Source organism: Lineus longissimus, chromosome 16 (genome assembly GCF_910592395.1).
Source record: "Lineus longissimus chromosome 16, tnLinLong1.2, whole genome shotgun sequence".
Classification (NCBI taxonomy): Eukaryota; Metazoa; Nemertea; class Pilidiophora; order Heteronemertea; family Lineidae; genus Lineus; species Lineus longissimus.
In genome coordinates, this window is record NC_088323.1 from 7,597,370 (window position 1) to 7,737,050 (window position 139,681).

Sequence of the window (139,681 nt, forward strand, 5' to 3'; positions counted from 1 at the left end):
AGGGATTCCGTAGTTAAATATGTGTGGCAGTTTAGGTGCGAAAACGTAGTAAATGTAAGTTAGAGTGCCGGTGTGCAAGGGATAGTAGTCCTAGGGCTGATAGTCCGTGTAACAATAGACCGCATTGCTAACTGTTTTGGTTAGGGTTAGCGGTACAATAGATCATGCTGCTTAATTGATCAAATACAATGCTACCGGACTATGATTCCAGGGGGACTATATCCGCTGTCACACCGGCCTTGAATACACAATATTATTTAGATACGCTTCTCGACAAGCTGGGGCTTTGATTCTCCCGGGTGTTTTTTCCACTGTGTTGTTCACTGGCATTGCGCTGAGTGGAGCAAACAGCAACAGCGAATCTTGACACTGTATCACCCTGCTTCATTCACTAAATGCTTGCTAATTCATCCTGTATCTGTACAGTACATAGTTACAAGTTACATTGCTGATTATGAAATTAACCTACCTCCCGATGGGACATACCGCTTCAACCGTCTGCTGTTATTTCTGTGCATGCATGCACTCAGAGAAATTAAAAACACATATATCACTGTCGGGCGTTTCATTTCGCCGCTTTTTAGCTGTGTGGCTGAGGTACGTCACGATCGAATGCACATTATAAACTGTTTATTGCCATTCCGATTTCTTGAGTCTTCGATTACTCCAAGAAAAAAATCGAATCAAGGAATAGGGAAGCCCAATAAAGCAGCGCGATTACGATCGAATCCGGCTGTAGCACATCGACCGACATACGATTTTGAGGACTGACTTGAAAAGCAATCAGAAAGTCAGTCCTGCATGACGACGAAACTATTCGTGAGCTGAATGAGTGCAGCTCACTTCTTTGTATTTGCTATGTCGCCAACATGTGTTACGCCGTGTCTCTACGTAAGGATGTCATCTCCGACAAATATCTTCAGTTACATCAGAGGCCTCTTACATTGTATCTGCACCATGAAGTATTTGTCACAAATACATGTAAAAGATAAATAGAGAGCATTCTTGTGAATGGGTCAATTTCGAATTGACGGTCGAATTGAGCGACTAAGTCCAATACGTGACTATCCATTCAACCAGTTCCAAGATTGTACGTCCGAATACTGAAGATGAGCTGTAAATTGAAATGGGCATTAAAAAACTCCGCATTTGAGGTGAAATCTTCGAGGTGACAGAATAGTCAAATGCTGATGCTTTTCCATGTTTTCTCCTTGCATTACCTTCATCTTGGCGGCGGATTCTTTACAGAAATAGAAAAGGCGAATTGGCACACCTCATTAGAATTATGTGGAAAATGGGTGTGAACAGCAGTTTGAATAGACTTAAGCATGTTTAGACCGAAAATCAGCTTTTTAAGGAAATTTTTGTTGCCTCGGTAATGCCATTTCAGTGATCAGGTGTGGGCTTGTGTTTTTTGCCTGAGATACATTATTTGTCACCTCTGATACAATATACAAAAAAAAATTTGAAAATTCGCATCCATTAAATTTCATTGAAATCCCGTTTTCCCAGATCTAGTAACTGATACGCTATGCCTTCGACATAAGAATCGTTGGATGAAACTCTAGGCAAAGTCAAGAGTACATATTGTTGTTTGTGTCACCTAACGCTTCGGCTGTAATCTCATTAGGTTTCTCCTGTGGGTGTCATTTAACATTAGCAGCCCCACGTACGCCGTTCTTCTCATCCGCGCTGGCCCTTTTCCTAGTTCAGCAGTTTATTTTGTGGTAATTATCTCCCCTCAGTATACCATTTTGCTCACTTGCTCATCGCTTTAAATGACAAAATTGGCCGACCTTATTAAAAATAACAAAGCGCATTGTCACAAGATGAACAGTAAAAAGAGATCCATCGAGTTCCAGTTCACTCTCTGATCAATATTCATTGATTGGAGAAATTAATAGGTCTCCTTTCAATTAATATCGCATAGTTCATTTACACTTTCTCTGTGTATATCATCGTTCACGGGACAAAATCGATTGTATAGTTTAGGAGCTAAATTCGGGAAAAAGAAGGGTTCGACTCATAATTGCAATACTGCAGCAGTATTGTAAATGTTCCGTATTGATTTTCAGTTTCATAATATCGATGATTTGGTCGAATGTTATATTACAAGTATTATGTTCACACGAGTCTATCATTGCTTATCTAGAAGAGAAATATGTCTTGTGTGCTCGTTGATATAAAACGTCTATGCAATATGTGAATTCAGTAGTAGTATATCTAGGCCTCTATCAGTGTTATTCTTGGGACCTCCTAGAACATTCTTTAAGACATCCTCGTCTCCGGCACTCTTGGAATTGGTCATTGAGTGCTTGCTGCTGCAGGAATCGCCAAAATGAGAAGACAAACAATTTGTCATCTCCAGATCAAAATCAGTTTTTTAACCGTTGTAGATATACCAAGACGAAAACACCTCCTTATCCTCATTCAATATCTTTGATCCCTCCTACCTTATTTTGGGAAGCCCTAGTATCTTTTACAGGTTTCCACAAATCCGACCTTATTTTAGTGAAAAGTCGGAAAATGTCGGACTTTTGTCGGATAAGTCAGGAAAAAGTTAGAGAACCTGTTAAGATGTCGGAAAAAACCTCCAACTGGTGTAAGCACATGCCGAAATTCAATACAAAGATTAGAGGACAATAATTCTAAATTCTAATTCTAGTGCACTGCCGTATACAATCTTGCCTTAAAGGGATAACTTGAGCGTGAGATTTACCTAGCCAGGAGGATAATGCCCCTGCTTGACACCATGTGCCGCCACTGGTAGCATCACTAATTCTGATGTTTGTTAATAATTCTCGCCAGTATTGCGCGGCAGTTTTGGAATTGGCTTGAAAATTTCAGGCAGGCCAAAGGCTACCTGGCGTTCTATTGCGTTGTTTATTGCAGTTCAATGATTTTTTTTCAGTGATCATATTTGGAGAAGTTGCGGGCCTGCTGGAAGCCAGTTTTGTACGGAAAACCAACAAGTCTTATGCCCAAGTTTGCCCTTTAAGACATTGCATACCAAAATACCGATCTAAGACCGCTGTATTAATTGCTGAGGAACTGAAACACAAAGGATAAGCCAAAACATGTCGTCATGACCATCGGATAGATCTATCCAATAAAACTTATAAAATGGCATCAAAAGACCTTGTGTACTAATTTTGAGACCCGACAAGAATATTCAGAAGCTGTCCTATATCGGTGAAATTAGAGCATAATACTTTGATAACTCGTGTATGCAATTCATTACCAATGGATCTGAGCTATATTAAGCTCCTTGACAACGTACATGTACAATGTAGTTGTCGTTTAAGAACACAACACGGCATGCCCCCTTGTCAATGCGGTTTCATTAAAAACGGATAAGAGTCATTTTTCTTTCAAGAGTACTTAATGATTTCTATTAGTTGCAAGGATTTGTTGCCGGATGCGATTTTAGGATTAATGGACATAACTGGGAGTGTAATTACGACAGTGGTGTGTAAGAAGGTGCGACAGGAATAGGTCATTGGGTTCGCTTAACCATCACTGGCGATATCTCACATAGCCGACTATGCAATAACAATAAGTCAAGAAATGATCCCCGCCCTGGGAGTTGACACTACTTCTGGCCATCGTCGCCACCTCCTGCTACATCACTCATGTCCAAATCATGTTCCGCGTACAAGTAGCTAGGTTAACGAGTTGTCCCTAGATTTACCTGCGTCTTTTCCAAAGTCAGGGTTGCGCAATTCTGCGCATGTCCTTGCGCAGGTGGTGGTCATGGTGGTGGGAGGGGGAAGGCGAAGCACTATAAAAACTAAGCTATGCTTTGTCCGACGAAAACCGGAATTTGGAACCTATGGTCAGACCAGGCGACCATTGTATTTTCTATTTAACAATTACCACAATGAAAACTTTTGTTCCCGGAGAGCCATTCTGCAGATCAAGATTTCTTGCACATTGTAACATGTCCAGTTGAACTGTACCTATGTATACAATGATAAATGGTTTAGCCTATGGAGCGTATATGTCAGTGTCCGTAGCAGGACTAGTGTGTTGGCTTGTAGTCTCCGTATCACCAACAATCATAGCGCACTTAAGATCATGTTTCCATTGGTACTCCACCGCGCTGCACTCACACTGGTAAAATACCAAACACAAGGAAACACACTCCAGAGGACTACGCGCCTTGTGTTGAACCCGCCTGCTCTTGTTGTTGATTATGAGTTTCATGTTGCGGTATCTTGTTTTGAAGAGGGTAGCCTCTATGACGCTATTTGTGATACATGGAACTGAAATAACAAAAAAACCCAGCAATTATGAGTGGTGTAATATTCTAAAATACCTGGATTTAGAACGAACCGAACTTTATAGTGTAAATGAACTATGCGCAAACAAAGCCTCGTTTTGAATTCAGCAGTTGTGGTAAGGCAACCATAACCGCTTGGGTTGGTGCAAAATGTGAAAGCTGTCAAAATGAATTGTTTTTAAACCACATTGTCAAGTGGCTGTTCGAAGTTATACGCCGACGTCAGTCCGACATCATTCGACACGCGAATGTCAGGTTGATTATGAAGAATGATGTCGGGCTAGCATTAGTCTTGCAAGATGTCAGCCCTAAAAATACACATATTTTGTCTCTATGTACCGTGTTCACACAAAACCGCATCCTCTCCATGGTCGCACTTCTCTGTCTTCCATTCAAAATTCTTGCTAACTTCTACTTTCACTGCACAATTCTTGTTCCAATCAGATGCAGGCTCCCCCGATTTCCAGCGAGCTGTGTCGTTCAGTACCACCGCCCCCGTGTTGAACCAGAACCAGGTATAGACTCGGTCGAGGCCAAACCAGAAGCTGTCAGCTGTTGAACTGAAAAAAGACACTTCCACACTAAAAGGGTGAGAATTTAACGGGCGTATTATTTTGCGTGTATCGTGAATCACCACGATACGCGAAAATAAAAATAGCCAAAATATATTTTATAAAAAAAATGAAATAAGAGTTTTCGTATATCATTTTTGAAAAATTTCCGGACTTTTTTGCGAATCGCGAAGATATGGGAAGAATAGTGGCGTAATGATTAGAGCACTGGACTCATAATCAGGTGGTCGTGGGTTCGATTCTCGGTAGGTTCACCGCTGTTTCGTCTTTGTGTCCTTGAGAGCAAGGCACTTTACCCTACTTGCTTCTCTCCACCAAGGAGTAAATGGATACCTAGCGGGCAGAGTTGGCACACTAGGAATGTTAGTCCTGAGCGCCGTATAGCTGTAGCACGGATCTGTAATACTCCCAGAGAGAAGAGCTTGAACCACGAATGTACAATAGCTAGGGATAATAATGTGAAGTGCTTTGAGCGACTGAAACCAGTTGGATTTAGCGCTATATATTTAAGACTCATAGTTATTTTAATAATATCAAAATATAATTGTTATCATATAGCAATAAAGTTGCTATTCTTACGTGATATCTTCTTGCTATGCAAGTCATTGTTAGTTATCCTGATAAGATAAAGTGGTTATGCCCAGAATTACGGGTTAGTGTTAGGTTCAGGGTCACTGTGTGTTTGTTGGTTTTAGTACGTATGCACGATTTTCTAATAATTTGCAAATCGAGTAAGTCCCTTAATATTTCAAATGGACAGAGAGAGCAGATGAAGATTGATATTTTAGATTTAACAAACCTTCAAAGTGATAACAAGACGTGCTACGAGACAAGAGAGGTGTACCGTTACTGTCGACAATTCCAAAAACCATGATGTTACCTTGAACTATCAAAGCTTGATACTCCATTGAAACATTTTCAAATTAGACATCAGACAGTTACACGTCTGTTAAAACAGAATAGCTGTATTCAAAGCAAAGTGCTGGAAACTTACCTAAACTATGACTGTGTCATATTTTGGAGACCATATTATCATGAGCATCGAAGTAATTATCCTCAAATGATAATTATAGCATTAAAAACGATAGAGAAACAGAATGGCTTGTCGCGAACCGATATTCGAGTTTATCGATACGCAAACATGTATTCAGTACATTTACGCAATTGGATATTTTCAAATACAATTGCAAATTGAAATCTTTAACGAACGATGTCGGGTGTTAACAAAACGATACCTACCCTATTCTCGTGATGATGTGTAGATTCTTGTCCTTGCTGTCTAACTTTGCCAGGTAACCACCATCATCTCCGCAGAATTTGGCTACTTTTTCATATTTCTCCTTTGAATTAGAAACTTTGAAACAACTTCCACTGTTGTTGGACGTATAGCCGCTTGGACATGCGCCTGCAAGATGGGATCGTAGTGATCGTGTACTGACTATATACTGGTCGTCCTCGTGAATACCGGTATCGGGTGCCATTTTGAAGAGGCCTCTTGGGGTGTCATATATTACATGTATTATAATTTGCTATTTATTCTCCATGAACAGTATCATTTAAATGTTATTGTATGCACAGGTCGTCACAGTCATTGGCTAAAGATCTGTAAGCCACACAAACGGTATTTCTAAAATTACCGCACATTTTTCCCAGTTACGCGAAATTCTGGGCAAAGCGACTCTCAAAGATGATATTTTTCCAGATTGCAATGCAGCCGCTCTTGACATTCATTAGAATGCGCGCAGAATGTACACAATGATAATGTATTATTCGTTAACTTACTTACAGTGAAAACTACTAACCTTGTGACGATTCCGCGATTTCGCATATATATCCATGTCTCTTATCACACTTGTCCGACTTCCACGCTGCATTGTGCAGATACGCACAGTACTCTTCATACTCCGTGGTTTCATTTTGAGAGAACCAATTGGTATATGTTGCCTCTGTGTTAGTCCCGAGCCAGGCCCATCTGGTCCGTGCTCCGATCCAAAACTTGTCGACTTTATCACTGAAGAAAAAACAGTACAGATTATGTTTTTCTTTGGAATAAAAGTTACCACACCCGTAAGAGAAATTGCACTTACATCATACGCAAGAGACTGACCAGTCGACTTCAGGTCAGGTTTACGAGTAAACGATATCCGTTTAAATTGTAGCGTAGACATCATCCCACTATAGAGCAAACAAAATTCACGTGAGTTAAGTTCGGAACTTTTGCGAATTGGTCACGCTCGCGAATACTATATCATGCTGCAAAAAATAATGATATTTTCCAAAGCAATCCATGACGTACCACGAGAATTTCATTGTTTGACGGGCTTGGATCGATCGTGGCTGTGAAAGCGTTCCTCGCTTATCAAGTCTTTGGAAAGTTCATGAGCGCGTTGGTCGTGCCAGTTTTACTAGAAAATGACTTCGATAAATGCATCAGCAGATTCGATGCTATCATGGCTCTTATCGGAGTGGGCTCGTTTCGCTAACGGTCAAACTTGGCCGTATGAGCTGATAAGGAGGTGGTTGGAAATAACTGGTCAACGAGAAAAACATTTGCACAAATCTATTATCTATGGAGCCCTTATAAGGACAGGTTTACGTTTTTAAAGCACATTCGACTCCTGATCATAAATTGATCATGAATGTGTCCATCCTCCGGCAATTAGGAAAGTTTTCTGCCCGAAATTTGTCCTGTTCAACAGAACCCTAATTCTATAAGCATTCATCAATGAATTATTTCTTCGCACATTCTTAGCATGTTGACTTAATCAGGTACAAAGAAGAGGAACACCATTGTTCTGTCGTCTCAAATTAAAGTTGCAATGGGATATTTTTCAGCATCTTATTTTTGACAAATCGCTTTACTTCCTGAACTAATTAATTTTCTTACCATTTTTATTTTGGCAGACTACGAAACCTCACCTAATTTTGGTTTGACAATCATCGCGAATCAATGTTTTTCGTGGAACCGCACAAATAAAACAATCACATAACAAGAGTTCGGCGGTTTGGAGAACCACAAATCACGCCCAGCTTGTTTTGATCTTTCGTGGTCCAATGCAAATAGAGAGTTTTCGCAAATCCAAAAGACGCCAAGATGAACGCCTATCTCATTGATCGCACTAATGATAACGATGTCAAACAATGGGATGGACGTCCACGTTGACGTTTTGGGGGCTTTGCAAAAACACCCTACACATAACAGCAATCTATACTTCATAATAGGTATGGTAAAATTCGCTTACCTAAACCAATTACTCGGGCGGCTCGTTATAAAATCTATCTTTTCCCTCGTGTCAAGAGCGGCTGGTTTTCCACCGAGGGACAAGCATGTACTCTCAACCTCCTGACCTTTGATTTTTGAGGAGGGCTTGTGTATGACGTAGCAGAGCTTCACTCCCGCACTATCTGTGAAGATTTGGTTGTCGTCGCATGTGCGTTTGCCTGAAGAAAATGCAATTTCCCTCGTTCACACTTATTTAATTCGCTTTCATATCGAGAACAACGTCCTTTTGGGCCACTGTATACCTGCTGGATTTCTTCAAAGTTAGATTTTTCTTTTTCTTCCTTTTCTAAGATTGTTTTCGTCATTTCAATATAAACCATGCTTATGGGAAACTATGGTTACCAATTGACACTATTCTTGTTCGACAAGCAATCGCACATCGACGATACGTGGTGTAATAGTTACAGTGTTGCACATATAAATATCTTGAATTGATCTTAACCAAGCTCATTCATATCATTGATCAAATCAGTCATTATATGATACATTCACCTAGAAAGATTGATCATTGGCTTAAAGATTTCCATTGGCAATTTGTTGGGAACTTCCCAATTCCCAGCAGGCGAGGCTGGTCGACGGTCCTAATTAGAGATCAATAAAACAACGTAAAAAAAACTCTTAGCACAAATGCACATTCGCATCAAATTATATAACTGACTTTTCGTGGAAGGAATTTAATAGAAATGCCGTTTCTGGTAGTCAGGAATGAAAACAAAAGTTTGAAATTAGCAAGCAGCTTAGAAAAGTTTGTTCGCTTAGAAAAATTTTTAGAGATAGGTTGAATATGAATTTGTGAAATTAATCAAAAAGCAACATTTAACACTTGATTTCACAACACCTAATGCAGTGGTCGTGTTTTGGGCTGGTTTTCATTTTTCTTCATCTTACATGTAGGTGTCTTTTCTGTTCAAACCACTTTACTGTTCGTACGTGACATCAAATATACTCTTTTTATAAAAACCGGGACCTGATTGGAAGGTCAGAAAAGACCCAGGCCTGCGATTAGTGTATATAGGTGGATTTTTCCGCAACTAGTATAATATTAGCCACGGTCAAGAGATCAGGTGACCATCTGATGAAGCCAGCGTTTACCCTATACAATGTAGTGAGCTTGGAAGTGGTAGATATTCAGGTTTGACGGGTTTAAAAAAGTACTCACCACTGAGTACGTCCGTTATCCTAATCGCTAGAACAATCAGCAAGCGGCAAACAAGACGATCCATATTCAGCCGTCAATGTCGAAAATATCACAATAACTGAGTTCCTTTTCAAAATGATAAATGAAACAGCAGAGACTAATTCTAGCAACGCGCAGAATTCGCATTAACATTTATTTCGAGGTACGGGGAACTAACAATCACAAACAAGTAGCCCCGGAACTATTTGAAATACTGCGGCCTACCTAGCCAAGATTGACAACCTGTACCAGTATCAATTAGTTCCATAATCCGATTAATATGACAACTAGCAGCTTGTTGTAATTAATTAGAGCACTCGGGCGAAGTTTCCCGCGTCAGGAATTGTGCGTGCTAGATATAATGAATAATGTCCCCCCCCCCCCCACCGCTCCCCACAATCTAAGAGATGTATCAAAATTGGAAAACGTCATAAGCACTTTCAGAAAATAGTCTAGACATAAAACAGATAGGTGTTCTCTAATTTTCAGGCTTACCCCTTTGAATCCCATATTCACGGATTAAGCGACCACTAACCATACAGGAACCTTTCGAGGACTGGTCTATTGTAGGGGAAACAATGGTACACAGAAACACTCACAGATATACACTGGTATTGGTGTAATAATCTGCCTACTTCTTTGACACTTTAAAGTGTTATGATAATATTTTAATTTTTTTCAGGTACGATCATCACTGTAGGCCATCCTGAGGCAATATCGGCCGATTCAAGTAGGGGCGGATGAACCACGTCATCAAATATCCTCATTTGCGCAGGACTTCAAGACCTGCACAAACAGCAGCCTAACCCACTGCAACTCTTGCCTCAATGCATCTCCCATAGCGCTGAAGGTGCTATCAACTCGAGGGATGTCCATTTTGAGTAACACACTTTGAGCAATCACTGCTTGTGTTTTTTGGACATCAACCCCTTTAGATAAATGAAGGCGCGCCAAATCACCTTGAAGTGTAGTAATTTCTATGACAAAAGTTCCACGCGAAGGGGATAAGCTTTAGTCATGTTAAGTGTAGACACACCAACACGGTTAATTTTGTAAAACTATAAATTATATCATTTATAACTGGCCTATTTTATTTGTCGCACGCCATACGGCCAGGTTGTAAGCTACATTCGGTTGTACTGGTTCCACTAAGAGCACACAACTACAAGAAAAAATATGTTAGTAACTACTTGTTTCAAAACTCGTATTGCGCATTTCCCTAACGGTTACCCTAGTATAGGCACACGATCCCTCACCATGACAATCTCATGCGTTCCAAAACAGGCCCTTACTATCGGAATATACTCGCTGGCAATGCATTATTGAGTCTGTCATTTTCTATATCCAAAAATATTCGATGCCTTTTCCTGATAATTATCACTTCCGGGATCACTGCCAACACCAAATAGTCACTGACAGTTATTTTAGGAGAAGCAAATCCATGCCTGCTTGGGACTGCATCGCCGAATCGGTCACAGCTTTAACCATTGCGCATGCTTTGTTGCTGAAATTGTACTCTACAGCCGAGCAATCACATTGATGCAGGTTCAAACACGTGGTGACACAGTGTAGTACACTCCGGGAGGTATGGTAAATCCTTGTAACACTGGTACTCGCAAGCATTTTGTCCTTAAATCTTTCGTATTTGCGGCCGTAAACATCAATTGGACATTTGACTGAAATTATGAATAAATATCACACGTTCATAACGGTGTCGAGGCCTTTGAACGACGAAGTATGGTTAACTGAGATATTGCCAACACCGACATCCGAAGAAAAAAACTATGGAAGTGTGTTGTAACTACGAATCGGAATTTGGCCTTTTTTGCGGAAGGAACCAACCTGCGGCACAGTCAGTAGACTGGCCTTAGTCGCCACTGCTGCATACAGAAGACATTAAAAGCATTGGAAACAGCATTTACCGCTCAATTCAGAGGGGAGTAACCCACTGATACGACTGTCGCCGTGCATACAACTTGCTTTGTTCCAGATATACATTGTAATCAGAATGCATTCTCCACTCGTCGAAAGAAAAAAGGTATGTCATATATCATTTTGTAATAGGCACAGGTGCACTTACCATTTATGTTCAGAACACCGGACAGGACAGATGTATTACTTGCATGACTCCGTCGCCATGCATTGCACCGGTACGACCCAGTATCACTTGTTGCGGCAGCCTTGGTGAACAAAGCACCTGATACACCTTCAGTGATCATCTTGTTATCTTTATACCAATCCCAGTCGTTAGGGGTCGCTCCATGTGGTGAACTTTGGCACGATAACATAAGTGTCTTTCCATGGCTGAGTGTTGCAGTTCCACTAGAATCAACTACTGCACCATCGATACTGATCGATGGTGTACCCGGTACAACTGAAAGAAAATATTATTTCAAAACAGGGAAAAGACAAGTATATGATGAAAACTCTGCTCCAAGTTTGAGAAGTTGGATCCTGATATCAGGTGATGAAAATATATTCCTCAGGACCCTTTGAGTCCCAAATGAATTCTGCAAAGGTACCCAAAAGCAAAACATTATTAGAAATACTTCTAGCACCGCTTTCAGTAGGCGCATGGTTAATTATTCTCATGCACACACCATTCAGCGTAAACGTCATTCACCCATTACCATTATCGACCCCAAAATACCCCTAACTTCCCAACGACACCCTATGACCCCTAGCTAGGACATGACCCCCTGAGGCGACACCACTCTTGGATCATTCAGAAAACATCTAAAAAACAAACCGGTCGAAATCGAATAAATCAAGCGAACTCGAAGCCCGCAAAGCCACTTCCACGATAAGACCAGTGTCGCTGCGTTGTGATCAATGTGATCAAGGTGTGATCACGCCGGTAAATCCAGAATGAAGATGAGGTACATGTGTCATTTTCTTTGTATCGCTGTCTTGTCTGAATTAGCAACTCTAGCAACTTTTGCAACTGACCACCATGATTTTTAAAACAACAACATATCTATGGGGTTAGTTTGAATTGTTCAAACTTCGACAAGATCAATTAAAAATTCTTAAGATTTTAATCGGTTTCAAACACATGCGAATAACTAGAATGTACATACATGTCGACATGGATATATGAGAATCTTAGTGGGGCTTTTAACCAAGAAAGGCTTTTTTTTTAAATCCTCAAAAACATTAACTCACCGGTGACAGTTAATTTTAAAGCGTCTGATAAGACACTGGCGAATTGACCTTGAAAAGCTTGGCACTGATATGAAGAACCAGTATCACCATCCTCTACAGTCTTTCTATAAACAGCACTGGGGGCGTGCACTGTAATTGCTCTGTGATTCCTATACCATTTCCACGAGACTGGAATTGGTCCGTTTGACCTCTTGTTGCAAGTCAATTTCAACACAGCTCCAATGTTGAGAGTGACTGCGGTTGTAGGCACCCCGCGTTCTGTTATATATGGCTTGTCTGGATCAACTGAAATGAAGTAAATGTTTAGTCGGCATGACCTTTCCTCTTTCTCCTCTTCTTCTTTTACCACAAGTAATTACGAACGGCGTACCCCTTTAATCAACCACGAGCACAAGATGGCATGTCAACCTCACTCGGGCGCGATTTGTATCGCTCTATGCACAGTTGGCGTTGAAATGTGCGCTTGCACCTTATGTATCAAACATGTCAAAGAATGATAATATTGAGTTCTTATATTATAGCGCTTTTCTGTTTTTTTCCCGTTTCCCTGTTCAAAGCTCTTGTCGGATATCTTATTATTACCCCGGTCTCCACAGAAATCAACTAGGGGTTTCAAGGGACAAACAAAAGGCGCTCACGTGAACTCGACCAGTATGGGAACCACGCAGTAACTCGGCCGGGAGTCAAACCCACGACCTTGATCATGAGACCGACCCTCTTCCTCTGCGCTAATATACATTGGACTGTTCGTCCTTTTCTATACATATGTGACTGCATGTGACTGGCTTCACTATATCAGTGGATGTATAGCTGATAAAAAAACGCCGCCCGACGACGACGATGGATTTACGATCCATACCAAAGTAAGTATGCGTAGTTTTGGTCGAGTAATATCTCGAGACACTTTTAAAATCGATTACAAGCTAAAAAAACCTACCGTTTACGACTAATGTTAAGTTTTCTGAAGGACTGCTCCACTTAACTTCGCCAGCCAAGCACCAATACCTTCCAGCATCCCCGGACACCGCCGTCTTCGTGAATATGGCGCTGGAATTACTGCCGCTAAGTTGGACACCATCTTTTACCCACATCCATTTTGTCGTGGTTACTCTTTTACCGCTACTCCCCTGACTGCACGTCAAAGTGAAATTCATTCCTTCATTTATGGTCATGTTACTTCCTTCAACGATAAATGGCTTTGTGGTAGGATCTAAAAGAGTAAGATGAGCAGGGAAATCAGCAGGAAGCTATATAATGAAATACCAACGGCACTATAATTTACAAGACTTAAAAGTACGACAAAATATGAATACAGAGTCAGAGTGGATGGCCTCATTGTTTTAAGTATTTTAAAGGGGTCTATTGGCAGGATCAAAATAGTTAGGTAATATTAAGTTATATGAAGTCACCGATAGAGACATTTCTTATGTTACACTACGTCACAATAGGCCATTGTGGGGAATATAACTATCACTGCGTCAAACACAATCCAAGTCGGTAACTCGCTGTTCACACAAGTCACCTAAAGAACAGGCCTACGATTTTTAACCATTGCGTCTATAGTCCCTCTTCTAACATGAGAGTATGAACTACACTGACCCCTGGATAAAAAACATTAATAAACACGCTGGTCCTTACTTAAGTTTACAGTTTACCTTAGGACTCAATACGGCCTTCACCATAGAAAACGCGCCAACACTGATCATGATACTGCTAATAACTGCTATAAGGTGACTGTCTATATGAGGATGTAAAACATAATTATTAGCTAACTGTTGCTGATAAATTCTCATTGTTGAAATCATGAGCCTACGTGTTAATGGAAACCCACATGAGTGTTTTAGATGATCTTTCGAACAAAAAAGGCGAGTGAATCTTTTAGAGCGATTGAGTTGTAATAAAGGCACCAAGTCGTCTCTCTCACAAAAGCTGCTCACCGCTGATTACCAGAACTAAAGCATCGGAAAGGGGACTGGCCAAACCATATCGGAAAGCTCGGCATTGGACCATTTCACTTCCACTGCTGTTTCCGATTGCGATCCTTTTCTCAGGAGTTCTATATGAAGGGGAAACACCTCTATCATTCCGAGTGCCGTTCTCATACCACCACCACTTGTCTGGAATGGACCCGCCCGATCCTTTGACGCATGACACACTTATTTGTTCATGAATGTTGACTACCATTCTTGATGTTTTCAAACCGGTGGTATCGTCTACGACGAATGGCTTCTCTGGAGGCACTGAAATTTAAAAGAAACAACCAACTGAATCAACAGCGAACTTCAACATTGAATCATTTAACTACTTTTATTCAACTGACCGTGTGAACAGCCAGTTTACTTTTAAAGAGTTTGGGCAGGCAGCTGAAATAATACAGGGTAGAGACAAGGCACGTGCGATCCACTTCAGGGTACATGTTAAGGTCGAAAATCCCCATGATAATCTTATAAGTTTCTAAGATGTTATTTCAGTTTAATATTTAATTGCCTAAATGTACATTAAGTTAATTAAGAGCACAACTAAAGAATCATTCACATGAGTCTTTCAAAGGTTGTACGTCAATGTACATGTAAATACCCTAACTTAGAATATTATCAGGATATTTGACCTGGGCAGTCACTATGTTTCTTGATATGTATGTCGTCCTTGAGAAAACCAATAATACTGTCTCGTTGATAGTTAAAGCAATGCATTTACCCCAGAGAATCAAAATCCTGACCTCAAGCATTGTTATAACACGCGGTTCCGACTGAGTTCAATAATACTGTCTCGTTGATAGTTTAAGCAATGCATTTACCCCAGAGAATCAAAATCCTGACCTCAAGCATCTATACTATAATGCGCGTTGTGGCCGCTAAATAGGAGGCGATTTTTGTTTCAAAATTGGGCCTCGAAAATGCGTCGAATTCTTGCAACTTTTGGTTTCGTAGGTGTGGATCATAAGTAAGAGTGTCACTGAGGGTGTCATACGTCGAATATCTTGGTGGTTTTAGAATAAATAACAACTTTTCAGAGAGCACGTCGACTGGAGAGCTCCGCTCATTCTCAAAAGCATACACAAACTTCACGCATATTCTCCCTGCCACATCAGTATTAGCTTCCAGCACGTATGTAGTGCTACACAACCTGGTCCATGGTGCAGGGTATTAGCAGGGAGATTAATGATTAGCCTATTCTATTTTAGTTCTATTCGAGAAACAGTTATGCCAGGATGGACAAAATATGTACAGTGGCCAGCGCTTGCTCTTTGATTTATTCTTTACTGACTGATGTTGTCAGTTTGAATTGTGTTCTGCATCTCTCCATGCACCTGGCTTTGATCCGACAGTGGCATTGGGTACGGGAGTGGGTAGGTGATATGCCTAATATGTGAGGGCCTTATGTGGAACAGGACCTGCTGTCACTGGTCTCAATGCATTGTGTAAAATAGCGTACTCCAATCAATCTTTTGGGGGTTGCATGTAGATAGCAGCAATAAGTCCCTAAATGCAGTTCATTGCGTGTTTAACCTTTAATTAAACTTCAGTAACGTTAGAAATTTAATGTAGTTCAATCATCGTGCCCATTTAACTAATGTATATTACATTTCAACTTTGCCCGCTCCATGGGTATATGCTAGTTGTTATAACACGCGGTTCCGAGCACTGACCTAGTTTTCCTGTCCTGTCCATGTCCAAGCTTGGTTTCGTGCAACACGTATATAAGCTTAATTTGTCACCGGCACACACATGCACCAAGGGGTTGGCACTCAAACTCACCCACAACTGTTATATCTAAAGCCTCAGACAAAGCACTCGCCATCTCATCTTCGATGACCTGGCACTGGTACGATCCGGCATCGCTGGCCACAGCTGACTTTGTAAACCACGTATCACCCGATGGGACGTCTGTTGCAACAGGTTTACCGTCCTTATAAAATTTCCATGATAGACCTCTTGGTGACCGTCCACCCTCTCCCTTGTCACATGTCAACATAATGCACATCCCTTGGCTTATCATTTCTGACGTCTTTATCTTGTCACTGATCATGATTCGTGGTTTATGAGGGACGACTGAAATGATATCAAGAACATTTAGAAACTAACATCTGGCCCTTTATTAAAGGACGCTGCGGATTATCCTTTCAGTGTGTTTGTTTTTCTCCTGCTTCCTCATTAATAATTGTTTTCTAAAAGTGTTTATTGCGTTATTTTGCCGCTTACCTCGCAGGTTTACACAAGTTTATTTCAACTCGTCTTTTACACTGACACGCAATGTTAGATATTTTTAGTGAGCAACATTTTGAGCTCAAGTTGCGGGAAACCTTTCGCGCCTCCCGAGTGCATGCGAGGGCGGACTTCGATGGAACACCGCCAACATGCTGTATCGGAGTAGCTGAGAACAGCTCGATGCCGTCATGGTGCCGTTCCTCTCAGCGCAGCGTTTTACCAATGCATCGGTCCGCACAAATATAATGATCGCTCACTCGGTTCCAGTAAGGATTAAAATCGAAGTAGCTTAGTGATTTATTCAGATTTTGAATATTTCGTTCTGTGTACAACTAAATTATGAAAAGTACTACATGTAGAGTGGAAATCAAGATGTGCTTTTCAAGCTAAGCACATTGTCTCTGGACCATTTCATTGTAGATGGCAACCAAAATAAATAAGGCTTACGACGTGTATCTAGCATTAAAAAGGCCCCTCCTTCGGATGAGTACGAAAGTAAACCAGCTAGAACTCACCAGCAATGCGTAGTGACAAATTGTCGGAAGAACTGGCCAATCGACCTCTGACGGCTTTGCATTGGTACGATCCAACATCACCAACTACGGCAGTCTTTGTAAACGTAGCACCTGAGACGCCGATTGTAAGGGTGTTTCCATTCTTGTGCCACTCCCATGAATCCGGGGTTACTCCCCCAGACCCCTTGGTGCAGGTAAGGGTGAAGTTTGCCCCATTACAGACGGTAATATATGGTGTCTTTACCATTACATTCTCGGTGATGATCAAGGGCTTATCAGGAGGAGCTGAAGTCATAAAAATATAACTTGTCGTATTAAAGTGGTTGGCTTGAAGTGAACACCATAATAGGCCGTGGACCAAATTAAAAAATATTTCTTTTGTGACAACGTTATGTGGGCAAAGTAAAAATAATGCTATTATCATGATGAATTAGGTAATTTCCGATTTTGTCCTCGGCCCGTATAATCAATCAATCAGTTGGAATAGCAATGTTCTCGACGGTAGTGTATTTTCTAAGCTAAACATGCAAGACTTTCACTAACTGAGCACGGTTGTCAGAAAAACTCTCTTTAAATAATAAGCTAAGTGATACATGTTTTTTTAGATTTTATCAGCTGAGCAAGCTTGTATACCAGTTGAGGTGTTAAAAAAACAATCAAGGTATTTTGGCCAAGGCATGACCCTAGATCACAAAAACGACTACTCTACTACATGTTGCACTACTATTAAAATGATATTGTGTAAAAAGTTATCAGGAGAACTGCGATTTAGAAAAACTAATGATAACGCCACTGAAAGTAAAATTGTAGGAAGTGAATATTTGGCAAGCCCGGCTCACCAAACAGCGCCTTTTTTCTGCCCTAGATGAAGAGCCGAACTCATGCATATTCAACCATCCAGGAGCTCATTATCATTCGTGGCAACACGGTCAGCAGCACTGGAGTTACAGTGAAACGCCTATAGAAATGCACACTAATGCATTTAACATGCTTATCAGTTAAATCACGTTTATATAACTTTTTTTGTAAATCCATACAGTCATGTACATGTACATGCTTCTTCATGGATTATTGACCAAAACCCGAGTTTAGTAACAGAAATTGAATCGAGAGCGGGAAGTCGGCCATTGTTAAATATGTGCATATAAATTCGAATATGACGTCACTGCTCTCTGATTGGCCAACATGTTGTAACCTCTCCATCTCGCCAAAGAGGGTAGTATTGTTGCCCTGTTTGGCAAGCCCGGCTTGCCGAACAGAGTGGCTTTTTAGTGCTGTTTGGCAAGCGGCTCTCCAAACAGGACAAAAAAAGATGCCTGTTCGGCGAGCGGCTTGCCAAATAGACCCGGCCAAAATTGTATAACAAGTGAAGGGCCGCATAATAGCAACAGCTATATATTCCAACTTGAGGTAGATCCAGGTATATATGTATAACATGCTAGCGATATCTAGATTACAGTATAAAGTTATCTTCGTAAAGCCGCTGTACCACATGCTAATCAAATACCACGAAAAAAAAGAGCAGGGATTTCGAAGCACACTTACAATTCACAGTTAGAATAAACGCATCAGACTTTGGACCCGCGGTTCCATCAATGCCTGCCAAACACTGATAAGATCCCGCATCCCTCGCCACTGCAGGTTTGCTAAGCGTAGCACCTTTAACCGACGGTCTACCATCCTTGTACCACAACCAAGCGTCCGGTATTTCTCCAATAGTTTCCCCAGTGCATTTGAGGATGAAGGCTGACCCTTGGTCAACAGTGGCTGTTGAGTGGACCTTGCCCCCCTCCTCAATCACGGGTTTTCCAGGACGCACTGCTAAAATGATAAAACATACAAATAGTCATCATTTAAGTTTGAAAAGTCGAAGGATTGAATGCCCGGAAGAACAATATGCTTATGCCATCAATCTCTATAAAACCATAAACCATAATTCGTCAGAACACAACAGAACGGGACACTTTTTACAAGGAGATATTTCCTACTTCTACACCGGTTGACATCTGATTTATTTGTCACCAGTTACCCGTTACTGTTCACGGGTCACGTGCATCGTTAACTGACGAAAGCTTAAAAGCAATGTCATGGCATGACAAGAGGGTTAACATTGATATAGATAGTAATGTAATATGTAGCCCGCTCCTTTGACAGGACCTTTTCGGTTTTCATGTCAGGATAAAAAAATATTAAAAAGACACGTCACAACCGGATTAACAAACATGTTTTAACACCAACTCATATGTGGACATTGCGGATAAAACGGAATATTCTAATATCAATATTAGTTTTACAAAATATTAAAGTTTTACTTACAGCTTATGAAATCAAATTATCATTTGAATCATAAAGTAACATTGTAATAGAATACACTTACTTATTAACGATAGTATAGGTTAGCTTAATACATACTTGCTATCAATGACAAACTTACCATTAAATGATAGCGTCAGAAGATTGGAAAACGCACCAGGCTGACCAGCTTTGAGAGCCTCGCATTTGTAGGTCCCGGCGTCACTGGTCACTGTAGTCTTTGTTAATGTAGCTCCTGTGACAGCGGCCGTTATTTTCGTATTATCCTTGTACCATTTAAACATGTCTGGTATCGCTCCACCAAACCCTTTGGCGCACGTCAATGTGAGGATGTCTCCAGGGTTTAGAGTTGTCCTTTGTCTAATTTCTCCTCCGACGGAGTCCTTAAATGGCGACAGCACTACATCCCCACCTGTCTTGATGACGGGCTTTTTCGGAGCAGCTGAAACTAAGATAAATGCGTGCATTCATAGAAAGCTACGAACGGCTAGGGGAACTTGAACTATAGAAGTGATGAAGGTTGATCTAATGCTATGTATACAAGGCCGGATCAAAAATCAGAATACGAGATTCTTTGAAGTGCACAACTGTACAAGCTTAAAATATTACAGGGCATTACATGTACCTTTACAGCCCCTTGTATTGAAGATGAAACCATTCGTACAGATCTTAAACGCCTTTTGGAGCGGTACGAATTATTAAGATTCAATTTGTCTTGTAATCCTCAGATAAGCAAGTCAGTTGTCTGATCGTCCAGTCACGAAAGAAAAAAAAGGGTACCACATTTTGCTGCGATGCTTTTGGAAACTAGACAGTTAGGCTACAAATGTACTTTTCTAACAAATAGCCTAAAAACAACGAGTTTATAACTGTTTGGTTTGACCAGTGTTGGTCATATCGCGCTCTGTCCATTGTTCGATCTAACCTGCCCATTGTATGGCAAGCCGTTTGCTTCAAAAAGTCGAGATGATTTTTTTCAAGTCGAGATTTTTTTTTCAAGTCAAGAAAAAATATTTCAAGTCAAGAAATTTCTTCAAAAAGTTGAGATTAGTATTTTCAAGTTTACACATTTTTTTTCAATTCTACAAGTTTTTTTTTTTTTAAGTCGACTTTTTAAATATATATACATATTTTTTTTTTAAGTAAAAAAAAAAGTTTTTTTCATTAATTTTTTTATATACAACTTATCAGTTGATTATTTTTCTAATTCTTTTAAATTTTTTTTCAAGTCGATAAAAATTTATTGTAAATGACAAATTTCCTATTCAACAAAAAAAACACATTCGAGACAGAAAAAATAAGTCGAACATTATGACGTCATCACTTTTCGTGTACAGTATGTAGACTCGTCCCCAGCCGTTCTCTTGCTGACTTCGCATTCTAATGCCCACATATATACATAGCAGGGGACCAGTCTATACAGTATGCAAGATAGCGGGAGGCGATGTTGTTGACATTGCCGAGTGTCTGCGTCAGTGTCCCGCTATGGTCCGGCGATCTGAAAGGGCCAGACAATCATTAGATCAAAACAAACTAGAGAACTGTTCCAGGCTACTAGATGACATTCTAGGAATTCTGAGTGCGCTGTATATACGTGCATGCGATCACTTCGGTGCCGGTGTAACATCTGTGGTTGTTCCCCATGTGTCAGTGTTTCCAAACAATAGGCAGCTAGAGAGACCACGACTTTTCAATAGGGGGATACACAGAAAAACTTGTCAATCTATTTTTGAGCGTTCCCAAACAATGAGGGGAAACACTCAAAAACAGAAACACTCAAAAACATTACACCGGTTCCGTTTTGGCAGAAGATTTTGCGGGAACTTGGTGCCAATGCACAGCACTAACGATCAGGTATTGCACGCGATAGAGGGTTTGCAGAATAACACGACACACGGGCCTGATCGCGGCTGGCCAGGTGTTGAATTAGGCGGCGCGCGCAATGTACACAAAAACTGATGACGTCATAATGTTCGACTTTATTTTTGTAGCGCTCGACTGATTATTTTCTCGAGTATGAAATTTTTACTCGAGTATGAAATTTTTACTTTCGACACTATTTCGGTATTTATTATGTATCATTATTATATTTTACAAACACTATTTTAATTTTTATAATCATTTTTTTCTCGCAGTGAAATTTTTATTAATTGATTTAACTTCAATAAGTTAAATGAGAAGAAAAATAAATATCTCGACTTGAAAAAAAAATTTTATTTCAAATTTTTTTTCTTGACTTGAAAAAAATCATTTCGACTTTTTGAAGCAAACGGCTTGCCATACCATTGTCCGAGAGCTGGCTGATACTCCATTGTAATGCTCGGCTATCTATTCAGGGATTAGGCTCACGGAACAATAGGCCCAATCTTGGGAGGACCTGAGTTGTTCGAATTTGGTTCTGAGGGGGCTGTAAACGTAATGGGTATAAATTTTTTCACATCGTTTCATTAGCATTGTTTATTAATATTTTGATATCAAATTAAAAAATACTGATGTCAGTTCATCTTTAAACCATCCAGAGACCCACCTGGGATAATCTCGAGACAGCCTCTGAACATGAACTTACCAGTTACGATCAGCGTCAAATTGTCCGAAGGACTGCTCCACTGAACTGCGCCAGCCAGGCAGCAATACCTTCCAGCATCCAAGACCACTGCGGTCTTCCTAAATATGGCACCATAAACACCATGGTTAGTTTGGACGCCGTCTTTCTCCCATTTCCAACGGGTTGGGGTTGCTCCAATACCTATTTTGCCCTGCCTGCACGTCAGTTTAAATTCCATTCCCTCAAAAGCCACAACTCTACTGCCTTCAGCGATGACTGGCTTGATGGGCGCCTCTATAAGAGTAAAGTTAGCACACAAATCAGGTCACTCTAGCCTAATATGACCGTGGCAAAAACCAAACTTACATGGATGCAAACAACAATGATAATAAAAAAGCTAACCTGAGCGGGTTACACAGTTATCTGCCTCAATTAGCGTGAGCATAATCATCATACTAAAGACCTTGCCGTTTAGCGACCCTCCACCACCACCTCCGCCCCTACCCCACCCCCATCCCATCAAAACACACAAAAAACAATATGGGCCGAATTTACGAAGGGTGTTTAAGAGTTAGACGCGTGTAAATTCTACATAATCAGTTTCAGGGCCTAATGCGGTTTTCATGAAGAAACCCTGCAAGGCCCTGACTCTGTCTATTCAGACATTAAACGCTGTTTTAAGCTAAACACCCTTTGTAAATTCGGCCCTATGGTATTTCATGAGATCGTTTGTTATTTCGGAACCTAGACTGTCAGGTAATCACAAGCTGACGAACATTCGTTCCTATTTCAAACGAGCACAACGCTAATTGGGCGCACTGCTACTATGCACAGCGCCTTGAAATCATCTTTAGACTGTCCCAATAATTTTCATCAAATATTCACGTACAGAAAAATGGAAAAATTGGTAGAAAAAGTACTATAAACAATAACAGCTCACCGTTAATAACTAGAGTTACAGCATCAGAAGTGGGACTGGCCACTCCTAGTTGGAAAGCCCTGCACTGGACCTTTTCCGTCCCACTAGCCGCTGCAACTAAATGGGTTTTTTTCGCTCCTGTAACACGTCGATTATCACGAGTGCCATCAACATACCACCACCACGAGTCTGGGATTGGTCCGGCGGGTCCCTTGACGCACACCAACTTCAATTCTTCATTAGTGTTGACTGTCATTGTTCCTGGTTTAAGGCCGGTGTTTTCATCTTTGATAACAGGCTTTCTTGGAGCCACTGAAATGTTAGGAAGAATATTGATCGTGATGTCAGGACCAATCATAGTGGGGTGTGCTTGTGTTTTCTGTCAAAATCTGGTCGGAATTTCATCCGTCAAATGATGATTTTGCTTATTGTGTTCATCACCATTTCCCGTTATTGTCATAACTGTTAGAACCTGAAATTCAGCCCCGGGAATAACCAGACTTGACTGTAATAAGTCATAATATAAATAGCAATTGACCAACCGATGTCGTAGTGTGTATAGTGTATGGCAGGCGAAGTGTTGCTTTATTCGATCTTAAAATTTTTATGTTCAATAATTTGTTTTTATGTTCAATGATATTTTTTCTATTTGATAACACGTTTTCTATGCAATTGTTTACAAAAATTTTGTGCGATATTATTTTTTGTATGCGATAATGAAATTATGGTCATTTAAACATTCGCAATTTAATATGTGCGAACATATTTTATATGTTCGATAACTTGCAATCTGGGAAAGGATGTGACGTCATCACATAAGAGTAACAACGTTTCTCATTGGTTAGAACACATAAACAATACCGCCACGTGCTTGTAGGCGCGGAGCACGCTGTCACACAATCGACTGTCAGTGTCAGTCATGGCGACCTCCGCTAGTTTTCCGCAGTTTGTGCGAATAAGTGGTCTCAATAATGACTCAATGCGCTTTCCACTCGTCAGCAGTCATGCCAAGATGGTCCTCCCTATACCACTTATCAGTTTAAGGGAGCTACTGGCCCTTTAAAGACCAGGCGCCAATAGAAAACGCCGTTACAGTTTATACAGATGACGTCACTATTACCCAGAATGCAATTTTTGGCCTATAAAATAATTCTTCGCAAATAAAATTTTGTCACCCAAACTAAATGCATAAGAAATTATTATTGCATATGAATAAGAACATTGAACATACATAAAAATATTATTGCATCTATAAAAATAATATTGCATATATAAAAATATTATTGCACATATAAAAATATTATTGCATATATAAATTGATTTTGGAATAAAGCAACACTTCGCCTGCCATAGTAGTGTTTTAAATAAATCCTACGCCGTTGTCACGGTTTAAAAAATTAAGCTGATCTTTTAAAAATGCAAAGATCAATAATCCGTTATCTGGCTGTCAGTGTCAGTGTCAGATGTAAACTATTTTTAATTGACCACTCATGAAATTGTGGAACACACCTGTCCAGGAATTTTGATGAGAAATGCAGTACACGCTCCCTCTTCTTCCAGTTCCTAGATTCGCTGGCCCTCTTATACCATCATCTTATACCATTATGAATATTATCATGAAGAAAACCCCTTCACCCGAAATTTTCAAGCAGGAGGACACACTGATTCCAGGTGTTCGAGCACTCCAGAGAATGGTTTGACTAGTCGGCGGCTTGAATTCCCGAGGGTACATTGAGGCCAACAACTATTTCGGTTGACCTCGATTCCAAACCCATTTTCAAAATGGCCATTCAAACCATAAAATCAAGTAGGACCGTGACTTCTCAAGGAGCTGAGAGAATTATTGACATATCATCAGACTGCAAAAAAGATCTCACCAAAACGGAATGTAACTGTACGTTTGCCTAATTACAGGTGCGTGACCGGAGATGAGTTATTGCGCAAAACAAGGTACATGTACATGTATTTCAAAAAAATTATTCCCACTTAATGCACAATGTAGTAAGAAGGTTTCTGTAAATCAACAGATTATTCCCGTGTAAAGTGGACGATCATGGGCTGAATTTCGTCGAAATACATTGATGCATTTAGTAATTGGAAAAAACTGAACAAATGACCTAGTCAAATGGCGACAGGACCCCGTGGAATTTCTAAATGTGGAATCGGGTGATAGTTTACGCTTAGTTCGTCTAATAAATGTACTTTTGCAAAGACTAGTTCTGTTTCATATGATATATGTTGTTGCCAAAATTAGTATGTGTATTGCAGTGTAGAATCGTCAGATAACTAGGGCCTGGCATTCACATAGTTTTATTGTGTTCTAAGTCAAACAGTCGTGTAATGACTTGGTAGGCACCCCATCTAGAGGCTTTTATTTTGCTAAGTGTTCGCTTGGCCCATTTAAAAGCACTCAAACTCACCTGCAACTGTTAAATTTAAAGGATCAGACAAAGCACTGACCACTCCATCTTCGATGACCTGGCACTGGTAAGATCCGGCATCGCTGACCACAGCTGACGTGGTAAACCACGTATCACCTGATGGGACATCTGCTGCAATGGGTTTGCCGTCCTTAAAAAATCTCCATGTTAGACCGAGTGCACTTTCCTGCGACGTTGACGGCCGATTGTAACATGTCAAGATAATGGTCACCCCTTTTTCGACGAGTGTCGCATTGTTTGATTTGGCCTCACCAAGCCCGATCCGTGGTTTCTCTGTCGTTAATACTGAAATGATATAATAGAGGTTCAGGAAACAAGCAGGAAATCGAGCCCTTTATCAAACGAATGCTTCTGGAAAGAAGCACTAGATACCATGATTTAACAAATCATCCTTTTTGTCTTTCATAATAAGGGCCCAGGGTCCGGTTGTACAAAAGCACAAACGTCACGTTATCCCTAACGGTTACGTTGAGTATCCTTAAGGACGTTATCTCTTTCAGTTAAATTTTCTCCCTTCTCTGCGAAGGTTTATTCACCATATGACCAAAATGACTAAAATAAGTAATCATTCATAAACGCACCATCAGCTATTACCCTCAGTGGTACCGACTTGAAACTTGGCAATCCACCTTTATAAGCCTGACATATGTATTTTCCAGTATCATGGGCAAGAAACGTTTGGGCCAAGTTACCATCCAAAACGAGATATCCGTCCTTAAACCATTTCCACGAGTCCGGATTTGGTCCACCTTGTTGCCCCTTGCTACACCTCAATGCAAGTTTCTTCCCATGGTGAAGAACGGCGGTTCTCATAGGACTGCCATCCACCGTAATGACAGGTTTATCAGGAGGCACTGAAACGATTTTTTGATTATGATAATGCAACCATGGAATTGTTTCTGGATTTTTTTCTTGGGGGCACAGAAAAGAGGTCACATCTAGCCATTCGGTTATTGATGGGGATCGCATTGTCCATTAATAGGGAAACAATAGGCGGAAAACTGACAGACGTTACACAGGCACGAATGTTCATTTGCTTTTGGAAAAAAAGATTGGCGGGAATTTGAGAACATCCGTTATTTCTAGTTAGTAAGTAATGAAAACTGAATTCTAACGATAGCAAAAAGTTAAGAAAATAGTATACGCCACCCCAAAAAACAATGGATAGTATTTTATCCTCCTTTAAAATTTATCTAACTGGCTACATAAGATCTAGGCCTATATGAAAAATCTGTTGTAAATTTTTAAACAAATATAAATAGAGATTTTACCTAAAATTCATAAAACAAAAATTTTATATAACAACTTCTATTAGATCATAAGATCAGTGATTTTATACAAAATGTCCATGTCAATTTTATATAAAATCTATGTCGAAATTTTATCGATTGCATATAGACTCTAGACGTATATCAAATTTATATAAATCTTTTTTGCACATTAATTTATACTCGCAAAATTTTCCCTCTATCTCTGACGAAATCTGGAGTGTATGGATAATATATCTACTGCTTTTGATAAAATAATCTCAATGTCAATAGCCGACACGTCAGGAAATACTATTCATCACCATGTGCGCCGATCGAGAATATGATGGCTGTAATATTGCTAATCATTCTTCTCTGGGATATTTCGGCCAAGTGTTCCTCGTCCCGTTTAGCACCGGTTATCAGCTTTCGTCCCCCGATTTCAAATCACAGCGACTCCAGCGAGTACTCCAACAGACCAACAAACGAACACACTCAAAACAGACAACTTACTGTTAACTGTTAGCGCTAAAGCAACAGACATCCTACTGTCCATGCCTTTGGAGATAGCCTTACATGTGTACGATCCACCATCTTCAGCTACGGCAGGCTTTGTGAATATTATGACCCCTACCATATTTTTCAATTCTTTACCGTCCCTGTACCACCTCCACGAGTCTGGATTTGACCCGCCTGACCCCCTTCCGCACGTCAGTTTAATAGTCGCCCCTCGGTTGCACCAGACAGCTGTTTTAAAGACACCATTCTCCGTGATCGTGGGCTGGCTAGGACGCTCTGAAGAGAAGGACAGAAAAACCGATCACATTCGTAAAACTGAACGTCATTATAGTCCTTTCAAGACATTTTGTACTTCCAGTAGCGCATTTTGGTGCACTCGAAACGCACGCAACTGGATTGTGCACTCGACATGCAACTGGATCTACTTGGGGATGAGCTTCGAATGTCAATCGTCATCGCCATTTCTTAAAAATCATTTCGCGACGGCACCATATGACGACTGTGACGAGGTCGCACATGTAGCGAAGTGGATTAGCTGCGGCTTTCAGCACTTACTCGAATTCAGCGACTTTCACCTATGTTGTCTTGAATGTGGTCGTACATTCGGGCGTTTTTCAAATGTGGGCATCATCAAATCACAACAAGCTTAATGCAAATTTGGAAGAAATGTTCCATTCGACCGAAAGTATCGAATATAGAAGCTTAAAGTATAGTACACTCTTTACCTGAAATGTATTTATCTGGGGACGATTTTCTCGAGCATGACTTCCTCGCGAAATTCACGAGAATGTCCTAAACGCGTTTAGGTTATGCAGTACACAGACAGGATGACAACCACTGAAACTTACCGTTGACATCTATAGTTAACGCATCCGACAAAACACTAGCCTGAGTAACTTTGAAAGCCTGGCACTTATATACACCAGCATCATTGGGTCCTGCAGTCTTTGTAAAGGTAGCACCAGAGACGCTCGTTGTGAAAGATTTTCCGCTCTTATACCATTTCCACGTGTCCGGGATTGGTCCTCCATGCCCCTTGGTACAAGTTAACCTGAAGTCTGTACCCTCATTCAACACAGCTTTTGTGACAACTTTACCAACCACGTCCAGGTGAATTGCTGGCTTGTTTGGCGTTTGCGATGCTGTCAAATGGTTATTAAGATGTACTGTCAACACAATGCCATTATTTGAAACAACACGAGAAGAGGGAACTTTATGTCATGGTAAGAGACTGCATTACACGTAGTACATCGACTCGACTGAGTTATCGGTCAGATCTCGATCATTGGCTTTCTCAAACATGCCAGATTACGCCTTCCGAATATGGCTGGCGCGAGTGGACAAAATTCAGAATTATGCCACGGCATAAATAGAAATGGTGGTGCACCATAAATCAACCAATCAAAACATCGGATCTCATGAATTATCGATGAGTGTGTTTCCGCCGATTTCAACACCTTCATGTATGGTATCCACGCTATCCACGTTCAGACTGGATCAAAGGACATTTCGTCCGACAACAATTATTTTCCCCGTGGCGAGAAATTTAAAAAAAATTATTTAATGATTTTCCTATGGTCTCATAAAGTATGAAAAACAACCCCTGCAAATTGGATGGAGAAATTCATTGTTTCTCTAAAAAAGGAAAATTCCCAATGTACAATGTTGGTCCAGATCAACGTGATAAAATGAATGGACTCCAAAAATCCACTCACTTGAAACTTATCCACATCATTCAATCTTAGGGCTGGTGCGAGACATGGGAGAAGTGATGAGTATTGCTCCAAGATTATGGTGTCGGAGAGCATATCAGCAAAAATGCGTTTACTATATGATTTTTGAACAGTTTTGGGTCGAAAAAACGCCAGTTAGTGTTTTTGTGAGCCGTGAAGGCTATTTCGAGCACCCAGCAATAAAAGACTCGGGGGCCTTACCGTTCACTTCACACACCCAAGAATACTTCGACGAACATGAATCGGCAAACCATCCATCGCCATCCCCCCGTTTAGCGAATGCACATTTCTTGTCCTCATCACTGGGATTGTCTTTCCAGTTTGTGTATGTCAGTCTCTTCCCTGTCGAAGTCCAGTGCCAGTCTGAAAAGCTGTTTGCGTTCGCTAGCTTCATCCCGATCCGATACTTTTCGTTGGTACTGCAATAGATAGTAGAGAGTAAAAAGGTTTGATATCTGTAAATCATGGGCATTGATGGTTTACCCTCAAAGGCCCTACACTTAACGTGGACTTAACCAGGAACTGTGGAAGAGATCGATTACATTAAGCTTCAATCGAGGTGTATCGGCCACACTCTGAGAAACCACATCTTAAGCATTGTTTCCTAAAATCAGCAATCGTCCCGCGATTAGTTCTCGCAGGCATTGAAACAACATCAGTGGCAAGGCCATATTATGTTTTTCCTCCACAGGAAACCTATGCTTCGTACTAGCCGGTATTTGTTGATCAAAATATCCGTCAGCGCAGTTGCGTGGAAGTGGAAGAAGAACCAAATGACGTATTAACTGCACATTAATTTTTTTCCAAAAAATAAACCACTTGGCCGAGAGTGATTTTACCTCGCGATCATAACATTTCCATTGCAGCTAGAAAACGTCCAACTGGAATCTGGTTTCAAGTTACTTACCATTTCAATTATAAATGACTAATATACCTGGTTTAGGGCTAAATCTCAAAGGGCAACTGTTGTTTATTCCCCTTTAGGTGTATCACGTACCTAAAGATGTCCATGGATGCCGTTTGATGTGTGTCTATCCTAGCCAGGCGGCCGCCTTTCTTCTGACATTTTGTCTCTGCCTCTTCCTGCGCGATGTTTCTTTCGTAGAACACTTCGTAGCATATTTTCTTGGCAAATTCCCTAGACCTGGTTTTCAGGCAGTCTGAGAGAAGAATTGAAGAGCCTTCAGAGGTGGGATGATCGGATTTCAGACGATTGTTAACGTATTTTTCCTACTGCAAGGGCTCGTTGTGCCACGCCAGTTGTTTGGGCGTGAAATGGACTCATAGTTAGGCCACAGGCTTTTACTCCACATAATGGTTAATGGTTGTAACCTTTTTATAACTTTATATGATGTAATGCTTTTAATCTGTCCATGTGTAAATGTCAATGCTTTTAGTCTAAGATGTACAGTCCGCTAGGAAAGAAGTGTCTTCAAGTGTTTTTTCCGTGATGAGAAGAAGCGAACGATAACACACCAGTAAACGCCATAATATGATATCCCAAAAGCGCGTTGATCAGGCAAACATGGAAAAGCTAAGCGCTATATAAGAACGCAACATTATTAATCCAAACACTCAGACAGATTGCGAAACTCGGAAAATGAAAATGAAACGAATCATGCGTTCTTACAAGCGTATCCCCAGCGCTTTATACTGTACAACTGTACTTTCTTAAAGCGCTGAACATTCTTTCCCTAGCCTTATCTAAAAACTCTTCTGTGAGCTGTAGAATCCAAGGTGCACACCTACAGTGCAACACTTAGCCATTTTGAAAGCCATGGGTGCCACTGACCAAATTTCGAATCCACGACCTTCCCGAACACAAATCGGACATTTTATGATATGATTCTACGCTTCAAAAGGAAGAACAAAGTTACTTCGGTCAGAGTCTTTCAAATAGATTATTTGAAAGACTCTGCTTCGGTGTACAATATCATCAGTTTATGCTAGCCATTTGCAGGAGCAATTGTGCAGCCGAAACAAAAGTCACCTGATTGGATGACCGAGTACAGATAAAGAATCAACCTACCAGCTACAGTTGTCTCTTTCTCGCATACGTAGTTGTTAACGCCCTTTTTGTCGCAATCCACCAGTTCCCACATGCAATCCTTAAGAGCTACGCAGTCTTTTGCCTCCTTTTCGGCCGACTCAGCATTTTTCCACAAGTTTTCTGTGACTTTTCCGCCGGTGTGTGTCCAAATGTAGCCTTCGCTCATCACCGCTCCAATCCAGAAATCAGTAAGCATCCATGGACTCGCACTAACACAAGGAAAATGAGAGGACAACAATGGTATAAGACAATATAGCGTAAATATTGAGGTTAGGATAAAAGTAGCGTTCACTCATCGACACCCTATTTTTCCACACTTGTTTTCTTGTACCTTGGCCGGTATAACACCAGCGGTAGCTTTCCCGTATCTCCGCTCTGATTCAGAAAGCTTTTGTTTAGACAAAGGGGTAATGGGGAAAATCATGACCAAGGACGATTGCAGGCATGCTATCTTGAGCAGACAGCAGACAGGCTGTGTCGGCACAGATACCGACCTGATTTGCGCCGGTGGGAAAATCAACAAGGCAGGAACGGTGGGGAGAGGGACCTTTAGAACTGAGTCACGTGAAATTATATTAGGTGCATCTGCTAGCTAGTTCTAGTCTTCAGACTTGAGTTTAAAAAGGATTCGGATAGAATAATTTTAGATTCCCTGTGGAGCGCCTACTGTAGTGAAGTTATCATTGTTTGCATACGAAATTTGTCAAAATACCGTGTTTTAAATGAAAGCATAACCGATACAGTGCGAGGGTTTGTGTAAGAATAGAGTTCAGACTTCTCGTCCGAATACTTTATATGCCGATCTCTGGACGCTTTTCCCCGTGGGCACCCTAAGGTGTCTGCAGAAAATGCCTCGCTTTCAAATTGCGCCCTGGGGGTACTGGTATATCCTGTAAAAGATCCAAGTGCACGTTACGAACATTCGCGAGTGCTCGACTTCGACCTTACTCGGGAATGTATACTTGACCATCAGCTTTAAAACATTGTTGTATGACAGTATGTTCTGTAGAAGGCTAGTGTTTTTCAGATGACCAAAGGTACTTGCATTCTTGTCACCAGCCTGTAACAGTGTTATCACAAATAGTAATGTTACACAGCCCAAGGCAGCCAGTATCACAGTTCGCCGGCTTTATTTTACGACGTAAAAGAGCACTTGGTTTATAGGTCTTCCCTAAGTTGCCAGAATGCTACACGCGGCAAGAGACGGAGCTACCAGTACCGTACCTCACAGAACGCATGATCAAAGCTTCAAATCTCCGTTGTATGAAGAAAACCTTATTTGCATTAATCTATCCAACGCCAAGACAAAATTAAATGGTCAACATTTCTGCATGTGCGAGCATCAGAACTAGTTCAACCTGTGGAGGTGATATTGTGCCGATATTTCACGGATTAAATCAACAACTCACGGGCGTTTTGTAAGGAATCATAATACACATTGTGTCAACATTTTGGATACTTTATATTGTGTTTATATCGAGTATTACATAAAGCAGAAAACGAACCGCGGGAAACCACTGTACATCAGGTGGTGCGTTTCTGCCAATCAATTTCTTTGGCAAATACCAATCCGCCAGCAACATGTCGGCAATTTTCATACAGCCAAGATGGCGTCCCAATCATTTCAGAGCATTAAATAAATTAGGACACGCGAAAGTTGCCGAATATACTTTACTCACCTCTGTTGGGATTGGGGAATGTTTTTGAAGAAATCAACCATATCCCGTGAGTCAACAGTCAGCATTGTGCCATCGAGGTCTTTGCATTTTGTCTTGTAACTGGCAAAGGTAATCTTGTCGCTATCAGGTCCGATTTGGAAACACCGCTGGGTACTGCCCGTGTTGAAGGTCCTTGTATTTGTTGGGCAGCTACCCCCTTCTGCGACTTAAGAGAACGATATCAACATGCATAAAAGGCAGAAAGAACTGTGGTGACAGCGAAGATAGAGATAATAGTGCGATTCATAAGATTATTACAACAGTAATTAAAGAGAGAGAGACGTACGAATAAGGAACGCCCTCGCTTGAATCCCCTACTAGAACAATCACTGACCCACGAAATCCTTTTTTTTAAACTCGCAGGGATTCATGAGAACTAAATACATGTAGATGAATTACCTACGAGAACGCCCGCAAAGGATTCCGCCACTGTGTGGGCACGGAATGAGGAATATAATGAGTGATAATCTGACAGTTTACAAGGAATTAAGTTGTGTTGAGACACTGTTTATTTTTCTGTGTGGATCAGTGAAGTGCAATATATTTGTGTGATGCGTTGTGCATCAAATTCAGGAAGGGCTACCACACAAATCTGATCAGAGTTGGACATGTAAAGGAGATATTGCCATTTTGTGTTTTCATAAAACGCCATCTACCATGTTTTTAGGCTATACTGTTAGTCAAAGCGTGCCCAAAAACATTCCAATCACAGGCGTTGTTTCATAATTCAGTGTACGGGTTAAGCTGAACCTATACGCCGACCCATAACTGTCGCGTGCGACGCGCGATCAAACATTTGACGCCGATCTAAAGAACTAAGCTTCCGTTGGCGTCTGACACGCAATCATAAGCATTGGATGCCGAAATCCATTCAATAATAATAGCACGAAAACTGGCACAATCAATCAGAAAGCGCGAATTTTGGTATAGGCCTATTGTGGCGCGTTATGGCGCGTTCCCAAATGCGTCAGATATATTCTATCTGATTTTTTGGCTCAGCAATTTGGCACACACCCAAGTGCACACACCCAAGTGCGCACACACTCGAAACGTGCTCCAAAATCTTCAAGGGCTCCCCTGTCAAAACAAAGCAAGGGATAAACAACCTCAGTTACAATGGCCTCCCATAACATCAAGGACAAAAGGGTCACTTACCTAACAATGGGCAGACACTCCACGAAAACAGCAGCGCAGAAAGGATAAAGTCGGCTGCCATTTTCATTCCGGCGAATTTGAAAACAAGGGGAAAAGTTCTCAAAGATATCCTTGTGACACAACTCGTTTGGTAGAAAACATAAACTCGCATAAAATATGCTAATTTTCCTAATTAAATCCTCCTTGTATATCTAGAATCGATTTTGTCTCTGCTTGTTATCCGATCGCCGTTCTACGCCCTATTTTCCACAGTGATTATATCCCTCCAATACTGGAATGATTAAGACGTTCTCGTCTCTATTGTTTTGTAAAGGTAAACAAATACTAACATCACGAGTATGTTCAATAAGAAAGCCGTCTGTGAATGGTTTGTTTGTCAGGTGACATCCAAATCTTCACAGCAGCAAAAAATAAATAGCAAAAGTCCACGTAACAGCCTTTAGTAACGATACAGAAAGAGACAATGGACCAAGTTCACCAACCGGCTGGTATTGTCTCAATGAAAATCAAAAACACTTGAGGTAACCTTTTTGGAACACGAACGTGTTGAAAGTCAATTTAGCCTTTTATTAGCGAGTTTTCGTCCACCATATGACAATAATATGCATTAGTTTTGTCAATCACAGCCAAGAGTTGTATCATCGATTCGACTGAAAGGTTCCGAAATGTTCCCGTTTTCTGTTGACTGGTAAATTGGGACCGGGAAAAATGGCACGGAATTGAATTATCTACATTTTTTATGCAACAGTTTTCAAACCAGTAATTCTGGTAATAGCGAGAACATGGTTCCCCAACACTAAAGCACACAAAAGAAATCACGTTTTCTTCCCGCTTTTTCTCGCGTTTATGACTCAACCTTCTCAACTTTCACTTTCACTTACTAGTATAAGACATATTTGCGAGTCATCTAACTGTGATTTGATGCAAATTTTTAACTGCACCATGACGAAAATCCAGCGAAGGCAGTGGTAAGATTCTGGGTTAAGATCTTACTTTTTTTATTCACTTCCTTTAATATTCCTGTAACTTTCGTCTTAGAAAGATATCACAAGTTTCTCACAAAACTAGTAAATAGTTTATTAAACAGAATTGTTGGGAAGTCCTCCGAAAGGGAATTTGGGTGATATATATTGTCATAAAAACCTTGATTTTCTTCAAGCAGTGTTGACTAAAGCGTGTTGTTTGACTCAGAAGACATGAATATCCCAGGCACCGCGAAGGTTTAGACTGACAGGGAGGTATCAAATGTAGCTTTTAACTCAATGAACGCGTTGCTCCATGTGCCCCAAATGCTGCCTACAATCCATTTTGGTGTACGTTACGTATACTCATATATACATTTTATATGCATTTGACTTTGTACAAACTTCGTATTTCTGAATCGAACCAACAGGATGAACGTATTGACTTTTGGAACCGGCGCAGTATTATTGACTTCAATATTGCTACGTGTCTTTTTGGGGCGTCCTCCGGAGAAAAAGAGAGGGTGGCATAATGGACTTCGCCATCGACCGTGACTAATGGAAAAATAAGGAAGAGCCGTTTGTTGTGATGTTGACAGTCACTCACAAAATTGTATTTGATTTCGCCTTAAAGGAACAACTTGTTGGGCGTTTGATTTTGGACGCCAGGAGTAAAATACCCCTGATTGCCCCCCCCTCCCATGCATCGCCGTGTGTCGTACCACACTATACAATACGTAAAACCATAGAAATAATATGGATGACATACAACATTCATCAAAGGAACAAGGTTTAGTAAGAATTGTAAGTTTTATCAAAAGTTTTCAAGTGCATGTACCATCGGGCACGACGGAAGTAGATGCATGTGTGGTCATTCGTTATACCATTGGATTGGGATTTTAATTACTTCTCTGCGCCGGGGTCTTAATGTGTGCTCTCAGCTGCATGATTTTGCCAACCAGGACTCCGATATGATCGCTCTAGCCGTCAGTATTTGCTATGTCTATTTGCATGCTCCTTACGATTTCCACACGTTGAATGCATATTCCATTACTGGGGTTGCTGATGTGTCGAGTAGTCACTACACCTGATTCAAATTGGGCTTGGATGACATATTTCATGCGGCCTGATAACAAGTTTTGAGGTGTGTACACTGGGGTGTGAGCCAATTCACTGAGCCCTGAAATAAGATGGAACATTTCTGACGCGCTTGGGAACTATTAGCAGCTAATTATCACAACTGCCTAAATTCTTAGACCGTTTTCATCAATATAATTTATATTGTATGTATTTGTAACCCGATAAATCAATGTGTACCTCATGTGCAGAGTAAATATTTTTCATTGAATTTCGGTCGTTCCATCATTGTTTTGCACCTCAGCTCACTTTGTGGCTGAATTAAAAAGGGCTTCATCATGGCTTCCACTTAATTGCCCGGGAGAGCCGTGGGATCAAAGGAAACTTGCCGTGACCTGACTCTTTATTTCAAAGACTCTGGTTCGACCAAGGAAGTTTTATGGAATTTCCTTGGTTTGACCTCGGCACACTTTCGTTACCCAATCGTAGATGACTTCGTTACTGGCGAAGTACTCTGTATTGTCGACGAATTACTTAGCTAGCTTAATGTAGCGTTCATAAAAATGTTTAATGAATATATGTATCATTGTAATTTAACAGTATGTTTATACATGTATATGGAAGTATTAGTATTTTGAAATCGCTGCGCACTACCAAGTCGCTCGCCATACAAAAAGCCCATGACACGAGACAGATTATAAAACATAACGCAATTTCATACCTCAAGTGAGATTCAGTGAATATGATTGACTGATACACGTCACGTGACCGTGTGGTATTCGCAATGTTGCCCACTCCAGCCGGTCGACATTTTGCCATGTCTCCCGGCGTGACGACATTCGGCATATTACACTCCGTGGCGGGAAATATTTATATAATATGCCAAGAGTGTGTCGTTTCTCGTGGCAAAATTGACAATCATACGATACTGCCAAATACACACTATATTTATATATTGTTGATGGGGATCTCCTATTTGAAGCGTATCATGGTCAATAGACGACATATCAATAAAACTACGCCCGACTTGGTGGTCTGATATTTATCTCTGGCGTACAGTTTAGTTTTAGGTGATTATATAAAAGGCATTAGTGTTTGCCTGGTATTATTAACTTAGGTTCATCCTTTAATTTGCTAATGGACACTCAGGCACAACGCTGTTTGTGGCAGATGATTTGACCGAATATCGCGCCAAACGAGGTAAGGATCACGTAAATTATTGCATTTGATCGACTGTTTATCTGTTTTTATGGTGATATAATAGAACAACACGATCATATGCAACATGTCACATTGAGTGTAAATCAACACACTTGGTCGTTTGCATTTAACTTGAAAACTGGAAATAATTCCGCGAGGGTGAATCAGTTGTCATAGACAAGCCATCGGTATTACACATGCAATTCGCCACGTTCAAAACCTATAAACTTTGACTAGCCGCTTTGGAAATCCGTATTTTACGAAGGATTACTATAAACTGAGTGAGGCAACCATCACACTTTAACATTGTGATTTACGAGAATACAAGCAAGAGAATGATCGAAACCAAAATGGAAATCCAACGTTCATTTAATACCATTGCCACTGCATGGTCGGCACAGGATGAGAAAGTAGCCGAATGGCGCAAACGGCTTATGAGTGCGATCAAAGCTAGACATACCGAAGATGTAACACTCCTTATAGACTACCCACCGGGCGAGCTGTGTGTTCTACTAAACCAGCCGCTTGCTAGGAAACAGACAGTACCAGTGACACGTTATAGTGGAAATGATCGAAGTTTTGGATCGCAATGTTACAGATTCTCCTTGCCGTTTATTTTAGCCGCACTCCAAGGTGATGAAAAGCTGATTCACCTTCTTCATGACAGAGGAGCCAATGAGATAGCTACCGACGTTGAAGGAGATAACGTGGTCCATGCTTTAATTTGGTTAGCAGCGGTGAATCCCAAAAAGGAGGAAAATCTCTGTAAAATGTATGATGTCATTCTGGCCATGACGCCTATTGATAAGAGAAAGACGCTTCTGTCGTTTGAAGATATCGACGGACTTCGACCACTGGAGTTGGCTGCAAGACTGGGAACGTTCAGCCTGTTCGGGAAAATCATTGAGACAGAAGGTGCCTATAAATTCATCATCGAAGAGTCTCCAATCGCAAGGCGTGTGTATTATGACCTGACGGAATATGAATGTTCAGGTTCAAATAATCGACGCAAGGTGACACCACTAATGTATCTTAGCAGCATACTCTTCAGTGACCTTGAGAAGAAGGAGCTAAAAGATCTTGTGCAGACGCCTGTGATGCAAAAATGGGTGGCATATAAGATGAAGGGAGTCCACAGGCATTTGATAGTGCCATTCGTGAACACCGTTCTCCTGATCATTGGTTTCACGGTGGCAAGTGACAAAGGCATCGGCGAGATGTGCAACTCCAATCCGAATGTTACATTTGTCGACGATTATAACCGAAGACCTGCCAATGCAAGATGGTTATATTTCTACTCAGCCACGGGAGTCGATCTCCTTTACACAATCGGCATGGCTATCGCCTCGGCCAAGAATCATTGGGAAGCCCATCGGTCACATGGTGCAGGCGTCAACCGGCGAAAGCGACCAGTGTTGTTGAACCATAGCAAACAAGTTATTAACAACGGGATCTGCTACGCGTTCCAAGCATTTAGGAACATATCCCTCTACGTTTATGTAATCGTTCCTCTTCTGGTTCCAACATGGAATCGGGGGTTACTTGGGGAAGCCCTACTCTGGATGCGAATCACCTCCCACATATTCTATTGGTGGGATCTGCTATTACATGTCCAGGTTTTCCCAGGCATGACAGACGTCGGGCACATCGTTGCAGGAGTATTCCGCTGTATTGGCATCTTCAGCGCATTTCTCTCCATCTTCTCACTGTTCTTCATATCGCTCTCGGAGGGACTCCGCTCCGTTGCAAATTATTACTGCCTTTCACAACTTGGCTACTCTACAGACAGCCTCTATTCCACATTCTTGATTATGCTAAACATGCTAAACCCGAAGGACGTGGTGCAAAGTTGTTCAACTGTCCCAAGAATGCTGATATTTATGCATTTGTTTGTCGTGTCCTTTCTTGTGATTTTGCTGTTAAATTACCTCATCGCCCTGCTATCGGACACAGTCGGGAAAATAGAGAATCAAAAGGAGATCTTATCGGCAATTACCAAGATCCACGTTAGCATTGATTTCGTTGAGACACAAGCAACACTTTTGGGCTTTTTGCCGAATTTCAGGAAAAACAAAATGGAAGGCAGTTTCACTATTGAATGTGAAGAGTATACTATAATATAAGTTTTTGAGACTTGGGGAATAAAAATCTCCATTGGTAATCGAATTGCGTGGGGAAAACATTTGCGTTGAGGGATGAGTTCAATACATTATTAGGCCTTTTTCGGAGATGATATTAAGACAATTTATACTCAGGAGGAAACTGGTGACTCAAGATGAAACATGCCGTCACAAACGTTTGTTTGAAAATGACAAGGATACTAATTCAGGATACTTCAAGGATACTTTCAGTCACGCAATAAACCCAGCAGACATAGTTCAATCAACGCCATTTTATGCTGTTTTTCCATCTATTGTTTATGCCTTGTGTTCCTACGAGGGAGGATCAATACGCCTTGTCACGTTTTGCTGCTGAGGCAAAGCCGGAAGTTGCATTATGCTGAACGTTTAGCAAATTGTTGATAAAACTCTTTTGCAGCTTTCAAAAGAATGTCGGGGTTTTGTCATTATTCGTTGACCCTTTGGGTGGCAATTAAACTATGACCAACAACATGTTGCGAATTTCTGTCAGCATTTGTTATATTCGACAATATACTCGTTATACAAATTTCCATAATTCTGTGTTAATTGATATACCGGAGCACACTTCTTCTGAATATTATAGACATATGGTAATATTCTAAAGTGGTTTGATTATCGTTTAAACAAGGTTAAGCTGGTTTGGACAAGCCTCCCGTTTGTGGCCAAATACTTTTTAGCAGAAGTTCATCAAATATACCACTAGAATGAAAGAGAAGGGTTTCAATAGCCATTTTGTAAAACAACATTTAAGTTACAGGCGCATATCCGGGTACGTGGGGGAGGGGGGGGGCTCGGTGCAAATAATGTATCGATAAGGCAATTTTTTAAAAATCCTCAATTAAAATGGTTGATAATTTACTAGAGAATAACCAGCAGTTGTTAAAGAACAATTGATGACAACACAGTAGAAGATAAGTACATGTTTGTCATCCGAATACAGTGTCATGTACGGCAGTATTGCAAAGATGTTGGCATCTACAATGTTGTCTGGCACGATCGATGCCATCTCTAAGTAGGATATTCTGTACCTTTCCGGCCATTTCAGTCCGAAACAAAAAGCATGGACCATTCCCTTTGCCCCATTGTTGCATGAAGCGGTTGTAGTTGCGAAAAGTGGCTGACTCAGAAATGTGACGTCATTTGCCGCCCTATAGGGAAATGATTGGGCGGCAAAATCGCCCCATCTACAGTCTATGGTATTTTACCATCACCAGATTCAAAGAAAATTACATTGGGAAAGAGAAAACGGCGGAATGATCAGGTTTTTCAATTGTTCATTCCGAGTGAGGCCTTCGGATGTGACAACAATACGCAAACTGCATTGAAAACTATTAATAAGTAAACAATGGGATAACATCATAGGTTGCAGGACTGGCATTTATCAATACATGTTCATGCATGTGAAATGATGATGATGTTGCAAATTATTTGAACGTTTCAAGTCTCTTTCTGAATTACTTTACAATCGAAAAGATTGTAGTTTTGGCGGGCAATCATCACTTCATACATCAAACATCGGTTTTGCACAAATATTCCGATCAGTTCCTGTAGTTCTCCACTCACCAAAGCTACAGCATCTAGTGAGAGACAAGCGAGAGGGGGTTTACTGAAGGTGGCGTCTTGGTCTAAGACGGGATGTATTCAAGTTGTCATTGGTTCAATATGCGTGGGCAATTCATATTAGTTACCTTTCACCCACTAAGGCACGAATGTAGGTAAAAAAGGTACGGTAAAAAAGGTACCAGTAAAAAAGATATCGGTAAAAAAGGTATCGGTAATAAGGTATCGGCAAAAAAGGTACAGGTAAAAAGGTACTAGGTAAAAAAGGTATAGGTATAGTGTCATTATTGTCAATGCTCTAAATTAGCGACGGATTAGCAGTTTTGTCGGGGGTTACTTTCGTCGAGGCAGCAAATCGCGCCAAAATTGGTTTGGTACACAGGCAAAAGTTTCGTCCAGGATAGCTTCGCGGGGATTAATCATGAACTTTCCATCCATGGGCCATCCATGGATAGTTGATGGAGAGTCTCCATCAGTTATTCATGGATGGACCTCCGTGGATGGAACGTCCATGGGCCATCAGTGGATAGTTGGTGGAATCCGTTATAGAATCTATGATGGGCCATCATAGATTCTATGATGTAATATACTGGTAAACTTTGCCAATTTATTTTTATTTTCCATAAGTTTGAATAATGCCACTCTAACGTGTTTATGCTTCTGATACATCGTTTCTTGCCTATTTTGAGGGTCTCACTTTCAGTTAGCAAAATCGAGTGGGTATTATAGCAAAACCTTATAAACTATCAGTAAGCAACCATTTTTCTGCAATTTATTATGAGAGATGAGTGTTAAGCCACCGAAATTCTACTAGAAATGGAAGATTTTCCTCGAAACAAAGCCAGTACATTGTATTCAACTCTTGTGTAGCAAGAAATGGGGATTCCCAAAACATCAGTGTGTCACTGGTAGTGATGAAGCACCCTTCCATGGGCCAATGGTCACGATCGTTTTCTTTTTTCACTGGTAGTGGAAACAACCTCCCGTGGATGCTAGCCTCAATTGCCTTTCCCCCTGGTATGAGAGTGGAAACAACCTCCCGTGGCCCTGGCGTCTTTTCTCTACCAGTATTATAAGTGAAGAAATGGGGATTCCCAAAACATCAGTGTGTCACTGGTAGTGATGAAGCACCCTTCCATGGGCCAATGGTCACGATCGTTTTCTTTTTTCACTGGTAGTGGAAACAACCTCCCGTGGATGCTAGCCTCAATTGCCTTTCTCACTGGTATGAGAGTGGAAACAACCTCCCGTGGCCCTGGCGTCTTTTCTCTACCAGTATTATAAGTGGTGGAACATTCGAAGTACAACGCGTAATATTCACAACACTTTGTCAAAATATGAAAAATAGTATTTTTGAACCTAACTTACCACTCTGGAACGAATTCCGCGAGTTTTCCATGGCTTATTCACCTTTTATTAAACTCTTTTGCTATAGATCTTCGCGACTAAAGGTATACGCTGGCCCCTTTTCCCTTTTGGCCAGCTAACGAATTCACCAGCTTTGTTTGGAAGGATAGCATATGACGTGTCATGTTTGGCGGTGAAGGACATCAGCAACCTCATTTGGCCACTCCCGCTACTAATTGATTTGTTCTTAGTTTTAACAAGATCATTGTCTACGTGAACGATTTCGTAAACACTCAGAAACTTTCCATGCAAATCCTGTCAAATATTATTATCAAATATTTCCATGCTTTTGTCAGCTTTAACTATAAGGTATTTGTTTCCAAATAGATAGGCTTCGTTATCCTTATACATGAACCATAAGTCATTGAAGACCTCCATCTTTGTTTTGTCATCAATGAGAGTTTTGCATCGGATTGTAAAAGGTCTGAAGGTAAACGAATAAATACATTCTCTATCACACTGGATATTTTTGAGTTGAACACTCCTTTCGTGCAACTCTGCCTTTTGACGCTGTCCTGCTGAACCCAAGTTCTTTACATGTTTAAGCTTGAAGAAAAGTCCACAGTCTTGTATCTTGAACCAGTGTAGAAATGACAGTGAGACAGCGATGGGTCCGTTCGTCTTGCTGTTGCCATATCTTCGTTTCGTAACATAAGTTAGCTCTAAGAAAACATTTTCTCCGCATGTCGCCACTCTAAACCACCGAAAACGTTTACGCCCACTCACAAAACGCGTCTTAAATTCATTATAAGGGATTTTTAGTTTCCGTATGTTACCTCCAAGTTCAAATATGGTGATTTTGACAGTCGACCGTCCCGACACAAACCAGTTAGCTCTTGTATTACTTATTCCTACAAAACTATTCCCATACTCACCAGATATGAGGACTAGCTCTTTTACAGTGAAATGCCTAGTCAGTATATAAGAAGACATTGCCTTGTTCAGGCGATAGACATACACATTTCGAGGCGTTGAGAAGATTCTATCGACAGGAGTGGCCATCGCGACTACCTGGAGTCCCTGGTGGTAATAAACTCTAGCACTATGCGCTGGAAACTCTCCTTTAATTGTGATATCTTGCTTCAAGTGATATAGATGCTGAATCACAGAGAACAACATCTTTAGTGAGAGCTGCAACCGATATGTTTAGCCGAGTCGTTCGTTTGCTGCCCAAACATTATTTGCCTGCCGGTGCCACTCGGATATTGACGCAAACCTCAATTTATCTTGGTATTGCCTCAACCATCAAAGACAGAGAAAAATCAGTAACTCATTGTTCGGAACAAACCCAACTCCCGAGCCATTGCTCGTTAAGATTCGGAAAATCAGTCATTGATTCTCCGGGTGAGTCAGCTGAACATCACTAATTCGGAAAGAGCATCCTAGGTAACCTATGTTTAAATGGTATTCTGTACGGTCTTCCGAAAGGTACTATTCCACTCCAGCGCATTCGAAATTGGGCTGCCAGGATAGTTTGCCGCCGGCGGAAATTTGAGCACATAAAACCTGTGCTCAAAGAGTTACACCTGCTTCCGGTAAAATGCAGGATCTCACACAAGGCGGTTTCCTTGGCATACAAGGTTTTAAACGGACCTCCACCAAAGTATTTCGTTGGGATACTACGACCAGAGAACAATCCACAGCACACACGAACTTCAAACATTGTCCAACTTTCTGCTGCGGTGCAACGGTGAAACCTTAGACAGAAGCTCAGTACGGGTATTTGCTATGGAAAGGTGCTAACTCTATGTGTTAGTGTTAACGGCAATGTCATGCGAGTTAATTCGGAGTGAACACTAGAATACAAAAACTGTTAATTTCGAATTAACCTTTGGTTGTCCTAGAACTTTGCAAAGAGATCTAATCTCATGGTTAACAGCGGGCTTATTCTTCTTAATAGTGTTAACCCAGAGTTTACCGAAGGATTTGACGAGGTCATTGAAATCCAGGACACAAACTAACAGTTAACCTTTAACCTTTTTGGCAGGGGAAAGCGTTTGAATGTTGTCACGATTCGATGTTGCGCCCAGATTGACGCTGCGAGCACTGATGACACAACCGACGGGTTTCTGCACTTCACGTTTAATATAGGAATTAAAATAGAATAAACAGGAAACATACTAAGTAACTGGTAACTATGAACAAGTAAACACACCCAGCGGCAAGCATGCAATTAGCTTAACTAAATTACTAATTAATTAATTACTCGGCTGGAGCTCCATACACCACACAGTACTTTGACCCGCCCATACACATACAATACCAGACGGTCATACCGGACAACACCCTGTCCTCCCACATGTACATTATCACTGTACACTTCTACAGGCCTATACACAAAGACCTATACAAAGCTGGCTATCTACAACCAAACTAATACAAACTGGTATATCACACCAAACTAATACAAACTGGCTTATCACACCAAACTAACTAAACAACCCAACTGAATACGTGTAACTACTTTGAAACTGGTTTCACTGAACCTAGCGATATCTACCAAGTGTACATTGTATATTAAAAAAGGTTTGGCACACTTACCCTAAGCAAATTCACACCTCATTCCTTCTCCTCATTCACACCAGACAGGAAGTGCTCAGAAACCCACTGGGCAACTTCCTACAATACACCCATTCAAACCAAACATTAACCCCTTCACACCAACACTCATACTGACACACTGACAACCATAGTTAGAAATGACGCGTTTTGGGACAAATGTTTAGAAGTAGAAAGTGCCCTCCTTGAAAAGGTTTCCCGCCCTGTTGTATCCTGACGAATTGTGTAATATGTTATGGTGGCCTCAACCGTCAACAGCTGAGAGAATAAAGCGTATAATCAAATCATTATTCCCCGAACATTCTATCCAAGGACATTTCAACTTTCTACACCCTATTCAAACAAACATATCCCACACAGCAACAAAATTATATGCACGGGTGAAGCCTATTTCCGTTAGAAGCTATACAGAGCAATGTTTTGACGTCTCCTCCAGCGAACTATGTTGTGAGTCAAAGCGCAGTACTAATGTAATTCCGAAAGTGGTGATTCTCTTGACCTGGGAAATATCTTTTTTCGAAGTACAAAACCATTTCGTTCGATTTCTGCAGGTGTGGTACACCACAAGCTCATTCTCCGCAGCTGTTTTGTGGAATGGGCTCCCTTTTGAGGTCCGGCAGGCAAAGAACCTTGCATCATTTCAAACGATGCTCAAGACCCATCTTTTTTCGCTTGTAATTTTGTTATGAATATTGTAAAAGCGCCTTTGAACGAATTTAATCTGAAAAGGGCGCTTAAATTTAAATATGGTATATACATACATACATACATACAAGCAAACCGCTCGACCCGCAGCCTAAAGGTTTTCCAAGCCAATGACCACTACTCGGGTGTGGTCTGATATATATCTCTTGAAATTGATCCCGTGCGGTTTTGTGTATGAAACCTCCGAAAATCAGAAATCAAACCATGTAAACCATGGTAACCGAATGAGCCCATAAAAAATCATACAGATTCCAGACAAAATTTCCCGCTATTTTTAAAAAAGGACCGACTGAATCTGGATAGTGAGTTCTTGCCTGATACCGTAATAAGATCCAGCCCCACCAATCATCAGTCTGTAAAGTGCAGATATATCTCCAGGCTACTACTCGGGAATCTCCTTTGACATGGAGGACCAGAAAAACAGAATACCTCTCGATCAATTATCTATCACGTATACCATTGGGAGAAACCAATAGTGTTTTACACTGTCACTTGGTTGCTCAAAAAGCTACACGTACCTTCTTCTGGTATACCCGTGAACCCATTTGACGACACGCCACCACCCTCTCCATACGCGTGGCCTTCTTTTCACTCAGATGACAGAGAAACCGTGCATCAACGTGTAGCACGGCTACTGTTAAGCAGTCCGGATTGATACACAATAGAGCACACGCTAAAAGAGAACTAGCATCGTGTGTGCCTCCATCTGGTTGACCGATGCCGATGTTAAAGACAACTATAGTGAACTCTGCACTGTGTGCAAGCGCCGCCATGTCCACCAAAGCCACCGAACATAAAAAAACTCATAAATCCAACGATCACCTAGCACTGTAAGGTAACGCTGTTAAACGTCATAATTGATCTGTTTGTCTGCAGCAAGATGTCTTAACATGCCGTATTCAATATTTTGCGACCACTACGCTGATGATTCAGGGTTATCTAAGGCACATCGGATCGGATCTTCGCAGTCCAGGCTATTGTTCATATTATCAATATTGATTAATCCATACTGGATATTATATGTATGCACCGCAATCATGGAGAGTCTGGCTGAAATAAAAAAAGCGAATCTCAATCTCAAGTCATTTATCATCCTCACACATCAAACGAGTTCAGAGATTTTGATATGGTTCGTTTGACATCAGGACAGTTGTGTCTTACATTTCAAATGACAACTTCATAAAACTGCATCGAATATAGACATCAAGACCCCTACCTGGCTGACGGTGGTTGCAAAGCAGAAACAGTGTGAGGTTAGTCACAAGAGATACTAAAAGACTGGACAACATCATCCTGCAGGACCGTGCTGAAAGCAACCGACAAAGAAGCTCTCTTCGGAGAATTTGCTGGAATGATCAAGTTCCAAATGACAGAGCACACAGGACCTATCGCCAATACTTCACCGTCATCGCTCGCTCATGGGGTAGAATGATAATGATGGGGGACCGACGATGATATTTACTTTATTAGCTCTCACTCTCATGAAATACAGAATTGGTTTCGAACTGAAACAGTAGCACAATACAATCTAAGGAACAATAACAGTTGTCAAACGGCGTGATCCTAACCGTAATGGATAGAATGGGTAGGATCGATTCTGATGACTAAGCGTTTTGAATAGCATGGGTAAGATCGATTCTTATGACTGATGATAGCTGCTGGCTTCTTGATTTTATTTATTGTTCTCCGTTACAAAACCAAACGTTAAAGGAACTATAGGCAGTAGCTAGGTCGGCAAGATAAAATCACAAGAAGTCGCCAATAGGAGTCTCTCACATCTCACAGTACGTCAAATCTATTCGCGCTTGTAGGAGGCATATATTTAGTGCTGAATCTACACAAACACATTAGATGAATAGTTTATCGTATGGTTGGTTTGAGACGAAAAAACATGATATGTAATATAAAGTAAGTGTGCTGAGGGGGGCAAATTTGTTAGTTATCAACTAGTAGTATCAATTAGTAGTATCAGTTTCAAATATTGTTGATCAGGGAACAATATCCCAGTAAACTCGGCAAATTAGTTATGCCGAGAACGACAGAGGGTCCCAAAAATATGTAAGGTGTCCAAAATATGTAATATGTCATTGGTGGTGTTGGTGGAACCACTCTCCCTCGAGCCATTAACCTCTTTTCAACTACCAGTGTTAATGGTGCTGGAAAACCTGAATTACTACCCGGATTAATTTTAGTGTAAAAGAATCGCACTCTTGGACGTAACCGGTCGCCTTGGATCGAATTCTGTTCATTTTAGTTACTCATATTCATTAAGACGAATGACTACAGATCTTTGCAGTTAGGGGTTTACTCCGGCCACTCACTATATTCCTCCTAGGCCAGCCAACGAATTCACCATCCTTGTTTGGATAGAGAACAACATGACAAAGCTAGCTGGAAAGGATACCAGTAACCTCATTTAGCTCTCGTTAGGGAGTTTTTTTTTGAATATCCTGTAAACGGGCCTGGTCAATTTCTGACACCGGACCATCTTTATAAAGTGTGATTTCAGGGACATCAGATACATTATATTCATAGAACTGCATATCGTTGGAAAGATAAATGTCTTAACTATGTCACTGATGCACTTTTGATACGTGGACATTCATGTATAAACAGAAAACGTGACAACTTTATCAGCTTCAGAACTGCACTCACCATTTTCACTTTGAAATCATCGAAGGTCAAGGTCGGAGGTTAAAGGTCACAAAAAATCCATTGGGGAATAATATCAGATGACACTGTTTTTTTAGCAAAGATTAACTATTGGCCAGTAAAATTAAGTAAAAAAAACAGGGGGTCAACCATCTAGTTTTTCTAATATTGAGGAAAATTTGCAGAAAACCTAAAAATGGCAACTCCGAACTCGACTCCATTTCTGGGATCTGGCACCAGCACACCATGACTTCGATGTGTCACAACGCCATTTTTTCCAGGAAATTATTCAAATATCTTGATATCCGCCAAATTGCAAAAGCTTCCCATTTACAAAAATAGGCTGGATGACCCCTTTCCTGTAACAGATGGTCCTGCACGACCAATTAACCCGAAAACTGACAAATTCAAAGTTTATTAGGAACTACGGCTAGGGTTGGCCGCGCATGAATACAAAAAAACCTCCCTAATGAGACCTTAGCCACTCCCACTAGTAATAAATTTGTTTTTGATTTTAACCACATTTTTTCCTCGTTACCATGGTTACCGATTTCGTACATATTTAGAAACGTCCCATTCACCTCGTGTGTTTTACGAAATTGATCGTGTATTTTGTCAGCTTCAACTATTAGGTAATTTTTCCCAAGGCAATAGGCTTTCGTTAGATTGATTCCTGAACCATACGTCATTGAAGACCTCCATCTTTGTTTTGACACCGATGAGAGTTGAAAATGGGTTGATCCTATTAGTAGTAAGAGCATAAAGATTGTGTTTACTCGAAAAGTCCTGACAGTAGATTCGGTGGTTTTGAATTTGAATTGGTACAGTAGTTTTTCTGTGATTTTATATGTGACAGTCAACATTCAACCGGAGTGTACTTCAGGAAATTACAGTTCCGATGTTCTTCATGAATGCTTTGCATCATCTAATACGAAAAATAGCGCCTTCGGTTTGTTCTGCGGTTAGCTAGAAAAAAAGGAAAATGTGCTACCCAACAACGTCTTCTTCTCGAGCGTCTTCACATTGGATGTTTCATAGTGTGCCAGTTGTACAGGCCATGTTATATTGCTGACTGAGTCATGTTTTGACGCAGAGTGTAGGCCAGCTACCGTGTATTCGTGTACTCGCTGCATCAGGAAACTGCTGCAATCTTACACAAATGTCAATCTACACTTCTCACACTTGACACAAGAATATTTTGATAGCATGGCAAACACCAACAAGATACCTTCTCTAAGTGCATGGCCAATCCTCGCTGTAACCATGATGATTTAAATGAAGTTGTCAATTGAAATTCAATCAGGAGAAAACATTTTATTGATTCCGTGTCAAAACGTTCTAAATTTGGTGACCAACAACATGTTGCGAACTTCTGTCAGCATTTGTTACATTCTACAATATACTCGATCGTTATACAAATTTCCATAATTCTGTGTTAATTGATATCCCGGAGCACACTTCTTCTGAAAATTATAGACATATTGTAATATTCTAAAGTGGTCTGATTATCGTTTAAATAAGGTTAAGCTGGTTTGGACAAGCCTCCCGTTTGTGGCCAAATACTTTTTAGCAGAAGTTCATCAAATATACCACTAGAATGAAAGAGAAGGGTTTAAATAGCCATTTTGTAAAACAACATTTAAGTTACAGGCGCATATCCGGGGACGTGGGGGGGGGGGGGCTCGGTGGAGATAATGTATCGATAGGCAATTTAAAAAAATCCTCAATTAAAATGGTTGATAATTTACTAGAGAATAACCAGCAATTGTTAAAGAACAGTTGATGACAACACAGTAGAAGATAAGTATGTCATTCGAATACAGTGTCATGTACGGCATCATTGCCAAGATGTTGGCATCTACAATCATGTCTGGCACGATCGATGCCATCAATTAGTTGGATATTATGAACCTTTCCGGCCATTTCAGTTCGAAACAAAAAACATGGACCAATCCCTTTGATCATTAATGCATGAACCGGTTGTTGTTGCGAAAAGTGGCTGACTCAGAAATGTGTCGTCATTTGCCGCCCTATAGGGAAATGATTGGGAGGCCAGATCACCCCATCTACAGTCTATGGTATTTTACCATCACCAGATTCAAAGAAAATTACATTGGGAAAGTGAAAACGGCGGAATGATCAGGTTTTTTAATTGTTCATTCCGAGTGAGGCCTTCGGATGTGACAACAATACGCAAACTGCATTGAAATCGATTAATTACTAAACAATGGGATAACATCATAGGTTTCAGGACTGGCATTTATCAATACATGTTCATGCATGTGAAATGATGATGATGTTGCAAATTATTTGAACGTTTCAAGTCTCTTTCTGAATTACTTTACAACCGAAAAGATTGTAGTTTTGGCGGGCAATCATCACTTCACACATCAAACATCGGTTTTGCACAAATATTCCGATGAGTTCTTGTAGTTCTCCACTCACCAAAGCTACATCATCTAGTGAGAGACAAGCGGGAGGGGGTTTACTGAAGGTGGCTTCTTGGTCCAACACGGGATGTTTTCAAGTTGTCATTGGTTCAATATAAAGGTAAAAAGGTATTAGGTAAAAAAGGTATAAGCACAGTGTCTTTATTGTCAATGCTATAAATTAGCGACGGGTTAGCAGTTTTGTCGGGGGTTACTTTCGTCGAGGCACCGGCACATACGCCAGGCTGTTCCAACTTACCACCGCCACAGCAAATCGCGCCAAAATTGGCTTGGTATACAGGCAAAAGTTTCCGTCCAGGATAGTTAATAATAAAATAATAATAATAATAATAAAATACCAGATATTATAGTGCTTCGATCATGCATTGCATGCTCCGAAGCACTTTACATAAAAGTTAAAGGATTATGTATATATTATTTAAAAGAAAAAAAGAAACATTGATGATAAAAGATTATACAAAACAGTAGGTCTAGATGAGGAGATAAAAAAAAATACAAACACAAGTAAGAGCGAATGTCCAATAAAATATGTCTAAAGAATTGACTAGATACCATAGGTGTTCTTAAAAAGAAAAGTTTTCAAAGCATGTTTAAAAGGTCCTATGTCGTGAATATCTTTTCAGTAAGATGGAAGGGAGTTCCACAGTTTTGGGCCAGCCACCCGGAAAGACCTGTCGCCATACAGCTTTGTTTTGGACCGTGGAACAGATAAAACAACGGAGTTGGACGATCGTAATGATCTGGTTGGTTTTAAAATGTCGATCATGTCGATAATGTAACCAGGTGCCTGATGATGTATGGCACGGAAAGTGTGTAAAATCAGTTTAAAATCAATGCGTGCTTTAACCGGGAGCCAGTGTAAATTAACCAAAGCAGGTGTAATATGGTCTCGACGCTTAGTCCTAGTAATGATCCGAGCGGCAGTATTCTGAACACGACGGAGACGATTGATTGTAGTATCAGGGACACCATAGAGTAGAGCATTACAATAGTCCATTCGCAATGTGACTAGAGAGTGTACCAGTGTCTTTACAGCATCATCAGGTAGGAATCTCCGAATACGTCCAATGTTTCTTAGATGCATGTAACATGACCGTGTAGTGAAGCTTATGTGTTTGTCCATAGTCAATGACTGGTCAAGGACCACACCCAAGTTCCTCACAGATGATGCAAATGCAATATTTGTTCCCCCAACGGTAACGCTGCAATCAGATGCGTCCTTATAACGAAGTGTTGAGAATAAGATGGTTTCCGTTTTGTCACCATTTAACTTGAGCATGTTCGTATCCATCCACGACTGAATATCAACCAGACATGATTCGAGACGCTGGATAGCAGATATCTGACAGTTCACATTGCTTTTCTTAAAAAAGATGTACAGTTGTGTGTCGTCAGCATACATGTGATATTCTAGACCATGACTGCGTATTAAGTCACCTAATGGCTTAGTGTACATGGTATACAATTTGGGACCAAGTACTGAACCTTGCGGAACTCCGAACTGAAGTGGAGTCTTACTGGAGACTTTGCCGTTGATCGATACGGATTGATAACGTCCGTTTAAATAGGAAGAAAACCAATTCAGAGCCGGTCCTGTAATACCGTATGTTGTATTGAGACGTTCCAAGAGAATCGAATGGTCGATAGTATCGAATGCAGCTGAGAGATCCAACATGACAAGGATTCCCACATTACCAGAGTCCAGTGCACTTAGGATGTCAGACTGAACACGCATCAGAGCGGTTTCAGTCGAATGGTGAGCAGTATAGGCACTTTGAAAAGGTTCTAGGAGGGAATTAGCAGCGAGGTACCGATCAAGTCTCAAGCCAACCACTTTTTCCAAGATCTTTGAAATAAAACTAAGATTTGAAACTGGCCGATAGTTTTTGAGCGTTTCCTGATCGAGTCCTGGTTTCTTAAGGAGGTACCACGCCGTCCTTTAGTGACTGGTTCACAATCCTCGTTATCAGTGGGAGAACCTCCTCAAGGCAGTCCTTCATGAGCCACGTCGGCCACGGGTCTAAAACGCTTGATTTACTCGCACTTGTTTTGATGACCTTTCGAATTTCCTCGTCAGTTGTGGGCTCGAAAACTGATAATCCACGTGAGCTAGTTCCTCGTGCTAGTTCAGATAGGTTGGAAAACTTGGGGCCACCGCTACTCGCCCCTGACATACCATCACGAATCATAACGATTTTGTCCGTAAAAAAAGTATTGAACCGGTTTGCGAGTTCACCTTCCGATTGATGCTCTGGAAGCAGTGGGGATGCGTTGGCTCCGAGAAGATGCTTCACTATCCTATTGATATTTTTCTGATCCTTACCACAGTCCGAAATTTTATTCTGAAAGTAGGAGCGCCTTGTATCAACAAGCATGTTATTGACCAATCGACACTGCGCCTGATACATTTGACGGTGAACTTCAAGCTTGCTATTACGCCACTGGCGTTCAAGACGGCGGCGGACCCGTTTAGCTTCGTGTAGTTCTTCGGTGTACCAAGGGGCATTTTGTCGAAGTGTTATAGTTGACGGGGATTAATCATGAACTTTCCATCCATGGGACATCCATGGATAGTTGATGGTGAGTCTCCATCAGCTATCCATGGCTGGACCTCGTGGATGGAACGTCCATCGGCCATCAGTGGATAGTTGGTGGAATCCGTTATAGAATCTATGATGGACCATCGGAATATACGGGTAAACTTGGCCAATTTATTTTTATTTTCCATAAGTTTGAATAATGCCACTCTAACGTGTTTATGCTTTTGATACATCATCGTTTCTTGCCTATTTTGAGGGTCTCACTTTCAGTTAGCAAAATCGAGTGGGTATTATAGCAAAACCTTATTGATATCAATAAGCAACCATTTTTCTACAATTTATTATGAGAGATGAGAGTTAAGCCACCTAAATTCTACTAGAAATGGAAGATTTTCCTCGAAACAAAGCCAGTCCATTGTATTCAACTGTTGTGTAGCAAGAAATGGGGATTCCCAAAACATCAGTGTGTCACTGGTAGGGATGAAACACCCTTCCCTGGGCCAATGGTCACGATCGTTTTCTTTTTTCACTGGTAGTGGAAACAACCTTCCGTGGGATCCTAGCCTCAATTGCCTTTCTCCCTGGTATGAGAGTGGAAACAACCTCCCGTGGCCATGGTGTCTTTTCTCTACCAGTATTATAAGTGGTGGAACACTCGAAGTACAACGCGTAATATTCACAACATTTTGTCAAAATATGAAAAAATATGGTATTTTTGAACCTAACTTACCACTCTGGAACGAATTCCGCGAGTTTTCCATGGCTTATTCACCTTTTATTAAACTCTTTTGCTATAGATCTTCGCGACTAAAGGTATATGCTGGCCCCTATTCCCCTTTGGCCAGCTAACGAATTCACCAGCCTTGGTTGGAAGGATAGCATATGACGTGTCATGTTTGGCGGTGAAGGACATCAGCAACCTCACTTGGCCACTCCCGCTACTAATTAATTTGTTCTTAGTTTTAACGAGATCATTGTCTACGTGAACGATTTCGTACACACTTAGAAACTTTCCATTCAAATACTGTCTTTTATGAAATATTTCGATGCTATTGTCAGCTTTAACTATAAGGTATTTGTTTCGAAATAGATAGGCTTCGTTATATTTATACATGAACCATAAGTCATTGAAGACCTCCATCCTTGTTTTGTCATCAATGAGAGTTTTGCATCGGATTGTAAAAGGTCTGAAGGTAAACGAATAAATGCATTCTCTATCACACTGGATATTTTTGAGTTGAACACTCCTTTCGTTCAACTCTGCCTTTCGACGCTGTCCTTCTGAACCCAAGTTCTTTACATGTTTAAGCTTGAAGAAAAGTCCACAGTCTTGTATCTTGAACCAGTGTAGAAATGACAGTGAGACAGCGATGAGTCCGTTCGTCTTACTGTTGCCATATCTTCGTTTCGTCGCATAAGTTAGCTTTAAGAAAACATTTTCTCCGCATGTCGCCACTCTAAACCACCGAAAACGTTTACGCCCACTCACAAGACGCGTCTTAAATTCATTATAAGGGATTTTTAGTTTCCGTATGTTACCTTTAAGGTCAAATATGGTGATTTTGACAGTCGTATGATCCAACACAAACCAGTTAGCTCCTGTATTACTTATTCCTACAAAACTATTCCCATACTCACCAGATATGAAGATTAGCTCTTTTACAGTGAAATGCCTAGTCAGTATATACGAAGACATTGCCTTGTTCAGGCGATAGACATACACATTTCGAGGCGTTGAGAAGATCTTATCGACAGGAGCGGCCATCGCGACTACCTGGAGTCCCTGGTGGTAATAAACTATAGCACCCTGCGTTGGAAACTCTCCTTTAATTGTGATATCTTGCGTCAAGTGATATAGATGCTGAATCACAGAGAACAACATCTTTAGTGAGAGCTGCAACCAATATGTTTAGCCGAGTCGTTCGTTTGCTGCCCAAACATTATTTGCCTGCCGGTGCCACTCGGATATTGACGCTAACCTCAATTTATCTTGGTATTTTCCCAACCATCAAAGACAGAGAAAAATCAGTGACCCTTTGTTCGGAACAAACCCAACTCCCGAGCCATTGCATCGATCTCACACAAAGCGTTTCCTTTGGCATACAAGGTTTTAAACGGACCTCCACCAAAGTATTTCGATGGGATACTACGACCAGAGAACAATCCACAACACACACGATCTTCAAACATTGTTAAATTTTCTGCTGCCGTGCAACGGTCTCCCCAACATGTGAAACTCTCTCCAAACAATGACACTTTCAAAAGTCGGCTTAAGACCAAATTGTTTCAGGACGACTTTGGTAGGGTAGCGGCTTTATCAGGTTTTGGAAAGGCGAAATTTTTTTTTTTACTTTATTATTACTATCATCGAAAAAGGCACAAAAAGGGAAAAGGGGAGGAAAACTGATTTCATGTCTTTCCTGAGTCATTTCAACTATGTCTAGATGTGTTTCGAGGCCACTAAAGCCAAGTTGCTCTTTCAAATGCTTATCCATAAATAACCTATTTTAGGACAAGGTTGTCTCATCTTTTTATTTAAGAGGCTGATATATTCTGATGTTCGTATCTCAGCCCAGCATCAAGAGATCCTCATGTATCAGACATCATTTTACAGAATAAGCCAGTACCAATAGGTCAATTTCAGGAATTTCTCCCTACAGCCTCAATTTGGGAGAGTGGGTTACATATCTCAATATCATAGTGACACAGAGACAAAATGAGGCCCTTCGATCCGTTAATTTAACCATCACCCGCGTATGAGGCATACATTTAGGCGGTAAGAACTGGTCTACTAAATGACTTTCAATTTAAAAAAAGGGATCGTTCTGGGTTATGGGCGGTTATTACCGCAAATAAAGACAAACCAAAGCAAAGACACTTGTGTAGCATATCAAGGACACGTAGATTGATACTCCTATGTGTGCCACATCAAAGACATCTAACGATGCGAAGTCAACAGACGGCGCCACCGTCTTGGGAAAAGTAAAAACGACATCGACAACTTCAGGTTTTTGTTGATATAAGCGACTAGCGGGAAAATGCACATGTGTTGTTATGTCTCTATTGCATCTATTCGTAGTAGACTGTCGTATTTTGAGATCCCCTTTCTTTTCAACATCATCAATCATACTAGTATACCATAACCATGGATAGAGATAAGTTAGAAAACTGTGTCAACCTCCTTCAACTTTTTACTTTTCCCAAGACGGTGGCGCCGTCTGTTGACTTCGCATCGTTATCTTTGACGTGGTGTATAGTCCAGAGAGGTATTGCCTTCATGTCTTATCTGTGCTGTGTATGGCTCATGAAAACAACTGTCCATCCCAGAGAGGTTGTGGTCTAGTTTTATCTATGCTGTATCAAACAAAAACAAAACATGCATTCCAGATGTCTTTGATGTGGCACACATAGGAGTATCAATCTACGTGTCCTTGATATGCTACACAAGTGTCTTTGCTTTGGTTTGTCTTTATTTGCGGTAACAACCGCCCATACTGGGTCCTCATATTTTTAATGGGAAAAAATTCGAGTGGTTCCATCTCAACTACTTCAATGTGTCAAAAATAGAATTCAGCGTAAGAGGTTGCTACATGCACTTAACTCATTTTTGACCAAATTTTCGCTTCGGCGACTCATGGTTCTCACCGCCTCAATTGCTGATGCTTTTGTGTTGCTCCTTAAGTAAAGTTCAATCGGGGTTGATCGACTTCCCAGGATTGTAGCTGACACGAGGTCGAGTTACAGTTTGTAACCGCCGCCGTATACGTATAGACGCACACAGCCACGACGAGTAACAGCACAATATGGCTTCAGATCTAGTAGACTGCAAGCCATACATGCCATAATCACATTGAAACCTTAGACAGAAGCTCAGTACGAGTATTTGCTTTGGAAAGGTGCTAACTCTATGTGTTAGTGTTAACGCAATGTCATGCGAGCTAATTCGGAGTGAACACTAGAATAAAAAAACTGTTTATTTTGAATTAACCTTTGGTTGTCTTAGAACTTTGCAAAGAGATCTAATCTCATGGTTAACAGCGGGCTTATTCTTGTTAATAGTGTTAAACCAGGGTTTACCGAAGGATATGACCTCACCAAGTGCTTCTTAACCTTTTTGCCAGGAGTAAGCGTTTGAATGTTGCCACGATTCGATGATGCGCCCAGATTGACGCTGCGACCAGTGATGACACAAACGACGGGTTTCTGCACTTCACGATTCGATGTTGCGCCCAGATTGACGCTGCGACCAGTGATGACACAACCGACGGGTTTCTGCACTTCACGATTCGATGTTGCGCCCAGATTGACGCTGCGACCAGTGATGACACAACCGGCGGGTTTCTACACTTCACGTTTAATATAGGAACTTAAATAGAATAAACAGGAAACATACTAAGTAACTGGTAGAAATTTAACTATGAACAAGTAAACACAACCAGTGGCAAGCATGCTACTAGCTTAACTCAATTACTAATTAATTGATTACTCGGATGGAGCTCTATACACCACACAGTACTTTGACCCGCCCATACATATACAATACCAGACGGTCATACCGGACAACACCCTGTCCTCCCACATGTACATTACCACTGTACACTTCCACAGGCCTATACAAAAAGACCTATACAAAGCTGGCTCTCTACAACCAAACTAATACAAAACTGGCTTATCACACCAAACTAATACAAACTGGCTTATCACAACAAACTAACTAAACAACCCAACTGAATACGTGTAACTACTTTGAAACTAGTTTCACTGAACCTAGCGATACGTGTACATTGTATATTAAGAAAGGTTTGGCACACTTACCCTGAGCAAATTTACACCTCACTCCTTCTCCTCATTCACACCAGACAGGAAGTGCTTAGAAACCCACTGGGCAACTCCCTACAACACAACCATGTAAAGGTAATTCCGCACTAATGTAATTCCGAAAGTGGTGATTCTCTTGACCTGGGAAATATCTTTTTTTGAAGTACAAAACCATTTCGTTTGATTTCTGCCGAAGTGGTACACCACAAGCAAACCGCTCAACTCGCAGCCTAAAGGTTTTCCAAGCCAATGACCACCACTCGGGTGCGGTCTGACATCTATCTCTTGAAATCGATCCCGTGCGGTTTTGTGTATGAAACCTCCGAAAATCAGAAATCAAACCATGTAAACCATGGTAACCGAGTGAGCCCATAAAATTTCATGCAGATTCCAGACAAAATTTCCCGCTATTTTAAAAAAAGGACCGACTGAATGTGGATAGTGAGTTCTTGCCTGATACCGTAATAAGATCCAGCCCCACCAATCACCAGTCTGTAAAGTTTAGATATATCTCCGGGCTACTACTCGAGAACCTTCTTGGACATGGAGGACCAGAAAAACAGAATACCTCTCGATCAATTATCTATCACGTATACCATTGGGAGAAACCAATAGTGTTTTACACTGTCACTTGGTTGCTCAAAAAGCTACACGTACCTTCTTCTGGTATACCCGTGAACCCATTTGACGACACGCCACCACCCTCTCCATACACGTGGCCTTCTTTTCACTCAGATGACAGAGAAACCGTGCATCAACGTGTAGCACAGCTACTGTTAAGCAGTCCGGATTGATACACAATAGAGCACACGCTAAAAGAGAACTAGCATCGTGTGTGCCTGCATCTGGTTGACCGATGCCGATGTTAAAGACAACTATAGTGAACTCTGCACTGTGTGTAAGCGCCGCCATGTCCACCAAAGCCACCGAACATAAAAAAACTCATAAATCCAACGATCACCTAGCACTGTAAGGTAACGCTGTTAAACGTCATAATTGATCTGTTTGTCTGCAGCAAAATGTCTTAACATGCCGTATTCAATATTTTGCGACCACTACGCTGATGATTCAGGGTTATCTAAGGCACATCGGATCGGATCTTCGCAGTCCAGGCTATTGTTCATATTATCAATATTGATTAATCCATACTGGATATTATATATATGCACCACAATCATGGAGAGTCTGGCTGAAATAAAAAAAACGACCATTCCGCCTGACAAAAATGTGTTAACTGTAACATAACGATATCTCAAGTCATTTATCATCCTCACACATCAAACGAGTTCAGAGATTTTGATATGGTTCTATTGACATCAGGACAGTTGTGTCTTACATTTCAAATGACAACTTCACAAAACTGCATCGAATATAGACATCAAGACCCCTACCTGGCTGACGGTGGTCGCAAAGCAGAAGCAGTGTAAGGTTAGTCACAAGAGGTACTAAAAGACTGGACAACATCATCCTGCAGGACCGTGCTGAAAGCAACCGACAAAGAAGCTCTCTTCGGAGAATTTGCTGGAATGATCAAGTTCCAAATGACAGAGCACACAGGACCTATCGCCAATACTTCACCGTCATCGCTCGATCATGGGGTAGAATGATAATGATGGGGGACCGACGATGATATTTACTTAATTAGCTCTCACTCCCATGAAATACAGAATTGATTTCGAACTGAAACAGTAGCACAATACAATCTAAGGAACAATAACAGTTGTCAAACGGCGTGATCCTAACCGTTATAGATAGAATGGGTAGGATCGATTCTGATGACTAAGCGTTATGAATAGCATGGGTAAGATCGATTCTTAAGACTGATGATAGCTGCTGGCTTATTGATTTTATTTATTGTTCTCCGTTACAAAACCAAACGTTAAAGGAACTCTATAGGCAGTAGCTAGGTCGGCAAGATAAAATAACAAGAAGTCGCCAATAGGAGTCTCTCACATCTCAAAGTACGTCAAAACTATTCGCGCTTGTAGGAGGCATATATTTAGTGCTGAATCTAACATGACCCAGAGCCCTTACCGTGTATATAGTCACCTGAAGATAGTCAGTTTGACCCGCCTACTCCTGCCTATAGTCCCCCTTTAAGCAAAACGTATATAAGTGACAACACAAATACATTAGATGAATAGTTCATCGTATGGTTGGTTTGAGTCCAAAAAACATGATATGTAATATAAAGTAAGTGTGCTGGCAAGGCGAATTTGTTAGTTATCAACTAGTAGTATCAATTAGTAGTGTCAGTTTCAAATATTGTTGATCAGAGAACAATATCCCAGTAAACTCGGCAAATTAGTTATGCCGAGAACGACAGAGGGTCCCAAAAATATGTAAGGTGTCCAAAATATGTAATATGTCTGTGGTGGTGTTGGTGGAACCACTCTCCCTCGAGCCATTAACCTCTTTTCAACTACCAGTGTTAATGGTGCTGGAAAAACCTGAATTACAACCTGGAAAAATTATAGTGTATCGCACTCTTGGACGTTACTGGATGCCTTGGATCGAATTCTGTTCATTTTAGTTACTCATATTCATTAAGACGTACGACTATAGATTTTTGCAGTTAGGGGTATACTCTGGCCACTAACTATATTCCTTCTAGGCCAGCCAACGAATTCACCATCCTTGTTTGGATAGAGAACAACATGACTAAGCTGGCTGGAAAGGATACCAGTAACCTCAATTAGCCACCCCCACTAGCAAGAAGAATTTTTTTTGATTTTAACTGCATTTGTTCCTCGTGACCATGGTTACCGATTTCGTACATATTTAGAAACGTCCCATTCACCTTGTGTGTTTTACGAAATTGATCGTGTTTTTGTCAGCTTCAACTATTAGGTAATTTTTCCCACGGGAATAGGCTTTCGTTAGATTGATACCTGAACCAGACGTCATTGAAGACCTCCATCTTTGTTTTGACACCGATGAGAGTTGTAAATGGGTTGATCCTATTAGTAGTAAGAGCATAAAGATTGTGTTTACTCGAAAAGTCCTCAGAGTAGATTCGGTGGTTTTGAATTTGAATTGGTACAGTAGTTTTTCTCTGTTTTTATATGTGACAGTCAACAGTCAACCGGAGTGTTCAGGAAATTACAGTACCGATGTTCTTCATGAATGCTTTGCATCATCTAATACGAAAAATAGCGCCTTCGGTTTGTTCTGCGGTTAGCTAGAAAAAAAAAGAAAATGTGCTACCCAACAACTTCTCCTTCTCTAGCGTCTTCACATTGCATGTTTCATAGTGTGCCAGTTGTACAGGCCATGTTATTTTGTCGACTGACTCATGTTTTGACGCGGAGTCTAGGCCAGCTACCGTGTACTCGTGTACTCGCTGCATCAGGAAACTGCTGCAATCTTACACAAATGTCAATCTACACTTCTCACACTTGACACAAGAATATTTTGATAGCATGGCAAACACCAACAAGATACCTTCTCTAAGTGCATGGCCAATCTTCGCTGTAAACATGATAATTTAAATGAAGTTGTCAATTGAAATTCAATCAGGAGAAAACATTTCATTGATTCCGTGTCAAAACGTTCTAAATTTGGTACCCATCAATTGGAAAGTGCTCAGCATTATTAAGCACATCTTTTGCCTTAAAAAGGCGTCGAGCTCTGTTTACAGTAATAGAGTCAACGTCTTTGAAACCTTTTTTTCTTCATTGAAAAAATAACATTTTAGTGTCTCTCACCAGCGCTTTAAAGGGTCAATATAAACAGCGGCTAGCCAGGCAGGATAAAGTTACACGAAGTCGCCAATAGGGGTCTCTCACATCTCACAGTACGTCGAAATGATTCATCCTTGTATGAGGAATGTATTTAGTGCTGAATCTGACATGACCCATGGCCCTTACAGTGTCACCTGAAGATGGCCCAAGTTGCCCCTCTGTTCCTGCCTATAATCCCCCTTTAAGAGAGTGGACTATCCCAAACTGAGAAGCATTTGGAATTCGAAGCACACTAATTATCGGAGTAGTTAGCCTCCAGGTATACTTAAATGTATTTATTTCTCATGAGCAAAATTTATTGGCTTACTGGAATTCGTATCGTCTGGTCGAGAGGACGTTTTGATAAGTCGGTATGGAGACCACAGTTTTTGCGTTGGTCTCCCTCCTGTTTGTAATAAGTTTTGGCCGAAGTGTGCCTGTTTCGGGTAAGTCGTAATTGTAACCAACTCTAGCAAAATTAGGCTTCTTGGTAAAATTCTTGAAAAATAGTTATTAGTACCGGTTTATTCTACACAAAGTCATCTTTAAAATGATGTCTGAATGAGGATCTCTTGAGGATGGGCTGAGATATCGACTTCAGAAAATATCAGTCTCTAAAGTAAAAAGTTGAGAAAACCTTGTCCGAAAATAGGTTATTTATGGATAAGCATTTAAAGGAGCAACTTATTTGCCGTACTTCATTGCTTTATCGACCTCGAAACACCTCTAGACATACTCGTAGTTTAAATGACTAATCAAGAAAGTCATAAAATCATTTTTCAACAAAAAATGTTTTTTTCCCTTTTTCCTATTTCTCCCTTTTGCTCCCTTTTCCCTATATGCGACTTCCGCTTCCTTTTGTCAGGGTGGGCCGGTCACAATTGTTTTCTTCCGCAGAAATTAGGGGAGGATCCCGGATGATGGAACACTATGGTTCATATTATTCAATCCCGGATCATATTATTCAATGCCGGATCCTGATTCAATCCCGGATGATGGAACACTATGATTCATATTATTCAATATCATGTTTTCGATTAACCATTTTGTAATTTGGCAGTTAAAAGAATTCAGGCAAAATAAACTGTCTATTGTCTTTTAACAATGCTAGCCACTAGCTGTTCTACTACCTGTGAAATGTTTATCAGGGAGTTTTCGCAGAGCTCTCGAAACGCCAACGCGTACGCCGATCCAATTGTTCAAGTTCCTGATCACGATGTCGAACAATGGGGACGGGCGCTCGAGTTGGCGTTTCGAAGGATTTGCGAAAACTCACTATTGTCGACCCCAACGAAACCGCCAAGACGGCAAAGGCAAATAACTGTAACGCCATATTTAATTGCTGTTTGCTGAGCGGTATAAACTCCTGTTATCTAATTTTAAAGTTCTTTATTATTCGCAAGATGTTGGAAAATGTTACTCAGAATATCGCCAAAAAAATCACAACATCCGAATAGACACGACGCGTGTATGCGCATATCCGTATGGGCGCGGTACAGACGACGACATGATAACTTAAGATGGCCTATTCGATTTCGAATTTTCTTATTCATGGTGATACATCGTACATGGTGCAGAGTATACATACGTATAACATTGGCTAATTTCCAGCTGTTCCACCTTGCAAGTTCGACAGCTTGGATGAGTTACCGAAATCCATATTGAACACCACCCTCCCACGAGGCATCTCACAAAATATTACGCTGCAAGCATGTGAAACCGGTTGCACATACGTCAGCAGGTACGTTTATAACCCGGTTGCACAAACGTCAGGAGGTACGTTTATAATCCGGTTGCACAAACGTCAGGAGGTACGTTTATAATCCGGTCTCACGTGCATCAGCACGTTTATAAACCGGTTATCCATTCGTCAACAGATACATTTGGATCAGTGAATATTCCTCCCCAGCGAAGTTTACTATGAATGAATAAATAACTAAATAAGTGACGTCCCTGCGTGTTCCAGTGGTGATCAGTGGTTTTCCCGTTCCAGCTGTATTGCCGTTGTGTTTATCCCGGACGAGGAGGATGCCAGCCAAGGGAAGTGTATTCACCACATCCGTGACTGGGCTAAGGCACTCTACAAGTCAGACATTGGCAAACTGGGTGAGGATGTTCTCATTGAGCGAAAGAAGTGCCAGAAGATACCAGTACCAGCCAAGGGTAAATTATAATTTTAAATGATTACTGATTATTACATAACACATATGTATCGGTATGTCATAAGAGAACGTTGGTTGTCAACACACTAGATTTAGATAGATATTTAATAGCATAATTTATACTAGTTCTTGGTCACTTTCCTTCACAAAGTGCCAAGGACGAAAATCCAGCTAAATTTTGTTCATGGTTTAAATTCTCTATCGTTTTCATACAAGTTTCAAGCAAGGTTAATTTAAGATCGTGAACCAGAATCGTACTAGAAACTTGTAAAGGCTGTCTACAGCGCTCAAGTCTCAGGCAGAAAACGATTTCAGTGTTGTACATGTACAGTGAAATGTTTTAGGTAGATTCAAGACGGACATTTAGATTAGCATGGTAATACTGTTTGTATGACACTATGCGAACCTGTAGGTTTTTCACGTAATCGACTATTCCACACTTCGGCACAATCGAAAATGCATGATTTTACGAATTGGTCAAATTGAGGAAACATCTACAGCATGTATTTTTGACGACGGAGGTAATTTTGCCAATGCGTTCCCATGCTGGGCTTACTGTATTTAGTGCAATTATTACGCTTAGCGCAATGAATGGGGGAAAACCCAAAATGTGGTACCTATTTCTCTGCCTATTGAGAAACACGATGAAATGCATGTAATTGGACATAGGGCACGAGATCAACTACTTCCGCTTAGGGAGTGTTCATTATTTGGTTTAATACATTTACCCACACATGATGATTTACCATGGATACACGTTCGAGGACGGACCTGTAGCTCCGATATTTTCGATGTATACTAACACCACTAATCCAATAAAAAAAAACTGAAGTACGGGTACTGTTAGGTCGACGACTTTCGCGAGTGTGAGTTTGTGTTTACCTTGGTTCCATACTCGTCGTAAGATGGCAGGGTGGTAGGTAGACTTAGTTCCCCGACCAGCCAACCGGCACCCGTCCCGAACTGTACAGTACACAGGGTGGTATATCGTACGTTAACGTAATAGTGTTGATTTTTGTCTGCATTCAGTGGTGTAAGTAGATTTTGACCTGATAAACCTGATATGTGCCATCCCCGGAATGATTGGATAGGTTTGATAGGCGATTTTCTTCCGTGAAAGACACACTTTCGTGCTCTGTTCAATCAATGTCAATGAGTTCAGTCACTCGCATGGCAGCATGTCATGCATGTCGGCGTGTGTTCCAGCCCGGCGGTACAGTGCCAGTGGGAAGACGCTATACATGATCATGATGATTTACAATGTAGGCCTAGTGTAATGTGTTGCATGGTTGCATGCAAACTGGTTAGTAGCCATTGCCACTGCAATGCCACAGGCCGACCTGGTGTAGAAGTAGAAAATGTCCCCTGAAAAAAAGTGTCCGGCCCTATGTATTCTGCTAGCCTAAAGGCCCTATGCCTGGTGCGGTTACTAGCCTTGTTCCATTGTATTTTTTAGTGTCAGAAAATAATGATTGCTCCCGAGGCGTAATATTGCGCTAAATAGGCGTAATATTGCGCTAAATAGGCGTAATATTGCGCTAAATACAGTAAGCCCCCATGCTGAAAGCCATCATGTCCTCAAACACGTGTATTGTATGGTTGTATTCTCACACTGTCCTGGCCTCCTCCTGCTTTCAGGCGTACCACATGGTTGCAAGAAGATAGAAACCATGAATCTGACGACGTGGCTAACAGGAAAACGCCACTTCAAAGCTGCAGGACCACCTAAAACTCAATCTAATATTGATGGATGCAAGGTCCAGTGTCAGTTGAATCAAAAGTGCGATCTGTTTGCAAGACTGAATTCAAGCAGGTTGTGTATCTTCCTGCATAAAACAACCGTGCAATTTTATCACAAATCGTGTAACCTACAAGGTGAGTCCCTTAATGATCGAGTAGTACAGAATACGGCATGGCGAAAAGGCGGATAATCCGCGTCCGCGCTATAATCCGCGCTATTCCATATAATGTATGTTATCATCATTATCATTGCAGATATATTTACATTTATAGGTTCTCATCATTTCCACACTATTTTTGAAAACATTCAGCTCTACCTTATTAATTAAAATGAACGAGTTCATTGGGGACTATTTCATCCGGCGAGCGAGCAAGTTCAACGTAACTGGCTGAGTGAGAAGGCTCCGATCGAAAACCCCGGTCGAAAGCTGAGCTATTCCGTTGTCACTACTGTACTGTCCTGCAGAAAGGGCCCCCCAATTTCTTTTCTATAGAGTCCTCCAGGAGACGTCCCCTCATTCCAGGTGGCAACGCTTGGTGAAGTCCGGTTGGAGCCGTTCCACTGTCCCTAGCATCCTTAAGAAATCAAGTAGCGACAATATCAAAGACATACTATGCACTATGACATATTGCAAATCTTTTTGGCAGCATTTGGGAAAGTGCTGTCATCGCCGGCTATCATGTGAGCCGTCGAAGTCCTAGCAAACCCTAGACGAGTATTCTACCTGCATGACCTGCGAGACCGCCCCTTCCTCAATCACCGGCGAACTACTTTAAAAGTTGTTATTTATCACGACTACACATTGGCAATTTCTGAAAATAGCGCGGATTATAGCGCGGACGCGGATTATCCGCCTTTTCGCCATGCCGTACAGAATACTACCAACCATTATGTTTTAGCTGTCGTATTCAATGCAGCCTATAGTGTGTGAGCGTGCATGCATTAGTCACGTGTACAAGTAGGCGTGCGTCATGCACTAGTCTAGTGTACACGTTGGCATGCGTCATGTACTTGTCTCGCAACTGGAAAAACTTAAGAATAGGGTTTCGATGGTCAAGTAGGCATACTCTATCCCTCAACACATTCAAATCATTTGTAGCGTGCCTGTTAAACAAAGTCTCTCAGCTCCCGGACTAAATGTGCTGTACCACATCGACTACACATCATGCGCAGAGATTAGCAAATTGACAAAATTTATAATCATGTCTAGATTATTGGAATAATGCTATTTATATGCTATACTCACTTCATCAGCTGATACGAAGACGTGCAAGATGACGCAAAAGAAAAATGGACTGCCCATTGCAATGTTATTAGCAAGGAAAAAAATAGGTGTGACAGTCGAACAGTGTAAAACCCAGTGCATGAAAGATACTAGGTGCGCTACAGCTGAATGTGACATCAAGAATGGGGCAAACACTTGTAAACTTAAGGCGTCCTTCGTTTTGTTCGGAAGAAAGTGCGACGGTTAGTAAAATTATAATCTTTCAAAGTGAAAACGTTGAACCTGGGAGTTATGCGAGCTAGTTCTTGACAAGGCACAGTCATTCCTCCACCGAAGCTTCCGTGTCGTATTTACATGAGCTATAATCTTAAAATTGAACTATCGATTATCCATTTTCCAAACAATAGAACGGCGTCAATTCTTTTGAATTAAATGTTACAATGAAATAAAGGTTTTAAACTTAAAATGACTATTATAATTTAGAATGGCAACGTGTAAACTCAAATATAGATCTAGAGGTTGTTGGAAGGGACGTACGCCCTCACATCCCATCCCCACTCAAGTTTTTGGGGGATCAACCATATTCAAAAGTCAAGACAAAAACCTATTTATTTCATCCAATAGATGGGTATCAGATGACGTCATGGCGAATTTGTAATAACCATGTACGCGCAATCTCGTATCTCTTCAACATGGTTTTCATTAAGAAAAGGTGCGACAAACCGTCCTCCAGTTGATATTTATCTCGATGATGCTTAACCGATGATGTTTGGCTGTATTTGTGACGAGGTATCTAAGCTATATTCTAAAATATCATGCAAATCACGAGATAGGCGAGAAGAAAATCCTCGTATCCAAATGAAACCACCATCCCTTATTGAGCGTTATATGCGCACGCGAACATACGGATAATCTTAAGTTTTCCGTAACGTCAGGATGACATCATTTTGTAAACAAAGATATCCATCGATAAAAAGCTCTGATCATCAATTATTTGACTGAAATACCAGGAAGATGCATAATTGTATGTTTGCGTGTGATGCCCATCTCCTTTACCTTTCAGTGATAAAGGGAGAAAGTTGTCAGCTGACGAAGATCGACAAACCCCTGACAAATGCTGTGACTTTTAGCAGCATTTCAATCCCAGGATTGGCGAATGTTAATGAGTTATACCAGTTCTGTAACCAACGTTGCACCAAATATTGCACCCAAGTTAAAATCATGTTGGTTGATAAAAGGGCAGTGTGCCAATTGTATACGCAACAGAAATCTCTGAAGAAGACGTGCATAGGTAAGAAATGGTAATAAACATGTCAGTGATTTCTTTGGGGGTGGGGGAGGGAGTTTCGTACGCATTGCCCCTTTTGAGCTTGAACAATTGCTTTTCGTAGTTGAGTTTTTGTTGTACAAGGTGTTAAAGAGACAACTTGTGCATGATATATGTTGGTTTTTCATACAAAAATGGCTTCCAGCAGGACCGTGCATTTTGCTGTCCATCAAATTATGCAAACTTATGTTGCCGTTGAAGGAGTTCAGACGGACTCTTTTTGAGGAGTCTAAATCCGGACTCAGATGGTCGGAAGTGAGTCTGAATAAAGACACGTCCAGAACTGATCTATCACAAATAGGCAGGGTTCCGGAAATTTCTTACAGCGTTTGCCTAGATTTGCACATCCGGAGATCGGGGACAACTTGGGCATGAGATGTGTTGGTTTTTCATACAAAAAATAGCTCCAAGCAGGACCGTGACTTCTCCAAATTGGATAAAGCAATATTAATGTTTTATCTTTGTAAAGCACCCTGATTAGGGCGCTATATAAATTTTGTAGAATGATAATAATAACAATAATAATAATACTGCAAGAAATAATGCACGACAATGGAGTGTAACCATAGGCCTAAATAAAATTCTCAAGCCATGTCCAAAACTGCCTAAAAACTGGTGAAAATCATTTTTTTGCGCCCAAGTTGTCCCTTAAACAATCTGCCAACTGGAATTACTGACTTAGTCATTATTTCATTGCGGTGAACCTCGTCAATTAGAGGTTTCGAAAGTTGCAGATAACGTTAACCTCTCTCCCGCACTGGTTTGACGAAACGCCTAATTTTCAAAAACGCGCTGTGCATGCTGTACACTACTTTCTTTTCATTCACCTGGAAAATTATTCATCTACAGTCACTGAGTTAAATTTTGTTCATCATCATCAGCAATAGTTGGTTTTCTCCATGCAGGCACAACATGCTCCATGGCTGAAGTGGAAACACTAAAAGCTCAAATACCGAAAGATTCCGTTTACCACCAAGTCAACACGCGGCCAGTGGAATTTCAAGGCGTGAATTGCAGCAGTCTGTGCCTGAACTCATATCAGTGTATTGGAGTTGTCATAAGACCAGGACCGGTTCCCACGAAGAGAAGAAATAAAGTTCAAAACGTGGTAATGCCGTTGTGTCAAATTCACTTCCGTATGGAGTTCAAGCTCAAGACCTGCTCAAATGGTGAGTGGTTCGACGCTGATTTCCTACTTAGAGTTTGTCCAATGGAGACAATGCACTACATCTATCCTCTGATTGTGCATATTACCACAGCTCATGGTACCCGTTGTACCGAGTGATAACAACAACATTGCCAGATTGAAAGGGTTTATGATATTTCGTGTTTAAAAGTACAGTGGTAATGAAAACTAGTATTCAACCATGACTGTGTGTGTAATGAGCACCGGAAAAATCTGGCTTGGTATATTAAAGTGGATCTTCCAGACAGTGTTTGAGTACAAACGCAAGCGAAATTGGATGCGTCCATGGCCCTGACTTATAATGCGTAACCAAAGATGGCCGCCTGATCGCAATATTGTATATCAGATTAGGCTCAAAGTCAATAAGGCGCCTCTCCGACCCCTGCCCATCCACCAGTTGACTCGTACTGCAATTACAGTCCCGATTGTTAACCATATTTGGTATATGACAGAGTCACAATCAACAGGCCCATACCAAAATACGTCACATCTTGCAATGGGCATATAAAAACGCCCTGGGTCGGTGTAAAGACGTTCATAAGTGAACTTTCCCAATTCTGATTTTTTTCCCTTTCAGGAAAGTGTGTTATGTTGCCACTTAAGAATGGAACGAAGATAACGAACGCATTTGAAAATGTTTGGAGGACCCCCACAAAATGTGCCGAGCTGTGTCTGACTTTGAAGTACTGCACTGCTATCGCCTTCACGAAGATCATCAGTCAGTGCAGCATCTTCGGGAAAAGTTCCCTAGAGTTTGACGATGCTTATCAAAAGAAGTGCTCGCATACAGGTAAAAACATGAATACATCATTTCCCTGCTCTCTCAAAAACTACACTGAGCATAATTATATCAGTTCGCGTTCGGCAATGAAGGATCTAAAACTACTTTTAAACAGACTGTTTTGACCTGACTCCATCCTTGAGAATCAACTAGCTACCAGATTCAACTTATCTGATTTAATGAGTAACAATTTTAAAGGTCATAGTCTGGTGTCTATTCCCGCGCAAACAATATCGTTATCTCCGCCTAAATATCACCCTTTTGAATCAGCTGCAACCTCTTCGTGCATTTCCCGCCTCTACCAAAAATGGCTAACCACCTCTCCGAGCAAATCCAGCCTCGGTCTGTCAACAAATTCCTCCAATGAACCGCTTATCCAGCTTCAAGCTTCATCACATCCTGACATAACCAGTGATTTTTAGTATAATCCGCCTCTCGATATTTCATATTCTGCATACGAGGTAGGAGTATCAAACACCTGATCTCAGGATGGCGTCATCACTGTGGCGAGGCCATGCCAGGACACCCACGGAGCCATGATCAGGCTTGTTGACCACTGGCTTTTGCGATTCAGCTGTTCAACAGTTGAAATGTATTCGTAGATTTCTCCCATACGCACAACTCAAACGCTGGAATCAAAAATGCAACATCGGTTTGAAAACCTAAACATAGCTCCTTGGCGGTCGTGTCATAGCCTCGTCACAATGACAAAGCTATCAGTTTGATGTACAGTCCATACGAGGCCCTTGTTTAGAGGTGGTATTCAGTTTATTGCCGGGTTTATTCGAAGTGGTGGTTGGCCATCACTGGGAGAGGTGAAGTTTCACTTGATTCCAAAGGGTGATTATGGGCCGTCCGCCGGCAGTTCAGAACTACCTGTAGCCATGGGTGTAAGGTTTGTGGCAGGTAATCGTGGTGGTCAAGTCCTTGTCATTTATGGATACAGTACCACGAACATCGATACGCCAATGAAACTATTCACTGGCGGTGCTGGAGAAAGGAATGCTACGCGCGTTCTCGAACGAACAGATTCAATGAAGACATGGAAGATGCAAACAGTCGGGTACTTTTCCATGAGGAACATGACCATGAGGCTGATGACAAAATGCTTGATCGAGCTGCATCGAGGGAAACCATATACTGAGCATAGTCTTATTCTTTCAGGACCCTGGCTTAAATTGGTCAATGAAAACTATACGATGTATACCCTCTCTTAAAATTATATTGGGAACATACCGGGGAATATAGGTACCGAGGAACATAGGGACCTATTGGGGGAATACAGGTACCGGGGAACATGTGGACGCTATACAACAACGGGTTTTAATACTCCAATGTTCCGTTGGTCCTCCTTTGAGTAGTTTTCCTTCACGGCGTTTCTGGCAGTCTACACTGTGCGTTGCTAAGTGTCTAATGCAAGTATCAATTCGTTTCTTGTACCCCCCCCCCCCTCCTCAAGGGTAGTTAAGCTATCACCACTAATCTTTGCCGATGCTTGAGTAGTATTTATTTTTCCTTTAGTGAAAATTTGGCGAAGCTGGAAAGAATAAGGATGCTAATGTGTCGATGTCTTGTCGAACATACAGCCTTACCCAGTAAAATTAGTTTGGTTACTTAATATGACGGTGATAACTGATATATTGTTGATGGAGATGTCTTGACGAAAGAAAAAGTAGCATTGGTGAAAAAAGGGTGATGCTTGAGCCTAAAGATGTCGTTATAGGGTGATAAGGTGTCGTACCCTTGAGGAGGGGGGGGGGGGGTACAAGACACGAATTGATACTTGCATAAATGATCCGTCGTCACAGGAAGGTACTCGATATAATGCGTCGACGCCGTCGACGCTATTAGCTAGTTTTTGGCGCGTCTACCGTTGCATATAAATGCACTGGTCGGCCTACATGTGGAATAGGCCTTAAGCGCCCCTCAACCGGTTGGACAGCTTGGACACAGTATGATTTGTATCGAGAATTCAGGGCAAGCGTTTGATTTACTAATTCCTTTTTTCAGGGACGTGCTCAATGGCGAAGGTGCCCCATTTGAGGCTGCTCTACGGGCTCGTGGCGCTGCTGAAGAATCCCCAGTTGGCCAAGCTCATTCTGGCACAGCCCGTGGTAATATGCGTCATTATATAATTTGTATATTGTTATAAAATAAAATAATAATATATGATATTTATAGACTTATAGGAACCATATTATCACCATTAGAATTATAGCCTTTTATTTCTTCTGGCGGAGGCTACCGAGGCAGTGCCGCTGGTAGACTAATACGAAGTGCGAGGTGCCTATTGCGAAAATGATTGGTTGACGAAACAATGGCCTGATTGGTTGGCTAGCTTTGTGACGTCAAACTATTTTTACACCGAGGGGTTTTCCTGTTTTTCATCATTGCGTTTGGGCTGGAATTCCTGGCTTTTTTCGAGGTAGCACATAGGCTCGATGTACAGCGCAGCGGATCGAGGCTATATAATCGGCTGTGCCGCTGGAAGTTCGGTATCTGTGAACGGCGCGTGGAATAATATTGTTACGAAAAAGCCTCAATACTATTCAGCCTTATTCTTCGATTATGAACTTTCCACAGCTGGTGAAGCCAAACGCGCTGTCAAAGTGTATTGTTGGATGTCGGAATAATCGCCAGTGCTCCATCCTCTTCCTCAAATTCTCACTTGAAAAGAACATGATTAGATGTGACTTCCTGATGAAGGCGCCCTATTTGTTTGGAGAGAAGAAATGCCGATCGACTCCATGGGCTGCAAAACGTAAGTAATGCAAAGGTTTGACAGGCCTAGCCCTCTGCTGTTTTGTGTAGCGGGAGCCACTATTAGCATATTGTTCGAGATGAGAGAAGGTGAATCAATCTCTCAGTAATGCCTCCTGTACACTGAAGCATTAGAGACACTAGAGTATAGTGTGTGGGTTTTTCCTTCTTCATTATTTAGGGTAAAACCACCGATTTGCAGTAAAGGTGCTTCGTGATAGTTTGCTAACATCCTAATTTATTCTAAGTGAATTTCTTTCTCTCAAATTTGTGTTGAGAAATACTTTGGAAGTCACCACTGTCCACTACTCTATTTAAATTTCTCTCTAATTAAGCTTAAATCTTGAGACTATAATGTCAAAGGGTACTTTATTTACCAGGTCCTGCTGAGGTCGATAATTCGTGTCAAACGTGCAGCTCTAGGGCTTGAAAAAAATTATGTACCATTCAAAGAATTCAATTGGAATCTTTAAGCAAGTTTAAATCAAATACCGGATGTTGTACATGCAGGGCCCAACGCGCCGCGTAGCGGCAAAAAAGCGAAGCTGGCGAAACATTTATAACGGGTCACCGTCACTTATTATTGGACTTATAGCCCATTTACGGGGTTACAACTATTTTGCTTTATAGTGTCACCAGGAAAGAAAAGCATGCGACCTAACGCCGATCTATTTGTATAAAGTGATAATTGGAAGGTATATAGTAGGAAATATCAATAAAATAATCATTCCATGTCGTCTTTTGAGGGCATTTTTGATTGTAAAAAATATATGTGTACGTCACCGGAGTCTCTGCAATGATAATTTAATCACAGCAGTCTCGCGCAAGTAGAAGTTCTTTACCTATTAGTTCTTCATTTATTAGTCTCAATGTCTGGCGCAAAGCCAGACGTTTTCCATTACGATTTCACTACGATGTTTGACAAGAAGGAGCAGTGCGCGACATATGCTAATGAGCAGACTTCCCTCGCTTGAGTTTCGGAAGAATGTTCCATATCGCGCTAAGCTGACCACTGCTGACCATGACAGGCGTGCATTGGACTGGTACAGGTTGGAACTGAACATTGAATATGCTGGTGGTGACGCTTTCTGATGAGAAGTTGGTCGTGACTGATGCAGTATCCTTGGACTTGTCCACAGCATCGTTCAATCATTGCTCTCTGAGCTGCCTTGATTCTGTACTTACCCAAATACTGAGACCAAATGCCTGTTGACTGTGCTTTAAGAGAGACTGGCGCCATGCCTAGTCTCTCTCAAAGCACAGTCAACAGATACCAACCCCCTCAGACTCAGAAACCACAAACGCCCAACCCTTCCTGCTACCTTTTAAGCTACCATTAACACCCAGAAGTATTAAAATACTTCTGGGTGTTAATGGTAGCGTCTTGCATGCGTCTTGGGAAGGGAATCACACAAAATATGGTGGTAGAAAACGTGTATATATTGGGTCTTTATCGAGTCTTCATCGTACAGAGTGACGAATGAACAAAAAGCTGATCTAAAAAGATAAAACAGAAAGATTGTCAAACTCAGATCACGTGAGCCACAAATCGACCGTCTTAATCAGAGAATAGTCGTTTATTTGCAAGACCTCGGCCAAAATAACCCACTTTCAAACAGTTTCATGCCTCAAATTCCGGTCTCCGACACAGAACGTCTCGAGTCTTCAAAAGTTCATCGGCAAAAGCGTAGCATTTCGCGCGTACATGTCGCATGTAGCATATCAAGGAAACACATGGGAAGGCTTCATCCAGACTCCACCTACACTAAGCCACGCTACCTTACGCGAAATTTGAAACTGACGTCCAGACTGATAGATGTGCGCAAAGCGAGAAGTGTTATGGCAAAAGTGTGACGAGGAATGCGTGTAGGGTTTTCAAAATTACTGTCCTCGTCTTTTCCTTGTGAAAATAAATATTCAGCCGATTTCTTTAAAGATAGTTTTTTTTTCAACTAATATCTTATTTCTGACCGAACACAATTTCCTGGTTAGAAGTTCGCCAATGTTGTAATACAAAATCCCCTTTCGAGTAGTTTGAGGATTTTAGGGCGTCAAAGCAGGGATGAGTTTTTCATACGGATGTTTTAACACGAAACGTCGTTGTACATTTGAAGATATACTTTCCTTGCTATTTTATCAAAAATTCGTCAAGAAATGACGAGTATTGAGCTAATAATGTCAAAATCAGTGCACAGCGTCAATGTTCACTCATACATAAAAAAGGGGTACTTTGTAACCATGGTTAGTAAAATTTATGAATATCGCACTCGGGTCCAAAAATCAGATTAGAGAAAAAATCTAACTTTGAAGAAATCACCGGTTCAGCAGTTTTCGTACAGAAGGTATAGAAGTACCACTGAATGCAAGAAAATAATGCCTTTTAAACAATTTTTGGGTGTAAAATCGTGTGGAATTCAATTTCTCCGTCTTGCAAAAATCAAATCACAAGCTCAACCAGAACAGGTGCGTACGTTCCAGGTCCTGCGATTTGTTCTTCATAAAAAATGCATTTAAATAAGATTTGTAATGATTAAATATGTTGCCTTTCGCTGGTTGATTCTCTAAATATGTTCATACTTCGCTTCCAGCAATATGCACCGTCAAGGGACCAACGAGAACTGTTCCATTTCCAATGGATTCCCCAAACCACAGCTTTAATTTTATGCGCACAGTGACACAAGAAAGTCATTGCCCTAAACTGTGCCAACAGTCAACGCAGTGCGCGGCATTCATGATCTGGCGTCTGATCATGACAAACCAACAATCAGCGACTGGCCAATCTGGTCAGCGATTTCCACAAGGTGGACACCGTGGTCAACGCAGTCCTCAAAATGGCTACGGTGGATATCGGGGACCTCAAGGTGGTTACGGAGGTCAGCCAAGTCCTTTAGGAGGTTATCCCAGGCATTACAATCCCCGAGCTGGATATGGCAGCCGAAATGACAGAGGTCAACGAAGACAACACGCACCTGGTCAGGACGGCTACGCAGGCCAGCCAAACCCCTACGGAGCCGCTCCCGGGAGAAGAAGGCTTTTGCATTATCATGGCGGGTATGTGTAAAATCACATTCGCGGTACATTTTTGGTTATTTGTAAAAACCTCAAAATGTTATCCACGCTCTAACTAAAAAAACAAACTTCCAAAAATTTAAGGTTTGCATTTATGTGCCCGAGAATAAACATTGTAGAGCGTATTTTATAGCAGTGTCTCCCGTATAATGGATGGGCCAAATACATTGTTCACGTATTGTATAGTGTACCAAATACTACGAAGAAAATGCCCATACAAGAAATTCACCCCGTCTTCAAACCATTCCTTTCTGAAGGACATGTTTTAGAAATTTTACTAGCGTTTCTAAAACCTGTATACTGCGTCGGGTTCTAAAAAGGGATTCAAGGAAATCAACCTTTATCAAAGTTGATCCTGACGTTTTTGCGCTGGAATGCAAAAGAGGTAGACATTTACTAAATACGATTATTGATTAAAATATTGATTTATCTCTTTTTTCCCAGAAGGTATGGTACTAAGCCCTTGCAAAATGGCTACAATGGATACGGGCATCAAATGACTGGCAACCGCCGTAGAAAACCAGCTGGTTATGGAGGCTACGGGCGGAGGAGAGAACAGTACGGGGGCAACGGCTACGGGGAACAGGGCGCTGGTTACAGGCGACCGCCACGAAGGCCAGCAGCGTACGGACGTGCTAATTCTTATCAACCACGGCGAAATGTATTTTTTCTCTGCGCCATGGTTTCTGCTCAGCCAATTAAACCCGTAAACAGAACCGGAGACCCAACGGAAACGATTTCAACGATCCTGACACCACATGTTAGCACCCGCATCCTTCAAAAGAACTGCACGGGTAAGAACATTAAGGGTTGACCATAGGCTCCGCCATTCTGGCTAGACCTCAAAATCCTTAAGCAATTAGAACTTCTTCAAAATGAAGTGAATGTCCACTTATAACCTGGGAGGCTGTTCTCTGGAAGAAAAACAAATCCAACCCTTGAAATTGGCATTCACTTCGTTCTGAAAGAGTTCTAATTGCTTTAGGATTTCACGTTCTACGGTCAACCATTAAGAGAATAGATATTTTAAACTCGAGTTAGTGTGATATTTCCGGATAGTGACTAGAATTATATCCACGGCTGATCAGCCATCAGAGAAGAGGGGGGGGGGGGGGCGCCAACTCAGGAAACCGCCATAATTAACGGTCTAATGACCGACCCCCCCCCCGCAGCTTCAGCCATGGAATCTTCCAAACTGATATTAAGTTACAGTTTTCTAATAGCCTTTTACGATATTGTATAAACCCGGTACTATAAAATAAGGATGTCACCTCCCCGGACAATGCATCATCGTATGATGACGGAATAAGCTATTGTTTGAACGAGACCAAAGACCACCAATAACTCATTAAAAGTACTTAAAATTTATTCCAACCGCATTCGACTGTGGTAGAAAAGTATTCGTTGGCTAGAGAAGATGGTACCGTTTGGTTTATCTTACAGGGGCAAAAACAACATTTTGGCTTTGAGCATCCGGATGAACGCATAATGATGCATGATTTTTTTTGTAGATCTGCCAAAGGTACTCCTGTCACTAAACTGTAACAGTGTGATCACGGAAATAGTAATTTTACACAGCCATTGGCAGCCGGTGTCATAGTCCGGCTTTAGTTGACACCGTGAAAGAGTATTACTCTTGATGAGCATTGGTTAGGCCATTTTGTAACTTAAGGATAATAAGGTGTTGTACATCACCATCTTTGAGAAAATGTGATATGGTCACATTCTGAGTTCAGCTATTGAAGTACCCTTTGGCCGCAGCGATATGAAAAACACTTTGTATATGTTATCGATTTCAAATCGAAATTAAATGCCTGCTTCTTACAGACGCAGCAAGGAAGAATTGTAGCTTCAAAATGACTCAGGAGTTCATAACCAAGGACATGTCGGACATGATTCCAAATTTCAAAAAATACACGTTGGGTTATTCATTAGCGAGGAAGACACCAACATCAGCAATGCTTGAGGACTGTCGAAAGGATCCGCAATGTGTCTCGGTGCTGTTGTTCAAAGCCAGGAGGAAAGTTGCTGCCAATTTCGTTTATGACCCCATCGTGTATCCTAAGAACTGCGCAGGATCCGCCTAGGAGAATGCATATAAGCTCGTAGGCCTTGAGATTGTCCACGGTAAAATGGTAACCTACTTCGTGTAAATTCCGTTTCGTACGAAGCCACTTAAAAGTGACCTGTAACGCTTTTATTAAAAATTTTACTTGGGGTACTAATAATAGGACATTACATAAGAAACACAAGTGTGAAAACCGCATAAAAATCAAACTACATTTTATGTATACTCATCTTAAAGTTATAGCAGTATGTAATTCAAACATTCCAGGTGGTGCAGGAAGATATATATAATAGAATTGTGATAGTTTTATGATTGTATTCTAATTACCTTGTCACAGATATGAGCTTTTAGTGAACATGTTAATGTACAATTTTAAAATATAAGCATGAAGCTATAAAACACTTTATTTCAGTACATCACAATGTACAGCATCAGTTTGTTCTTCCTACACCACCTAGAATGTTTGAATTTTATAGCTGCAATAACTTGAAGATGGCTAGTTCGATATTGATGCGGTTTTCATCACTGTGTTTGTTATCTTGTGCCCTTTTAGTTTTTTCCTAAGTTAAAAAGTGTTGCAGGTGACCTTTAACCTAAAGTATGTGCTGCTAGTATTCAAGTATTGAAATATTCATGTATTCAGAAATGATGTTGGAAATCAAAAATAATATATGGATACGTAATAATCCATGAAAAAATAACTACTGACCTTGAGTTGATATACAGGGTGGCCAAAAATTATCTTCCCTCGCACTATAGGATTCTATTGTGTATCCATCGTGTGAGGGAAGATAATTCTGGGCCACCCATGAATCATCACTGTTGCATTTAAATATGTTAATTTAAATACGTTATTTAAATATGTTAATTAGACCATCTAGTCTCCCGGGCTTCTCACTGTGATGCAAGCCTTTGCACATAGTAATGCATTGTACTGTACTATTGGCGATTCTGCGAAGACTTATGACTTAGGGTGAATAAAGCTTAAATGCCTTCAAAGTTTTGGGCGTGTTGTTCTTTGCTGATGATCCGTGCATGGCTGGCGCGAGTAGGTAATTTCATTGAATTGAAATGGTCAAGATAAATCAAAATTATTCATTGCGAAATCCGATTTATGGTGACTATTTAACAGCCAAGCAGAACCTCCACCGCTGGCAGCAAATCTGACGGATATTGCACTTTAGCCGTTTTTCACCAGTGTGGCAGAGCTGAGATATTACGTCTTGAACACACTATCTGCATGTAAAAGGCTACAAAAAAACACCCAAATCGAATTTTTAAAAATATATTGATACCGAAAGGCTTCTCAACCAAATACAAGCAACTGGGGTGAATTTCGATGAAAAATGTGGTATCCTATGCCAAAATATACCAAATGAAAAGTTTCCATGTTGTGAAACAGGGCATGGCCAGTTTATGAAATGCAGCGCAGCTTTGGGAAACCTGTTACCGAGTTAGCTAACACGTTGGAAGCGTTACCCTTTTAGGAAATTGTTCGGAAACCTGATCCCGCTCTCGAGAAGGCGGTTTGAGAGTAGCAGGCGGGTTTCCTCAGATGGCTTCAGGTCAGGGGATATTCTGATCTCATGTCCTGGTTGTTATAAAAAGTGGCATATGTGGTATCAGGAACAGAGAAGAAGGTGGAACGAAATAGGCACGGGAGAAAGGGAGGGAGGGCATCGGTGATGATGTCTTATTGCTGAAAGTATAATTCTCCTGCGGCATATCAATGGAATGACAATTGCCAAATGCCGGTATTGTGAACAGCAGCACTTCCCAGCCAATTGATTATCTTCAACAGGAATATGCAAGACGAAATCTGAAGGTAATAATCCTGTTAATCGAGTCTGTGAATCGTACGAGCGCAATATCTGAATCATGAATGTTCAGGCCAACAGCTAGAGGGAATAATGTGAAGCGCTTTGAACGACTAATACCAGTTGGATTTAGCGAAGTCTCATAGGCCTATATCATTTATGTTTGACACACTTCCAAGTGGTAGCTATGAGACCCACTCCTCGATGATGTAGTTCCCCAAGATATGGCGTCTGGATGGCTGTTGCACATTTTGGTTGTCTCCATCTTCTAGCAAAACGTTTACAGTAATAACTCCTTCAAAACATAAATAAAAGTTTCATTCAAAGGACCATTGTGATGTTTGTTCTTCTGTTGGTTCATCAGTAAACTATTTTTCTGAGTTCAGGTTTGATGCTTTCCCAATTTTGTTTCAGCTCTAAAGCCAGCAGCACACTAGCCGCCAACTTCGGCGTTCACAGGCGTTTTTTGCCGCAAGAGTCCTGGACGCCTGAAAAATCCCTAGTCTGCTACGAACGGCGTCGGCGAGCGTGTCGCCGCGTTTGAACGCAAGAAGAAGCCAGGTGTGCTACGGATGGCCACCTGAATTGGCGTCGGCGGCGAGGCTATGGCCAATCAGCTTGCGTCTTGATGTCACATGATTTCAAAATGGCAGCCTAAAGTGGCGGAAAAGACGCTACTGGACGCCGATTCTGGGCAGGTGTGCTCTGGCCGCCAACTTTGGCGTCGAGAGGCGTCAGCTGAACGCTTCTTGTCGCCAAAGTTGGCGGCTAGTGTGCTGCGGGCTTTAGATAGTAGAAGTCCCGGCACGAAAGACCTTTCCCGCCACGTGAGTGCACGTCGAGATCCGATTTCACGTTACCCCCCTCTTAGTCTTAAGACGCAACGTCATATCCATTTAGCGTGACGTCGGAAAAATCGATACCAGCACCATGACGTCAAGGGTATCCTAGCTCCAGGAAATCACTAGTAAAATATTGGTAGTATGTAAACACTGAAACGTTTCAAAAGAAACAGGTCAAACGAAACGAGTCAAAAATAAAAATATGGCATAAAAATTAATATTACTTAAAATTAATAATTATACTCATGATATGTTGTAATGATTACAATAATTCTGTTTGCGTAATTTGATAGTCTAGATCGATTTTTAGGCGATGAATTTGGTAAATTGTTTGCAACACGGCGACCCGCCTTGGTATTCCACATTTTCAGCGCAATAAGTAAATCGGCCTCGTCCCCGTGCCAATCTCCAAAAGCAGAGTTAATAATATTATCTCTGCCCGAATTGGCTTCCATGTTGGCGGAACACTGTACATTATGCATTGCGATCGCGCAGTGTAATTGAACTGAAAATGGCCGCGGCCACAGATTCGTACTCACTTTGGGGACGAAATAACAAAAGGTTATGGCGGTTAAAATTAAACAATTACAATTGAATTGAAATGTTTGAATGAACCACCCTTATCATGTCTTAAAGTTTAGCATCAATATATGCTTTGAACATCTTGTAATAATGAAAAAAGTGGATCTAGCACATTCGGCAATAATGGCGGCCAATTAGGGCAGGGAAATGCCAGATGAAATGCGGAATAACATGAATAATGCTATGACCTCTGATCTGCTGATGCTCCGTGTCTGAGTGCTACGTTCGAAAGAGTTCAAGGCAAAATTGGACATGTTCAATTCAACGTGTTCCAATAAATCGTCGTTATTGTCGTTAAAGTATACGATAGCGCTAAATATTGGGGCAGGGTACGAGGTTATGTGGGGAAATACCGGTTTATCTAAATTGTGAAAGAGCTGAACGGACTGTGGTAAATCTATTTATAATTAATCGCGTTCTGTTTGAATTTCTGCGGCTTTTATGCGGTAAAAATACAAAACAGAGCCTTGAAAAACGACACATCCACATAGTGCATTTTCAATTTCACGTTTTGACCATTTATTTGACTCGTTTCGTTTGACCAGTTTCTTTTGAAACGTTTCAGTGTTTACATACTACCGTAAAATATTAGCAACATTTTACAAACATTTTACAAACATTTTACCAACATTTTTACAACAATTTTGCAACAAGCCCTTCAAGGCCCTGTGTGCACTAGCAACAAAATTGCAACAAATTAGCAACATTTTTACAACATGTTGGTAAATTGTTGCAAACTTTTTAGTGGGAACAAAGGGAACTAGTATTGGGCAATTCGCCTAACAGCAAATTGCAGACCATATCCCTGGTGAAAGTATTTTGTCATGTTGAGAAATTAGGTTTGCACCAGGATATAACCAGATAAATCAGAGGCAAATAACCCTGAATAACCAGCTGAATTAGGTTGTGACAGTAGGTGCATCATAAATACTAGAAATAGCGATGGTTCTGGGACTGCAACAACTCAGCATATGGATGGTCAGAATCCAGCAGACAACAAGCAAATGTAATCTGAATCTCAACATCTTTCGTATCTTTTGACTAGTTTTCTGGTCGAGTGAGGGAAACCAGTTGGCCATCTGATATGGCTGGTGGGGATGAAAGCTCCCAATGTTGGGACGACCAATAAATGAGAGTTGAACATTGAATTCCTTTGAAGTGTAGGTTGTGACGAGTCAGGCCAGTTTGTGCATGATTACAACATAGGGGTAACTGGTTATTCCCTCACAATCTACACTAAAAAAGGATTGTTGCAGTCTTGATCTTTCAATTAATTCCTTTGGTATGGTGCAACAAACCAGTCCAGTAGATATATACATGGTCATAGCATACGGCATCGAGACAACCAGTATGCAAGGTCACGGCCAGGCCAAAGGGGTATGACCGATCAGCACTAAGAGTAAAAACGTAAAATGCAATAATATCTTTTTAAACTAACTGCCACAGTAGGTTTATTCATTCAGTCTTTTTGATGTAAAAGTATTACAGTGAAAAGAACGATATACGGCTGGAATATTATACTGGTTTGTCTTCGGACGGCAAATTCAGCACTGCACCGATGTCAAGGTTAAGACGGTTATACGACTTTGCCGCATCAGCTCCTCGTGGTCAAGGCTCCTATATCCGTGACTAATGCGGTCGCAGAACAGAACAGATGCTGATCATCCCCGTCAGGCTGTAAAACAGAGCGAGGAAATATTTTAACTTCACCAGAAGTTTTATCATTCATTATTCAGACCAACAGACACTGTTACCTGCTAATAGTCTATGAATTTCATTGTCATAATTCAGAACAAACACTTATCACCTTTGCTGACAATATTTTCAGAAGGTGTGTATACATTCGTGTGTCCATTTACACTGCACGTGTATACGTGCTTTACTGTACATTTCTACAGGAGTGAGCAGGATGTACAGAAAAACGATCTCCAAAACTGTTGCTTTCAGCACTCGCGACACGTTAAGCGAGGTTTCAGCAATTATTTTCAGTGAAGGTATATATCATGTGTAGAGTCTGGGTGATTTTGAGACATTCTTAGGTGTTTAAGGCGCACAGTTTGATGAAACTTGCCCGAATTCGTAACTTTTTTGATGAATGTATATCCGCCATTGCGGGGATCTGGAAACTTTTGGATGACAAGTTTGCCTCAAAAGATGGACGTGCTCCCTATAATCACCCAAACTAACAGCGAATATATATTCTTAAGATCCTTTTCTTGACCTCTGATGAGTTAATTTTGTCTGATGCAGTGTTTCAACACAAATTTGAGGGCGATTACAATCACGAAAAATTCACACTCACCCAGTCCAGAATGCGTAGACGAAATGTCTGTTGGCTCTTCCATGTAGCGGGTATCCTCCCACCTGTTCAGGTCGGGACAGATCAACGTTGAGCAACTTGCCTAATCGGTAAAAACGCGGGAGGCAGTGCTATTACCGGAACGGTTCAGAACCGGCGATTTTCATCAAAAATCACCCGAAAACTAAAAAAGTAAGCAACGGCTGCAAAAATAAAGTACACGTTGTTCGTTAGCAGGTTATGAAACGTAACCTAACCAAATTTCAGGTCGTTCCGTGCGGCAGTTTCGGAGATACGTGTCGAAAACTACATCCCTCGGGTCCTGGCGATCGGCTCAGTAAAAACAATAGACCATATCCACGGAGTTGTGGATATGGTCTAAATAGGTATTTTGGAGGGAAAATGGATGATTCCAAGGAGAGAAGATGTGTTTTGAGTGCTTCTGCAGCAACTTTAGCTGTCATTGTTGAGCGGAGGCGGAAGAGGCGTCGAAATAACCAAAGAGAATATGGACCAGGCCCTGGATCAAAATGAGGGTGGATCATGGGGCATATCACTGCCTGTTAAAGGAGTTGCGGCTGACTGACAAGCCGTCATACAAAAACTTCCCGCGAATGGATGAAACTCCCAGAAAATGTTTCACCATCCTACGAAGCAAGACACTCACTTGAGAGTTGCTATACCAGCTTCTTGTTCAAGTCACATGACCTCAGGTAGATAACATGACGCAAATCCTATTTCTGATTGGCTGAAGAGTTTGCAACATTTTTACAACATGCAACAAAGAATTGCATTGCATTTAATTTTCAACAATTTTACAACATGTTGTAAGACGCGTTTTGCTCTGTACACACTACGCAACATTTGTTGCAACTGGAAATGTTGTAAAAATGTTGCTAATATTTTACTAGTGTACACAGGCCTTTACTGGTGCATCGTTCCATGTGGAAAGAGTCGCTGCGTGGAGAGCAAAATCGGGTCAATTGGGAGTCAACCGTGCGAATTCACTGTGCGTATTGTGTAGAAGAAAGGTAATCAGATCATGATGCGAGGTTGGCAACATCGCTTCAGGACGACATTCAATACGTTTGTCGCAAGCGATGTCTTCGGTCATCCACTTATGATGGTGTGTCTGACAAATTTCCCGCTGGGTCGGATCGGCGATGAAGACAGCGGCTACAGGATGGCGCCACACCGATGAAAAAAATCGTCATTCAGAGAGCCTATCTTCTAATTGAGGTCAAAAGTTGTAGTTTGTCTGGAACCAAAGAAAACTAGAGGCATGGAGTGCAGGGTGCAAATGTGATTTATTGCTGTTTTTATACAGATTCAGTCCGAAATTATAATCTGAATCCGATTTCTACTTCTACATCTACTTGCTACTCGCTTCGCTGATAGAATGTCTGCCTGTTGGACTATATACGAACAGGTGACTGTGTTTAGACGCCGCATTGGTCGCATGTCTTCCGACAATAGAACGCCATCCAAATCAGATTGTTGGTACACTCCCCCCAACTCTTCCAATTCGTGCAATCGGCTGTAGTTCCCCATCCTCCTGTTGCGTAGAAGTCCACGCAGGTGGCATCCTTGTACACTGAAAATAATAGAAATATAGGATGGCCATCGATTCAAGTCAACAGAGTGACGTGTATATTAATATGAACTTGAAAGACAAAGTAAAGGGACAATATAGGCAGCAGCTAGGCAGGAAAACTAAGTTACACTTGTCTCACATCTCACAGTACGTCGAAATGATTCATGCTTGTACAAGGAATATATTTAGTGCTGAATCTGACATGACCTAGGACCCTTACTGTGTATATTAGTCACCTGAAGATGTCCAAATTAGCCTGCCCATAGTCCCCCTTTAAAAGACAGTTCGACGAAAAATCTAGTAAATATCAGAAACTCGTAATAATTAAATTGGTATTTATGAAAATGGGGACTTTTTAGTTTAACTGGTTTATTTTGTTGTTAATGTTGTTAACGTTTGCCTGTAAATATCGTATAATCTCAAGCAACAACAAGTACACAAATGTATTGATCCTTGGATAAATATGAGTGCCGTCAGGAGAGAGGGCTAAATATCACAGGAACTTACCCTGCTCAGTGACACATGCGCAATTCTTATCGACGTAATTGCCACTGGCACATGGAGTTGTACATGTGTCTGAAAACAAATGAACAAAATGTTTAGAGCTGTCCAAGTAATGGCATCTACAGCCACACGCAGAGGTAAAAAGGCCGGCTAACAGACGTAGCGTGTCAAGACCAATCGTTTACCAAAATCACACGGAATCCCGGAACCATGTTTTGATCGGGGTTTTCACGGCAATGCCGTAGCAAACAAAATGCACTGTCGACTGTTGTCATGGTTCTAACGTCAGCACGTCGTGACAGCTATATTTTGGCGAGTTGCACAGCCTTCGGCCCTCATAAACTCATTTTATGTTTACAGCATCATTGTTTATTTCTTGTTTTATTTCATCAGAAATTACTTCTTAGTATGAAACACAGAATTCTCTTCACAAGAAACAAAAACACATCAGAATGTCGTCCCGAAAAGGTAGAATTCCAGAGGGTATAGCACGATCATCTTTTTCTAAACAATTTTCCCAATCAAGGGTATTGATCTACATGTATAATGTGTGTGCCTCACTCTGTTCAGTTATGTGTTCAAATAGACTAAGGAAGATACATTTTCGGTTCCGCACTATCTTTACTTGGACCATCACTCTGTGATTGCAAGGCTGCTAAAAACGTATTTCACATCGGGAAAAGAAATGTGTTTTTCTGATTACCTTTGCAGTTGTACGCCTCATTTATTTTCTTGATGTCCAAATAAGACGGCAACTTCAGCTTGACGAATCTTATCTTGGCGTTATCCGCTGCTACTTTGGCTGTTATCGTGTATAGGTTACTGTAGTCCCTCGAAAATGCCTGTGGATTGGTAGAATGAGGTGCAAGAGGACAATGTGGGAAGAAATAACATGAAAACATCACAACCATTATAGTTAAAAAGACATTAACTTTGCTTTTTAATGGTATGTTTCATAAACTGATGCGACTATGTGAAAAGTATGAACAAAGCCAGAGATTGGCCACAATTATATAAACGTTGTCCTCAGTTAAAAGTATATATCTAAAACTGCCCATCCATACTTTTGATTGCCAACAACGTTTGGGACATAAATTAGGTCACTCTTCATTTAATGTTCTTGTTTTCCCGGAGTCAAAACAATAACTTAAGTACACTATAAGAAAGAGAACGTTTTTTTTCCTAGAGTCGAATGGTTGTAATATTTCTGTGCACATGGCATGCTTGCTGCGCACAGGCAAGGCGAAAACCTTTGGCGTTCTCTAATTTCACTGACTTCGGCCGAAATGATCTATTTTATGTGATAGTCTTTTCCCGTATTAGAAACGAACCCCGGAGTAATAAATAATGAATGTATTCTTTGTCATGGTACAAAATGTTAACAAAATCCTAAGGAAAAAATTCATCCAGTGAAGTGGCAAGATCACTTTTTCCAACCGATTTCTCAAATAAAGTGTAATGAATTGTGTCCTTCGATCACACAGCACTGGACTATAATTAAGTATATTCAGAATCGTAATGATAGGTCATAAAAGCATATAAAAAACACCAGAGAAACCCTATAATCCGGTCCTTTTCTTACCCGTCGATCATAGTGCATCACCGACCGCAGGTCATATGCAGTTACAAGGTAGTCGGAATTATCAAACTTATCAAACGCAGATGACGACCCAGTTTGAATGTTCGAATAGTTGACTGTAACATGGGTGTCCCTGTCACCACGCTGGTGTTCATGTTTCAGACCCAGGGCATGCCCTAGTTCGTGGAACATCAAGCCTGGCTGCAATAACAAGCAATACTGAAAATCCTAATGCATGGCTCACGAAACACGAAAAAACTTCAGCGGCCAATTCGGAAAGCACATTGCGCATTATTACATCAACCAAACACTATTTTTTCTCGTTATCAATGCTTAATTTAATAATTTCATACTCCTCAACAGCTATACCAGACACAGTTTTCAAAGATTTCAAATCAGCCGATTTTTATATTTGTGCATGATTACAAAAAGTACACTAATCATTATCCATGTAAACTGTGCGAGATATCCAAGTCGCTACCTTTAGTGGGCTAAGGTAGACATTGACCACCTACCGTCTTGCAGTCATTGTTTCCAGACAAACAAACGAACTGTTCACCCTGCTTCATAAACCCTAAATTTGCAACGCAGCCCGAGTTCCAACTGAAATTAATGTAAAAACTGGTTCATAAACCAAGGCTCAGCATTATTATTCTGATTTTCGGCAGCATAATAATATCATTCGACTTTCAAAAGGACATGTGCAATTATTTACATGTAGTATTAGAAAAAAGAAACTAATACCCCCCCCCCCCCCCCAAAAAAAACAAAACAAAACCCAAACAAAATTTGCATTTGCATTTGCATGAGGGATTGGGGACCACATAAAATTCATAACTTCATCCCTAACATTCGCATACGTTTTATGTGAGTAATAGACCTCCGGCGCTTCTGCCAAATTATTCGGAAATGTGGTACAAATTGGCGGTGTGAGTGTTTGAAGATTGCTTCTATATGAAGAAAATATACATATCAAAACTCAGAAGCTGTTATACTTCTGCAGGAAATAAATGAATAAACCTGAGTGTGTTTTAAAACGAGATGGAGCGTGCCATTGAACAGGGCTAGATTTAGCATGTTCACCACAATCCCGGGTACGACCTTTACCCAAAACGGGCATGTGCCTTCTTCAGCAAAGTGTTTAAAAAACCGTTACTCTTGATAAGAATACATCTAACAGTTGTCTTGACACATATACTAGAGCTATAAATAAGGTTGTCAATTATAAGCGTGAGAAATTCTTAACCGAATTGAAGTTTGACCCCAACTTGTTCTGCCCATGTGGTGAAGTGGTGTTTTCTAATGGACAATATTGAATATGTAGATTCAAGCTATTTTTATGTCATTATGCTCAGGGCTAATGCTATCATATGTGCGCCTTGCTGGACATGTTCATCAGCAATGGCGTTACGACTGCATGGGGACTTGCACAGGTACCATGTTGTTACAATGCACTACAAGGTTAATGGTCAACACACTACTATCACCAGTATGAGGTTTTCCGTCTTCTTTCAGAAATCCGATCTTTCCGGGAAACGTCGTACAATGTCGCATTTTTTCGGATAAATAAAGAAAAATGAGGAGAAACCGTTAGGAAGGCGGAAAAAGCCTCTCGTTAGTGTATCAAGGGACACTGTCTTACCCGGACCACTGTGTGTCCCGGCAGTCTTCAATGGCCAACCAGTCGGTATCTGAAGAGGTCTTAGTCCTGAAATCAATACAGGTGTGCTTTTCTAAGAATGGCAAAACGACATCCTTCACAAACAGCTTCTGGTGTCGGTCTGAAAGAAAAAACCCCATTAGGCAAAACTGTTCCAAGAAAAAAGTTTCAAGATACCCAAACAAATTACTCTTAACTTTCAGGGTTATGATAACTTACTACGTTTTCAATGGTGGGCACAATACTATCAAAGTACGTATCAATTAGATGTGCAAAATTTAGGTTTATTCATATCATGAAACTCGGATTATGCAGTTGTTAATTAATCGACTCTTAATAACATCAATCACAGTTATTTTGGGTATTTTTAAAAAATTGAGTTGCTTCTTATTCAAATAGGACTGATAATTGCATGAACATTAGCACAATGACCTTCCCTAATGATATAATCGATGTTTAGGAATTATGGTTAAATATAATTATTGGCTGAAAAGTATTTCAATCCGGTTACTGTGAGCGGTTTTTAAGATAAAATGTAATATCATACTTACCGAAGTATGTCTCATTGAAAGTGTAAGGAACAACGTTATTGGGCCAGAGTTTATTACTGTCTTTCACGAGAGCCGCCCTTTTCCTTTTAGATTGAGACTTCTCAATAAGAACCCTGCGGGACAAATTACATGCATACCAATAACTGATCCATGTATAAGTAGTTACTATAAATGTCCAAGACGTAGCTATTCGATGCTAGAATATCGAAGAAATCGCTGGGTCAAGTCATTTCATTGCTTGGACACTGCCCCCCCCCCCCCCCCCCCGGCCCAAGTCAAAAATCAGGACACTAGTACAGTGAGATTCTTGAAATAATCTTTTTAGTTAAGATATTATTCATTGTACAATTGGCTTTGTGAATGAACCCAAAACATACTGCACAATAAAAAGAATCGATTTATAACTGGATGTACTACTTGTGGTTACTTACTCTGCTTGAAGACCTGATTGCTCGTTTTCATTTTGCGCTGGAAAAGAAATGACAGATAATGTAGGAGAAGATTGCACAATTATACATTCCTGTGCATTGATCGATAACATGCTTCGAATTATTTATCAGATAAAGCCTCAGTAATTTGGCGGCGAGCGCTACATCGGTGATAGCATTTTCGAGGACAACAAAAAACCGCGAAAAAACCGAGGAAAAGAGCCCATTTTGCTTTTTATACAGGATGTTAAATAGCAGTTTTGTGATATTGAAGTTGAGTAACGTTTCTAGGAAGCAATATTAATCTTTGATTTTTTCAATGCAAACTAATAAACACGATACGATTTTGTCCGGTTACATCCACTTTAAAAATATCAAACCGCCCAATGTATAATGATGTTGCCAATGTATGCAGTATCAGGTAGAAGGAATATTCATGATATCATCTGCCCGTGAGGTGCAGGGCTTCGGAATGGTTCCTTTTTGGCCAGCAAGCCACTTGGTTTTATTCGACGGCATTTGAATAAGCTGTTGTCGTGAAATAATACTCCATGCAGCTATGTGTCATTCACCAATAGCCTTTGTCAAGGAGAAAATAGATTTTTCTGGCGTGAGACCTAGGCCATAGACCGAGGATAATATCACATTCCAATTGACAGGATAATTTTCCTGAGAAAAGGATTATACTTTCTTCATTGAATTACAAGCGAGAATTTCTGGCTCGCCATGCACTGCAAATAAATTCACGTTTTGTGGAAGTTCAGTGACATGACGTTGATTGTCAAAGTGCTGGGATTCCAGATGGCTTCATTTCAATAATTGTATCCGGTTCCAAGGAACAATGAATACAATATTCGTGTGCGTATTCACACTAAGTGGAATACAATGCACAAGCTTGATAGTTCACAGGTTCAATCAGGTTTTCCTGAAGGACGACGGTAAGATGGATATTTTTTCTTGTATTGGATTATTCAAGCGTTTTTTGGGCAATCTTCAAAATTGAACAAAAACAGTTGATGGAGGAAAAAGTCACAAGAAGCTATCGCAAGTGAGCTTTCTGTCTATTTTACCTTCAGATATAAAATTAACTGTAATTTGTTCTTACCTTGACTGTGAAGAGGTAGTCGTGGTGGACCGCCTTCCACAGGTATCATACCGATGTATGCCATCCAAAAAGAAAACAAATCAGGAATATAAAGTCAAGGCTATTTCAAAGACACTGATCTTGTCCGTCTTTTCCAGCATATCAGTTTCCCTCAGTTAACTAGTATACCGATCCGCAAGTACACTTCTTTTGCGAGTGTGCGGGGTTTTCATCTCACCGTGCGAATTGTGGATGAATGTCAGTAGATGTCAGCGCAACGCTATGGCAAACGATAGTTAGCCAACTGAGACTTTACTGGGCAGGCAGCTGGACAATGACGACTCTGATACCAATACGACCCTCCTTAGAACAGCTGCAATCGGCTGGAGGGTCAACTGAAACGTTTCGCGCGATTCCACTGCGCCAAGAGTTGTCAATTTGCATTTGTCGCCATTATGACCGCTTGAAGAGCTAGGTTTTAAATAATCTGACCAGAACTGTATATAATGCACATACATGTGTTGATACTTTTTATTTATTTACTGTATTAATCCATTTGTTTTCATTCTTTACTCTTTAAAACTTCTAAAGTTGTAAACAGAAATATAAACCGATGTATAACACCTAAAAGAAAACAAATCAGGAATATAAAGCAAATGCTATTTCAAAGACACTTGTTTGTAGTTTCCTGCATTAAATGACAAACATCCAAAATATCATGGTTTGAGAAAAGAACAAAGATCTTATTCAATATCACAAAGCAAAACCATCCGGTTTGGAAACTTTTAGACCCTGACGCACCCATGCTAGGTTTGGCTGCTACAACTCGCAAGCCTTTCACTGCGAACATTACGGCATTTATCAAATCTGGCATGCGGTAAACTAGCGCTAAACAAGCGACGAACCCAATCTCTATAAATGTAATGATGTATTAAGATTACATTTTAAAAACCTTAGAATATCGGTGAGATTTTTCAACTGTTTTTCCACTCTGTTCAATTTTGTTCTTTATAGTTATGTAATTTATTCTGAATATTCGAGAATAATACCTATATACGGAAAAAAGTCAGAGGCTAGTACTTTGGACATCATTATTTACATGTTTTTCATTACATTATGAAATACACAAACTCATAGCTCAAAAGGTATATGCAACTGCAGAATGGAAATTACCGTGAACAACTGAATACCCTTCCTGCCACATCAAAGTATGGTGAATAGAGATACAATGTATTCATAATTTCCAAAAAAATTGATTAAGTATTTTATAAACCATGAGAGCGCCACAAAAATTATGAAGTTATGGTTTGGTAATGACAGTGTTCCCCATGTAAAAGGTTTTACGGTTGAAAAAAACCACGAATTGGTAATTGCAGCTATGTCAGCTTTGAGTACCTATCGCCCTCGTCTTCAAACTTATGACAGTCGAGCAGATAATGAGCATTTGCTTCGTTTACATTTAGGTTACAATTACGGCATACTGGGGAATCATTTACATGGTTTGGTAAGAGATCACAAGAAAGGGCACTTCTCTGTTCAATTGCGGACTTACCACTAAAGAAAGCAAGAGGAGAATCGGTGTGTGTTTCATAACTGTAGTCATCTTTGCTCCTTCCACAGATAAGATGCTGGAGAAGCTTTGACGGGATCTTATATACAGTTTTAAAGATGGATTAACAGATGGTGCTCAAAAGATCTTTTGTATTTAACACGCTTACATATCAAGCCTTTCTTCGAACTTTTTAATATCCTGAGATATTCGAAACACCTCACTCCATGTACATTCTTCAAAAATCATGTGATGGCTATATTACAAAAAACAACAGGAACTGAATATTGCATCAGGAAATTGAAACCACACTTTAATAACCACTATTGATTAAGTTGAGGTCATTTAATACCGAGTCAACATCTTGTGAAATCGAAAATATTGTTGCTGGTAATTGATAGCTCAGCAAACACATTTTCTTTGTTGGCGCTGTCGGAGTGAGAAGAAAAAATAATTGTGATGGCACCAGACTGATATGGTCACACATGCACGTTGTGTCACTATCCCATAGAGCTGGCTAGGAACCAGTTAGTGGACAACTCCGATCAATGTCTACAAAAAAGGGATTGTTATCTTTCTGTACGTCGTTAAAAATGCTTGATATCTGCTGCTAAGAAGAATGCCATTTTGTATATTTGGAGGACACGTTTTGGCTTAATTTCTGAAGACGGCCGTCGATACAACGTCAGAAGTCTCCGCGATGCCGATGCCACTTGCAAGAAATATGATGGCATGCAAGTCAACAAAGCCAGAACTGAAGACAACTACGACAAATGCACGTGTGGGTACATGAAGACCAGCTCAGGAGGGGCCATTGTAAGCTATCCGATGTTGAAGTGAAGAAAAGGATGCGCTGGTGCAGGCATGGCCAATTGCCGAACCATCTCTGCTAACGTCTTCTGCGTCAATCCCTGGAACGCATAATGAGTTATTCCGATTTCTGGTAATTCAATGTAGCAGTGAACCTGGCCTATAAAGTTTCGATCTGATAAAAGTATATTTGCGCTTCTACAACTGCATTGATTGCTTGTGAAATCGATGATTATGAACAAATCGTCGACTCTCGGACAAACCGTTGAACATGGTGAATGTAACATTCTTAATGTTTTCAGTTTTCGCACCTATTTACAGGTAGTGGTTCTGACCGGCTCTTTCCATTGGGCCATTCAAGATTGGAATTTCGTTTGAGCTGTAATGTTAGTTTTGATGATGTATCACAAAAAGTGATAAAGATATTCCTCACAAAACTTTATTTCCATTTGTGCAGTGATTCACGACTGGTCGGGTCATTTTGTAACTGGACACCCTTCATGTTAAAATTGAAATAATTTGGAAACAATTTAACCCGCTTAAAGCTCAGAGAGCATCTAATCAACTATTAGAGCCCATTCCCGAGCCGAAGATATGTTAAAAAGACACTTTTGCATAAATAATCGGGCATATTTGTTTAGATAATGATTACTCCCACTGGCCGCATTTACCCTTTCCTCCCAGATTACTGAAGTGCAAGTTCGTGATGATAGTTCCAAAAAACTACCGCAAGATGCGCCGGAAATGATGTGTAAGTGGACCAGGTCGCTGACGTCAGTGATTGGGCCACGCAGCGCGGCCCCGGGGCGTGGCCTCCCGACATTTTTTAGCCGTCCCGTTGATGTCTGGCTGATGTCAGACCTGCCTTGACCAGATTATCAATAAATGCAATCGATCCAGTGCATGGATTCATGGTTGACTTTATAATGCGAAAATCCAAATCACTTTTTAATAAGGTGAAGCCCCGGGAAAAGGGAAAGCGGAGCCGATTTTTGCCGCCTTTTAGCTCGCGACGCATCCCCAACCCGACCGCATCCGAGATCATGGCCAAAATGCAAGGGTGGACCGTTTCTCGAGGCGAAATTGACAATCATATGGGACGGTCAAATACACACTGGCATTCTTGAGTTTTGATCGCATCTATTAGAATTTTGTTTTGGATTTCCAAGATGGTCGCCAGAGATAGATGGCCACGACCATTGTTTTCTCTGCCCAAATGAAAAAAAATAGAATAAATGAATGCATGTTCTTATATACAGCATTTCATAATGTACAACATTCTCAAAGCACTATACATTTATAAGTCAGATGAGCTGCTCATTCAGGGCTACAAACTGAGCATTTCCGACTGGTATCCATTTAAAGACCTGGGTGGAGTTAGGCATAAGACAAAGACACCTGCCTAAAGTCTCACGCCGCCAGTGGGTATCGAACCAGGGACACCTTGACTGCTCGTCAGAGACCCGAGCCACTACACCTCCGCGGCTCCTATAGCTGATTCGATTTTCGAACCTTTTTTATGGAGTGCGGTATGTTCCCGGCACAATAACCTTCGCGGGTCCTGGTTTAACAGTTTTAAATGTCTTATATTATAAAGTCTGCTCAAACATGTCAAAGATGTTGGGAAATGATGAGGGCCGGGGATGATTAGAGCACAGGGCGCGAGGGACAAATGGCACTGAAGAACCGGCTGTTATAAAACGCGGATTCCGCGGAAATCCCCGGAAAAATCTAACTTGGCTACAGGGTGGCTACCTGAACCGCAGGTGAGAGTTTTTCATATTAGTAGTGTGCATTGTTGTGCGCATGAAGTACTCCTGGTGACAAGGTCTTTGGGAATCCCAGTTATATGGTGCGCTGTATGCGCCGTAAATCACAAGCACCTTGTAGTTTGAAACAAACTTATACTCTAGACGGGCCGCGAAGTAAGTTTTTGTGATTGCTAAAAATAGACTGGCAACATCGCTTCAGGACGACATTCAATACGTTTGTCGCAAGCGATGTCTTCGGTCATCCACTTATGATGGTGTGTCTGACAAATTTCCCGCTGGGTCGGATCGGCGATGAAGACAGCGGCTACACGATGGCGCCACACCGATGAAAATAATCGTCATTCAGAGAGCCTATCTTCTAATTGAGGTCAAAAGTTGTAGTTTGTCTGGAACCAAAGAAAACTAGAGGCATGGAGTGCAGGGTGCAAATGTGATTTATTGCTGTTTGTATACAGATTCAGTCCGAAATTATAATCTGAATCCGATTTCTACTTCTACATCTACTTGCTACTCGCTTCGCTGATAGAATGTCTGCCTGTTGGACTATATACGAACAGGTGACTGTGTTTAGACGCCGCATTGGTCGCATGTCTTCCGACAATAGAATGCCATCCAAATCAGATTGTTGGTACACTCCCCCCAACTCTTCCACTTCGTGCAATCGGCTGTAGTTCCCCATCCTCCTGTTGCGTAGAAGTCAACGCAGGTGTCATCCTTGTACGCTGAAAATTATAGAAATATTAGGATGGCCATCGATTCTAGTCAACAATATGACGTGTAAATTATTATGAACTTGAAGAAGAAATTCAGAAATAGTTATACAAAAATCTGGTGTATATCAGAAACTCGTAAGAATTATATTGGTATTTATAAAAATGGGGATTTTTGTATTTAGGTTAACTAGTTTATTTTGTTGTAAATTACGTTAATTTCTGCCTCTAATAACTCGTGCTTAGTCCAACCTCATGTGATGGTGAAATCTCGAGCAACAAGTGCGAAACTGTATTGATACTTCAATATAAGCCAGGTGACGTCAGGGGAGAGGGTTAAGCATAAAAGGAACTTACTCTGTTCAGTGACACATTTACAATTCTTATCGACGTAGTTGCCACTGGAACATGCGATTTTGCAGTGCGACCCTGAAGAAAAATGAACATAATGTTTAGAGCAGTCCAACTAATGAAATGCGATGACCCAAATTACATTTTCGGTTCCGCACTATCTTTACTTGGACCATCACTCTGTGATTGCAAGGCTGCTAAAAACGTATTTCACATCGGGAAAAGAAATGTGTTTTTCTGATTACCTTTGCAGTTGTACGCCTCATTTATTTTCTTGATGTCCAAATAAGACGGCAACTTCAGCTTGACGAATCTTATCTTGGCGTTATCCGCTGCTACTTTGGCTGTTATCGTGTACAGATTACTGTAATCCTTCGAAAATGCCTGTGGATTGGTAGAATGAGGTGCAAGAGGACAATGTGGGAAGTAATAACATGAAAACATCACAGCCATCATAGTTAAAAAGACATCAACTTTGCTTTTTAATGGTATGTTTCATAAACTGATGCGACTATGTGAAAAGTATGAACAAAGCCAGAGATTGGCCACAATTATATAAACGTTGTCCTCAGTTAAAAGTATATATCTAAAACTGTCCATCCATACTTTTGATTGCCAACAACGTCTGGGACATAAATTAGGTCACTCTTCATTTAATTTTCTTGTTTTCCCGGAGTCAAAACATAACTTAAGTACACTATTATAAAGAGAACTTTTTTTTTCCTAGAGTCGAATGGTTGTAATATTTCTGTCCGCACGGCATGCTTGCTGCGCACAGGCAAGGCGAAAACCCTTGGCGTTCTCTAATTTCACTGACCTCAGCCGAAATGACCTATTTTATGTGATAGTCTTTTTCCGTATTAGAAACGAACCCCGGAGTAATAAATAATGAATGTATTCTTTGTCATGGTACAAAATGTTAACAAAATCCTAAGGAAAAAATCCATCCAGTGAAGTGGCAAGATCACTTTTTCCAACCGATCTCTCAAATAAAGTGTAATGTATTGTGTCCTTCGATCACACAGCACTGGACTATAATTACATTGTATATTCAGAATCGTAATGATAGGTCATAAAAGCATATAAAAAACACCAGAGAAACCCCTTTAATCCGGTCCTTTTCTTACCCGTCGATCATAGTGCATCACCGACCGCAGGTCATATGCAGTTACAAGGTAGTCGGAATTATCAAACTTATCAAACGCAGATGACGACCCCTTTTGAATGTTCGCATAGTTGACTGTAACATGGGTGTCCCTGTCACCACGCTGGTGTTCATGTTTCAGACCCAGGACATGCCCTAGTTCGTGGAACATCAAGCCTGGCTGCAATAACAAACAATACTGAAAATCTTAATGCATGGCTCACGAAACACGAAAAAAACATCAGCGGCCAATTCGGAAAGCACTTTGCGCATTATTACATCAACCAAAAACTATTTTTTTCTCATCGTCAAGGCTTAATTGAATAAATACATACTCCTCAACAGCGATACCAGACACAGTTTTCAAAGATTTCAAATCAGCAGATTTTTCACAATTATTGATTGAGGTGATGATGATTCGATGAATTGGTGAGTTTTAATGTTCTGTGCTTTGTGAGAAAAAAAAGTATTTTGAAAATTTGTGCATCATTACAAAATATACACTTATCATTATCCATGTAAACTGTGCGAGATATCCAAGTCGCTACCTTTAATGGGCTGAGATAGACATTGATCACCTACCGTCTTGCAGTCATTGTTTCCAGACAAACAAACGAACTGTTCACCCTGCTTCTTAAACCCTAAATTTGAAACGCAGCCCGAGTTCCAACTGAAAATTAATGTAAAAACTGGTTCATAAACCAAGGCTCAGCATTATTATTCTGATCTTCGGCAGCATACTAATATCATTCGACTTTCAAAAGGACATGTACAATTATCTACATGTAGTATTAGAAAAAAGAAACAAATACCCCCCCTCCCCCCAAAAAACCAACAAAATTGGCATTTGCATTTGCATGAGGGATTGGGGACCACATAAAATTCATAACTTCATCCCAAACATTCGCATACGTTTTATGGGTAGAAAAACTTCCGCTGTTTCTGACTAATTATTCGATAATGTGATACAAGTTGGCGGTGTAAGTGTTTGAAGATTGCTTCTAAATGTATATGAAAAGAAACAATATCGAAAATCAGAAACTGTCAACCTTCTGCAGGACAATGATCATGAATGAATAAACCTGTGTGTTTTAAAACGAGATGAAGCGAGACATTGAACAGGGCTAGATTGTACATGTTTATCAAACGGGGCATATGCCTTCTTCAGAAAAATGTAAAAAAACTACAACTGTATAAAACTACAACTCTTGATACCAATGCATCTAACAGTACTCTTCACACATACTAGAGCTACAAATAATGCTTTCAATTATAAACGTGGGAAATTTTTAACAGAATTAAAGTTTGATCCCAACTTGTTCTGCCCATGTATGGGGGTAATGTACTTTTAATGGACAATATCACATAATCGATTCAAATTATTTTATGTCTTGCTGAGGACTAATGCTATCAGGAAAGGGGGGAGGGGGGGTTACGACTGCATTGTGGCTTGCACAGTTACCCTATTGTTACAAGAATGTTAATGCTCAACACACTACTATCACCAGTAGGAGGTTTTTTCCGACTTCTTAACTGTTTCTTAACTTTTCCTGATTTAACCGACAAACAGATATTGGTCCGACTTTTTCCTGAAAGGTCGCGATCGGATTTCTAGAAAACCTGTGAAAAATACTAGGGCTTCCTAAAATAGGGCAATAAAGATCAATCAATAACGAATTTTTCACAGGTTTTTTAGAAATACGATCTTTTAGGAAAAAAATCGTACAATGTTGGAATTTTGTCGGATAAATGAATAAAAATCGGAAAAAAGAATCAGGAGAAAATAGTTAAGAAGGCGGAAAAAGCCTCCCGTTAATGCATCTTACCCGGACCACTGTGTACCTCCGCAGTCTTCGATGGTCAACCAGTTTGTATCTGAAGAGGTCTTAGTCCTGAAGTCAATACAGGTGTGCTTTTCGTAGAATGGCAAAACGACATCCTTCATAAACAGCTTCTGGTCATAGTCTGAAAGAAATCACCCAATTAGCTTAAACTGTTCTGAGAAAAGAGTATCGAGATACCGAAAAAAATGTTCTTAACTTTTAGGGTTATGATAATTTGCTACGTTTTCAATGTTTTATATTTTCTACGTTTTGGGCCTGACACTATCAAAGTACGTATTACCAGGGTTTGGAAAATTGGGTTGTTCATAGCATGCAATTCTGATTATGCGGTTGTTAATTAACCAGTCAGAGAAATGTTGGTTATTTTCATAAAATTGAGTTGCTTCTTATTCAAATAGGACTGATAATTGCATGAACATTAGCACAATGACCTTCCCTAATGATCTAATCAATATCTAAGAATTTTGATTAAATTCATCATAATCGGCTGTGGCTAGCGAACAATTTGCAAGTATGTTTGGACTGATTTTGTCTGTACACTACAAAGTAACCCAGTGGCTAATCAAGTAAACACAGTCAGGTTATTTTAGTAAATTTACCAAAAGAGCGTAAATTCTGGCTGCGTTAATACGATGCACATTTTTTCGAAAGATCCTGCTAAAAACTCTCCGATCCAGCTTAGGCTGCACGATACATTCATTCGTAGGAAGCTTTTCTGACCTCTTAAAGGTTTCTCTAACTTTCACTTTCCGACGAAAGTCCGACTTTTCCCTAAAAGGTCGGATTTTTTAAAAACCTGTGAAAAGTGCCAGCGAGAGCATCCCAAAATAGGGCAATAGAAAGCACAGGCCTATGTTGAATAAGGTTAATGAGGTGTGAGCCAAATACTCAGAGTGGCCCTACCTCCTCAAGTGTGAATACTAATTAACTCAATCATGTCACCTTATTAACCCCATTCAACATAGGCCTTTGATCTTTAATGCCCTATTTTGAGAAGCCCTGTTATTTTTCACAGGCTTTCTAGAAATCCGACCTTTCAGGGAAAAGTCAGACAGTGTCCGACTTTTGTCGGATAAATCAGGAAAAGTTAGAGAAACCGTTAAGAAGTCGGAACAATTCTCTTACATATGATAAGAAAGCAGGCTTCGAATGTACAGTTGGCCTAGGTCAGTTGGGGGAACCGATTCTCAAGGGTGATTGGGAATTAAGATATGACAAGTATGATAAAGAAAGTAATGAGTTAGCAACTCAAACTGAGATTAATGAGAAAAAGAACTTCAGGTGTTTTTTCATATCAGCAGGTTAATGTGCTGAAATGTAATACAGTGGAACCTCCCTTAGCGGACACCTCTCCATTATGGACAGCCTCTCTATTAAGGACACTAGTTTTGGTCCGAAACTGGTGGTTTCCATTCAATTTGACCTCTCTAGTCAGGACACCTCTCTATTAAGGACAGCACTAGGATGTCCTTAATAGAGAAGTTCTACTGTATCCTACTTACTGAAGCTTGTCTCATTGAAACTGTAAGGAACAACGTTATTCGGCCAGAGTTTATTACTGTCTTTCACGATAGCCGCCCTTTTCCTTCTAGATTGAAACTTCTCCACAATGATCCTGCGGGACAATTGAGAATACATGTATACCAATAACTGATCCATGTGTACGTAGATATCATAAATATCCAAGACGTAGTTTCTCGTTACCAAAATGTTGAAGAAATCGCTCGGACAAGGCATTTCATTATTTGCAAGGACACTGCCCCCCCCCCCCCCCCCCCCGCCTCATAAAAAATCTTAGGTATCATTAATCTAGGATATTATTCATTGCGCTAATGGGTTTGTCAATGGACTCTAAACATATATACCAACCCAAGCAATGAAAATAATCGATTTATAACTGGTACAACATGTAGTTACTTACTCTGCTTGAAGACCTGATTGCTCGTTTTCATTTTGCGCTGGAAAAGAAATGACAGATAACTCAGGAGAAGATTGCACAATTATACATTCCTGTGCTTTGATCGATAACATGCTTCGAATTATTTATCAATTAAAGCACGAGTATAAATTTGACGGCGACAGCAACATCGGTGATAGCATTTTTTCGAGGACAACAAAATGAAAAACCCGAGGAAGAGAGCCTAGTATGTTGCTGTTTATACAGGATGTAAAAAAGCAGTTTTGGGGGTTGAAGTTAAGTAACGTTTCTAGGAAGCAATATTAATCTTTAATGTTTGTATGGCAAACTAATAAACGCGATACGATTGTGTCCGGTTACATCCACTTTAAAAACAAACCAAACTACCCAATACATAATGATGTTGCCAATGGTGTGTCGCCATCAGGCAGCATCAGTTATGAAGAACTAACTGTTCATGAGATCATTTATCCGTGAGGTGCAGGGATTCCCAATGGTTCTTTATTACTCAAGGAGGCATTAGAAACCTTATAAACCTGTAACCCCCCCCCGCGAGGTACGAGTGAAGCCATCTACAGGACGTCTATGTAACTAAAAGTTATGATATTGGTCATTATATAGGTCACCTCATCCTGAACGTACGGAAAGATGTTTAAATCTCGAACATGCCGTCACTGAGCAACATGACGTCGTTTGTCAATGTGCTGGGATTCCAGATGGTTTTATTCTATATAATTGTATCCGGTTCCAAGGAACAATGAATACAAGATTTGTATTAACACTAGGTGGAGTACAATACACAAGCTTGGGAGTTCACAATCTGGTTTTCCTGAAGGACGACGTTAAGATATCTATTTTTTCTTGTATTCGATAACCCAAGCCCTAAATGCTGTCTTATCGGTACAATCTTCAAAACTGAACAAATACAGTGCCAACGATGAAGGAGGGAAAAGTCAGAAGAAGCTATCGCAAGTGAGCTTTCTGTCTATTTTACCCTCAAATATAAAATTAACTGTAATTTGCTCTTACCTTGACTGTGAAGAGGTAGTCGTGGTGGACCGCCTTCCACAGGTATCATGCCGATGTATAACACCTTAAAATGAAACGGCCAAGGGCCATTGTGCTCACCGTATAGATATTTGGTGGTTAGGAATTGATCCTGGTTAAGTAAAATGCTACATGCATAGTATATAGGTCAGACCAAAGTCGGTATGACATGTGATGTATCGTTGCTTGGAGTACGTACCTACCATAAAAATATCATAGAAGACAAGAAACTAAAAAGACCATTGAAAACAAGTCACTAATAAGCGGGATATTGCACTTTGTACCTTTTTTTAGTTTTGCCCCCTCGTGGCCAAGTTGAGAATCCGATCGTACCGTAATTCGGTGATGAAGCAGAATAAAGACGTCGACGACGACGACGACGGACACTGCGGGGTTGTATAGACTCCCCTACGGTGAACCAAAAAGAAAATAATTTAGGACTATAAAGTCAAGGCTATTTTCAAAGACACTTGTTTCCAGCATAGCAGTTTGTGAGAACACAACCACAGCTGACAAGCATCTCAAATATCATGGTTTGAGAAAAGAACGAAGATTCCCTGTCATTCAATGTCACCAAAAGCAAAACGACCTGGTTCTGAAACGTATAGATCCTGATGCACCCATGCTAGGTTTGACCACTTCTGGTCGCTAGCCTTTCACTGCGAACATTACAGCATTGGTCAAATCTGGCATGCAGTTAACTTGCGCTAAACAATGGCTACGGGAGAATATTCAACTTTCGTGGCTGCGCAACACCAAACTCTATCAATGTAATGATGTATTAAGATTGTATTTAATGAAATGGCCAGGGCCATTGTGCTCACCTGTCGATATGAAAGGGAGAGTATGGGGAAGAACTTGTCATTGTTAGGGGTTAATCATGCAATAGTTGTTGGATGGTGTGGTTTGTCTTGAAAAAGTGGAGTTAGTCGTATTGTTTTCCGCGTGCACATGTTACTGACGTTGGAATAAGTGAATAGTTATTTGTGGGAGAAGCTGAGAGATGTTTTACTGGCCAATTAAGACGGGTTTACAGGTGCCTTAGCTATTCAGTGACTATTGAAAATAAACAGCGCATTTACATTTTGTAAAACCTGCTGTCATTGGCCGAAATTTCAAATGAATGGGATGTACCTGTGGAATTGCGTGTGATTACGCTATCTTGAAAGGAGTATTTACCCTCGGCTTGCGATTAGAGAGAAATGTTGAAAAATATGATACAAGAACAATTGAAGCAAGGAATGCACAGTATAGAATATGATGTACTGAGTAACTAGGTAGCAGTTTGTATTCAATTTTGAGACAATAACTACAAGACAGCCCTATAGTCGGATTCATAAGTAAATGTCACTGCCCTTTTGGGCCGCTGCGCAAAAACTACTGGGCCGATTTCTTCAAAGTTTGGTTTTTCTTGAATCTAATTTCGGGACCCAAGAGGATTTTCATATTTCAGTAACCATGGTTACGAAATAATTTTTTTTGTATGTATTGGTGTACATTGACGTAGTGTATTGATTTTGACATTTTCTCCTCTGTACTGCTTATTTCTGGATGCATTTTGCTGAAATGTTCAGGTTAGTTTTTTTTCGTGTGTATCTTTAAAGCTGCCAAGTTTCATTTAGAACTATCAATAAAAAAAAATCGGGCCCTCCAGATTCCCCCAAAATGGCCAAAGGGCTCCAAAGTTGACAATTTTTTTCTTTATAATTTGCAAATCTCTAACCTGGAAATTGTGTCTGGTCCCGAAATTAGATTCAAGAAAAACCAAACTTTGAAGAAATCGGCCCAATAGTTTTTGCACAGCGACCCAAAGGGCAGTCAGTGACATTTACTTATGAATCCGACTATAGGCCTTATAAACTATAAAAGCACGGATGACAGCTCTGCTACACTTTCATCATTATCATCATCTACTTTAGTCAACCAGCTCAGATGACCTTTCTTGGGGCAGTGATCGGTAACGGTGAACTCCTTCCCACCCAACCATGCCAACAGGCAAATGTTTACATTCGTGTCTCCGTGTATCATGCATTCATGTGTATACTAACACCGTTGTTGTGTTGACACACTGACTGACTCCGACTGTGTACATTTCTACAGCGACGAAAAACGATCACAAAAATGGTTCGTGACATGTTTACAACAAGAGGCCCAAGGGCCTGGCGCTCAGCTGAGTTAATATCATTAATATCTTCCCGGTGTTAAGTTCATTATGCATGAAAATGGCATACTCCATGGTATTTGATATCCTTTTGCGTTCACTACGGTACCAATGTTTTTGGTTGACATAATTATGCCACTGTTCATTCCTCAATCCTGACCATAATTCGGGTGAAATCATCGTATGAAAATATTTACCGAAACATGAAGTTTATGCCATGAATGAGGATACTCATTGTCATAGCCTCGTTTACAAGTACGATGTATTTTCCCGCGAATATTCAAAACTGCTTGGCTCCTTGCCAGTTAAATAACATGTGACTATACACAAAATAGAAAACTTTGATGGAAATTGTAAATCATTTTTTTATCCATCAGGGGAAACAAGCTGATGATGATCAAATAAATCATTCATGAGAAATCGTTTTGTTGCTGAAGCTTGCATGACGAAGTTAATGCTTAACCTTTTCTTGTGCTCTACTGCGCCACCGTAGTTTTCTATTTAGACCAGCGATGACGTCATTTCTGGTGATTCCCTACGTTGTCCAATGAGCGCTTTTTAAAATGTGCCATTTGGTATTGTACAGTATGCAATGTATTTTTTCAGCGCTGCTAGTTGCCGAACAGAATGCCGTAGCTCCCTCAATTTCCAATCAATTTTTATGGGAGTGACATTATTGTATTGCTTAGAATGTCTACTTTTTACTCATGAAAGAATCGTAGAACTAAAACTTAATAGGCGAACAGAATCATGCCGATTCACTGCACATACTGTGGGAATTCTCCACTTCAAAATACATCGGCGATGTCATCGCGAACAGAGCATGCACTTCCGATATCGTTTTCACAGAAATGTGGCCAAATTTTCAAGAACTAATTTCTGAAAGTAGTCCCTAAAGACCTTATGACTACCACTGAAACGAACTGGTGATAATATCGCCTACCAGACTACTTTTTAAGCAGAAAATTGGGTACTTGAGTGTCATTGAGCTCCAAGCCTAAACAACATGCCGCCATTTTGTCTCCGCTTCGGTATTTCGTACGCCGCTTATAATGCACCTTCTCAATTAAAACCAACATAATAATCGTTGATTGAATAGGAACACCACACAAAACACAATAAAGTGGGGGTACAATCGATTACGAAGCTGAAGTGAACAGTGATTTATTCCTGGAGCTACTGCTTTTGTTGTGTAGCTGCCATGTTTTGAGAACTGGCAAATAGGAGACTTCATTGATGGCTGACGTCATCGGGCGGGAATTTGAATCGGCAGAAATAATTAAAAGGCAGGTAGCGCCCTCTCCTGTTAAAATTTTGAACTTTTTCTCAATAAAATAGATTTTCAAGAATTTTATCTTAATATTAGAGCATATTTCGACTAATTCTGCTGCTCCCAGGCCGATATAGGCCAGTTTCCTTCATGCACTCTCGCTCGCAGGAAGTAGGTCGAATGGCGACAAATTTTGTTTTGAAAGTAGAGTTTGACCAGAAGTATCCAGAAATGCAAAATTGAAGTCTCTAGGTCTTACGGTTACAAAATGTGCACCATGGGTTTAACGGATGGACGGACGGATGGATGGATGGATGGATGGATGGATGGATGGATGGATGGATGGATGGATGGATGGATGGATGGATGGACAGACGGACGCCACTGAACAACTTATTTGACAAGCTCGGCTGACTTAGTCAGCTGAGCTAAAAATTAAAGCAAGTGTTTTTAGTAGAGGTTTACCTAATGAGTAGCGTCTGGGTGATTATAAACAATTAACTTGTGTTTAAAAGCCCACATTGTAACGAAAGGTTCCGGCTTGACGCTAATCTCCACTGACGGCAGCCGCCATTTTGCCATACTCTCGAAACTTTGGGATCGTCAAATGCAATGGAAATCACATAATTTCTGACACACACTGCTACAATTCATCATTTTATTGTTCTTTCACAGTATTATTACGCCACCCCAATTCGCAAGGCAGCTTGTACCAACTGGCTCTGCATTGACTATCCCCATTCCAAGCCGAAGAACAGTGTGACAAGTTTCTCATTTTACCTTCCAATCACAGTCAAAATTTTCTAAAACAACCGGCAATGAGGACAAACTAATAATCTCAAACCAATCACAAGAATGTAATCAACACATACGACCTCATCCGAAGAGCGGATGATTACGTTTTAGCATTGATTCAAGGTGATTTAATTCCTTCTTCGTCTCGCTTCAAATTCATAAAATGGCTGTCTTCCATACTTGTAGTATGCAGATCTAGTGGCGCAGTACAACACTGCGCATCTGGGATACCCCGACGGATTGCCTCGAACCGCGAAATTCAAAACTGCTGGCAATGTGCCAACTGACATTTTTGCACAATACCGCCACCTAGTGATATAAAAAGGAAATTAATATATTTAATATCGAAACCTCGATATCATGCCGACCTCTTAAACTTCATTTCAAACTTCAATCTGCTGGAATAAAGAAAATGGGCTTTTTTAACCTTGACCTACTTATACCTGAATAGTAGGTCACACTGACCTAAATCTGTGTCAACATGTAGAGATGCCCAATAGGTGTCTACATATCAAATTTAGAGAGTCAATGACCAATAGCAAAAAAACGTGCCATGATCAAAGAAATTTTAGAGTTCGACCTCTGTGACCTTGAAATGAAGGTCAAATAAAAAACCCGTGTGATATGTGATGTAACTTTATTAGATACACCCACCATAAAATTTTCATCGCTCTAGCTATAACCATAAGCTTCAAAATGACAAAAATAGGTTTTCAAAGAGCACCCCCTATATATGGCAGACCAGCAGTCAAATTGCGCTGATTTTCATTCTGAAGGAAGGTCTTGCCTAGGGGTACCCACACACCAAGTATGAACTTTCTGGGTCAAGCGGTTAAGAAACGTGCCACGATTTTGTCAAAAGATAACGACGGACGACGACGACGACGAGACGGACGACGACGGACGCCAGACGCCGCGGTATCGTATTAGCTCACCTGACAGGTGAGCTAAAAACCTAGGAATATCGGTGAGATTTTTCAACTGTTTTTCCACTCTGTTCCATTATGTTCTATACAGTTATCTAATTTAATCTGAATATTGAAGAATAATACCTACAAGTATATACGGAAAAAGCCAGAGGTTAGTACTTTGGACATCATATTTTACATTTTCATTTCATGCATTTTTTACATTACAGTACAATGAAATACATATATCATAGCTCAAAGGTATACGCAAGTGCAAAATTCAAATACCCTTAACAACTGAATACCCTTCCTGCATGCCACATCTATTTAAAAAATGTATGAAATATTTTATAAACCATGAGAGCACCACAAAAATCATGAAGTTATGGTTTGGTGTTGACAGTGTTCCCCATTTAAAGGTTTTCTGGTTGAAAAAAACTGGTGAATTGGTAATTGCAGCAATGTCAGCTCTGAGTACCTCGCACTCGTCTTCAAACTTATGCCAGTCTAGCAGATAATGAACATTTACTTTGTTTACATTAACGTTACAATTACGGCAAACTGGGGAATCGTTTATACATGGTTGTAGAAATAAGAGATCATGAGAAAAGGCACTTCCCTCTTCCATTGCGAACTTACCACTAAAGAAAGCAAGAGGAGAATCGGTGTGTGTTTCATAGCTGCAGCAAGCTTCGCTCCTTCCACTGATATAATGCTGGAGAAGCTTTGACGGAACCTTATATACAATTTGAAGATGGATTAACAGATGGTTCTCAAATGCTCTTTCGTACTTAACTCGGAAATCATTGCTCATATATGACAAAAATATTGCTATATTACAAAAAAAAACAGGATCTGAATATTGCATCGTGAAATTGAAATCACATTTTAATAACCACTATTGATTAAGTTTAGGTTATTTAATACCAACTGAAGTCAACTTCTTGTGAAATAGAAAATATTCTTATGTGCTGTGATTGTTTTCACCCAGGTAATAATATTTCCCCAATATCGCAATTTAATGCCCAACAGTGATTTTGTATAAACCGACGTGCCCAGAGATGTAATCAAAATAACAAAATTACAAGTTGATGTGTGGAATTTGACTAACCAGAGTCTTTCAAATAGATTATTTGAAAGACTCTACCTCCAGCACTAAAAACTGTTTTTTTAGTTCTTAAAGGGGTACACCGTTCGTAATTACTAGTGATCCAGTTCAATAGAAATCCACTATGAATGCACAATGCCGTAGTGCAGTTATTGTGAATTCAAATTTGTTTAAACTTGGTATTCATAGTATTTGTACATGTATACCAGTCTACACAACGGCATTGTTGAAATTTATATTCAGAATTTATTTTCGTAATTGGACATTTTTAAATTCAATTACAAATCCAAAATTTTTAACGAATGGCTAAGGCCTTTAAGAGCAAAATACCTTATGTATCACATGGTCTGTTCAGATGCCCCTCACAATCTGTCCAATCCTCATCATTCCTTTTGTAGATCAGAATGAGTCATAATTATTAAATGGGATAAATACAGGTGCGGCCACTCCTCAAATTCATGTCTTCTATATGCTCTGTGTTTGTACCATTACAATTTATGGTGCGCCAGAATGTGACTACAATTAATTTGACATGAGCCATGGTGCTCTGCTTATTGAGCAGATGACAGATGTTTCACAATGGTGTTGGTGCATCTTGAGTCAGGTAAGAGGAATGAGATGAGAGGAATTATAACTAGAATATGCCTACTTGATACATTTGAAGATAGCAAATCATCTGAAGGCTCCCGCATCAATAAAATCTGAAAACTGCACGGTTTGTCAAGTGTGGAATTCATTTTTGTGGTCATTTTGGTCCACCTTCATAAACTATTGAGCGCGGTGGGGTGATAACTCGATTTTAAAGGTTGTTGGATCTATTCCACCGCCACGATAATTTGGGCCATTCCTTTCGGTGGCACTTGAAGTTTTTAATTACTACCACCAGATTATAAGGTTAAGAAAAGCCTTAGGGAAGTGTATGAATACAGTTGATACACATCCGGTCTTAAGCCTTTGGCTAAAATAACATATTTAGGAAAGTGGGTCACACTTGTTACATATAACATTTAATAGGCTTCGGTTCTTAATCTGAAACACGAAGCTTCGGGCGTATCTTCTTAAATGAATGTTACAAATGTAGCTCTAGCAAGGAAGGATGCTGTAGAGAGACAGAGAGAGAGAGTCATTACGAATCCCTGCTATTTTCGCTTTATTGGTTCACAGTGGGTCGCGGTTGTTAAAAAAAAGATGGAGAAAAGATAAAGCAGGTATAGCGGGCCACTATTCTGTGATTTCAGATCACTTAGACAGTTTTGAAAAATTTCGCGATGACTGCAGCTATATTGATAGGAACAGAAGGGCAAAATATCTCGTATAAAGCAGGTATAGTGGGCCACTATTCTGTGATTTCAGATCACTTAGACAGTTTTGGAAAAATTTCCCGATGACTGCAGCTGTATTGATAGGAACAGACGGGCAAAATATCTCGTTTGCTCACATTGTGGATGAAACAGTGTAGGGCAGGTGTACACTTCAAGGAAGATGACCATTTCGCCATACTCAATTCCCACTCTGCCACTCAATTGTAATAACGGTACAAGCAAACTGGGTAAACTGTTTGTGTAGTGCATGTATACTTAAGATACACCTTAGAGTACACCTATTCTCACAGGAAATAAAATAAACTAGTCAGGAGTTCACCACATTTTCTTGACATTTGTCACTGATTGTGCGTAACCCTGGGCGGGGAGGGGGGGGGGGGGGTGCTACATCAACATGTCTCGACAGCAGATAAAGGAAGGCCAGGATGTAAAGGTTTATTCAAGGTATCAATACTATAATGCGCGTTGTGGCCGCTAAATAGGAGGCGATTTTTGTTTCAAAATTGGGCCTCGGAAATGCGTCGAATTCTTGCAACTTTTGGCTTCGTAGGTGTGGATCATAAGTAAGAGTGTCACTGAGGGTGTCATACGTCGAATATCTTGGTGGTTTTGGAATAAATAACAACTTTGTGGAGATGACGCCAACTGGAGAGCTCCAAGTAATCTCTTCGCCGAGAAGTCCATCAGTAATCTCTCTGCATTATTACCGTCACGAAAATTGCCGAGCCGCCTCCCACTTCCGCGATCAACCAATCAGATGTCCTGTTCAAATGGTCACTTCCATGCGCGCATCATCCACCAATCAAAATCGACGTCACTGACGCCAGCATGCAAGATGGCGGCGCCCATCTCTGAAGGAAAAATGCTGCTTTTCCACCTCGAGACAGCCATTTATTCACAAATAGCTCATCTTAGGACACAATGTACGCAACGGGAGACAAGATTTACGCACACACCGGTAACTTAAACCCTCCTAGCGCTAATCGCTGTCTGATATCGAGTACATCACCAGTCTACACCATCTTATTTTCCGAGAATTGGTTTAGCATTGTGGACGCCTGTACATCATGGATCATAAGTAAGAGTGTCACTGACGGTGTCATACGTCGAATATCTTGGTGGTTTTGGAATAAATAACAACTTTGTGGAGATGACGCCAACTGGAGAGCTCCAAGTAATCTCTTCGCCGAGAAGTTCATCAGTAATCTCTCTGCATTATTACCGTCACGAAAATTGCCGAGCCGCCTCCCACTTCCGCGATCAACCAATCAGATGTCCTGTTCAAATGGTCACTTCCATGCGCGCATCATCCACCAATCAAAATCGACGTCACTGACGCCAGCATGCAAGATGGCGGCGCCCATCTCTGAAGGAAAAATGCTGCTTTTCCACCTCGAGACAGCCATTTATTCACAAATAGCTCATCTTAGGACACAATGTACGCAACGGGTGACAAGATTTACGCACACACCGGTAACTTAAACCCTCCTGGCGCTAATCGCTGGCTGATATCGAGTACATCACCAGTCTACACCATCTTATTTTCCGAGAATTGGTTTAGCATTGTGGACGCCTGTACATCATGTACATGGTTACATAGTTCCGTTTTCAAGAAGTATTACACTCATGAAAAAAAGTGTTACTCACAAACCAGCACCCCATTTACACCAAACCCACAACATACCAGCACCCACACAATCCGATTTTTATACCCCGAACAGCCCGCGCCTCGGGTATATGCTAGTAGTTTTAATTCGGAGAGAACCTTCATCATCTTGCACTTGCAGCAAACTATGCCTTTGTACATTTGATCTAAAGAATACGTACGCTAAAATCTTGAAGATACGCAAATATGTGGCACTGCTTATGACCAATAATTGATTAAAGTAAATGTGGTCAGTAGTCAAGGTAAACACGCCTATTAATTAGTTACTGAATCAAACATGGTGTAGTGCGAGTTCTGACAACTAGCCGATAAAAGTCAAAAGCTCCAGTTAGACACTTCATGTGTGTAAATGAAATACATACAATCAATAACTTGATTTCATCAAACTGCTCCGGGCATTCTGAATCCAGCATCAATATAAAAATATTATCGATATGATGTGATGATGAGTTTAAATCTGGAACACAAGTCTCGGATATGATATCAATTTCATTCCGTGCAGCAGATCGAGTTGGCCAGCATCCAATCCTCAATCAGCACCTTGTCTTTAGGTTTCCAATACAAGCTACATTATGGGACGTAGCTAGAGCCGTTGACGCCAAAAGCTTATTGACCTCACCAATTATGAGACATCTTGCACGGGTCTGTCTCAGCAGAGATCCCATAGTGGTCTAGGGAATCGTTCTCAGTCTACTCCAGGTAGCCAAGAGATGTTTATCCGTACCCCATACCCTACATTCAGACTTTCAAATGAATTAACAGAACAGAACACTAAAAGAACCTCTGCAACAGAGATGGCTCTTCATACTGTCCATATGATTCCTTTTTGGATTATAAATGTTCTCTATCCGAAAATGGTTCTGTATGACCTACTTCACCTCCGTTGTGTCTCAAGATACACGTCGTTCTCAATGGGATTCGTCATTGGCAGATTGTGCTCCCGGGGATCAGTGACAGCCACGTCGTTCTTTATATGCATATATTTTTATGAAGACAGCACATTTGGTCTTAAACTGATTCAATACATATTTTACATATTCTACAAGGACCTGTCTAGAATTGTGAGAACAACTGTCTCGACGTGTTATAACAAAGAGGAATAAGTTCCTTTTCGGATTACATTAATTTTGATATCCGATAAAATTTGAGTTATTTTACCTCGGAGTGTTTGGACCCCAGTTTATCATGTTTAAAATGGTATCAAGTCGTATCGCCTGATGCAGCAGAAGAATATGTTCTTGATGCTAGGTTAGTGCAGTGAATGCCGGCGGTACTACCGATCATGTTTTTAGCGTGTATCACTTCACGAGTGTTGCCTGTCTGTTTTGCCATGCTGTATCTAATCGCCTGCGATGCAATTGCGTCTGCAAGACCGCAATGTAAGGCACGCCAGTCAACAACTGGAACGACACGTTCCAGGTATAAAGGAGCGTCACGTCTAGACTGCACAACATCATGTGTGAGAAAGAGCCGAGCTTCGATCAAACTAACGTGTGAGAAGCCTGTCTGTTCCTGCAGGAAACAAGAAGGGACTCGGGTGAGAGTTGTCACGTTTGTCTCAGTACACCCCCCCCCCCCCCCCCCACCCCGTTATTTATACACGGAACACCCCACTCAATGCATGGGAATCTTTCAGCGGGTCTTACGACATTTAATTACATAAAGTTAATGCCGTTGCCATGGCAAATACGGTGGTATTTACTAACGTGTTCCTGCCAGCACGCGCAGTGCACGACGGGACCACCCTACTAAAAAAATTTACCCTTGGCTAAGGTACTGTAAGGTATTTGAAGGGTATTCTAAATTACCCCCTCATTTACCTTAGAATATCCTACAAATACCTTACTGTACCCTCGCCAAAGGTAATTAATTCTTTTAGTAGGCAAACATATCCAAATTTAAATGCTCTAAAACGTCGAAAAAAGAAACACCGGATGTTGTGGGTTGCAGCGATCGAGCGCGAGGCAAGGAGCACCCAGGAATAAGTAGATGGAAACTTGTGCCGGGTAGCTGGCAAGCGACTGGTTAAGCCAGGTGTTCGGCGCGTTTTCTTTTGGGTACCCAATTTATTGCTGCCACAACGGAGGGTGCTCCTGAACGGCGACGATTTCATGATCCGACCTCTATGGACTTGACACCTGTGTGTGTCGAATACGGCCATATCATTGTACCGCATTGGCAATTTATTCGACTAACTCAACATTAAGATATTGGGTCGCCACCAAGGTCGAAAATCCAGATAATATTTACTATATTCATTTTCGACATTCTTTACAATATTCTTGTACTGGTTGGGTATCTCCACCGATTCATTAGCCTATACATGGCAAGTACATTGTTGACTTTCATGGATTGCCGTCTGGGTACCAAAAAGTCGTTTAGATCACGTACCGGTAACTAAATGATTTAACAAATCTGAATATAATCGCAAGAAGTTATCACCACGCCAAGTTTCAGTCATAGCCCAACTAGAAATGAAATGTGCTCACAAAAAATTAGGTCATTTCAGCCCACAATACTCGATTTTTACCAAAACGGTTATCAATTCCCGGGAAAGCACAAAGTGCTTGCAGATGTATTCACTGACTTCAGACACTTCATGAAAGAGCGACTTTTTATATGTTATTCTAATGCGACAGCGAGTACCTTTATCAAACATTTGGTTCGCTACTTGAAAAAGCTTTGGAGTGATGTTGACATAATTGCACATGAGTTGCAAAAGCCGGCCGAATACATTCGGATAATATTGCGTTTCTCCAAAGAAATTTTTCTTTTCTATCGTGTCCCAGTGAGAGTAACAAAACGAAAACCAAGAAAACGAGTCATTATGTCGGTATTTTTTGGAAAATGTCGTAGTCTCGAAGTCCTGCTATTTCGCATCCCGCATGTTTCGCCACCATGTAATTTGATGAATTGTCGCAGAAAGCGCTTCGCGCACTGTAGTGTAATTCATTGGAATAGTATTTTAGATATTGATACAGCTATTGCAAGTTTGTATTGTTTTATACTCGAGGACAGGTGTGCCAAAGTAGCAACTAGTGATAAACCGCAAGCAAATGTCAATAGAAAAATGCATCAAAGAACATGGATTTGTTCGGCAGATATTCGACTGTGGTCGAGCGGCAGAATAAAGATGCTGTTATTGAGAAAAGATGACATAATACATATATTTTAGGTTAGATAGTAAAACTACCCGAGTGATATGCCTGAGAGAACAACACACATTATTGTTATATCTTCGGTCAGGGAACCCACAAAGAGAGTTCCTGGTGTAGTTTATGTGGAGTGCTTCAATAAGGTGTAACAACTATCAGTGTTTCCAATATATTTCAGTGTTCCCCTTTCGTGTTCCTTTTCAGGGATAAGGCGATCACTAACCTAACATCAACTTCGAGGCCTGACTTATTGTAGGGGAAACACACACAAACAGTAACACACACACAGACATTGATTTGATTTGTCGGCTTTATATGTGTTGATCACTGAATGTACGTTGTTGGTGGGGCAGAGCAAAGTACAGTAATAATGCGAACAGTTACTGAAGTCATCATCAATGGCCTATCTTCGCACTAGGGTTTTTCACTGCGTTTTGGAATTTGCTAACGACTTCCATGCACATGCATTATATTTGAGCCTAATATGCAAGGCCACGTATAATTTCTGTGGACAGTGTAAATCGCGGTGTGACACACTAATGTGGAGGCAGCCTCTGACCTAGTGAAAATAGAGATATGGCAGCAATATCGCTCGCTACAGTTCTAGTTTAGTGGAAGCGTGAGTAAGTCTACCTTTGATAATTTGCAGGTCAGATTCAAACTAGAATCAGTTACCGCTAGATCTCCCCACCTACTTATTTCTGCGATTCGTGAAAAGTTTGCACGATTTTTGTTTTGGTTGGTAACGAATTATCTGTCGGATTTGCCAATCAAAAATAATTTTTCGAAGTTTTCTTTTTTCGTGAATCTTGATTATTTGGGTAGACCGTGAAATAAGGAGTAGGCAAGAGATCAGTTTACAATAAGATACAATATTTGAGTTCTGAATGACGCAGCGTATACGAGTGAGGGTATATTAGTACATGTAGTAGTTAATCGTTGATTAACCTTTTTAATAATTGAAAATAATAACTAATAACTGACAAACAAAAATAACGATTTGTCATAAATGCCAACATCCTAATTAATTTGTTACTGCTAAAACCCGCAGCAGACGAAGGGGTGGCATAATTAAAAAGCCCCATGGTACCGCATTCCGGATTTTTTTCCTTAACTTTTGGTCGTTTTGCAGTCTGCTTTGTGGCTTCGGTCATGTTAGTGCTTTTCCGAATCACACAAGCAACACTGCCAATACAAAATGTTTTCTTTCTTTCTCATGGTATGCATCATTTATTGATGCAACCATGGGAAAAGCACGAAAAGGGTTAAAGTGGCAATTGTTACCAATGGAAAGCATGGATCTATAGTCCTCATTGCAAGACAGTATTGCTTATTGAAAACGTTACTCGATTTCAAAACTACCGAGGCTATTATTTTACACCCCTGTAGTTGACGCTCATTCGGGTATCCACTCAAGCCTCTTCTCCGAAAGTTTTCTCCAACCGATTCGCGTCAATTTCCCTAGAATTATTGATATGGTTATGCGCCATCAATTCAAACGCATGGCGAAGAGTGTGTGGTGACTCCCATTTTGTGCGCAGATCGTGTAAGATTTTGAGAACTTGGATTTTGTCTATGTAGACACAAAGAATATGATAAGCGAGTTGGAAAAGCTTGAAGGGCTTCTACGGTTGTTTTAGTGTGTGTTTTTTTAATATTCATCTTTAGAGCAACAGTAGAAGACTCCAGACTCTCCTTAGTTTGACTGGCACGCGTTCATCCAGAACTGCCTCTAATCAACTGATCTGGTGGATCATGAAATCTGCCAACTATAAGGGGAACTCATTTTGCGTGACATCATATGAAACAATTCCTCGAACACGATCCAATTACAAGCGAAGGAATTAAATGACGAGCGACTCCAAGTAATTACTTTTTGTGCATACCTGATGTATACGGTGTAAAATTTAGCTATTTTCATAAGTGACAAAAAAACATAAGGGGTCATAATAGTTATTCCTACCTCACCACATTACCTAGCTCGAGGGAGTAGTGGCAAGGACCCCTGGTGTCATCAGGAAGAATGGTCTGGGGAGTGATGTAAATTAAATTGGTCGATTTTAGGCCAGCTTGGTTGGTTTGTGCAATCAAATCAACTAATGTCTCAACTGTCTTGATTTTGATGATTATTCATTTAGATTTTATGATTCACTGTGTTGTTCATCTCGAAGAGATTCCTTTCCAGATGGTAGAGCCCACAAGTGAAGAGATTCCTTTCCAGAGGTAGCACCCACAAATAAGAAGTTACAATACTTAAGACCTGGCATTTGCACACTTCATCCATTTATTCATGATAGCCAGTATTAGTATCGTGGTATCGTGCAGATGGGGGTGGGGGGTGGTTGTGACATTCTCCATGTCTGGTTTTGGCAGTGTCTGCTTGTCTGCTTGTGACAGTGTCTCTATGTCTGGCTGTGGTAGGGCTTTCAGGTCGATGTCTCTATGATCAGCCATGGCAACAAGATTTTATCCTGCTGCGCTTTCTGATTGAAAACTATAGGACCAGAGAAAAATACCAAAACACATTTCAACTTTCAATATTTACATTCAAAACCTTTACTTTAGTCTGCCTACAAATTAACAAAGCTTTTTAACAGTATATTTATAAACAAAAGCACAGCAAACATTTGAGCAAGTGCAGAACCAAGTACAACAAACTACAATACTGTACATATAAATATGTGCATAAATATCACAGTGTGAGGATAAGGATGGGGTACATGAACTGATACACCATAACAAAAGTGGACATAAAATGTAAAGTTTAAACCGAAAAGACGCATTTTATTATTATTTTGCCCTCATCATTCACTGGGAGGGAACAAAAGATCCGTTTAACGAACAATTAAATTGGTTTGGCCTGAGGGCAATTTTGTATCCATGATAAATCATCACGAATACTGAAGTATATCATCACTATAAAATATTGACCAATCATACGAAACAGAATCTGAAGGGGAGAGGAAAGAAGGGACCTTCGTTTGTTGACCCCAACTATGAAATATTAAGTAATTGCAACCCTCACCAAGAAGGATACCCCATCATTTCTGCAAGGCTGGAAGATGCACGGTTGTGACATGACAGGCACAGAGCTAACAGCCTTTAGAAATTACATGTATAGTAGCAGGGTTACAAAACTGACAGAGCCATGCTAACAACACTGGAAAATTGGTCTTAGCTTGTAGTATTCTCTGGCAGTTGTGACAGGAGTTTGTTGCATTTGAAAATGGGCAAGTAAAATTCCGGTAATTTTAATACTTTACGCATCAAATGGGCCAATCATTGGGGCAAATGCATTGACTTTGACCGTTCTGGTGTTGGATGGACTGCAGCAAGTGATTTTGATTAAAGGCCATATATCTAGGTTTTTTTCCATTTTCTGCTGTAAGACGATTTCAAAAGTGTACCTAACACTTTATACAATACAGAAAACCAAATGCAATTACAGTGGAACCTCCCTTAGCGGACACCTCTCTATTAAGGACAACCTCTCTGTTAAGGACACTAGTTTTGGTCCCAAATTGGTTGTTTCCATTGAATTTGATCTCTCTAATCAGGACACCTCTCTATTAAGGACAGCACTTGTCAGTCCCATAGGTGTCCTTAATAGAGAGGTTCTACTGTAGCTCCATCCATTTTGAAGATATAGCCAATTATGTGTTTGACAACTTGATTACCTAATCAGGCTAGCAACTGGCTTGTTAGAGCCAGGCGGCGGGTTCAGCAAAAGTTGTGATGTAGATCAGGTTATCTGTACATGTCATGCAATCATAAAAGCAGGAGGGCCTTAATTAATTATGCACACCTGGAAGTAATGTGTTTCATTCACTATGGTGTATTGTGTGGCTCCGAATTGTGTCAAAGCTAGCACAAAGAACAATCGAACGACGGATGGGACCCATTTTCATGAATTTCCAAAGCCAGTTGAACGAGAGAGGAGGAAGCTGTGGATTCGGAAGTGCAAACGTTTGGAGTGTTGGAAGCCTGGGCCTTCGGCCAAACTTTGCAGTGATCACTTTATCGATACGGATTATCACATGAAGCCGGATATCTGCATCCAACTGAATATTAAATGCCACTTGTTAAAAACAGCTGTTCCAACCATGTCAATTGCATTTAATGCCCGAGGCTGCGGAGGTCGGTTGTTATACATAATGTGTAGGCCCTATTGGGGCCTGTGATACCGCATAGTGTCTTCTTGTGTTCAAGCCATAGCAAGGTGACAGCGACACAGGTCAGTGTCAGTGACAGCCACTGTCAATGACAGATTATTGTCATCTGACATCTAGGCCTATCTAACGTTGCACGGCATTATATCGTCACGTCAAGATGATTGTGCATAATACCGTCACTTTTCAATAGTAGTTCAGCGTCATGACATAACTGGCGATACAACACAGACGAGGCGAAACAATATTGTGCAACATTAGTCTGTTCAAAAATCATACATGTTATGCATCTGCAACCATCTATCAATGTCTTCTTTGCTATATCGGCAGGTCTGCCATGCAAATTGATTAACCACAAATTCTAATCACTTTCGTCCGAATGATCACTCTCATTATGATCTAGTGATATTAATGGCTCGAACATGTACGGCTCAACGTTTAAATATCCTTCTGTATCGACCAAAACATCCTCAAATTCACTGCTCTCACTCTCTGAACTGCATGCGGAAGCCATCTTGCTTTGTTCTGACTGGCCTGATCTACGTCATCAAAAAATCCCTAGCGGCCACATGTGGAACTAATCTAAAGTTGTGTGTGGTGGGAAATTCAAATAGTTTAAAATTGAAAATTGAAATAACTAAATAATGACTTTATTATTAGAATTTTTTTAATGTCTGGGATCTTGTTTTTTTAACCCTCAACATATTTCATGAGTATCAAGCATGTTTTCAAACCTTGATATATGGCCTTTAAATACTGCAACAGTTATTAAGCCTTTTTTCCTGTCATAAAAGAACAAGAATTTCTTTGACAAAGCCCATTGGGCAGATAGCAGACATTATATGAATGTATCAGTAGGATCACCAATGAAAAAGTAAAGAGAACTCATAAGATAAAGAACACTGTGGAGGGTAATTGCATTAAAACACCTGCCTAAAGGGAGTTGAGAAGCCCCTCCAATGCGATACTCATTAAGTATGATCTGATATGGGTTGCACAAACTAAAAAGACCCTATAGCTGATATGAAGTATGCATGACAAGATAGATCAAAAAACATGTGAGAGATCCAAAAGAAGGCGGTGAAGGAAATTCTTGGTAGTACTGCTATAATGGAAGACCACCACAAGGGCAGCCAGGTGGCCATCTCGGATTTCAGAGCAGAACCAACATTGGTAAGGCACCTCTCCCACCCCACCCAATCATGCCACAGAATTGAAAGCCTATTGCTATGTTCACACCTAATGCGCTTTCAAACCGCTTTCCGCAAAACGCCCTACGGAAGGCGCTTTCGTTACCACGGGTGGCGTCACACTACAAATTAAACCGCTTTCGATTCGCATTAAAACACGTCACACTCAATGCGCATTAACAACGTGCGACATCTATGATAGATCAATGGAACTATCAGATGGGGTGAAGGTCATTCATGCCAATATGGATGCGCCCATGAATCGAGATGTAAACATGCCGAACGCGATTAACTTTCATCAGTTACTACTTTTCATGGTGATATCCTGGAGAAGGTTACAGCAAATCAGGCGTAGACGAATGTTAAGAATTCGGAAAATGAACAAAAATGAACGTAAAAGCTGATCGACAAGCACAAATGCTTTCCCCATGCGATAAAACGGAAGTACTGCACTGCGCAAGCGCTGTTCGATCTCAACGCGCTCAATGCTTAACGCGAATTAAAGTGGGTCACACTTGTAATTGTGATGCGCGTCAGTTATATCGCTTCAGCCAATGCGCATTAGAAATGCGGTTTCGCTAAAGCGGCTTAGTTTTGGTTTAATGCGCATTGAGTGTGACGCGTTTTAGCGACTTAAGGCTTTAATGCGCATTCGATGCGCATTAAAAGGCTAGTGTGAACACAGCAATTGTCTTATTCATCAGTTACAGTCCGGAATGCATGAGCCAGGATGGCCACTTGGAAACCATATTGGATATGGGGCAACTAGTTCTGCAGTTACAATCCGGAATGAGAAAATCAAGATATCAGATTGGGCCGAAAATCACTAGGCACCTACCCAGCTCCCACAGTAATATGAAACAAATCCGACCATCCATCGGCGAGTAATCAAGTCAGTCCCAGTTTATAAAAACATTAACTTGTGTTCCTCAAACATGGAGTAGATGCTGGGCAAGAATCGGGCTTTGATAAATGCAGCTGTCGGGAAGTTCCACATCAGTCTGGTGCTTGTTTCAGAGATTTCCCTTTATTAGCAATTAAACAACGTTTTGTTCATGTCGGTCAATCGTGTTCAAAAGAAAAGGATGCGCATCAGAAATATCAGGAGAAACCCTAATATTCAACTGGTTCCAACTTCCAATGTCGAAGCATTTTTATTGTCTTGTCCACGGGATGTGCACCTTCCAAAAGGTAGCAAAACACAGGTTAAGATAAAGTCCCCGATAGTCCCGCGGCAAAAAGGGAAGTTTCTTGCAGCCCTAAGACGATACATCAACATGTACTTTGCCACTGCAAAGTTGGAGACGCGTCATGGCAGCGATACAACAATAAACCAGTGCGAAAAGCTTACAGCATCTCAAAGGATTGGTGCAAATTGTCTCCCCCTGTCAGAAGGCGTCATACAACATTTTAAAAAGAATCTAATAAGGTCTAAAATAACTTCAACTGGTGACTGCCTTCTTTGGGGTGGGAAAACTACCTCAAAAGGTTAGGGCGCTTTTCGGTGCACATTTTCTCACAAAAGATATAAGGTTTAAGGTCCATCGTTTCCTCTATTTCATTGAAGACAATTTTTCCAATTATGACAAGTCAACAAAAATCGCCGTTTTGGTTTGGGAATCAACCATTTACTACTACCGACATCCACACACCAAGTGAAACAGTGAGCAAAACAGTGTGCAAACGTGCCACCATTGTTTACAGACGACGGACACACGCACGACAGACAAGACGTGACGACATAAGCTCACTCGGGTGAGCTATAAACTGCAGATTTTGTTATTTTTCTACAGTAATACTGGCAGTGTGGCAGTTTAGCAAGTATCAAAGTGGGAAAGCTTACAGCATGTCTCAAAGGACTGGTGCATATTGTCTCCCCCATCAGCAGGCTTCGCACAACATTTTTAAAAGAATCTAATAATGTCTAAAATTACTAAAACAGGTGATGGCTTCTTTGGGGTGCAGAGACTACCTCTAAAGGTTACGGTGCTTTTCGGTTCACATTTTCTCACAAAAGATATAAGGTTTAAGGTCCACTGTTTCCTCTATTTCATTGAAGACATTTTTTCCAATTATGACAGGTCACTCCATGTCAGTCACACCAGTAGCGAAACAACTCAACTTAGTTTCCGAGAAGATAACACCATTCTATGTTCTGTTGTAACAGAAGGACAAGAAGGCCAACTATGATGCTTCTCACTCACCAAGTAAGCAAACGGTATAAGTTGATGCGGTATGTGAACAAGCGAAGAAAAGACAACGAAGCAGAAGCGACAGGTTCAGCCCATTAACATGGGGACGTCAACATCAACACTGCCCACACATACGCTTTCAGGCGAAGTTCATTCATCGCTGATTAGGGATCCAAGCAACACCACTCCCTTGTCTGTCATTGTTTGCAGGTTTTCCGACAAGTCAACAAATGAACACATACTTTGCTGACTGATGCGATGATTTCTAAAACTGAAGAAAAGTGAATAAAGAAAAACTAGGTGTTTAAAAATCTGCATTTGATTATTAAATTTTCTTAATGAAATGGCCAGAGCCATTGTGCTCACCTCATGTGGAGGAAAGATGGATAAAGAGCATGGTATTGTGTAATGTAGTGTTAGGTTTGATGTAGGTCCAAGCAATTACAATTTCCCCAAAATGGCCAATTTACAGTACATTCGACCTCTGTGACCTTGAAAAGTAGGTCAAATCAAAGAAGACCCGGGTGACACATTGAATGGTTGTTAGAATTAGATGTACCTATGATATAAAATTGGTGCCAATCGGGCAAGTAATTACTAGGAATAATGGCATTTTGAAGAATTTAGGATTTGGTCCTTTCCCTGGAGGCCAAACGGCAAATCAGATCGCACCAAACTTCGGTACCTGAGATCACCTGACCAAGGGGTACATGTGTGGTTAATTCGTGATCAATAGTCATTGCAGTTAAGAAACGTGCCATAGTTACGGCCTGACGGCCAATTTACGCCATTTGACCTCTGTGACCTTGACAAGAAGGTCAAATTAAAAACCTGTGTGACATATACTGTATGGTGGTTAGATGTACCCATGATATCAAATTGGTGGCAATCGGGCAAGAATAATCACATTTTTAAGGTTTTTGGATTTTGCCCCCTGGTGGTCAAGTGGGGAATCATATTGGACCAAACTTCGGTCCTGAGATCAACTGCCTAAGGGGTAAATGTGTACCAAATTTGGGATCAATAGTCATTGCAGTTTAGAAACGTGCCATCGTTACATCCTAACGGCCAATTTACACCATTTGACCTCTGTGACCTTGAAAAGTAGGTCAAATAAAAAACCCGTACGATATGTGATGAATCCTTGCTAGGAGTACCTACCATAACATTTATTTTTATTGAAAACGGATCATAAATAAGACACATATCACACGTTTTATGTTTTAAGTTTTAGCCCCCTGGTGACCAAGTCATGAACCAGACCGGATCGAAATTCAGTGTCAGAGTACCTCTGACCTAGGAGGTCATGTGTACAAAGTTTCAAGTTCATAGCACAAGCGGTTAAGAAACGTGCCACACAGGATACGGACGACGACGATGACGACGATGACGACGCTTCTGGGTTCGGATGTTACCCGACTACAATGTTTTAGCAATTTCCCGGTAATGCGTGTAGCCGTCGGAGAAAAATTGCGCAGTCGACTTGCCAATACGACGCCAATCCGATTGTGGCGCCAAAATGTAGCAAAATTAGGTACTATGTCTGTTCGTCTGCTAGGGAATTCAAGGTTCTATAGGCGTACGCTCGTACAGGGGGAGGGGGTATGAGGCAATGCGTACAAGGTGCATACAGGGGGGAGGGGTGTCTCAAAATTGGCATTTTCGTGCGTACGTACTTAATGGACGCTCCCTAAGAGAAGGTCTCATAATCTGTACTCCCTAAGATTATTTGCTCCATAATAACATAAATAAACTACCAAATTTTTGTCCCCTAGTATTTTTGCGAGACACTAAAATTTCTAAAACCTGGTTGATGGTTTTTTTTGTTTTCCAATCAAACAATTTTTTTCATAACGGTACGGCTTTTTGACCAAATAATTCATGATTGAGCTCAGTTTGGTTATTTTTCGTGCCTATATGGTACATTTTCAATAGTAATACCAAAGCTTTTTTAAAGATTTATAACATTTACTGTGCATTGAAATAAAACCAAGTTAAAAGTCTCACATAGCCCTCTGTCTTCGAACGAAGATCAATAAACCAGTCGCTGAATCTTTGCAGCAATAGTAGATTTAAAAGCACATCACATCCACTCCAGGGGAACATGGTCCATTTCTTCAAACACTTGTTCCATGACCTGCATCTCGTGGAACAGTGCGTCATCAGCAGAGCCAGACTCAGAATCAATCCCATCAAATACCGGCACAGTTTGGGCAGCCTCTTCTGCAGAAAACAGCAGAAAACATGTAATTAATGAGCAAAATAGATCAACAAGCTTGTTCCAGGCATGCACCACAGTAATGAAACCAGAGAGAATGGCAGCAATTTGCTAAGCTGCCACATCATTCCACTAACTGTAAACCCCTTTGTGAGAGTTTAAGGGAGTCAGAACTCGATATTAATAACCGCCCCAGCAAATCAATGCATCAACATGATAAACACCATAAACAATGGATTGCATGTCCGAACTCCACGTCATAGGCCTTAGTGGGAATATTTAAAATTTCTGATAGATGGACTTTTTACAATCAAAATGAAGGTGTTCCATCCTGAAATCATGAATAGGGGACATCCTCTGAACTCTATTTTTTAACAAGAGGCCCAAGGGCCTGGCGCTCAGCTGGATGACCTAATAACATAGGACTGAGAGTGTAAAGTAGTAAATATCGGCTTTATACTACTGTTTGAAGGTCAAGAGAACACGTTATACCACTAAGATTTCCAATGCAGAGCTGCCAGCTGGATGAAATATGATTGAACTAATCAGCCATGGTATGTAAATATAACAGGAGGCAACGGAATATATCCCTAGTTCAGTATGTTGTATCGGTAGCTTTACAGAAAAGAAGTGTCAGAGAGGATGAGACTTCTCCATGGACAACTGTGGTATGTCCAGGCTGGGTTGTACAGCACAAGGATACAAAATGCTGTCTGTAATTGAGAGGTATCCTGATTTAACAGAGGTCAAAATAAATAGAAATGACCAGTTTGGGACTAACACCACTGTCTTTTTTTTAATAAGGTAAAGATTACAGGAGTCAACAAAATTAATTTTATTGAGAGAAATTGACCTGTCCTGCAGGTGGTTGGAATTTACAATAAAAAGGGTCATGACATTGTGCTCTACTGCATATCCCTAGTAAGTCGATCTATCCTTGGCGCAGACAGGTTCAAATTGGCTACATCTTGAATAGATTGAATTGCGATGAAAATCTAATGCAATAAAGGAGCAATATCGAAGAGACAAATTAATCAAACCAATTTTCCACAGACTCGGACCCTGAAATGGCGTGATGTATGCGTGCATAAAAGTATATCAATTGGTCCGATAAAGATGATGAGGCAATGTCAATATGCCTTCTTCCTTAGTCAGCAATATGCCCCTTTTTATACGGAGAAGAAGGAGAACCCAGATAGGCCTTCACATGTCGGCTTCCAAATGGCTCGAACCAACTGTACTATCACTACTATAAATTTAAAATGCGTGCTCCTCCTTCATGTAGCAATGTCTTGGCCAAAAAGGCACTTAGGCGACAGGCAAGCTAGAAGTTCAGCAAAGTGAGGAGCTCCTTGGTAAGGCCATGTCAGGTTCCGCACACCTCTTCATATACATCAAGTATTGAAAGTGTGGTGAGCACATAAAAAGACCATGGTCACCTTAATTTGAAAATCCCTTCATAATCAAGGGCTACCTCTGACTTAAACAGCACCCATAAACAATTGACCACCAATTTGACCCCAGCTCCTAACTGCGGGAAAACCCAAGTCCAGCAACCAAAAGTACCAAAAATACATTTTTGTTTACATTTGAACTGCACACATGCGTTTGTTTACAATTTCATTTCCCGCGAAATCTCGAAAATCAGGTGACCTGCAATCGTGGATTGAAAATAACATTCAGCAGGGTTCAGCAGGTCAGCAGGTATACCGGCTGTTCCAATCATCCCCCTACAGCCAGCTGTTCAAAAGGTAATGTTATTCACCCCACAGGGAGTGCAGGTAATTGATTAAGCCCCTGCATAACTTAACACTATAACAGCAATGGCTTGGCTTCTGTGGTAAGGAGAATTGACAGTTTTTTTACGGGAGTAACATTATTGTGTTGCTTAAAACGTCTACTTTTTACTCATGTAAGAATCGTAGTACTAATAATAACTTCAACTTATTTTCCGGTTATGATAACACAACACGCATCTTTATGATCATGATCTTTCTCAAACTAACTGAATGACCTAATCGCCTTGGACGCACAACCACATATCAATCCGCCCCGACGATCAACAACAAAGTTTTCGTGCTTTTAGCTGTCAACATCAATGGCTATAATATACTCCTGCAGAATAGTAGAATTAATAGAACTAATTTCCGATGTTTCCAATAGTTTGAACACAAATCAGAACATCACCCATCAGCTGGACTCAGATCTGCATAAATTACGATAAATAATGAGGTCGTCGCTTCAATTTCGCAAAGAAAGTTGACTCCATTCGAAGGTTGTTTTGACCAAATTCCGTTGAACTCATCGTTATGAGGGCATTTGAACACATTCTCGTTGATCTTTTCTATAAACGTGTGAAGTTTCGTACCAAAATACATTTCCGTAAAGGCTTAAATAAGAAAATTTGTCACTTACAAATCATCGCTCCGGTAGAAATAAAAAGGTCGCCGCCATTTTCTTGATGATAGTTCTCCAGGTAACCTCGGCGGGAAATTTAAAGCGGGGTCATCCGGGGTCAAACAACAGTTTTGCTCACTACCGCCAACTGGTGATATAAATTGACACTAATCTATTTTATATCAAAACTTCTGTATCATGAAGACCTTTTCAACTTTATTTCAAGCTTTTATCTGCTGGAATAGAGCGTCAAAAATTTTTCATTTACGCATTTTGCCCCCTGGGGAGCTGAATTTGAGTCGAATCGCCCAAAATTTTTTCCGTAAGCAACATTTTCTGCGGTGTTTATAAGCAAGACTAGATTTGAAGTGCCTCGGTTGTATGATTACAAAATGCCCAACTTTGTCTACAGATGGCTGGATGGAAGGATGGATGGAAGGACGGACACCAATTGAACAGCTATTTGACTAGCTCCGCTGACTTTGTCAGCTGAGCTAAAAACGAAATAATGCACAGCTATCTTGGTAACAGTGGCGAGAAAATGCAAACTCGACATCTCCTTTAAAGAATCTTACCAGGCTCTTGTGCGATGCCAAACTCTGAAGCTACATCTGCCTCCACCAGATTGTTGTTCATCTTTAGGGGTGGAGTGTCATTACCAAAGCATAGCGGGAGAATGCCCCGTTTTACTGGAGTTGCTTCTGACAGAACAGTAAAGAAAAAAACACAGGTATTTCAATGCAATGAGTGTTTTTTGCAGCATACTATAAAACCTTTTTTTCAATTAGGATTCACAAACTGATTCTATCATTCTTTTTTGTTAGTTTACAGTTTGGGGACAATGTTTCCTCAATCAGTAGATTGCAATTTCCTAAGATGCATTCTTGCCAAAGAACAGAAGAAATACGACTTTTATCAACCTAATAAGAATTTATTGGTGCAAATGTTGTTCCCACCTTGAAATGCGCTTTTGCCTCATGTAATGCAGGGGCAACAGAGGCGTGTCTTGGAGAAAGCTGGTGGGCTCCACAAGAACCTTAGGTGCAGAAGATACAACAGGCACTCATTCATCATTCTAAAGAAAAATACTATAGTCGTAGTTCCACCTATCATAAAACCCCGTGTTTTTTCAAGACCCGTGTCTTCGCCGTGTGTCAAAAAACCCGCGGCGCACTTACACCTATCAGTTGTGTTAGATAATGGTTAATAGCCCCGGCGACAGGTGCACTGTAGGTAGGGAGCTCTCCTGTGTTTCTTTCCCGTTGGAGGGGGCGCAATACCGAGGCAACTACACCGCGCCATCTGTCGCCGGATCTTAGAACTTGCAATTGCCGTGTCTATTCAGATTCCACCTATCAAAAAACCTGTGTTGAACACGGGTCTAAATTAGCCCCCGATTAGCCCCATCGAGCTCGATGGGGCTAATAGACAAGGGGATTTGACACACGGGTCTATTTAGACACGGCAATTCATAGGTGTAAGCGCAAAAGACCCGGGGATTTGATAGGTGGAAGTACGACTTATATCTGGCCTCGTCACTGGCCCTCAAATCTCATCCCCTCTTCCTCTGTAAAATAATTCTTCACGTACCATTGAGGTTACCTTGTTCACCATCTTCATCCAATTTGTCTAACATTTCTTCCAGGTCAGAGATGCCATTGTCAGACACCACTTCTGAAAACATAAGCGCCAAAGTTAAAGTAACAATAAGGGAGACCAGCTGCCTAGTAGTTAGAGCGCCGGACTCGTAATCAGGAGGTGGAGGTTGTGTGAAAGTCGTGGAATTTCATACTCTACACATCCCTAACCTGGATCACCGGTCGACTGTACTGGTGGGACTGGTCCTGTCTGATTTTCTTTCTCCACTTTTCCAGGCTTGGATTTCCTTTCCATTTTCCTTGGCGGCAAATATTCTTCAAAGGCTTTCTTGGCAAGGAACATTTCGTAAGCGAGCAGATTTCTGCAACAAGAGAGCATACAATGTCATTTATAGTAATTATACTTATCAGACGAATCTAGCTTAAAGATTTGAGTGATTTAGAATAAATAGTAAACTTTTGAATTCTTTAGTGTGGAGTGGCACTCATTCGAATAATACAGAGGTCAGCATAATTCACAACTCTACTCAGATCACCTGAACTGGGGTTAGGGTTCTATACTGATGTGTCCTCAAGCCAGAGGCGCATTGTTGTCCTAATAATTTTTTTATATCTATGTATATTGTATATTGAGATTTTCTGACCTCTCATAATACTTCTTAGCACAGACTCCACCTCCTCCACTGTTATTGGTTGCAGCCACTTCTCTATACACAGAGTTCCATTTCGAGAGATAACCAACCTACACAAACATAAGTGTTAACTTGAGAAGTACTGGGATGCTCTTGCAATTGAGAGAGCTAAAGAAGCAGGGGATGATTCTTTCAGTACTGGTATTGGCAGAAGGTCACAAGGGCAAATCTCCCAACTGATGAAATATTTCAATTTTAAAAGAGCAATTCTTTTCAAGTTGCAGAGAAATTACAAGAACACTCCATTTCCAAAGATCAACCCATCATCAAAAAGCACTTTAGTACTAGTATGTTAGCAAATTTCTCATATCAAGTACCCAATGTTTGCCAGGTTCATATTTAGCAAAAGAGCCACCGAGGTCAGTGAGATTGCATAACGCTGGCCAACGAGCCCTTTTGAGTTTCAGGCACCATAGATGTACTTTCATTTTTGTAGTGGATAAATTAATATAACAATTCAGGGGGTCATTTTCCACAACAAAAAATGTTGGCCAGATTCGGAAACAACCAGAATATTTGACCTAACCTGATGATATCCACCCCTATCGACCACATTCTGGAACAGAGAGAACACATTCACAACTGTGTTCTGCCAAAAGGGTAACCTGGTCAACTTCCTGTCGTTACGCTGCAGAAATCGATGAAGATCGTGATTGAATGCCTTCTCGTTACGACGGTAATTCTGCAAAGTAATATAATCATGACTTCGAAAAGTGCCGCTGATAGGAAGCGCAAGAAAACTGTTACAATTTTATAATTGGAAAATAAAATGAGAAATCATTAGGTCAGCCGTTTTTATACATTGTAGATAAAATAAAAATGTCCACCTTACATCTGTTTGATATAAAAGCGTTATATTATTTTTCTTTTCATTTTAGGTGGTTTTGAGTGTTGAACAAGAAAAATTTAACAAACCTAACAAGAAGATTCCACTTCTGCGTCAATTTCAATGCAAACAACAAGCTTATAGAAACGCATGGAACTGAAAAACAAAAGTAAAGAAGCTGAACAAATTCACGCAATTGATGTAACTGCAAACACAAAAGAAACAAAAAGTCACAAAATCGAAATTTCATGCCAATTAAGCTTTTAATTTCTTGACAAATTCAAAATTTTGAGATTTTGATTTTAGCGGATGACAAAATTTATATTTGTTTCTCCAATCAATATTTCTCTTTTTTTTAATTTTGATTTTTACGCAGTAGGGTTTCGCAAAAACTGAGAACACAAAATGTCTGAGAAAACTTGGTGTCTTACAAGTAGGTCAGCATTGTTGTTCTGACCAAGCTCGACCATTACTTTTCACCATCATGTCATGTCGTGTTTAAGTCTGAGGGGCTTAAATGTCTATCGACGACATCAGAAGTGTATGACCGGCAGTATTTATCTTGCTAGCTTGCTGCTATAGCCACATGCATCCTTATTAGCTGCATGATTATGGCCAAATATTACGTAAATCTACCCGAGTTGGACCAGCTCCAGATAAAAATTGATGCTACTTGAGGTATTTGGTGACAACTCCCTCTTAGTAATGAGGGGGAGCAGTTGTTGTAGCCTTCCCCCAGATGTTTGCTCCATTAGAAATGGTGTGAGAATCACAGTGCATTTTGATATTTTGGCCGAAACCAAATTTATAGCAATGAAACCTCAGTCATACTCTGCTGACGACATGGATATGCATACCCCTACTTTGGTGCTGGCAATGAGGCTCATGTGGACATAAGTCCATAAATTTCGAACCAAATGAGGAACAATGTTGTTGCATGCTTCCTATTTGATCAATTAACAAGCCTACCTCAATATCTAAGGTTAGCTTCTCCTCCTTGCTCATACTGGCCATCGAACCGATGTTGAAGTTGGTCAGCGATCCGATGCCACTGCCAATATTTGGTACGACAAACGAGCCTTTGGCGCCTCCCCCAGCTGTTACACCCCGGGCACAGTTGGTTGATTTTGAAGCAAGGCTGGGGCCAGCCTGGTGAGACATACTTTCAGCACGATTTTCGCTGGTCTCCTTTTTCATTTTTTGAGATGAGGTGTACTTTGGATTGTCATCGACCTTTGGTTTGCGTCCTCTTTTCTCTCGGACTTTCTCTGGTGGTCTTTGTGAGTCATCAGCGAATCGGTACATGTCTGATCTTGGTGTGGCTATGAAGAAAATTGTTGTACAAGGATTTTAACATTTATATCCGGATCAAAAGTGTTATACAAACCAAATGGATACCGTATCCGAATTCATTTTACCGGGGCGCATGCGCACTGACGTGTGTTTTGGAACTTGTGCCGTTTTCCGTTGCACGAGGAGTGTGTTTTTGGCGTGGTGAGACCATAAGATGTCATGTTGCTACCTACCAATTGTAGAAGATGCCTGGGACGAAGCTGGTGGTACTTTATTGTAGACACAGTATTTAATGCGTTCATCTATTCCAAGTGTCAGCAATGTCTCAGCTTCTCCCACAGCCCCAGTAACACTGCAGCTCTTGTATTTTCGTTTGCATCCTTTGTCGGAGACAAGAGTTGACTTTGGTTGACCCTATAATCGAACGCACGCATCAACAAGATAAATTGAGTTTTAATGGTGGTATTTTATGAAAACTTGTACCGCATTTAGACGCATATGCATATCAATGAAAACTGCTTGTTTCACCCTTCTTTTACCTAGTCAAATTTGCTGTTCTTAAAGTGCATGCGCGTATAACTTTCGGGGTTTTAGAACTTTACAATAACAATGTAGCACTTTCTTTTACTGCATGGTGCATAGTATTGTGCCGTGTACCGGAAGTATGGGATTGTTGTATCCGATGCCGATGCAACAGTGCTTTACCTCACACACTGTGTGGTTCCTGGCAGACTTGTGATATTATTATTGGATTATTACACACACGTTACATTTGTTTGTTTTTTATCATTGATAGGCCCAGTAGATATTAGATTAAATATAACTAGCATTCATGTACTAACTACTAGGATTTATGTGTTATCAAGGCAAACTGCACACTGTTAGTGTGTGCACACTGTTTACGCAGCATCAGAGGGTAGGTTGCGCGCAGCTTACGCGAAACCGTTGAGGTATATCAATTGTGACCGGGTCAGTACAAGCAAAGCGTCTAGCAGAGCTAACCTTTCTCAACTTGCCACTGAGTTCCTGTGGATCCCTATGCCCATAGGGGGTGATACTTGTAGCTCGAGTCCAGCTATGCGTGTGTTCCTGGCCTAGGAATTCCACGTGGTATGACTCAGGTTCACCTAGCAGTCCAAATGTAACAAACTCATCCAGGACGGGATCTTTGGAAATTAAAGCCGGCCATCTGAAAAGAAATGGCATTTTTGCTGGGCAGGGTCAAAGTGGCATACCCTATTCTTTTTTTTGTTCTTTATAGCGCTTTATTTTTGAAAATAGTCACGAAAAATGAGGTATATAAACACACACACACAAATTACTAGTTTGCAGTAATGCATTACTGCCAGCAGATTTTGACCTCAAGGGGGGGGGGTTGCACTAAAACAGCAGTCTTTGACCTTTGACTTACATATGTATCAATGTGAATACGGTCCCGATTTTGTCATCCTACAAGAGCAGCTGGACCCTACCAACTTCGGTGGACTTTTATAGGTATTTACAACCTGGGTTTTATTTCAGAGTCTCCTTCCTCAACACTGGTTGTCGAGCAAGGCTAAGGAAGCCAATTTCTTCCAAGACATGCCAAATGAGATCGGTCTTCTGTTACTCAGCCACCAGATGTACTGTATTTATAGGCCATGCTGCCCCTCTAAACCTACCTACAATATCCTGGCATTTTTGCCCATACGAGCTCTCCCACCGGGAGAACGGACAACACAAACTTCATCCTGCATTTCGCCGCCATTTTTTCATACTCGGTGTAATCCTCCTCTTTTATCTTGCAGTTGTTGTAAGCGCCATCTGGATTCATGGAACAGAACCACTTGGTTTCTGTGTCGAGCTGTTCAGCATCGGAGTTGAGGATTTTGCGCCATTTCATACAATCTGGGTTGTCACACTGCACCCAAGTGAATCTCGAGACCTAAAAATTACACCAAAGGTTGTACAATCATGTCTTGATAAACTATTTATTTCTCAGTTTACAGCACCGATAATTTGGATTGAAATTTCTGTGTGAAATTACCAAAAATTAGAGTGCCACTTTCTTGTGAACGCAGTCAATTTCATTGTTGAAGGGAACTTGTACAATTGGATACTTCTCCGACTCTCTGTTCCACCACTTGGCTGCCATACATTGTTTATAATCAAATCTCAGTCTTAGTAGTCATAAGTGTGAAAATCTACCTACCTCTTTTCTGAGCCTTATCTGCGAGCCAGAACTATGAGGGCTGGAGATAGAACTGTCTTGACTCAGTTGAAGTTGCTTTTCCTTGGGTTTAAGCTCCTCCATTTGACTTTCATTGAACATGGTCAGATGTTCATGCCCATAAAGTGCTGAGAGGTATAAAAACTTATAAAATGTTGGGACCCAAGGGCTGATTTCTGCAAATTTGTGGTTTTTCTTGTAAAATTTTGGGACCCAAAAAGGATTTTTAGGGCATTTCAGGAACCACAGGTCAAAAGAGAGGGAATTTTGAAAACTGTCTTTAACGAGTTCCCAATCAAATGATAAACAGGCCTATTTCAAACACAGATGCCCACAGATACACAACCAGATACTTCCACTACCAGGGGGTTAAAACCTAGAAACATCTCGGTGGTGTGCCGAGGCCTGGCCATGCTAACACGACCTTTACTCAGTTGCAAATGGTCACTAGGAACCTTGTCGATGTTATCTTTTAATTACCTAACATTTAATTCACCTATTTCATAAGTCTCAATTTACCGGCACAGTTTGATTTTTTCTTTGCGCGAATGAAGCCTGTCTGCGCTTCACAAATTACGCTCTAAAACCAAAACTACTGTTCAATCAAATCAGGCGATCTTGGTCATTCCTCTCCTAGAGAGATTTCCCATCCACTGATGGTTTTAGCCCCCTGGAAGTGGAAGTATCCGGTTGTGTTTTTTCTGATCCAAATCATCTGAATTTTTGTTCTGTCCTCAACAAAGGTTGCTTACACACCTCGGCGACGTTTCCCTCTGGTCAGGATATCACCACCCAATGATTGTGCCGCCTCAGCCAGGTTAAGACTTGATTTAGCCATCTTGGGTCAATCTGGAGGTACATGTACACAATAGATAAAACAATCACAATTCAAACTAAGAAGGACGACTGCCCAAAAAGCAACCTCGCTCTGCCAAATATTTCACTTGCATAACATATTACATAGTGATAGTACTTGTTCCTGTGAAGAAATTTACATTGGGGAGCATCCATTAAGTACGTACGCAACAAGGGGGAGGGGGGGTCTATGAAAATCAATACACTATGCCTACAAGGTGCATACGGGGGGGTCTAAAATCAGCGTTTTCATGCTTACGTACTTAATGGATGCTCCCTTGCGACGAATAACTTGAGAGTAAGTCACTCGGTACAGAATTTTTGGAATTTAGGATTATATGCATGTCTGTCAGTTAAAGTCGCTCAAAATCAAATTTCACGATTCGATAATCCAGACGGCAAAAATTAAGCACTCAGTATTAGAACTCTTAAATCAGGTAGGATATTAACCCACTGTGTACAAACTAAGCCAGTGGAACTTAAAGTCTGCCACTTGCGAGGGAGCGTCAAAAAAAGGTTTTCTGCAGGCATATTGAAAAAAATCCATGTGTTTTACTGTGAAGATGGGGGGGGAGCCGGGGCAGGAGAAAATGCCAAAATGGCCCGGCTACTGCAGCACTGCCCCAGCATCGATTCTTATCGTAGGCCTACCGAAAATGATGCCCGAATGTTAATACAGACAGACAGGTACGGTAGGTCATGGAGGTATTACTATTAATTACCTCCATGGGTACCCGGTAGGTCTATCGTATCATATCATCATATTAAACCTGGATATCATTTATTCATTTAATAATAAATATCATCGCAAGTTTTATATTGGAAACAAACTTTCGGGCATCCTGAGATACACTTTTACAGGTTTTTGATGTACGTCCGCTGCTATTCTTACGACGATCCCTTTATGCATTTTACATACAAACTACTGGTTATTCTTTTTCTTACAAATACAACGATCATTTTCACCTTTTTGGGCCTTAATCCTAACCCTAACACTAAAGCCCCCAGGTGCACAGGTGACTGGAAGTTGAGAGTCGTTCACCCACTCACACGAAAGACATAATCCCAGCAACATTTAGGTCCTGCACTATATTTAGGCCAAAACCTTGATCAAGGCTGAGTGCAAATATCTATTATTTCTGGCGGGGAAATCTTAGATCTAGAAAAATGGCTGCCAATGATTTTGTTGTGTACAATGAGAGGAAGAAAAAGAAGATTTTATCTATTATTATTGTAAAAAGCATCAGTGAAAAGAGGAAAAGGAGAAATCGATGAGATAATTGGAGGTTTTGGGCAAAATCGTGGATTATGAGAAGGTACAGCCTTGGCGCCTATGGCAAAATATGGCCCAACTATGTTGTTGACTGAATCACATAGGGAAATTTCTCCCCCACACTCCTTATATAAACCAAAAAATCCTATAAACAAAAGATGTCGTCGAGAAATAGAACAAGTCGGTAGTGCAGCCAGCAACTCCAACCAATCGGGCAAAGTATCAGTTACCTCAGGTCTGGATTCCTGTTATGAATTAAAATTCCAACTAAGTTGGTGAGAAGTCCCTCGTGTGTAACGGGCTTAACCATGACCCTAACCCTTACTCCTAGCACTAACCCTAATTCAACCCTTCCCTTACACTAGTCTTATCTCCCTAATCCTCAGTTTAATCTCTAAAATCACCTACGACTAGGCCTAGTCTTGTCCAAGATGTTGAGAAATCTTGAAAATCGCTCTTTTTGATAATTTCTTATGGTTTTATAAAAAATGAAACCTACCTCAAATGAATCTTTCTAGTTTGTCCCAGCGTTCTATTCCATTCCAAAGTTTGTATTGACCACAACCACTCCAAAATAAGGCCAAATGTAGGCCTAGGCCTATTAAATGCATAGGAAATTTTTTGTACACAAAATTTGTACACAATAGGCCTACACTACAGGGAGCCAGAGCCAAATGACATCGTCAACAATGAGATTTACATTTGCTGATGACGCTGGATCATTCACGACATCGTTGGCCTACACAAAAATATTTTAGCGGGAACAAGTTACAATAATAAAAAGACTTGAAAATTTGAAATATCGAGTGGCCGATTAGATTACGTCAGGATGACTTTCGGGATGCATCTATGTGCATTCACTGCATGCATATGGACAAGGACAATACATGGTGCATGTGTCGCATCCTGTCGATCGGTGGTGAGCGTGCCAAATTACCAATCTCAATCTGAATCTCAAACCAACCAATTTCTGTTCGAAATGACTGCATCTACGGCTTATCAAAATCTTAAAGTTTAAACTTACACCCTCAACTGGTCTTTGTTCTTTCGTCCTAATGGATGATTTGATAGATAATGTTCGATAGTTTGAAGAGTTTCAGATTTCGCGCTGTCATCGGTGCGTGGCGATCTGATGGATTTTACAATGCACACGTTGTTTCGAGTCATGATGACGTCACGCAAAAATGATAACGCGGGAAATTCGAATCTAGGGTGGCACTACACAGTGCGGAGACGGTGTCAAGGGCAGCGTCAACTAGGCCCCGGCCAACCGACACCAGGTAGTCTTTCAGTTCATGATAAGGCCTAATCATACATCATAGGCACCATAATCCATACATTTCTTTGTTCATGTGAATCCAGAGAAGAAGTCAGCAGCATTTTCATTGCATTTAAATCATAAGTTCACCGATAGGTAGCGCCACCTTTGACACCACCTGGATCCTGAAAATGGTATGTAATTGACCAAGAAATGGCATGATGTGTGCGATCTTCAAACGGGCCTCAATCGATTCAAAATGAATGATTTGGGAATGCCATTACCACCGGCAGATAGCCAAATACATCTAGTTTATTTATTTGATGTGAAAACATTGGGCAATCTCGGCTATTTTTTCGCTATATGGCCTAGAATTTGGACGAGCATAATTGACACTCGCACAAATACGCGCAACCTCGCGTGGCAGATGGAAAGTACATTTTATGATACATATTGAGGCCAAACTGGCCATTGAGACCCGCTTCAAATGGCTCAGATTCTAGGCTCATAAAATCGCCAAAGATCCCTCTGAACATGGAAACTAAGACCAGGGCGTCAAAGTATATAGTACATGTATTTGGAACAGGTTGGACTCATTCACGAACATAGAAACGGCCTGCGTCTTAAGAACTACATTTCTTTGAGGGGGGGACGGACCCCGTCCGTAGTGCCACCTAGACGGCGGGTTAATGTTACACTCCGGACGCAGTGGACATACCCAATTAGGAAGACGCAATGGATTGCCCCAGTTATCTGCATGGTTATGTTCGCTTCTCTGGCCCTGCAAACGGATTTCTTCAAAACAACTGGTGCCAGGATGATTCCTGCGAAGCCCAGTTCCAACCATAGTAATAGCAGAGTCAAGTCACAACTTTGTGAAATTGTGAGGACCAGCAGAGCGATGCCAGGCACCTCTTAGACCAATACTTCGTCCCTAGAACGTAACGGATCGAACCTCTTATTAGTATAATGGGCAACGCTGGTAATTCAAGGTGAAATGTGTCTGGGAAGGATGCATGGCCATGGCTCTACACTCCGGACGGAGTGGGCCAGCCTCGTCCGGTTGCCCAGAATGAGAGTCAGCCAGGATGACGAAATGGACTACATGGGAGTCAAGGCGATGGCTGGAGGTCATTCTTCGCCCGCAGTGAACCTACCTAAGGAGACCAAATTAGGGTGACGTCGCCATGGGCTGCCCAGGGAGTCAAAGTGCACTAGACTCCGAAACTGTACATGTAAGGGCATTTTCTGGGCCGAATCAGAATGCTCGACGAACGCCTTGGCATACATATTGGATGTAAAGAGATGAAAACATTTATACAGAACAGAAGGAAATTACTGAAAAATATAGATTTTTATAGAAAATTAGGAAAATATAGATACAGAGTAGAGCAGGCACGCCTGAGTTAAGGCATGCACACGAGGGCTGAAAATGTCGCAGTAGGAGGACAACCTCGAAATGTTGCACCAGTTAGCCAGCCATCGGGTAGGAGAAGTAGACCTATTCGTCATGATGCGCCGGAGTTTGTGCCAGCCAGTGCCAGGGCAGTTCCAGGTCATCAGGTGGACAACCGCGACGGAGCCATCGTCAACCCTAACGGGAATACAATGGAGCAGTTTGTCGGCGTCATGGACCATTTCCTGGCCACCATCCGTGAGTTAACTCATGGATGGTGAGTTGACTCACGGATACCACACATCACCAGTCAGAAAACTTCGACGGATCGCAATCAGGCTATTTTGAGCAGTCGAGTCGAGTCGAGTCGACTCCAGTAGTCCAGTGGACCCCGGTAGTCCAGTCGACCCCAGTAGAACAGTCGATCCCTGTAGTCCTACCTCAGAGGAGCGAGGATTCATCACAGGCACAGTCGTTGATGAAGTTAATGTTGTGCAGCTTCCGAAGGCTGACTTGCACACTTATGAAGGGGATCCACTTAAATATTGGGCATTCATGATGTCATTTGACACGGCAGTGGGCCACAAAGAGGTAGAAGACAGTGCGAAGTTGACGCAGTTGCTGCAGTACTGCAAATGGCAAGCTAGGCAGGTTATTGACTGCTGCACCTTAATGGATCCAACTGCTGGGTACAAGAGAACATGAGAATTGCTGAGAGAGCGATTTGGAAACTAGTTCGTGATTACTGTGGGGGAAGCCACACTAAGGCTATAAAGCCACCCTTATTGCTCCGGAATAACGTGAACAAATCGGTTCGTTTCCTTGTATAAAACCATGTGCGTTTATTATGACAAAAAACACAAGAACATTTATGCGACTACAATTATACAGGGTGTAACAATACTGCTGTCTGCAACATTACCTCCCCCCATTGGAGGAACTCCAATTAATCCCAAGGGGTTAACATGGTTAATGTAATCTCAAAGTCCAAACTGACAGATTGTCCCGACACACTGCGAAAGACATAGTCAGAACCACCAAAATACCTAATTAGACTGAAATTTAACCAACTCTTGCAAGAAATATTGCAACTTACTGGCAAGACCTTACTCACTAACTCAGCAAACTAAGTGCAATTTTCAAGAATTACCAAGTCGGGAATACAGACCATCAGTGTTAACAACTCTATTACGGTAGTCCAAATTTTATCTCCCAACAGCCAATACACTGCTTCCAGGAAACTTGATGTCTGAGAGGACAATTCACCTTACCCCCAATAAACATCACCAAGATACTACAGAATTGTTTTACACTAATAGGTTGTAAACCTTAGACTACATGTATAGTACAAATATCATGAACACAACATGACAACAGGAAAAGGGCAAACAATGATTCAAACTCAAACAAAGGAAAATAGTGACAAATACCAGTCACAACACCTAATAAACAGTGACAAATATAGAAGTCACTACACAAGAGTCAGAAACTATTGTCCTTGAGAGGCAAACTACACTACCTCAGAGTCTGATAAAGGCGACCTACAGGTCAAGCCTTACTGCGGGTTTTATAACTCGTCCTGAACGCGACACTTTAGGCACAAGCGCAGGCGCTTCACTAGCGACATTTGGTTGCGGAGCGGTCGGTTGCGGATCAATTGCGATCGGTTCAGGCAAATCATCGGGTTCGCT

The 139,681-nt window shown here is 40.9% G+C and overlaps 6 protein-coding genes across 10 annotated transcripts; 1 reads left to right on the forward strand and 5 right to left on the reverse strand.

The window, feature by feature from the left end:
* Positions 1-3,782: 3,782 nt before the first annotated feature.
* LOC135500864 (C-type lectin domain-containing protein 38-like) lies at positions 3,783-9,386 on the reverse strand. The gene is made up of 6 exons (XM_064792532.1): positions 9,297-9,386; positions 8,097-8,295; positions 6,657-6,865; positions 6,094-6,259; positions 4,622-4,842; positions 3,783-4,265 (listed from the first exon to the last, which is right to left on the reverse strand). Exons 1-6 carry the CDS (start codon positions 9,358-9,360, stop codon positions 3,988-3,990), a joined length of 1,137 nt encoding a protein of 378 aa, XP_064648602.1. The 5' UTR covers positions 9,361-9,386; the 3' UTR covers positions 3,783-3,987.
* Positions 9,387-10,729: 1,343 nt separating this feature from the next.
* On the reverse strand, positions 10,730-44,758 carry LOC135500863 (hemicentin-2-like). Of its 2 annotated transcripts, none has more exons than XM_064792531.1 (14): positions 44,731-44,758; positions 26,002-26,274; positions 25,400-25,705; positions 23,001-23,291; positions 22,082-22,354; positions 19,637-19,963; positions 18,748-19,023; positions 17,203-17,487; positions 16,238-16,531; positions 14,417-14,719; positions 13,417-13,689; positions 12,480-12,764; positions 11,395-11,688; positions 10,730-10,990 (listed from the first exon to the last, which is right to left on the reverse strand). In XM_064792531.1, the coding sequence occupies exons 2-14, from the start codon at positions 26,231-26,233 to the stop codon at positions 10,734-10,736; spliced, it is 3,696 nt and encodes a 1,231-aa protein (XP_064648601.1). In that variant the 5' UTR covers positions 26,234-26,274; positions 44,731-44,758; the 3' UTR covers positions 10,730-10,733. The 2 variants fall into 2 exon arrangements, with proteins under 2 accessions (XP_064648601.1, XP_064648599.1); XM_064792529.1 differs by lacking the exon at positions 44,731-44,758 and adding an exon at positions 27,181-27,244.
* On the reverse strand, positions 27,264-33,903 carry LOC135500815 (uncharacterized). The gene is made up of 8 exons (XM_064792466.1): positions 33,843-33,903; positions 32,649-32,853; positions 30,949-31,178; positions 29,917-30,079; positions 29,121-29,338; positions 28,035-28,328; positions 27,366-27,462; positions 27,264-27,267 (listed from the first exon to the last, which is right to left on the reverse strand). The coding sequence occupies exons 1-8, from the start codon at positions 33,901-33,903 to the stop codon at positions 27,264-27,266; spliced, it is 1,272 nt and encodes a 423-aa protein (XP_064648536.1).
* A 17,226-nt stretch (positions 44,759-61,984) lies between the features above and the next one.
* LOC135500385 (uncharacterized) lies at positions 61,985-78,953 on the forward strand. Of its 4 annotated transcripts, none has more exons than XM_064791824.1 (13): positions 61,985-62,081; positions 63,247-63,376; positions 63,629-63,798; positions 65,436-65,672; positions 66,793-67,005; positions 67,827-68,054; positions 68,996-69,259; positions 69,854-70,066; positions 72,068-72,171; positions 72,641-72,818; positions 75,406-75,868; positions 76,331-76,680; positions 77,714-78,953. In XM_064791824.1, the coding sequence occupies exons 1-13, from the start codon at positions 62,009-62,011 to the stop codon at positions 77,971-77,973; spliced, it is 2,883 nt and encodes a 960-aa protein (XP_064647894.1). In that variant the 5' UTR covers positions 61,985-62,008; the 3' UTR covers positions 77,974-78,953. The 4 variants fall into 4 exon arrangements, with proteins under 4 accessions (XP_064647894.1, XP_064647895.1, XP_064647897.1 ...); XM_064791825.1 differs by having other exon boundaries at positions 76,334-76,680; XM_064791827.1 differs by lacking the exon at positions 66,793-67,005.
* Positions 78,954-84,782: 5,829 nt separating this feature from the next.
* LOC135500623 (astacin-like metalloprotease toxin 3) lies at positions 84,783-92,498 on the reverse strand. The gene is made up of 10 exons (XM_064792171.1): positions 92,447-92,498; positions 90,916-90,979; positions 89,814-89,850; positions 89,383-89,495; positions 88,814-88,952; positions 87,687-87,774; positions 87,175-87,372; positions 86,296-86,434; positions 85,596-85,664; positions 84,783-85,088 (listed from the first exon to the last, which is right to left on the reverse strand). Exons 1-10 carry the CDS (start codon positions 92,495-92,497, stop codon positions 84,934-84,936), a joined length of 1,053 nt encoding a protein of 350 aa, XP_064648241.1. The 5' UTR covers position 92,498; the 3' UTR covers positions 84,783-84,933.
* A 2,989-nt stretch (positions 92,499-95,487) lies between these two features.
* Positions 95,488-107,895, reverse strand: LOC135500664 (astacin-like metalloprotease toxin 3). Its single transcript, XM_064792261.1, has 10 exons — positions 107,813-107,895; positions 102,022-102,085; positions 100,996-101,032; positions 100,577-100,689; positions 99,057-99,195; positions 97,813-97,900; positions 97,214-97,411; positions 96,332-96,470; positions 96,093-96,164; positions 95,488-95,747 (listed from the first exon to the last, which is right to left on the reverse strand). Exons 1-10 carry the CDS (start codon positions 107,849-107,851, stop codon positions 95,593-95,595), a joined length of 1,044 nt encoding a protein of 347 aa, XP_064648331.1. The 5' UTR covers positions 107,852-107,895; the 3' UTR covers positions 95,488-95,592.
* Between the last annotated feature and the right edge of the window lie 31,786 nt (positions 107,896-139,681).

Coding starts and splice junctions, on each gene's coding strand:
- LOC135500864 (XM_064792532.1), bottom strand. CDS start 9,360: ATGGATCGTCTTGTTTGCCGCTTGCTGATTGTTCTAGCGATTAGGATA. Junction 6,260..6,656: donor AATCGCGGAATCGTCACAAG/GTTAGTAGTTTT, acceptor CCCATCTTGCAG/GCGCATGTCCAAGCGGCTAT. Junction 4,266..4,621: donor TGCGGTTTTGTGTGAACACG/GTACATAGAGAC, acceptor TTGTTATTTCAG/TTCCATGTATCACAAATAGC.
- LOC135500863 (XM_064792529.1), bottom strand. CDS start 27,223: ATGGACAGTAGGATGTCTGTTGCTTTAGCGCTAACAGTTAACA. Junction 25,706..26,001: donor ACTGAGGGTAATAGCTGATG/GTGCGTTTATGA, acceptor ATATCATTTCAG/TATTAACGACAGAGAAACCA. Junction 16,532..17,202: donor TTTGTCACTACGCATTGCTG/GTGAGTTCTAGC, acceptor ATATCATTTCAG/TCGTCCCTCATAAACCACGA.
- LOC135500815 (XM_064792466.1), bottom strand. CDS start 33,903: ATGGCAGCCGACTTTATCCTTTCTGCGCTGCTGTTTTCGTGGAGTGTC. Junction 29,339..29,916: donor GCATCCATGGACATCTTTAG/GTACGTGATACA, acceptor TATCTATTGCAG/TACCAACGAAAAGTATCGGA. Junction 28,329..29,120: donor TTGGGTGTGTGAAGTGAACG/GTAAGGCCCCCG, acceptor ACCATTTGACAG/CATCGCAAACGCCAAACAAG.
- LOC135500385 (XM_064791824.1), top strand. CDS start 62,009: ATGGAGACCACAGTTTTTGCGTTGGTCTCCCTCCTGTTTGTAATAAGT. Junction 75,869..76,330: donor CTTTTGCATTATCATGGCGG/GTATGTGTAAAA, acceptor CTTTTTTCCCAG/AAGGTATGGTACTAAGCCCT. Junction 76,681..77,713: donor CCTTCAAAAGAACTGCACGG/GTAAGAACATTA, acceptor TGCTTCTTACAG/ACGCAGCAAGGAAGAATTGT.
- LOC135500623 (XM_064792171.1), bottom strand. CDS start 92,497: ATGACTACAGTTATGAAACACACACCGATTCTCCTCTTGCTTTCTTTA. Junction 90,980..92,446: donor TCCTCTTGCTTTCTTTAGTG/GTAAGTCCGCAA, acceptor TTTTCTTTTTGG/ATGGCATACATCGGTATGAT. Junction 88,953..89,382: donor TTTCAATGAGACATACTTCG/GTAAGTATGATA, acceptor TTTTTCTTTCAG/ACCGACACCAGAAGCTGTTT.
- LOC135500664 (XM_064792261.1), bottom strand. CDS start 107,851: ATGAAACACACACCGATTCTCCTCTTGCTTTCTTTAGTG. Junction 100,690..100,995: donor CAATCAGGTCTTCAAGCAGA/GTAAGTAACTAC, acceptor ATTGTCCCGCAG/GATCATTGTGGAGAAGTTTC. Junction 96,471..97,213: donor TGATGCACTATGATCGACGG/GTAAGAAAAGGA, acceptor ACCAATCCACAG/GCATTTTCGAAGGATTACAG.